Source organism: Balaenoptera ricei, chromosome 5 (genome assembly GCF_028023285.1).
Source record: "Balaenoptera ricei isolate mBalRic1 chromosome 5, mBalRic1.hap2, whole genome shotgun sequence".
In the NCBI taxonomy this organism is placed as follows: Eukaryota; Metazoa; Chordata; class Mammalia; order Artiodactyla; family Balaenopteridae; genus Balaenoptera; species Balaenoptera ricei.
Genome location: NC_082643.1, coordinates 50,434,204 through 50,550,304, shown reverse-complemented (window position 1 = coordinate 50,550,304; position 116,101 = coordinate 50,434,204). Strand labels below are relative to the sequence as shown.

At 40.2% G+C, this 116,101-nt stretch overlaps 2 protein-coding genes across 2 annotated transcripts; both read right to left on the bottom strand.

Moving 5' to 3' along the window:
* Window positions 1-1,489: 1,489 nt before the first annotated feature.
* On the bottom strand, window positions 1,490-31,910 carry NUP54 (nucleoporin 54). Its single transcript, XM_059922821.1, has 12 exons — window positions 31,769-31,910; window positions 27,892-27,975; window positions 27,286-27,435; window positions 19,646-19,872; window positions 17,855-18,042; window positions 16,933-17,129; window positions 15,218-15,272; window positions 14,694-14,787; window positions 9,413-9,520; window positions 5,133-5,252; window positions 4,484-4,594; window positions 1,490-2,341 (listed from the first exon to the last, which is right to left on the bottom strand). The coding sequence occupies exons 1-12, from the start codon at window positions 31,833-31,835 to the stop codon at window positions 2,213-2,215; spliced, it is 1,530 nt and encodes a 509-aa protein (XP_059778804.1). The 5' UTR covers window positions 31,836-31,910; the 3' UTR covers window positions 1,490-2,212.
* A 3,955-nt stretch (window positions 31,911-35,865) lies between these two features.
* Window positions 35,866-112,109, bottom strand: SCARB2 (scavenger receptor class B member 2). The gene is made up of 12 exons (XM_059922820.1): window positions 111,652-112,109; window positions 91,766-91,923; window positions 70,550-70,697; window positions 69,302-69,490; window positions 63,783-63,874; window positions 53,255-53,374; window positions 49,352-49,521; window positions 46,271-46,389; window positions 44,781-44,854; window positions 43,384-43,435; window positions 40,080-40,238; window positions 35,866-38,580 (listed from the first exon to the last, which is right to left on the bottom strand). Exons 1-12 carry the CDS (start codon window positions 111,766-111,768, stop codon window positions 38,542-38,544), a joined length of 1,437 nt encoding a protein of 478 aa, XP_059778803.1. The 5' UTR covers window positions 111,769-112,109; the 3' UTR covers window positions 35,866-38,541.
* Window positions 112,110-116,101: the final 3,992 nt, after the last annotated feature.

Sequence of the window (116,101 nt, the reverse complement as noted above, 5' to 3'; positions counted from 1 at the left end):
TTTTTATAACCACAACAGTTTACCAAGTATTATTTCACATACATAGTCCCTAACTTGAACCTCATGTTAACCCAGGAAGGCAGACAGTACTGAATGAATATGTGGGCTCAATAAGCAAGGGAAATGAGTACAGTACAGCAGTCTTTTCCCCCAGGTATTGTGCTGGTTGAATAGTAATTGATTTAGGCATGGGCTTTGGTAACTAACACTTGTTTACACTGCCAGTGTTTCAAAAAAGGACTTAAGGCCCCTTTCAGAGATTCAGAAAAACTACATGAAATCTAAACTAGGTGTTTGTTAGGGGTTCAGTGTGCTTTAATTCTACCATTTACCTCTCTTCATGTTCAGAATTTTGAGTGGACTTACTTACCACAAGAACCATTAGCCAGTTCACAGAACGTCTATAAATTGTGCTGGAGAACACAACTTAGTCCAGAGGCCAAAGTTGGTCTTTTCTTCTCATTTCCTCCCAAATCTAGAACTTGGTTATCAGTTGCTTGGAACACAGCTCAGGTACAGACCAAGTCCAGTTATCTAACCAGCTGCATGAACAAGGACCACAGGCCTTGCCTTAAACGTGTAGTCACCAGCAGGATCAAAACTTAGGAGGCTAACTGGGCCTGTCTTTAAAAGGCAGACCCCCGAGCCCTACCTAGGGCTTGTGAAATTAGAAACCTAACAATATGAGAGGACGAGAAATGAAAGGCTAGAGAAGTAAGCATGGTATGTATGATTAGCCATCTGTCCAACAGAGAATGTGGCTCAATGAGTAACAACAGTTCTCATCTATTAGATCACCAGCTCTTCCTACAGTAAGAGGGTGTGCACAGGGCGAATGTGCTCTTCCACATTTGGCTACATGGATGAGAAAGATGAGCGGTGTTATAAGAAACAGCCCCGTGAGCCTTGTTTGTGTCTCCTACACAACCGTTAGCTAGCTGGTCTGCATCGTGACAGATTCCTTCAGTGGGCTCTCAGAGCGAGGCCTCTGGATAATACCGTGCACCACACCCCTCGCCATCCTCATAATACACACGGTGGCACGGTTCATGGGGCTGTTTCTTTTAACACCTCTCATCATAAGACAAAGCATTACGCAGAAATGCAGAGTTAAAGCATTCCAAGAGGGGCCAACGTGATGCAGCCCAGGTGTGCAGTTTGTAGTCAGAAAAATTGTTTAAAATTATCTAGTTGTTAAAGAAGAATCACTATTGCACATTATCAATCATGTCTAATTCAGATTTTCCAGTGTTTTCAGGTACTAATGATGTATTAGAGAATTCTTTATCCTGGATGATACAGGAAGTAATTTTTATTTGCTGTACCCTAGTCAAAATATATCAGTATTGATATACTTTCCTTAGGAGGGTAAAGTCAGACTTAAGTCCAGGTTAAAACTGAAATTCTTGAGCTGTGATTATGATTTAATATTTGTGTGGACATGAATGGTCATTCTCCCGGAGCCAAATAAACAAAGCACCAGACAGAATTATATAAAAAGTAATTATAATCAAGAATTTATTTATAACTTTTCATCTTTTTTAGAAATAAAGAGGTTTAAAAAAAAGTTGTAAAAATGATAAAATGTAATTTTGTTATATCCTAATTGCTTAGGTGTGTTCTGTAAATTCCAAATAAGTAAAATAATATAAAAATATATTTTCAAATCTTTATAGAATGAAAAGAAAACCACATTAATCATTAAATACTCTTGGATTTTCTTTACTCCTCCCACAGATGAATTCACAAATATAAAAACTGACATACATTTACATTCTGAAGTACAAATCTCCAACAGCCAAGTAATTATACAGTTTGTTATGTGCAAAGTAGACATTTCCTATTTACTTGCTATGGAGAGCAGAATACAGGCTCAATGGAGAATAATCATTAAACACTGATTATTTTTAAGAAGAGTGCTGTTGTAAAAATATACAATAGGAAATATTTTTGGTAATTATGTACTTCTTTTTTAAAGTAATTACAGCTTTTAGATGTAAATCTTTCAAAGGCTATCTCTGAAGAGCAGTGAAGTGACAGTTATTTCAGATTTGATGAACAATAATTTGTCAGGAACCTTCTCAAAAACCAAGTCAGGAGAGAGGATTGTTTTCTTTCTTTTCCCCTCCACATGGTCAGTTCCATTCTTAAGGAAGGCCTGATATAACAAGAAAATGTATTTCACAAACCTTTAACACAAGTTTGTGAACTGTCAACTGAAGACACCACCTCTGATGTGGATGGTTTCATTCAATCCATGTTCTACCAACTTGATATCTTCTAAGTCATCTTTTATGATGCTAATCAAGTGGCTAAGGCCTTCCTGTTGTTGTTTCAAATGCTAGAAGGAATTTAAAAAATATCAATGTATTTATTAAACTGCACGCTACCCACAGGAAAAAGGCTATTTTTCACTATTTTACCAGCAACACAGCACTTAGTGGCTGCTCTCATTATCTGCATATTTAAACATTTGTACTATATCTTTTGCTAACACTTTTAAATACAGTAAAATACTACTGTAAAAAGCAATAAAATCAAATATACAATGAACAATATCTGTAACAGAAATTTTACAAAAGATGCAGAGTTTTAAAGGTTCCTTTTATCAACCTTTGATAAAAAAACAAAGGTATATTAAAACAATGCAAGAAGGTACTCAAATATAGATGACTAGCAAAATAATCATTCTGAAAACTGAGGATTTCCATGTTTTAAAGTAAAGTACAAAGTATAAACTGATGATAATGGTGATAACTACAATTGCTAGCATTTTAAAGAGTCCTTCCCAGATGTTAGGGCAGTTTGAAGAGTTTCATGGGTATTAACTCATTTAAAATCCCTTTGAGCACACACTTTGGGGGTACCATTATTACCTCTTCTCTACAGATAAAGAAACTGAGATACAGGTGATGAGCCATGATGCTTCAATTCCAAAACAATATACTGCTTTTCATCGTTTTAGGTAGGTGTTTATATTATTCCCAATTTTACTGCATACATAAACTCTTTTATATAGTTCTTTATTCTAACACGCTGGAATCTTTCTCAGTTAATTTTATTGTAAATATGAATATCATCAAGTGTATGTATACTTTTCGAGAACCCAGGAGCCAAACTAGTTTTCAGTTGCATATAACGGCAATATCCATTCTAAAGCACATAATAAAATCAGATTTGCTGATGACATTTATAACTACCTAATATCCTCAGGTCATACCAACCTGCCACGCCAATTAATCCTACCTAATATGTTCCACAAAGTTTACCATCTTAATATATTTTTTTAGACACAGTTAATGGTTGGATAACTTTTATTAAACCAATCTATATTTATACTAATGAAACTAAGCTAGAGCAGTACGTCCCAACTTCTTCATTGAAAATGAGCCTTAAACAAGTGGTTGGAGGTTTTGGCTACCCCAGTCTACACCCAGGTCCCCTGAGGGCTGACAGGATCAGTAACTCTACATATTTATAATTGATATGTGGCATCATATGAGTTGGGAATATGTGACATAGAGCAGTTACTTCTGAAACTTTAACTGTGCATACAAATCACTCTGTGATCTTAAAAAATGCAGCTTCAGGAGGTGTGGCGTACGGCCTGAGCGTCTGCATTTCTAACGACCCCCCAGGTGCTGCTGCCGCCCACACACAGCAGCAGGGTCTAGGGCACTTCGGTTGTCTGTATTACCTCTGAATTCATCGATTTGGGGGACAGGGGAAGAGAACTTTTTTTTGGTGGGAAAATATACATAACATGTCCATTTTAACCGTTTTATGTCCAGTCCAGTAGCACTGAGTAAATCATGTTGTGCAACAATCACTACCATCTATCTGTAGAACGTTTTCATCTTCTCAAACTGAAATTCTGTACCCATTAAACACTAGCTCCCCACTCCCCTTCCCCTCAGCCCCTGGCAACTACCATTCTATGGTAGTCTCTATGAATTGGACTACTCTAGGTACCCCCTATAAGCGGAATCATACAACTTTTGTCCTTTCACACTGGCTTATTTCACAGAATGTAGTGTGTGCACGTGAGAACCTCCTTCCTTTTTAAGGCTAATATTCCATCGTATATGAACCATAGTTTGTTTATTCATCCATCTGTGGACACTTGGATTGCTTCCACTTTGGCTACTGTGAATAACGCTTCTATGAACCTGGCTATACAAATAATCTGTTTGAGTCCCTACTTTCAATTCTTTTAAGTATGCACCCAGAAGCAGAATTGCTGGACTATATTGTAATTCTATGTTTAATATTTTGAGGAACCATTTTTCACAGTGGCTGCATGCACCATTTTTACACTGCCGCTAGCTATGCACAAGGGTTCCATTTTCTTCACATCCTCTAAACCCTTGTTATTTTGTTTTGTTTTTGTTTTTTGTTTTTTTTTTTTTGGATAATAGCCATCCTAATGGATGTGCAGTGGTGAATTCACCTTTTTAAAAGGTGACTCTAGTGCAACACTTACCTGCTTGATTTCTCGTAACAGATCTGCATCTATGTAATATCTTTCTTCAGATTTGACTGCTCCAAAATGATTCTGCATCCTGATTTGGGACATCAGTTCATTCAGTCGGCCCTAAAAATAATACAGAGTTGAGGGACTTCCCTGGTGTCATGGTGGATAGGACTCGGCACTCCCAATGCAGGGGGCCTGGGTTCGATCCCTGGTCAGGGAACTAGATCCCACATGCATGCTGCAACTAAGGAGCCCGCCTGCCACAACTAAGGAGCCAGCAAGCCGCAACTAAGGAGCCCGCCTGCCACAACTAAGACCCAGCACAACCAAATAAATAAATAAATAAATAAATAAAAATACTGAGTTGCATTACAACTGCTCACAACAGCAACCATTTCTGAAAGAGAATGTTTTATTTTTAAAAGGATAGGTACTACTCTAATTAAAGGTGTCAATTCTCCCTCTGTACATTATCTGAAACACTAATACAAGGCCAAAACATCATGATTAAGAGTCTACTTTAGAAAGGAAGTTTTGATTAAAGAGAACAAATAACAAAAATCAAGTATACAAAATTCCTCTTTTTGAAGACCAAGTAACATTTCTCTGCAGATCCACCTGAAACAAATTCTAGCTTTATGGTCTTACAAGTGCTTACCTTAAACTGAGTAGGGGCATTTAGTTCACACTGAATTGTATCTAGCTGAACTCGCAGCTGCTCTTCATCAGCCTGGATGGCATACCCGCTCTTCCTCTGAATTTCCTGTTTGATTAGGACCTATACCAAGAAAACCCACCAATAACGACAGAATCATCTCTTTTCACTTATGCAAGTAATTTTATTACACGTCAACTGTTGAAAGAAATTAGCTGAATACACTAACAATAGTTAGAATCATTAACAGTTCAAGATTTGAATTATGTTTGCCCATTTTTATTAGGCAAGTTACATTAATTTGTTACTTTTAATGACTACATAATTTTCATGCATTATTAATCAATAAACTCAAGTATTCTTATGTTGAGGGGCATATATTTTATTTCTAGTTTTGACACTATGAACAATGCTGTAATAAACATTTTTGTATATGTATCTTTATTTACTGGTATAGACCCCCAGGAATGAGATTGCTGGGTTTAGAAGTGTGTGTGTTCAATCTTTAGAAGCTGCTAGATTGCTTTCCCAAAGATCCTCCTGATGAGTATTAAAGAGATCACACAAATTTTTTTAAAAACCTGCATTCCCTTGAATGTGTTTGTTTTTTTTGGCCGCGCCACTTGGCCTGTGGGATCGGCTAGCAGGATCTTAGTTCCCTGACCAGGGATCAAACCTGGGGCCCCTGCAGTGGAAGCGCAGAGTCATAATCACTGGACCACCAGGGAATTCCCCCTTTGAATGTTAAAGGACCGTCTTTTAAGGGTTAAGAACTACTTTGCATCTGTTCTTCTGTGAACTGCCTTTATACATTCTTTGCCCGTATTTCACTTGGGGTTTTTTAGGTCAAATTATAGGATCTCTGTATAATACAAACACTACAACTGAAATCAGTGCTGTTTGCAAATTCAAATTTTTCTTTTTCTGAAATCACTTGACTATTGACAAATGGCTTCTGTTACCTTTCACTATACAAAATTTTCTAATTCTTACATAGTCAATTTTGTTTTACAGTTTCTGGCTTTCTAGCTAAAAGTCTCTCCAGTCCCTAGGCTGTACATGCAGCCTCATTAATTTCTTAGAGTTAAGTCTTTAATACACCTTATTTTTGTATATGGTGTGATACAGTGGTCTAATTTTATTTTCCAGATGGATAGCCAATTACTCTAGCATTACTTATTAAATAAACCTACAGAACTGAAATACCACCTTTGTCATATTAAGATACATGTGCATCTATTTCTGGATTGTCCACTCTTTTCTATGGATCTTTATATCCAATCCTACACCAATCCCATATTGATTTGATTACAAGAGCTTTAAATAGGTTCTAAAACTTGATAAGGCAAGTCCCCTTCACTATCTTTTTTGTTCCCCCCAGAAGCTATTCTCAAAACAGTTATCTTTATTTATGAACTGAAAGATTTTAATCAATTTTTTTAAAGTTGTAATTCATTTTAAAATTTTATAAAGTAGATATTGTCTTCTCATCTAAGAATATGGTTTATCTGTCTATTTGTGAAAACCTTAATTCAGATTGTATATTTTCCTCAAATTTATTCCTAAGTATTTTACAGTTTTTTCATAATAGTGAATGAAATATTTTCCTATTTCCATTAATAGTATAAAGAAACACTGATTTTTGTACATTTACCTCATATTGAGCCATCTTGCCACATTAATTCTATAGTTTATTTCCTTGGGTTTTCTAGATGTACAATCATGTCATCAGCAAAACGAGATGATTTCTTTTCAGTGTTTATACTAGTTAACTACCATGCTCATTACATTTATGAAAACTTGTATATTTTCCATGTGTTGCTATGATAAATTATGTTGATAGATATCCTGTTATAAAACCAACCCTCCATTCCTGAAATAAACCTTACTCAAAGTATATTCCTTTAGAATTTGATAAATAGCTGGATTCTCTTTACTTATATTTCATTTAGAATTTCTGTACTTGTTTTCTTTGGTCAGATTTATTGAGGTATAATCCACATACAACAAAATTGACCCTTTTTAGGTGGACAGTTCTATGTATTTGGACAAACACAAATTACCATCACCACAGTCAAGATACAGAACATTTCCATCACCCCAAAAAGTTCCCTCCTGCCTCCTGGAGTCTCCTCTCCCTTACCTCCTGCTCCTAGCAACTACTGATCTATTACCCACCTCTAGTTGTACTTTTGCATGAATCATATAAATGGAATCATACCATATGTAGCCTTTCAGTCTGGCTTCTTTTGCTTAGCATAATTTGCATCTCTACTAGAATGATCTGTTTATAAATTTTTGTTTTGGGGTACTAAAAACAGAGATGTAAAATGCTGCCACTGCTCTGAGAAACAATTTGGTAGTTCTTCAAAAAGTTGAACATGAGTTACCACATAACCAAGCAATTTCCATCCTAGGTTTATGTATCCAAGAGAAACAAGAGCATACATCCACACAAACACTTGTACACAAGCGTTAATAGCAACATTATTCATACTAGCCAAAAAGTGGAAACAACCAAAATGTTTATCAATTGATGAATAAATTAAAATGTTGTATAGTCATACAATGAAATATTATTCATCAATAAAAAGGAATGAAGTGCTGTTACATGCTACAACATAAATGAACCTTTAAAATATTATGCTATGTGAAAGAAAGCCAGTCAAAAAATACCACATACCATATGATTTCATTTATATGAAGTGTCCAAAAAAGGCAAATCCATACAAACAGAAAGTGGTTGCCTAGGGCTGGGGGGGTTTGGGATGAAATGGGGAGTTGCTGCTAATGGGTATGGAGTTTGTTTTTAGAGTGATGAAAATGTTCTAAAACTGACTGTGATGATGGTTGTACAAAATGGTGCATATACTAAAAATCATTGAATTACATTAAATAGGTGAATTGTATGGTATGTGAATTATATCTCAATGAAACTGTGTAAAAAAATCTATATTTTTCATTTTGTCTGAAAATAAAGTAACTTTGGAATTAGCTCTTTAATGGTTAGACAAAATTCAGCAATGAAACTATCTGACCTTGGTGCCTTTTCCATGGTTGATCTTTAATAACTTTCCCAATTGCTTCTATGGTATTTGTCTATTTAAGATTTTTCTCTGTAGATCAATTTTGCTAGAAAATCATGTTTTCTCTAACTTCTCAGTTTACTGCTGTGAATTCCATTGCAGTATTTTCTTATTCTCTTGTGTATATCTGTGGTCATGTCTCCTTTCTCACTTCTAATTTTTCTTTACCTTCTTCAGGCTCATGAGATGAGTCTTTTTTTCCTTCTTCAGACTCATGTTTAGCCATTTTAATGGTCTTTTTTTCCCCTTAAATTATTTATTTATTTATTTATTTGGCTGCACCGGGTCTTAGTTGCAGCGTGCAGAATCTTTTAGTTGCAGCATGTGGGATCTTTTAGTTGCAGCGTGCAGGATCTTTAGTTGCAGCATGCGAACCCGTAGCTGCAGCATATGGGATATAGTTCCCTGACCAGGGATCAAACCCTGGCCCCCTGCATTGGGAGCATGGAAGTCTTAGCCACTGGGCCACCAGGGAAGTCCCTTAATGGTCTTTTCAAAGAAACAGCTTTTCCATTTAATCTTTCTATTATGATTAATTTTTTTTGTTTTACTTATTTCACTTTTATTTCTCTCTTATTGGTTTCTGTTGGCTTATTGATAGTATTTTTCTAACTTAAGATCAGTACTAAGTTCTTTACTTTTTGCATTTGTACTTTTAAAAAATGAAGATTTTTTTTAAGGTTATAAATTGTCCTCTGAGTACAGCTTTTGCTGTATCCCACTGATTCTGCTATATAATGTTTGTTTTCATGATAATTTCAACTTTTGTTGCTATTCATTCTTTTACTTCCTCTTGTTAATTTGCAAGTTCTGTTGTTGTTTTTCATTCATTAACAGTTACACTCCCTTTTCTAGCACTCAAAATCAAAACTGTATTTTTCTACTATTTTTATGAAAACCAGATATTAATGATCTGATGCATACTTTTCTTGTACCAAGATGATTTTTTTTTTTCACTGCTTTCCCCCCACCCTCTCAATAAAATGCTAATTTTAAGATATTTTCACGTTCTTCACCCAGTCCTGTAAGATCTCTCCTCCAACTTCCAGGTTTTAATGAGAAAGTTTGGTACTTTCAGTTTCAGACTATTATTGTTATTTCCTTTTAGTCTGTTTTTTTCTATTGCAAAAATCCATATTTAGCATTTCCATCATGTATACAGTCTTATAAATGTTGGAAAAAAGTCCAAATTACTACCTGTAAGGTTCTATGGGAAAGGTCCATGAGTTTCCTCTTGTATTGTGCAATTTTGGCCATAGTTGTAGTTTGATTCTTCTGTAATTCACCAATATCTTCAGATATGATCTGTTTTTTTTAAAAAAAATTTTTTTTAAGGTAAATCAAATATAGGTATCACAACTATTTATCAGGGTTACCTATATGCAAAAAATGAACCTAAGAGTCATCTTTCAAAATATAAACTCTTTCCCTTTAAATCTCCTTTTATATTTCTTCCCCTTTTGTACATCTAAAAATTAAAAAGTACCATTCAAAAATTTCTTTAGAGCTCCAGAAAATTTAGTGACGAGGCAAAGTGTATAGAAAAATAATATACTTCAGAAATAATTAAGGAACTTGAAGTAATACTGTAGAACAGAGCCAACAACCAGGCCATTAATAGAAAAAGCTAAGATCTATAAAGTGACATGCAAGAGGGGCCTAAAATATAGTATATAGTCGAATATCAACTGTAACAGAATATTATGGAGGGATATGCTCACAGTGGAGGGGAAAAGGATGGATATTAATTACACAACTGAAGACATTTTTATGTCTCTGGATCTTTGATTTGCTCTTTCCCTAGCCTGAAATCTTACTGTTCCACCTTATGAAAGTCTTAACCTTAAAGAGTGAGTTAAAATCCTATTTTATTATAGCTTCCCAATCAAAATTAACCCCATTATTGTTCCTATCATAATTAGTCATTCTATGACACTAGCTTATATTGAGATGTTATAAGTAAGAGGGTAAGAAGATTGTACAAGACATATTTTAGCATGTCTACCTACACATGTCACCTTTTAAGGAAACTTTCCAATGCCAGGCCATGTTGAAGGGACAAAATTAGGTGACCATATTTTATATTATGTAACCCAGGCACCCTCCCCATCTCAGTTTTGAAAAGTTGGCAGGGCTTCTAGACAACAAGAGTAATTATTCTTCTATACCAGCAATATTAAGAAAAATAGAAATGTTACCACTCCCAGTATTTACTGACAAACACTAAAACATTCTAGGAATTAACCAAGAAAAAATGCCTATGATTTTTAAAGAGGTTATTTTAAAACTGTTACAAAGGACACAAGACACCTCAATAAGTAAAGAAACAACATGTTCATGATGGAATAATTTAATATTACTAAGATTCAATTATCTACAAATTATATATTTAATGCAATTCCAACTAAAATTCTAGCATTTTGACAAACTCATTCTAAAACTGTTATAGAAGAATGAAGATCCATAAAGAACTTAAAAATGTGAAAAGAACGAAGATTGGAGATTCACTCTACCACATATATTTAAGATATACTACAAAGCCATAAGAGTAAAAAAATGTGAAACTGATTTAAGAACAGACTACATCACATATATATGGGAACTTGGTTTGATAAATGCTTTGATAAATCATTGAGGAAAATAGTTTTTTTGTGAATGACATTGGAAAAATTGACCCACTATTTAGAGAAAGTTGGGTTCATATCACTTAGTACATATAAAGTGAACTCCATGAAGACAGACGACTCAAATGTGAAAGGTTAAAGTATAGAATAATAGAAAAAAAAAAATGTAAGAGACTCTAAGACCTTGGGTGAGGAATGATTTCTTAAGCAAATTCCCGAAAAAGAAAACACAAGGCCAAAAAAAACCAATGGATATCATTACATTAAAATTAAGGTTTTCATAAACAACAAGATCCTACTTTATAGCACAGGGAACTATATTCAATATCCTGTGATACACCATAATGGAAAAGAATATGAAAAACAATGTATATATATATGTAAAACTGAATCACTTTGCTGTATAGTAGAAATTAACACAGCATTGTAAATCAACAACAACAACAAAATAAAGGTTTGCTGTTCAACTATGGACACTAAAGACAGAGTTAGCAGAGAGATGAGAAAAGTAGGAGATATTTAAAATGTTATAAACAGACTAGGGGTTAAAATCTATAATAAATGATGAACTCCTGAAATTCAAAAAGAAAAGATATGACGCCCAATAGAAAAACTGGACAAGATAGACTAGGTACATGCCATTCTCTCTCTCCTGTTGAAGACAGCTGTAAAATGAACAGAATGCATGGGCAACTACCTGAGGACTGAAAAATGAAAAGTGGCAGGAGGAAGAAGACATGAATTTGAAGTACCACTGAACTAGTGGTGAGTTTATCATTATTTTCCTCTCTGGCAGCCCCCCCGGTTTGGTTTCAACACAGCCCAAAACCTGGAAGTTTTGGGCTGTGTTGAAACCCAGCTCTAGCTCTAGTGCAAGGAAATACATTGTGGTATCTAGAAAAGAGTTTCTCAGTTTTAACACTATTAATTTGGGCCAGATAATTCTTCGTTGCAGTGCTACTGCTCTGTACACTGCAGGATACTTATCAGAATCCTGGCTTCTACCCACTAGATGCCTGTAGCATCCCCCCAACCCCCCAGTTGTAACAACCAAAGAAGTCTCCAGATACTGCCAAATGTGCCCTGGGGGACAAAATCACCACCACCACAACCCCCAATGAGAACTACTGCCCTCGAGCAACCACTAAAAAAACTGATAGTTGAAATGACAATAAATTAAAAACAGAATACTAAAAAATGTCCAAATAACCCAGAAGAATGCAAAAAAGAGGAAAGGAAGGAAAAACAGAGCGAACAAATAACAATAAGACTGTAGGCCTAAATCTAAATTTTATGCTGTCTACAGAAAATGTACTTCAAATATGATAAACGTAGGTTAAAAGTAAAAGGATGGAGAAAGACATACCATTCAAACACTAATCAAAAGAAAGCTATAGTGGCTTTATGTTAATATCAGAGAAAGTAGACTTCTGAGCAAAGAGGATTCCCAGCGATAAAGAGGAACATTATGGAATAATAAAAAGTATATATGCCAAAAAAATGTAACAATCCTAGATACTTAGGTACTTAACAGCAAACCTTCAAAATACATGAAAGGAGAAAAAGACAAATCCACAATTGTAACCGGAGACTTCAACTCTCCTCTTACAATAGAACTAGTAGACAGAAAAATCAGTAAGAATATAGAAAAACTGAACAATCTATCAAATGGATCTCACTGACATTAACAGAAAACTCCAAGAATAGCAGAATCCACATTCTTTTCATAGGCATGTGGGTTAAAAACCTTTACAAAGTTAAGGACTTCCCTGGTGGCGCAGTGGTTAAGAATCTGCCTGCCAATGCAGGGGACATGGGTTCAAGCCCTGGTCCTGGAAGATCCCACATGCCATGGAGCAACTAAGCCCATGCACCACAACTACTGAGCCTGTGCTCTAAAGCCTGTGAGCCACAACTACTGAGCCCATGTGCCACAACTACTGAAGCCTGCGCACCTAGAGCCCATGCTCCACAACAAGAGAAGCCACCGCAATGAGAAGCCCACGCACCGCAATGAAGAGTAGCTCCTGCTCGCCACAACTAGAGAAAGCCTGCGTGCAGCAACGAAGACCCAATGCAGCCAAAATAAATTAATTAATTTATTTATTTATTAAAAAAAAACAAACCTTTATAAAGTTAAAAGAATTGAAATCATACAAAGTTCTCTGACCATAACAGAATTAGACTAGATAACAATTGAGTAACAGAAAAATCTCCAGACACTTGAATATGAAACAAGTCTAAATAATCCGTTAGTCAAAAAAATCCAATAGTCAAATAGAATCCTCAAGGGAAATTAGAAAATATTTTTAATGAATCAAAGATGACAAATAGAACATTATCAAAACTTGGGGGATTCAGGTAAAGCAGCGCTTAGAAGGCAATTAATAGCATCAAATGCCTTTATTAGAAGTCTCAATAACCTAAGCTGCTACCTTAAGAAACTAGAAAAAGAAGAGAAAAACCCAAAGCAAGCAGAATAAAGGAAATGGTTAAGAGCAAAAATTTATGAAACTGTAAACAGAAAATCAGAAGAAGAAAAAATCAACGAAACCAAGAACTTGTTCTTTGAAAAGATCAATAAAATTGACAAACCTCTAGCAAGACTGATAAAAATAAAGAGAAATAATAGCTTCTTTGGCTTTACTTTGAAGAAATTTGGTCACACCCCATTTATAGTACTATGGACAACTCATTTTAAAAGTGATGCCAATAAATTCAGTGTATCCAGCCTAAGATAATAAGGCATGGATATCATGTCACATTACAAAACCATGCTGGAATTTTTAGCCAGAGAAAATAATACAAAGGAAGAATGATTATGAAGTTCAAATATTTGTAGGGCTATCATAGGAACATAGTGATTACCTACAAAACATGCCAGAGAAAACGGGTGTAAATTATAGCAAGGCAGATTCTGGGTCAATGTAAGAAAGAGAACTTGTATCAATTAGAGCTGACAATGAAATGGGTTGCTTCATAAAACAGTAAGCTTTTCATTACTCAGAGTCCAAATGAATATCTAATTAGGAATTCCATATAAGAGAACATGGAGGTGACGTCTAAGAACCTTTAGGCATTTGATTACAAAAGTCTACTTCATAAAATATTAAGTAGATTTAAGCATTCAATAATTTAAATTTGCTTCATTAAGCTACAAATTATAATACATTATGACAACATAATCATAATTGTAGCCTTCATTTTCAAAAGTGTTTAATAAAATAATATGCATTCTCTGGCTGGAATTGAAAATAACAGTCTAATTAATCTGTTAAAGCCAACAATTCTGGGACTTCCCTGGTGGCGCAGTGGTTAAGAATCCGCCTGCCAATGCAGGGGACACAGGTTCGAGCCCTGGTCCGGGAAGATCCCACATGCCGCAGAGCAACTAAGTCTGTGTGCCACAGCTACTGAGCCTGCGCTCTAGAGCCCGCGAGCCACAACTACTGAAGCCCGTGCGCTTAGAGCCTGTGCTCCGCAACAAGAGAAGCCACCGCAATGAGAAGCCCGTGCACCGCAAAGAAGAATAGCCCCACTTGCTGCAACTAGAGAAAGCCCGCACACAGCAATGAAGACCCAATGCAGCCAACTATAAATAAATAAATAAATAAATTTATATTATTTTAAAAAAGCCAACAATTCTAAATTCATTGTTAGAATATAACAAATCAAATTTACTTGATTTTGGAGGCTCCATAATAAAGAAGTTATATAAAAGTATAATTGTTAATTTGCAGTATATACTATATTATCTCCCCTAAGACAGAACAGTAACTAAAACACATGGTAAAAAGAAAGGTCTGTAACCCCTATACTACTCCTAGGGCTAGAGAATGAAGCTAGATTCTTACATCTAATCTGGTCTGATGCTGCTTAGTCATCTGATCTTGAACCTTCAGTCTTCGAAGAAGTTCTTTGAAACCCACCATTGGTACAGGAATTAACCTGAAGAAATACAAGTGGTCAATTTTCAGACCTAAACCTATTATTACAAAATACACAGTAAGGTTTTCATAATAACACTCATGTAATTTCACTATATTTCTAGGGTTCAAAGGCAGATCTATGACTATGAAATCAACAATGTTACACCACAGAGATTTCATCTAACCTCCTTATTTTACAAATGAGGAAATACAGTTTGGTCAAAAACTGCATTACTAAATGCAGATATATAATTAGGGCACTAGTACTCAGATTTTAATGTTTTCACCACACTATGCTGCTTTACCATAATCAACATTCTTTAAAAAGCAATGAAAAGGAAAATAAACTCACCTCGAATGTAAGAACTGTAGTTAACAGCTTGCATTTGTTTGCTTCCCTGGTAGTAAATATTAGTTCTTATATGAAAGCAAGATGAAGATACACTTACTTTTCAGAATCAGGGTTATCCACCTTGGCTTGTTCCCAGATAATTGGATCAACACCTACCACAAAGAAGAAATATTTTTTCTAAAAGGAACTATTTTCCATTTTTATAATATTTGTACGGGAAAAGCCCTGCTAAAGTAAGACACAAAACCTAGAAGCTGTAATGAAAAATGATTGTCAAATATGACCACAACAACAAAAAATTGTAAGATAAAGCTAAAAAAAAAAGTGACTTGAAAGCACGTATCTATAACCTATAGGGTAATAGATTAACCTCCAGAATATAGAAAGAGCTCTTCTAAATCAGAAAGACAAAAAATTTAATAGAAAATGGGCAAACAACATGAATAGGTAATTCACAAAAATTATAAACACGGGACTAATAAACATACAAAAAGCTGGTCAACTTTAGTAGTTATCAGGGAAATGCAAATGAAAATAAGTATTAATTTTTTGCCATCAGAGTGGCAAAATTAAAGACAGATAATCTCCATTGTTGGCAAAAATAGAGCAGAATGAGAAAATATTAGAAAAATTTAAAATATGAGGAAAAGTAACACATTCCTGTTATGAATGTAAATGGTAGAACTTCCCCTGGAGAGCCATTTGGCAGTTCCAACAATATGTTAAGTACAGTCATCCCTCTGGTATCCACAGAGGATAGGGTTGCGGCCCACCCCACTCCTTGGGGATGCTCAAGTCCCTTGTAAAAAATAGCGTAGTATTTGCATATAATCTACACCCATCCTACCATACACTTTAAATCATTTGTAGGTTACTTACAGTATCTAATACAGTGTAAATGCTTTGTAAATAGCTGCCAAGGCGCAGCAATTCAAATTTTGTTTTTTCGAACTTCCTAAGATCTTTTTTCTCCTGTTTTGGAGCTGTGGTTAGTTGAATGTGCAAATGCAGAACCTACAGATGTGGAACTCCCAGATACAGAGGGCTGACTGTATACATAATCTTGACTCAAAAATTTCAGAACCAGAGATTATTCTAAAAAAATACATGCCTATGTGTTCTAAGACATATTTACAAGGATGTTAATTGCTGCATAGTTTATAATAGTAAAAGGTAGAAACAACCTAGAGGTTAAATTCAGTAAGGTACATCCACAGTATTCCACGCAGCTTTTAAAAAGAATAAGATTTATGTACTGACATGGAAAATACTAAGACATACTATATGTCAAAAGGCAGGTTGCAGTAAATGTACAGTGCAGAATACTTTTTTCAAGGACTTAGTATACATATGCTTACATTAAAATTACAGATAAAGGATTAATAAAGTTCAATAAATTATTGATAATAGTTACTTCTATGGAAGAGAGGTAAAGATCCATCACACAGTCTATCTAGAAACTTTTATGGTGAGAACACATTCAGGTTTTACTTGAATACTTAGTTAAAATAAGAGATAAGCTAAACAAAAATAAAATACTAAGATTACATTATCTTTGGGTAGATGGAGTATGGACTATTTTTCTTTAGTTCATCATTGCCCAAATTTCTAACAAACATATTAGCTATATAATAGAAATAACTAAATGAATGAATACAATAAAAACATTCAAAACTATGTCCCAAATAAGCAGACACAATAAGCTGACACTGGTGTTATTAATATTAATAACCAAGCAACACCTCCCAAAATAGAGGAAGCACGTATTTCTAAATTTTTCATTTCCTCAACTCTATGACTCTGGAAACATACCAGCGGGAGGATTCTGTAAAAGCTGTTTGATCTGTGCAGGAGAAAGTTCTGTTCTAGTCATAGAAAGGGTTACACAAAGTTGCTGCAACTGTGTTCTTATATTGGTTTGTTCAAAATGGGCATATAGTGTTGTAGCTGGAACTCTTCTTGAAGTACCATTTGGAGAACGCTCAACAACATAAATGACAACTTCTGTCCTGGGGGAAAGATAACCAAGTTATAAAATATGGAGCATATAACAGCCACAAATATCAATGCAGCATGTGATTTTAGAAGGGTGCTAGCTGAATTCAGAAGCACCCTTCTAAATTAAAGGGTGCTAAATAAAGTTAAAATGAGGTAAGCAAGTAAGATATTATCTATAAAAGGTATGCTTAGCTGCAAAGTCCTATGTAAATGTTATTTTTTTTCCCCCAGAATTGAGAAGTACTTTGGAGATTCTGTTGAAGTTTATGGGTTGCTTCATTGCAATTTAGTCCAAAAAGTAAAATCTGATTTCAGTTATTATATCTCACTGATAACAATAATTCTAACCCAAGATATCCTAAAGCAAATGTCTTGACACTAAGCATGATAATTATACATAGGACAAGGGAAGTTAATCACATTTATCCATGAGTGAACATGTACAGTAATCAGTTAAAACATTCCAATGTCTTTGTGGCCCCTAATTTGCACACAGCCATAATTAAGTTTCCTCCTGTTTCTGAATGAGAAATCTAAGAAATTATTAGCATCTGATAAGAAACCCAAGATTAAGAAAAAAGCTTTTAAACAAATGCTTCTATAAATACTGAAGAATCACTAGCTGAGAAATATTCTGCTTTGAGATTTAATTTGTGCTTTAGCAACAAAAACACTGTTGATCACTCTCTTTGGACCAGGCACACAGAAATATACAGTATATTTAATGTATACTTACTGATCATCTGGCAATGTTTTAATACCCTCTACATTTACCGTAAGGGTCTGGTTTCCTCCCAAAACTTTATGCAATGATTCTACCAACTGCTGTTGCTGGCTTCGAATATCTGTTTCTTTTTTGTTGAAAACTAAAACCACTAGCCCATCTTCATCTTTATTATTGGGCATACAACTATAACCTACTGCCTGTGGAATGACAAAACAAACAATATCAAAAACATGTACAGATCTCAAATCACGTGTTTAATATTAACAGCTTAACATCTGCTAAAACAGGGAAAACAGCTTAATGTCTGGTAATGAAGGGAATATGTAATGATTCTTTCCACAACTCTGTGCCCTAGAAGGTCACACAATTATAAAGAGAAACTTTCTAACCCAAGAATAACATAAACGTAGAGAGTGAAATTAAAATTTCCTCTTCCACAGAGTAACTAAATAGCTTTCTCCTCTGAAAAACTTTGATATCCATCATTGTTGGGTGTTTCCGAACACTGTGGAAACAACTCTGCATGTCATAAAAATGACTGCAAAAGTCATCGACCAAAATGTAATTTACTTTATTATATATCTGACTCATGGAATCTTAAGTGAAGTTTATATAAAGATATATAAAGAAATGTTTACCAAATAAATACTTTTAAAGTACCATAATAACACTGTCAACTTATAAATGCTATAAACAACGTCTACATTATTTTATGGTTTCATGTAATATAAAACTTTATGAAACAGGTTAGTTTTTTACATATATTAAATGACAAACTATACCTTCCTGAAGAATTACTCTTTTAGACAGAAGCCTTTTTTCTCTTTTGTCACCACTTATAATGCAATTTTTAAAAAAGAATTTAAATTCACTCTGTATTAGTTCATTATGCATTTTACCATATGTATGTTAATATATCAATTAAAAAAAGAAAAAAATTAAATTGTCATATTCAACCTATGTCTACTATATACCTCTTAGTCACTACACAAAAGTATTAAAATTTCAACTATATACACTCAAAAGATATACTTTCTTTTTGTAGAGTGATGAGACAAAGAGGTTCCCTAACAAGATAGGTTGGTCACTTTCTGTTGTTTAACCATGTTCAAGGGTCTGATCCTCAGCCTTGCAACTCCAAACACCAGCCTATGTACACATTGATTAGGTTTAAGAGACTGCCATAGGCCAACAAAACTTAAAAGAGGCTGACATATAAACTGGATTGAAATACGTTAATTTTTTATGAAAAATACATCACCAAGTTGACCTAAATCTCACTGGCTGATAAGTAGAATCTCTGCGAAGTTAAATTCAAATGAGAAAGTTGTTTGGTAGGCATGGAATCAGAGCAAAGAAAACATACTACGTTGTTGGAGTACTGGCTTTGGCAGTCAGCTATAATGACAACAGTATACATGCCAAGCAGAAGAGTTACTCCGATCTGCTGGTTAGGGTGTACTTTCCAGGACAATGTTAGATGAAAACCACTAAATTCTAGTTTTGGGTCTCCCCTTTATAGGTGCCAAGAAGACCATTTCCCCTCTGTTAACATTTTTTCCTGCTATAAATTGCACTCTAGTCACACCTTCCTTCAGTCATATTCTAGTCATCTCAATCACACATATGTAAGAAATCACTTCAATTTTATAGTTTCTGTACTTTTAAAACGAAAGTGTTATTGTACCATGTTTAAGGAGTACTAAAAAACCAAGCAATTGTTTTCGTAGTATTATTTTAATCCAAATATCACATTTTCTCATACACTCTTCAAGTGAAGATCAAAAGCAGTATTAATACCTTAAAACGGCAAAATGGGTTTTCTTGTGTGAATTCCACTGGTGGAATGTTACTGTTGAAATATCCTTTTCCTGTTCCCCAAAAGGCCTGTAGTTGATTCCATTTTGCCAAAATAGCATCTCTCTCATCTCCCAGCAGTGTTGGAGCAGAAAGAGCACTTGCAGTATTTATCAGCTGGTTGGATTGGGCAGGAGCTTGTGTAGGCTGGCTGAAGAGACCACCTAATGCTAAAAATGTACCCCAAAATTAGTTTTTTAAAAAAAGAATCAATCAATTCAGGTCCTAGATATGGTAAGAATAATATCCCCCGCCCCAAGAGATCCACATACTAATCCCCAGAACCTGTAAATATGTTACCTTGCACAGCAAAAGGGACTTTGCAGATGTGATTAAATTAACTAAACTGAGATTATCCTGGATTATCAGAGTGGGTTCAACATAATATAAGGGCTCTTTAAAAGGGAAGAGGGAGGTCAGAGTCAAAGTGAGATTTGAAGATGCTGTGCTGCTGGCTTTGAAGATGGAGGAAGAAGCTATAAGCTAAGAAATGGAGACTCCAGAATGTGGACGAGGCAAGGGGATGGATTCTCCCCAGAGCCCCCAGAAGTAACGCAGTCCTATCAACACCTTGATCTTAGCTCAGTGAAATTTAGTTCTGGATTTCTGATCTCCAGAACTGTAAGGTAATTATGTTTTAAGTCACTAAGTTTGTGACGCTTTGTTATGGCAATAATAGGAAAGTAATATGCCAGAACAATCCTTATAATGTTAAACTTGCATTTCTGATATCATCTTAATACAATTAATTCCATTAAACACAATTTAGATCCATGATATTAATATTAGACCCACACCGAAAAAAGGGTAAAGTCTGTGAAGTTGCAGAATTGTTTTTTTAAACAACCTTTACTACTGTTATATTTGTATAATATATACAAATTGGAGGATACAAAATAAGCCAAAAGAATCATTATATCAATGTTATATCAATATCAGCTTAATAAACAATTTCCTTCTCTTAGTGCAAAGAAATATATAGTAAAAAAAACAACAAATGGGCAAATCCTAAGCTAAAGCTTTAGCTGGCTGTGTAACTTTGGACAAGTTACTTACTCTGTGGTAAAATTTCTCCAATAGAAAGAAGGGCTGAGTTGTTAGATCAGATCAGTATTTCCAAAGTGCTAGATAAGCAAATAACCTTGGTACATGAAATTATTTTGTCAAGCAACAGCTGAGTCACCAGATGGACTAAATCATATGACGAAAACTTCTCTTTTAATTATCTGATTATATATATTTTTAAAGTCTCAGTTTGGTGCTAGTATGCCTTTAATGCCTCGTGTCATCACTTATCTCACTTTTTAACAAAGGGGAGAACAAATCTAAAACTAGGAGTTTAAAGCAAAGGTATCTAGCTAGAATTTATTAACACTATTATATTTTCTGTGGCCTTAAGTTCAATTATTGTTTCTTTATAAAGAAACAGGGCTTCCCTGGTGGCGCAGTGGTTGAGAATCTGCCTGCTAATGCAGGGGACACGGGTTCGAGCCCTGGTCTGGGAAGATCCCACATGCCACGGAGCAACTGGGCCCGTGAGCCACAACTACTGAGCCTGCGCGTCTGGAGCCTGTGCCCCGCAACGGGAGGGGCCGCGATAGTGAAAGGCCCGCGCACCGCGATGAAGAGCGGTCCCCGCACCGCGATGAAGAGTGGCCCCCACTTGCCGCAACTAGAGAAAGCCCTCGCACGAACCGAAGACCCAGCACAGCCAAAAATAAATAAATAAATAAAAATAAAAGTAGCTATAAAAAAAAAAATTAAAAAAAAAAAAAGAAACAATAGCTATAGCAAGTGATAATGGTTTTCCATTTATAGCAGTAGTTTGGATTTTCCTTTCAAAATAAACATATTTAATGTTTAAAAGTAAATTGATTTAAAGAAAATTCTCTAATAATAATACAAATGGTATGTAGATAAAAGAAAAATCATGAATACCAAAATGACCTGAATTTTAGGACCACTATATTAGATGATATTTAAGTTTTCTTTCAGCTTTAAAGATTGCAAGTACCACAAGGCCAATGGGGCTTCTACAGGGCTAGAGAGGGGCTGCTGTTACCCTCAACGTGAGAATTATTAATTCCCAAATGGGCATTTATGAAAATGGTAAAGAAGTGGATTAGAAGCCAGAAGACTTGAATCCTGATTTGCTATATGCTCACTTTGGAGCTTCCAACAAGAAATTCCTAGGTTTTATCTTCCTCAACTTTTAAATAAGATTAACAAACTATCATCTATACTAATTTACACTTCACACTAGATTCCAACCACACTAGTCTACTCAGAGCTCACTAGCTGGAAGGCATTTGAGAAACACAAATAACAAAATGCAACAGATGCTTTTAAAGCCTTAGCATATTAGATTTCTCACACCTTTCTACCTTCTCAGGCCCTCAAGCTGTTGATTATTCATTCCTTCAATCCTCAAAGAAAATCTTCAACTTTCACTGAATACACATCCTTCTTGAAAAACTCTTCTCTTTTAGATTTCCTGACGATACAGTCTCTCCTGGTTTTATATATCATACATATATACATACATGCATATTTTCATTCATTCATTCACCATGCATTCATTCAACAAATATTTACTGAGTACCCCCTAAGTGTCAGACATAGAGGCAAACACTAAGGATATCATGGTAAACAAGACTGGTTCTTTAAACAAACTGAGCATATCAAACAAATATTAACAGTTGTGATAAGTGCCTCGAAGTAGAGGCTCTGAGAGTCCTAAATGAGGAAGCTAATCAAGCTTGGGGCAGGAGGGTTAAGAGAAGGCTGTCCCATAAGAACTTCAGCTAAGGTCTAAAGGAAGTAGTCAGCCAGGCCATGGGGTAGTGTCAAAGAAGAACAGCATGTGCAAAATCTCTGTGTCAAAGAGGAGGGGAAGATAAGCTGGCAAAAGGAATATGGAGTACTAAACAATAGGGTAAGAGAAAAAAAAGACCAGACTATCACTGAAGTTGAGGGCTCACATTGGCCAAAAATGTGACAATTTGAGCATCAAAAAGAATAATGAATGCCTCCAACTCAAACACATTCAATTTATTAAATCTCATGCATTCAAAATGATAATTTTTAAAAGTAAAAATTAAAAATTCAGAAAAATCTCAACACCTTGCACACCATTGGAAATAATCAGGCCACCAACAACTTCTTACAAAAACTGTCAGTTAAAAAGAAAGAATTTATCTTGCCTTTCCTATACAGATTCCATTTCAGGGTGACCAAGCAGTCTTGGGGGGATGCAGAAAAACTCCTTTTACAGAAGACTTTCAGTGCGGAAGAGAAGGCAGAATTAGAAAATCACTAACTCCTAATATTGCAACTCCTAATAAAATAACTGATTGAGGCAATGACCATCAATGAATGAAACCATTAGGTTAAAGACTGATGGGGAACTTTACAAGACAGACTGGCTCTCACCACCCGAACCCAATGATCAATCTTAGCATCTCTAAAAGAGATGGCCTCATAATACGATACAATAGGAAGCACACAGCACCACCCGCAAAGTATTCATGCCAAAAAGTCAAACTTAAATCTAATAAAGTACCTAAAGCTAACTTCATTTACCAGAAATATGGGGCATAAAGTCAAATGATTCTACAAGGAAACAAACAAATCTAGGTTGGGGGATATTTCACAGGACAACTGGTCCAGTTTCTGTAACAATTCATGAGTGGGGTAAAAAAAAAACCCAAACAGGGAATCCTCTATACTAAAAAGAAGCTTAAGAGACATAATGTGTGGACCTTGTTTAGATCATGATTCAAATAAACCAACTGAAGAAAACTTTACTGAGACATATGGGGAAATCTGATTAAGGATGATACCAAGGAATTAGTCATTGTGAGTTGGAATGACTCCATGTTTTTAAAGAGAGAAGCATAGTAAAGCAGTAAAGTAAGGGTGAAATGACATGTTTGGGATTTGCTTTAAAGTACTGACACTTCAGCAATTCAAAAAAAAAGGAGGGGGGGGAGGAAGGAGGATATAGATAAAACAAATGTGGCAAGTTCTGACTTTTGTTGAATCTATTTGGTAGAACGTGGGGTCATTTTACTATTTTTGTGTTAGAATTTTTCACAATTAAAGAACAGTAGATGTTCATTGGATTTGAGATAATTAATGACCATAACTATTTGACTGGGTAAAGAAAGTAGAAAACAGATTAGTGTGGGCTAAGAGGTAACAGAAGACAGCAGCAGGGGATCCCATTCTTCTATATCTATTTCAAGTAGTTTATGAAGGGGAGAAGAGAGTGACAGCAAGAGATAACTGAAGTGAGATGTGAAATTAAAGTAGTTTTATTTTTTTGTTTCTGTTTTAAGAAAAAAGAAACTTCAGACGTTTAAATGTGAATGAGAATAATCCTGGGCTAGAGAAGCTGAAGACTTTGTTTTTGGTGGGGGATGAGAGGTGGAATGGGGTGGGGGTCTGCTGGGAAAAATAATCAACAGCACAAGGAGCCCCAGAAGGTGGGAGGATATGAGATCCAGAGCACAGGCGAAAAGAGAAGAGGATGGGTTACAGGGGTAGGTAGATAAATAAGATTCGGTAGTGGGCAACTGAAGGAATTACAATGAGACATTCCGTTTTCTCTTTGAAGCAGAGGTCAAGGCCATCTACTAAAAGTGAGAACAGAGAACTTTGAGATTTGAAGAGAATAAAGGTTTAAAATAACTTACAGAAAGTGGGAGAAAAATTTGAAAATAGAAACTTCACAGGATTACCAGGCAATGTTGAGGCCCCAACTTGGGTTGGTGATTAAGAATTTAGAGATTCAATCTTCTGTACTGTATGATTTTCTCAAGCAGTATCTAGACAGACAGTTGGGCTTACACAGGCTTGGGGTTGTTTTTTCCAGCGGACATGATACAAGGATAAGGAAGTTTAGCATACTGGCAAGAGTGACTGAAATGGAAGGACAAGGGCTCTAAGCTAATTAGAAAGGACAGTGAGACAGGAAGGAGCTGACGGAAGAGCAGAAAGTGTCAGTGCTCTAAGATCCTAATGAGGTCTAAGAACAGCTATGTTGGAAGTGGTTGAAAAGGCAGGCTAAAAGAGCAATAGGTTGTGGGATGTTTGATTATGGATTATTATTGATGATTGGAATTAGATTATTGATTGATTATGGAATTAGAACAGTTTCAGATGTTGCCAAAGTCCAAGGTAAGAATTGTGGCTAAAGTGAAATGGAAAAGGTCTTTGGAATAAAAGGTAGATGGTATGGCTGTCTGAGTACATAGCCACGTGAATGCTAAAATAACCCAGATTGAGAGCACAAGTTGGAAAGAAAAGTGGGACTCAGAGCCAGCTGCCAAAGTGTCCAATGCCCAGGAAATCAGCAGATAACAGAGATCAGACACATCAGAGGTGGTGTGACCAGACAGCAAGCACCTCATGCAAGCCAGAGTTTTTAAAAATGAGGCAAAAACTCCACAATCTTTGCAGATTAAACTCAAACTCCTTCCACAGCAGGTCCCAAACTCATCACGCCATGCCGTGCATTCGTGCCTTTGTCACTGTTATTCCCTCTGCCTGGAATACCCTTCTCTGATTTTATCCAACTGGCTAATTCCCTTAAGATTCAACTCTTCCTCTACATTCCAAAGCACCTTGTATGGGTCTATGTTAGTGCTTTCACACATATATATTTTTTATAATTGAATGTTTATTATTCTATCTAATTGGATGTTTGTTGTTCTATCTCCTTATAGACTATGAGCAACCTTATATACCCAGTACATATACCTTATATACACAGTGCCTGACATAAAACATACACTCAGCAGAATGAGCCCTTTTCATTCTGAAAATGAACAGCACCAGATTCAAATTCCCATTTTTCCTAACAAGAGTAAGCACAACTATAACTTATAGTTGAAGAGACTTTATGGCAAGAAACAAAGAAAAAACTTCTTTTCCTTTCTTTTCCTTAACTACTTGGATTTCCATCAAACTTTGTATTGTTGCAGGAGGACAGTAAGAAAGATATAATTGTAACACTAGAAAGAATAATTCTATTATCTTCATCCTATTGGTTAGATAATTCTTGAAATTCATTTTTAATACGTTACTAATCTTCAATGACTGAGTAGGATGAATTTCAGCCAATCAATCAACTTACCTAAGAAAAATGAAACAAAAGTGATTTTAAGAGGTAGCAAACTATGGAAAAGCAAAAGGAGCATTACAAAGGAAGTCAAGGAACTTGAATTTATGTTCCTATACTACATCTTGGAAGATATATGGAAAAGTCACAATTTTCTCAGTTACCTCTCTTCACCTATAAAATGGAGGTAACAAGAGTTCTATTTCATAGAGTTCTTGTGATCATTAAATAAACTAATCCATACAAGATAACCCTGCAACATACTGCCACACCAGCTAGTAAGGAAGCTATCAAAGACTAATTCTACACTTGTCTGAAAGGACCTGGGAACCAACCTGAAGAGGCTTACACTGGCCAAAGATGGAACAATTTAAACATCAATATGGAAAACTGCAATGGACTGAAAAATATCAAATAATTTAAATACTTGAGTTCCTGACATAAAAAAAAAAATTGGTTACCTTTGGAGAATGATAGGGAACCAACTCTTTATTTTGAAAGCTAAGAATAAAGGGAAAGAATCAACCAAATAGTGGATGAGGTAGTTTCTCTTTATAGAAGTATTTCAACAAATAAATGACAAAGGAATCAGATGGTTGGAATAATACCATTTTACAACCCCTAATGAATTAATGGATCTAGGTAATGATCACCAATGGCTGCTGCTAACATCACAAAAAATAGAATCAGACATTATATGCCTCTTGATAAAAATACAACACTACTTATAAAGTAGTCTTGCAAACAAACAAAAAAACTGAACTATCAACATAAATAAGCCCCTAGATCCAACCTAATTTACAAGAAATACAGAGGACAAGGGATATGCTAAGTGTACAAAGGAATATGCTAACTATACAATAGGAATGCAATCAGTAAAGTTCTGACTGACAACCTCTACAGGACAAATGATCTGATTTCTTCAACAAATTGAAAAATAAATAAAAAAGAAAGAGCTAAAAGGGGAACTTACAGAGATTTAAGACAAATGAAACTAAACAATACAAGACAAAACCATAAAGAAAAGTAAGGAAGTGATCAACACAAAAGGCAAAACTATATTCCCTCTGATGGCGAAGTGACTAGGAGGGAAACGTGGAGGGCTTCTGAAGTGGCTGGCCAGGGTCCACCTCCTGACATGGGCAGTGGTTACAATGGCGTAATTCATGAAGCTGTAATTTTGTGCCGCTTTCTATATGTTATTTTTATCAACAACAACAAAAATTTTAAAGGAGTGATACTAAACACAGAGGCCTTATAGTCAGAATCATGCCAATGTGTCTTTTCCCCAGGTGCTATCATCATATAAAAACACAAGAAGTAGCTTTTAGAATATTTTATAATTCCTCCAAAAAAAAAAAAAAAAGATATCCACTAAAGTGTTTTGAACAGTGCACTCAACAATGTTGCCTACATTGTTACGGCTTTATATCTGAAAATGAAAACCTCTTATACTTACTAGTCTGTTGCTGCTGCTGCTGCTGTGTATGAAATCCTCCAAATCCAAGTCCAGTTCCCAAACCAGTACCTAAACCAGTACTAGTTCCAGCTGTTGTACCAAAGCCAGTGCCAAATCCAAAACCTTTGTTCTGAGCACCACCGAAGAGTCCTTTGAATGAAAAATTTTAATTGTTTAAGGTAAAAAAACAAGCTGACTTGTAGCTCATTTGCTTCTACAAATGATATAAGATGTCCTCTTGGGCTTCCCTTGTGGCGCAGTGGTTAAGAATCCACCTGCCAATGCAGGGGACACGGGTTTGAGCCTTGGTCCGGGAAGATCCCACGTGCCGTGGAGCAACTAAGCCCGTGCACCACAACTACTGAGCCTGCACTCTAGAGCCCGCGAGCCACGACTACTGAGCCCACATGCTACAACTACTGAAGCCCACGCACCTAGAGCCTGTGCTCTGCAACAAGAGAAGCTACCACAATGAGAAGCCCGCACACGGCAACGAAGAGTAGCCCCAGCTCGCCACAACTAGAGAAAGCCTGCACGCAGCAACGAGGACCCAACACAGTCAAAAAAAATAAAATAAAAATTAAAAAAAAAAAGGTGTCCTCTCACCAGTAGTGCCCGTGTTAGCTGGAGCAGAAAAGCTGAACGCAGAACCTGCTGTTGTAGACGGCGTCCCAAATCCACTAAACCCACCTAATTAAAAAAGGATAAATAAAATAGCAAGGAAGAATCTTTTGTATACATATGAGGTAATTTCCTTTTCAAATTACATGATAAGCAATTGCTCCATATAAAGACGAAATATATTGGTCTAACTTTTCCTTTCTCTACTTCAACATCAATTTTTAAAAAACTATACTACTAATCAAGAAGTCAGTATGTTGCAAGAAATGAGCTACTAAGTATTTAAAGTAGAAATACCACAATGCAATACATACCTTTCAACTAAAGAGGTGATTAAGCTACAGCTGAGTAAACATGTTAATAAGCCTATTGCCATAGTGTTAAGGCTAAAATGACTGTGTACTTTTATAGCAGGGGTTGCAAATTCAAATGCCTACAAGATACAGGCTGATAACATTCATGAATGAAATAGACTAGGTGTTTACTGACTGCCAGAATGGATCAGTGTGAACAGTTTTTTTTAAATGGCAGCAGTTCCTAAATTCCAGCAAATTACTGCTGCAGGAGAATGGTAGTTTAGTAGTGTTGAATATTCCCATTTCTCCCGAGAAATAGAAAATCTAGATTTTCTGTGTGAAATTTACACAATTTTAAACCTGAAGTCAATTGATTTTTTTGTAACTAATTCAAATATTTTTACAACAGTGTGACAAACAGATCATACTGGCAGACTGTGCTGCCAGTTTGCAACCCTGGCTTCAGTGAATTAATTTATACTCTACTTTAGCTTATATTTCTACTTAGTCTCCATCAAGACTGAGCAACTTTTCAAATGAAACATACCAATATACTGACTCTTATATTGGTATGTAAACAAGAATGTGTTTCTTGAAGAGATAAGGGGAAAAAAAATCACAAGGCAACAGTGGCCGGCAAGTAGAGCAGAGCTATCACCATGGCGCTCTGCGCCACAACACTGACAGATACACAAATTTCACTTTTAGATAAATCTAGAGATGAAATTAATCTTAACCATATCGAAGCTGACATATGAATGGAATGGAATGCTGGCCAATACACAATGGCTTTTTTCCCCTTACTGTCAGTCTTTACCTGATTACCAATGTGGTGTCAAAAAAGACTTTTAAGACAAATGTTTGAACCATTAGTGCTGAGTTATACTGCAGACTCTCTGGGATTCTAACTTTTAGTCTCATATATTTCTGGCATAAGAGACAGAGATTCATCAATATTGTAACATAAAAGATATAAGAAGGAAAAAAACCCAACCCACTGATAGTCATCATATGACTCTGACTTGGAAAATTACTCAAGAATAGACTACGTGTTGCATGCAGGCACAACCAAATACTCTATTTACTTGTAGGTTCTACTGCAGTACTGCAAACTGTAAACATTTTGATAAAAATCACCTAAAGTACTGAACATTGTTCCTAATCTTTTTTCATTACTTCTAATTTTCACAGAAAAACTAAGATATATTCTGAATTGGCTATACAATAAAAATATTGGTATCTTAACATGCTTCATAATATGAAAATGTTTATTAGTAAAGATGGATCTGCAAGGATATAAAATAAAAAAGTAAACAAGAATTTCAATCAGCCTTTTGAAGTTGATGAACATACATAAACATACATAAAAGTAGTTAAAACAGTTATATTATCACAACTCAAAACTTCACAGTGATAACTCCAAATGAACATGAAATCACGCAAATACCAACAGGTTTATTTATTACTGTTGAATTATGAGCTGGGTGGGTTTGTTCGGAAACACAAACTTCAAAATAATGTTTCTGTTTTACCCAGTGCCAATTTTAAGCAAACAGGGAAAAGTAAACATACCAAACAACAGTGATATGTGATCACTTTAAATATACCTTAGTGATAATGGATTGTTTAATCTTTGGAATTTCAAGTATTCTTCAAAACGTTTTCAAATCAGATTGCCAAGGTCATATTCACACTGCAGTAACAAGTAACTGCACAAAATGCCAGACTTCCCAAATATGTCGTAGGGAATAAATCATGCTTACCAAATGCATATAATTGGCATGGGCATAAGTGGCATATGTAAGAGAATATGAATAATAAATTCATATACGAGCAGCTGAGGAACAAGGCTTTTCTATAGGGTCACTGTATGCAAGGTAGACATAGACCTATTTTAAATTTATATATATATATATATATATACACACACACACACACACACACACACGTTATAGTTTGTGTTTTGCAGAATTTCCAACGAGCTTCAAACAATCCATATAGATACCAGAATCTTCATAATTATCTTTTTGAGTACAAAGACGTCTAGCCTATCTTTTAGAAGTTAATGCTATCTGACAATAAATTAAATTGCTCTCTCTGATCATTTCTCAAAAAATCCAGTAAAGAACTGGGGATTCTTTCTATAAGTGCGTTATCTTATAGAAATGTATCCTAATCTGCGTAGTTGGCCAAAGAAACACATTATTATTATTGTACAGGTTAAAAAACAAGATAGGTTGCTGCTGTTCGTATAAGACTTGTTTCTCTCAGGAAACACAAGGACAATCAAATGAAATTCCAATGAAAGATGCAGGAAAAATGGAAAAAAAATGACTGCAGGAGTCCAAGAATTCCAGGAAAATGGGCCTGATTGTTGAGCTTATACTTCAAAAGAGATATCTAATAATCTGGAAGATATATTCTACTCAAAATAAAAATCCATTCCAAATACTTATCACTTGGAAGGTATATTCTGTTCAATTAAATGCAAATTTAACAAAGGAACTTTATAACTTGCAAGACTTCCCCAAACCAAATCTTTTAAGAGAGTCAAAACTTGCTACAAATGTTTTTGATTCGACATTAGGAAATGAATTTCCTTTCCTTGTTAGACAAGTCGCTGTTCTTTCCCAAACTCTGGAACCACAAAATATTCTTGGACTCCAGCTCCCAACATTCGTTACACAGACGACCCGCATATCTACCTGCACTTGCCAGACTGTTACCAAAATTGAACGGAGTCGCCGAGGTAGTAGAAACACCGAAATTCCCAATATTAAAGTTCACTGCAGGATTAGCAGTTAATCCGAAACCCCCAAAATTAAACCCACTGGCGGTGGAGTTGGCAGTCTCAAGCCCACCAAATCCTGATAGGCGTGTAGGCAAAGAAACAAACAGAATTTTAAAAGGGGGAGGGGGGAAGAAGAAAGAAGAAAAAGAAAACAAAGCAAGGTAAAGATTAGAAGAGTTTGCAGGAGGTTTCAAAGAAGTGAACAAAGACAAACCCGGACTTTGCTCCAAACGAGTTAAGAAAGCCGCGGAGGCGGGGACGGGAAGAAGGAGCCGGAGCGTGTAGTCCCGCAGCAAGAACCGAAGGGGCCAGGGCCGAGGGAGCCGCAGAGCAGCGCCCAAGGCTCCCCAACCCTGTCCTCGCCGAGCCCAGCAGCGGGAACCAAGCGAGCGTTCGCGCCCGTCCCGGACGCTGAGGTGGGGAGGGGTGAGTAGGGTTGGGGAGGGAAGGATGGGTCTCCGGCAAAGGGTGAGAGGAGCCGCCTCCGGTCTCTCCGAGTCCGACTCCCGGGCGGCGGGAAACGAACCCTAGGAGGAGAGGGCCCTGCGGGGACCCACCCGCAGCGCGCGAGCTCTGGGTTGGGCCTCCATTCTCCCCGCGGCCTCCTCAGGAGCCGTCTCTGCCCGCTCTGCTGCCGCCCGCCCTTTTCCGAAGCCCCTAAAGTCTCCGCGCGGGCAGGAGACCCCAGGATCCCCAAGCCGAAGAGTCTCGGCCCGAAGGGCTGGACCAAAGGCCTTCCCTCCTCCCCGGGAGAAGGTCCGGGGGACTCACTCACCCGCGGGGGCCGCGGTGGCTGCAGCTGTACCAGAGGTGCCCGAGGGAGCCCCAAAGTTGAAGGCCATGTCGCGGGAGCAGGGCACCAAGGTGCTGCTCCCGCGGCGCTCGGTGCACTCCGCTCTGCGATCCGCGGGGAAACCACTCCCGGATCTCGGCGTTCCGCCTCTTTTCTGGCCTAGCCTAAGAGGCCGGAACGCCTGAAAAGCGTAGGGGGTGGAGGGTGGAGAGGGAACGCCCCCGGCCGGGCTCGCTTCCGGGGGCCTGTGGCTTCGCGTGGCGTGGAGCGTCACAACCAATGTGAGATGCTGGGAAGCTCGCCGTGGCGTGCCGCCTGAGAGCCCTTAAAAACTGCTTTAGGGAGGCCCCTTGGGAAAGATGTGCAGCAGGCTGAATACAAGTGTCCAATGAAGACAGGGTAGGAAAAGAAAGCTAAATCCTTATTCTCCATAGTGGGGAGACAGTGGATAACACAAAAACTGAAAATTCACGAAGCAGCATGTCACTTAAAGTCATGGGGTAATGGTGGGGAAAAGAAGAAGAAAGAAAGAAAAAAGAAGGCTAAAAGAAGTGCCTCTGAGAATGATGTCCATTTAGGTTTTTGGTTTTTTGTTTTGTTGAATTCTTGGTAGAAACTTTGTAGAATTATTTGCTTCTTAAACCTATGTGCTTCTGTAACTTTAATAAAAATAAAAACAAAGTCATTGTGTCTATCGAAATTAAAATTGTCTTTGGACCTAGCAATGCTGCTTCTAGGAATTTATCTTGTAAATGATTTGGCAAAATTAATAGAATACAAGGTTATAGGTTACAGCATTATTTATAATAACAAATGATTGGGACCAGTGTTTTGCTTAAATAGTTGCATTCATACAAAGGAATACTATTCAGCCAAGTAAAGCTCTTTATGTACTGAAAAGACAGATCTCAAAGGTAAATTATATAAACAATTTAGAACACTGTATATGGTATGCTACAATTTGGATGGGAAAAAAAGAGGGCTAGAATATGTAATTACATATATTTGTATGAAATATTCCTGGAAAGATACATTTTTAAAATGAGTAACATCGGTTGCCTCTGAGAAGATGAATTGGGTGGCAAGAAGATGGGTGGAGGAGGACTTTGCAGTATAAACCCCGTTTAGTTTTTGAAAATGTATATGGGTTACCTACTCATACAATTAAATAATGCTAATAGTGGTCATCGCAGAAGTCCCAGTGAGAACGCTGATATGCGGATGAGGACGGCAGGAATGGAGACTGAGGAGCAGGCGGACTTGACGATTGACGGGGTGTGGAAAGGCGGGCAAAGAGGACTCTAGCAAGAGTCCCTGGTTCCTGGCTTGTACACTGTGATGCCATTGGAATTTGGGAGGGAGACAAGAACAAATGAGTTCCTTTCTTTACTTACTGGATTTGAGGACAACCTGGCTGAGGATATGCAGCTGGCGCTTGGATATGTGGGACTGAGGTGGAACGGAGAGGCCCATGTTTAGGGTGTAATGGAAGTCTGGGAGCCAATGAGGTTGTAAGGGAGAGAGGATCAAGTGAGAAGATGCAGCTGAGCATCAGTAATTAGACCAGAGGAGACAGCGCTCAAGAGAGCCTGCGAGAAAGAAGAAGAACCAGCCGAGCCAAATCCAGAAATTATGGATGGAAGGGGAGAACGATCTCAGATGGAAAAGAATGGATGACTATTTCTTCAGTAGGAAGCCATCCCTGATCACCCTTTCTAAAATTGCACATCCCACTGCTGTCACTGGCTGCTTTAATATTCTTAGCATTACCACCACCTATTTATTGCCCCCCAGCCCCCATTTCATGTTAGCTCCATGAGGGCAGCAAACTTTATTTACTGGCTGTGTCCCTAGTGCTAGCAGAGTGCCCACCCACGTGATAGGCCCTTATTCAGTACTGTGGAATGAACGAATGATTTCCTTGACATGTTTCTCTCCCTTGCCTTTCCCATTTTCATCTCCAAGTCCTATATATTTTATCTTTTAAATATTTCTAAAATATTTCATTTCCACTGCCATCTCCCTGATTCAAATTACCATAATCTCTTGCCTAGACCAGGGATCAGCAGACAGCCCATGAGCCAAATGTAGGCTGCTGCCTATTTTGTACACAGTTTCCTTGGAACACAGACATATGCATTTGCTTACGTGTTGTCTATGACTGCTTTCATGCTACAAGTACAGAGTTGAGTAGTTGTGATAGAGAGGCTTGCAAAGCCGAAACTATTTTCGAAGCGGCCCTTTACAGAAAAAAAAGTTTGCCAGCTCCTACCTAGACTACTGCAGTGCAATGAGCAGGATTCGTTCTAGGTTGCCTGGCAAATGCGCTGGCTGTGGCTGGGGGTTCCCCCTTCTCCTAGGGGAGGGGAAGGGGCCGCACCCAACCTTATGTCCCACGTAACTGGTGTCTTCTTCACCCCAGCAGTGGAGGTTGTAATAACGTTCCATGGGCAGCCCAAGTCCAAACTGCCTCTTGTTCAGTTGCTTGTGTATTCCTCCATTGACAAGACTGCTTTTTTCACCTTCGCCCTATAAAAAGGTGGACGAGAAGGAATATGCCCTCTGCACTGAGACCAAGCAGTGCCCTGGCCCTCAGCTTGCCTCACCATGGGATGACAGGAAGATGGAGGGTCTGTGCCTTCCTTTTTCCATAATTTTTCTTTTTCCCCATTAAAGCCATTACTTGACCTATGCTATGTATGTGGCTTTGTGGAATTCACCCTGCAGGCTAGTGCATGACACCCAGACAAGATCCAGTGGGGACCCTAAAGGAACCACCTAACGCAACAGCCTCCAAACTGACCTCCCTGTATCCACGTTGACTCTCTTCCAATTTATTCACCCTGCAGCTAGAGTGAGTCTTTCTAAACAAACCTGTCGTATCTCCCATTCCACCCCCCCTACACACACACACACTGACCAACAACCCAGTTCACAACACTTCAATGGCTTCCCGTTTGCCTTGAAAAGGACCAAAACCTTTGACATGGCTCAATAAGGCTGCCTTTCTCTCCAGCCTCATCTCCCACTATTCTTCTTCCTTCTCTGAATCCCAGCCAAATATTTTCTCAGTTGCTTGTAACATGTTCCTTCCTGCTCCTGGGCACCTCCTGCTACCTCTGTCTGAAATGCTTCGCTTTGCCTAATTCACACCTATTCTTCAGTCTCACTTAAATGTTACTTCCTTGGGCAAGCCTTCCCTCGGAGTCAGGCTCCCAGAGCATCATGAAACTTAGTTGAAAGTTTACATTTATGATCAAATAAGGAGCTTCTCCTATGACAGAAGCCAGTTAAGCAGATTTGGGATTCCTAGGAAGCACTTATGCTGAGGTTCAAGTGTCCCTAATACATAAGGACATTTGTAACACTGAACTAAATATTTTATGATTGATCTGGATTTGCTCTGACTTCAGAAATAAGTTGCAATATTATTGGGATGGGAAAGGTTTTAAAGGTAATCTAAACTTTTGGACTAATAACTTCGGTCCAAATGTCCGCAGAAACAAAGGTCTGATATTTCTCCAACAGCTCTCTGATCTTGCTGAGCCCTCTGGGTGGACTTGTCTGCATTTCAGTTTGTGTTTACCTGGAAGCAGACCTGAATAAGGATGCTAGTGCAGGTAGATTATTTGGTTGGAAGCAGCAGTGAGGGGGTGGGTAGAGTGAGACAGGGGATGAAGAAATGATGATAGGAAGCAGTTTCTGGTGTGGGCAACCCTAGCTGAGGAACCAAGTAGAATGAGCCTGAGAACTGTCCCTCTGAGGACGGGAACCCTTGTCAGCTGACTCTTGCCCCCTTTGATTGAGCGTCAATACATGGGAGTATTAACCCCCATGCTCCTGAGGGGCTTCTGGGGCTCTGGAGAAAGCTCTGAGGCAGAAGAGCACGGTGTGGGACCTGCTTGAAGTGGGGCTTGTCAGGCTGCCTATCACCGTCCACCGCAGCTGAGCTGAAATCAGAGGTGGCCCAAGGGGGGTGACTCAGGCCTGAGTCCATCAGGAGGGCGAAGAGCATCTTTCAAATGAAACTCCATAGACCACTGAACATCTGGTGACATAACATACAATTTCCAGTGCAATTTCATAGAAAGTTTTTTTTATTAGTGAAATATTCCATTGCATTAAGGGTAGAAATAAACAAGGTCAAGGATCACATGAAAGGAACCAGCAGTATAACTACATTCTGGTCAGCATTCTCTTTAATAGCCACAAGCAATTAACCCTAGTGATAATACCCAGAGGGCCAAGGATGGTGGTCACCTTTTACAGAACTCTTATCTTGAGCAACCGAAATAAAAAATTAGCTTCTCTTAAGTAAAAACCCCGATAAAGGTTAGTTGTGTAGTACTTGGTCTGCCTGACCATTAGTGAGCTTTCTAGAATAAAGTCTAGTGGGAAAAGCCTGGAGCTGAAAGTGGCAAAGCCCATTTCCTGTCCTGTGTTCAACTCCTAAGTTTCCCTGAGAGAAGTGAGGTAACCTCTCTCTGTTTGGTTTCTCCCTAAATTGAGTATCATAGTACAGGACACCGTATTCTTTGATTGTGACAATCACAAAGCTTTTGGGGACCTTTCTAGGATAATGGCTCCACAAAAATGAGGATGAGGAACTGTTTGTTATTTCAACCTCAAACCAAATGGGTACATTCATTCTTCTTAACCAATCTATAATCTTGACTGCAGTGTATGGGTTTGCCACAGAGTTTTCAGAAGTAAAATATCAAATGTGATTTTTAAGCCAAGTAACTATTAAGAATCATATGAAAATATTATGCTTTTGGCCTCCCTGACTGTGTGGGATTCAATCAAAAGGTGTGCATCATTAACTGTAATGTTATCACTCATAGTGTTTAAAAATTTCCTCCTCACAGATGATTATATTCTGGTAAGAGGATGAATCAATGGGTATGCACTGACTTATCAGTTTTATTAATGTGAATAAATGGGTGCATAACAGAATAAGATGTGCCAATTATCTAGTTAAATATTGATAAATTTTAAAAAATCTAGATATTTGGCATTATTGAAGACAAAATATCTTCAATTTAGCTTCTCACATTTCGGTGATTTGGGGTATCTATAGGTTCTATCTTAATTTATAGAGAAATTGAGAGTTTAATGAACTGCCCCTTCAAAAAGGGAAACATTACAAATTGCTTTAGTGTAGAGAATAGGAAAATTGGGGCAAGGAAACAAAATGATTTATTACCTCCATACAGGGATCAGAAGTTGCATTTGTGAAATCTGTGGCTTTTTTTCCTTCATTTGCTTACACTGAAATCCAGTTTTAAACAAAAAGTCCTGCAGAATGATTCAGTTGTTAAGAAATTATCTGTGCACTTTGCCATATTAACTGTACAGGTTTCTCAATCAAAAATGAATAGTGAACGTTGAGAATCAAAGGAACTGCCCTTAAATGTGCTTGAATTCTGTGACAGCTGATGGTTCCCAATCCTGACTTAGGTTACACTGAAAGCCAAGAGGTCTTCTGCAGAGAGGTGGCTCTGCTTCTGGTCCCAAGGGACCTTTCTTAAAGGCACTTCCTGTGCAATATTTTCAAACACCATCACTCTGTCAGCAAAATGATTGTCACAGGAAGTGTAGGGCACATCTTTCTCTATTCAGTGAGTGATAGTGAGCCACAAAACATCAGAAGGAACTGAATCTGAGAAAAGAACAACTTTTCTTAAAAACAATTTCAAAGTTACCAAGAAGACTGCCCTAGAAGAAATGTCTCTTTAGTGTAGTCAGACTTCCTGAAATTTAAGTGTAACTTAGGCTGTGGATAGATGGATTTCCTATATTTATAAATCATTTTACAAATAATCACTCAATAGTATTATAATTAATTGATAAAGTCATATTTGGCAAGGGCGATTGGGGAAAAAAATCAGTTACTGATTACATTCTCCCAGAAACATCTTTCTAAATCAAGATCATTTTGACTAAAAAAATAACAAACTACCCACAAATGTCATAACTGGCATTCTATTCTATATGAAATATCTGTACTTGTCCTCACCAACATCATTTATGCGTTCTCTCAATTCACAAAAGTACAAGTCAAAAATCCTCAGGTGCTTGTCACTATCAACTCATGGGTACCACCTCCACAAACCCCTTCCCTGCTTGATTCCTACCCTGTATGAAAGCTGTCTGAATTATTTTCCTGGAGGAATTATGAACTGAAGATTAGCAAGAAATGCAATATGCACCTTTTCAAACGAGGAAATTAGATGCATCTGAATGGTATTGAATGAGGCTTACCATTTTACCCTGCATCCCAAACTCTTAACTTACTTCTGTTTTGTGGATGAAATGAATGGAGGAATACAACATCAAATAGTATTTATGTATTTTGAGCACAAAGTTTGGTGAATGAAGAGTAGTGAATAAGGTTAGACCAAGTAGCATTAACAAGTGATGCACAGACATTATAACCACGACAGTGGTCACAAAATTCTGGAGCTACCAGCACCCAACAACAAAAAAATTACTATACCGGAGTTTATTAAATACTTGCTAGACACATGAAAAACAAAACAATTTGTCAGGGACCACAGGATCCTAACAGCCAACCAGGTCAGCCTGTTCTTGAACCTCTGCCAGAAGGCGCTCACCACACGCAGGCACGGGGTTTCCACCCTCCTCTCACACCCGCTGACAAGCCTGTGAGGATGCAGACAGTTGCCCCACTGTTGTGGTCCAGGTCACGACAGCTCGCACGCTTCCTTCCCCAAGCGCAGCCCATGGTTAGGTTAGGTTCGTATGAGGGGTGCTCTTTCGTCTGCAGTTCCCTGAGACCAGGTGAGAGAGAACAGTGAGGTTAGGAGATCACGTGACCAACTTCTCCCCAGATGTGGGAAGTGGAGAGAGGGGTGCAAGGAGGGGAAAGTGATGGGAAGACTGTCATCCCAATCACCTTCTCTTCTCTTGGCCTGCTTCCTCTTGCTCTTTCTTTAACATTCAGCCCTGATCCTCTCCAGGAGGCCTGCTCTGACACCCCTACCCTGACACTGGACCAGTACCCTTCTCCTTGTGTTGACCTGGACCATAATCCTCATCACACCCTATTGAATCTGTCTCCTTCAGTTGGAGGCCCATCAGAGAACAATGTCTCAGAGGGGATGGGTGCCCAGTAATGCTTGCTTGTTGAATATGTGAAGACGGCTAATTGTAGGAACAGTCATAATATTTACGTGGGCTTTCATCTGTGCCTATGAAAATCTCAGTGACAGTACAATCCATCTTACAGTGACTGTAAGATCAGTCCATAGATAGAAATGGAAAAATCGTTGCCTCATACCTGATTCACGCTAACGTGATGGGCATGGGTTGAAAGGCATACTGGAAGCATGCAGAACACAGGGAAGTCTGAGCTTATATGATTTAGATGGTTTCAACCTATTTCATTTCCTACTTCACGTTTGCCTCAGACACGTAATGGAGGCAGTGAAGAGAGGAAAAAAAAAAAAAAAGGCTTTGTTGCAAACAGAGAGGCTGGTGAGAATTTAAGAAGGGCTCATTGAAGGTGTTAAGACCCCTGGGTTGGCCTGCTGGTCACTTAGGGAAGCCAATCTAACCACTTATCCCACCCATTTGGGGCTGTTCCCACCCCTCCAGGAGAGGAACTACTCCCCTGTGCCCATCATTTATTATGCAATGACGACTCAGTGGTAGGTATCTTCTGATAAACCAGGGATTCTTTCCAAGCAGATCTCTGGCTGCCTTGCTCTATAATTATGGAGCTATTTTGTCATATAACTAATATTTATTGAGCTCTTACTAAATGCTTACACTGGGCCAAGTGCTTTATGTTTAAAATATCATCAAATCCTCACAAAAAACTCCTAAGCGAGGCTCAATTATCATCCCACTTTACAGATAGAGAAACCAAGGCACAGTTTCTGGGGTCACACAGCTATTAAGTGGTCAAACTGGGATTTGAACCTGGGCAGTCTGACACCAAAGCCCGGGTGCTTAGCTGTTTTATATTCTTCCTCTTTTTTTTCAGGTTATTTTCAAAGACATAATGCGTTCTCCCAGGGGTTCCATTCCCACCAAGAAAGCCTGAAATACTGAAAGATACCATTCTATCACCCCTCCACCTGTGACACACTTCCCTTGCCTCTCATTTGGCCCAGCAGTAATATAACCATGAAATCACTGTGCCCAGCATAAAACCTCAGAATCCACCCTAATAAGCCAGCTGACAGCCAGCCCTTCCATGAAGCACAGCTGAAGTCCTCAGGGAATGTTATTCGGTAAAGGAGACATTGCTCCAGCCACTGCTCACCTCATCCATGGATCCCCGTCCTCTGCACGCAAGCCAGGTGAAGATCAGACCAAAGAACACACCCAGCGCCATGATAATGTAGGGTATGTTGGTGATAATCAGAGTAGTGTTAATCACAGACTTCAGTCGACTTGCAGTCTCTTTATCAATGAGAACACTCTGGGGGGAGGGGCAAGAAAACAGTATTCCCTTGATTACTAAATATCCAGGGTGTAAAGTTTTTTGCTCTTTCTTCCAAACCATTAAACACAATTTGGGTATGTCCTCCTGTTCGAAAACCAGAGATACTGAAAATCCTTTTATAAGTTAGAATAACCAGAGGGGGCACTTATTCATTGACGTCTCTTTTCTCCTGAAGACATGTTTTACTCAAAATTGGTGGGAAAAGGAAGGGGGAAAGTATTCAGAAATACTGAGATAATATCAGCTTTTCTTTTGTATCAGACAACTCCATGTCACCCTTCAAAATCCAACTCAGCATAACTTCCTTCCAGAAGTCTCCTTTGGCCCGGTTCAAGGCCCCTTTTCTGCGCTTCCATCTCACATTCTAAAATCTTCCATCACTGTCTCCACATTCTGCATTATAACTGTCTGTTTACTTGTTTGTCTCCTCCTGACTGTGAGGTTCCTGAAGGCAAGACTTTTATTTCAGTCAACTAAACACTGGGTATAGCGCCTGAAATACAGGAGGTGCTCAATTAATGTCACTTGATTAGATGAATGAATGAATGAATGAATGCAATATTCCAACAAGGGCATGTGGAAAGCATCATTTCTCTCTTGGTTGGATCTATACTGATCGGGACCAGAGGTCTAGACAGAAAGTGTTCAGGGAAGTCTTGAGGCTAACCAGAATTCCAGATAACTAAGGGCAAAAGTATTATCACCTTAAACTGTGAGGCATCTGAAGAGCTTAATTCTATAAAAATTATTAGCAACAACTGGGACTTGGGACTTAATTTAGGCTCAATTTGCAGATGAAGGCCCATCATGGTCAGAGTCTCCTCCTCTGGAAAAAAAGGGGTGGGAGAGCAGTCTCCAAGGTCACTTCCAGGTCTAATGTTTTCCTTTTCTAGAGAAGAGAAAAGTCAAGTTCTTCTGGGAGGGAGTAAAAGCACGAGGTTTCACTCCATCATTCCCTGGACTCAATCTAGTCTTTAACAAAAAGTCAAAGCAGAAGTTAAGGTGGAGGGGACTTCAAATATGGTGCAACAATGAACGTAAGCTGGCAGAACAGGGCCCTTCCACACTTTCAAAAAGCCCTCCTTCCATGGCTCTCCCCACAAACAATAACCGTAATGACCCAGGAGCAACTGCAAATAGGTCCTATAAATGGTAAATATTGCCTGAATTCTTCCTATGAAACAATAAAAGCCTTGTCTTAGAACTGTAATCACAAACCCTTCAAAAGTTTATCAGTGTGGCTACCAGTACAATGCTAAGTTGAAAAACGATATAAAACTGTATCTATTGTATGGTCTCAACTGTGTAATATCAAGACCAGAAAAATGCTGAGGCAACATAAGCAGATGTCAATTGCACTTTTCTCTGAGGGATGGGCTTGCTTATCAAGCAGTTCACTTTTTAAATACTATTTTTAATTTCCCGAGTTCTATAAAGGGCACGTTACTTTTACAAAATGTGAAACATCAAATTATTTTTTACAAAGTTGTTTTGGAAAAAAAATTTTTACAACATATTGTTGAGGAAAATAAAGCAAGTTAAAAACAATTTATCAGGGGCTTCCCTGGTGGCGCAGTGATTGAAAATCTGCCTGCCGACGCAGGGGACACGGGTTCGAGCCCTGGTCTGGGAAGATCCCACATGCCGCGGAGCAACTAGGCCTGTGAGCCACAACTACTGAGCCTGCGCGTCTGGAGCTTGTGCTCCACAAGAAGAGAGGCCGCGACAGTGAGAGGCCCGCGCACCGCAATGAAGAGTGGCCCCCACTTGCCGCAACTAGAAAAAGCCCTCGCACAGAAACGAAGACCCAACACAGCCAAAAATAAATAAATAAATAAATAATAATTAAAAAGCAAAAACAAAACAAAACAAAACAATTTATCAGGGGCTTCCCTGGTGGCTCAGTGGTTAAGAATCCGCCTGCCAGTGCAGGGGACACAGGTTCGAGCCCTGGTCCGGGAAGATCCTACATGCCGGCGGAGCAACTAACCCATGCGCCACAACTACTGAGCCTGTGCTCTGAAGGCCGTGAGCCACAACTACTGAGCCTGCGTGCCACAACTACTGAAGCCCACGCGCCTAGAGCCTGTGCTCCACAACAAGAGAAGCCACCGCAAGGAGAAGCCCGCGCACCGCAACAAAGAGTAGTCCCCGCTCACTGCAACTAGAGAAAGCCCGCGCAGCAACGAAGACCCAACGCAGCCAAAAATAAACTAATTAATTAATTAAAAAAAAAAAAAAACTTATCAGTCTGGCTCAGGTTTTGTGAGAAGTCATTTGAATTTTCCCTTTTCTTGCTAATCTTTGTTACTAAATCTTCTACAAAGAACAAATATTTTTAGGGAAGAGAGAAAAATCATAAAACTTTAAAAACTGCTGCTGTTAACAATGGAAGCCAGCGGATCATGAATTTGAGGGGGACAATTCTGCAATTTTCCCCTCAAAACTGGGTGAAAGAGAGAAGGGAAATTGAGGAGATATAACTACAGTAAATGTGATATGTGATTCAGAAAAGAATTTATCACAGGTGTCTTAAATAGTGGATGTTTTATGAGCTTTCAGAATATGCTTTACAAAACTTCAATTTATGCCTAACAATTAGGGATAATATTTCTGTGGGTACACTGTGAAAGAAATATTTCTAAAGAGAAACTCCTTTTGTTTGAACTAAGACAGGAAGCAGAAAGTAGAAAAGACTCTGTGCTATGATGAAGGATAAGGCAACCACGTATCACTGCAATTAATGGGCATGTATCACATTTTATTTAATCATTTCTCAACCACCTCACGCTCTTTTTTACTCTCTTTATCTCCTCAACTAATGAACGGTAAACTAATTACCTCTGCATTTTGTTTCTTACATAACCAGCTTCCCAGAAAGAAGTTTCACCCAAATAACGTTCTTGACAAGGGAAATTTCTTTCTGTTGTTTTCAAATCTCAGACACAGGAAGATTCATGTAAACATATAAACAGAAATTTTCTGAGGACAAACAGGTTTTAAAAAATCACCTTTGCCCCTTTCTCACATCTTAAATTACACATAGCTACAGCAGCAGAAGTAGGAAGTTCCCCAAGCTTCCACAGGTAAAATGTACCCGTGGCTCCCCTCCATGACTTACCTCATTGATATACATCACTGGGAAAACCAGGGTTCTAATATTTCCCGTTTCACTACAAACACAAAAAAAGAGACTATTTTTAGACATCCTCATAATGATGGCACACTGGCCTGGTGAGACAAGTTTATATGAAAATACCAGCCCAGTTATTTCATTAAATTACCTGGAATTTATGCAGACCTCTTATTATATTTGCAAACACATAATAATCAGCAGTTAGATCACAAACAGTCTAGCAATTCAAAGTGTTGCATATTTATGTAAAGTGTTTTTAACCAAAACACAAGATGCCAAAAGTAAATTCATCAAAATGATTACTATACTCCCAAGAGTTACTGGAGGGGAGGTTCCAGCAGAACAATACTGTCATTTCTCAGAATGTTTTATAATCAGGCTAATCAGTATTGTCTTTACAAGAGCCTGGAGCAATCACTTACTGAGCATTTACTATGCACCAGCTCTGTACCAGGTGTCTTGGGAACATTATCTCACTTAATTCTCATGGTAGTCCCATGCAGTAGGTATTACTGTCCCAGGTTTAAGACCAGGAGATGGTGGCTCAGAGTAATTTGCCCAGGACCACCACAAGGAAGTGGTGGAGCTAGGATTGGAATTCCACTCTGATTCTAAGGCTCTAGATTGTAACTACTAAATTATACGCCCTCAGAAATACACACACAAAATGCATCCTTACAAATCACATTTGCTTCCTAGAAATATCCCTAACACATGTGCTTAAACCTGGCAAATTTTATGGGGGGAGCCAACCAAGTTTGAATGATAGACAGGCAGACAGAAAGATTTGATAAATATAGATATATTATAGATATGTATTACAGTTTTGCATTCTGTTTTTTCATTCAACATTGAATGAAATCATTTTCTCAATTTCCACTGAAAAGTCTGAGCAGATTATACTCAAGAATCCTAATTAAGTAGATAGAGTGTGGGTACACTGGACTCCAGAGAGTATTTAACCATCCACAGGAGGGCTTGTGGCTGGCCTGGGTGGGAGCAGTGGAAAGAAAGGGAGGGGAGGGAGGCAGCCAGAGTCCTGGTGAGGGAAAGCAGAGTGGATAAGAGCAGACTCTGTGTCTCAGTTTCCTCGTCTGTAAAACGGGGTAATACAGGGTTATTGTGAGGAAGAAATGAGTTAATGTATGTAAACTACTTAGAATAATGGCTGACCCATGGAAAGCATTCTATAAGTGTTTGGTTAAATAAAATAAGTAAATTCCAAGACCGAGGCTGCCCATGACAATGTTGATCGTGCCTCATCCCTGAAGGGCAGTGTGAACAGACTTAGAAGTGGGCTGTACCCCTCTCGACATCAACCCCACCAGAAAGTCAATGTAGCAAAACCACCCTCTGCCTCTGCAGAAACAAGCAAAACTTACATAAAGTCATCTAATTTTTTGACATAAACGTTGATTTGGAACCTCTTGGCTGCTCTCAGGATGATTCCAGTCAACTGTGAATCAGAGAAGTAGAAAGAAGACATTAGGATTTATTAAAACCACACACACAGTTTTTGTCAATAGAGCACCATTTCTGTGTGGTTCTGATAAACAGGGCGGCCACTGCCACATTTGCTAGGCAGAGTGGGACAAGGGAAAACTGTTCCCCAGGCCAGAATGAGAACTGTGGATTGTGTTAGGTGCCTGGTAGACCAATGTTTCTCACACTTTACTATGCATGCGAGTCCTTGGGCACCTTATTAAAATGCAGATTCTGATTTGGTAGGTCTGGGGTGGGGCCTGAGATTGGGCAGGATGCTGTCACTCTGAATAGCAAAGCCCTAGAGGACCCGGGCAGGAAGGAGATCCAGCAGATACCCTTGTCGGGTCTGGGTATCCAGGCGGAGGGCCAGAGTGCTACAAGGAGGACGTGGTCACAGCCAGAGAATGGTGCCCACGTATGGCCAGGCCCACCCAACAGAGCCCGGAGGACAGACGCAGTATTGTCCACCCATGGCCACACCACCTTTTGCACCAAGCAGGTGGGGCTGTGCCTCACCCTGGTGACAAGCGGTTTGGCTACTGAAAGGGAACTGACTGATGGCTAAGAGAGAAAAGGGAGAAAACCACACCTGACCTTATTCACAAAACGATAAGAGCACCGATTTCTCAAATATAAATGCAATGAGTGTAGCTAAGAGTGAAATGCCCATAAGTTGCTGTACTCAAAGAATGTGCTGGCTCTTCTGTGACTGTCCCATGCATGTGTTCAAAATCCCAAGAATGAAGATATCTCACCTTTAATTCAGTCCCTACAGTAAAAGGTTCTCACATTGTGAAATGATATTCACAGCCTTTCAACATGGTTTTCAGGTTTCCTCCTCTATGAATATGGGATTAGAGAATGTATATATTTGATGCTTTTTAAATTAATGATGTCATATAATAACTCTCAAAAGCACCTGTATAAAGAGTTTTGCCAAAAGTGACTGAAGCTAATATATACACATTTAAATTTCAACCAAAACCTTCCTGGCAGCGAGTAAACAGAGGAATGTCTTCACCCTGCTGATCTGTGGCCCAGTGAGAGGAATGTGTGTATGTTCAGGTCCGGTCTTTTGGCAACAGAAGACTGACCAGGTTACCTGGGTCCGATTCCAGTTGTTTCCAATGATGGGACTTTCACTGTTGCTTTTTTGTTAAAGTGGGTTTGCCGATATTTCTGTGTATTAGCTCCATACAACTCAGCCTTCTAATTACAGGGCTATGACACTCTGCATCACATCACACTGAGCTGAGCTCCCTCCACTTGAATATGTGAACAAAAGGAAGACAATACACTTCTCAAGAGTACCCAGGGCTAAGCTGGTGAACACCGTATAGACAGAATAAAATGTATGTTTTTCAACCAAGAAGACGTGTGTACTCACAGGATTAATGTCCACAAATGTCTCATGATATTCCTTATTTGGGTGCATCCCTTCTATGGCAGAAACAAACTTCTCATCTGCTTGGTAGAAGTGTGGGAAAGACATAATGATAGGTGCACCTGCATTTTGAGGAAAACAGAAATGAATGGTGAGGTTCTTAAAAGTCTAAGATGAATATAAAGTTCCTGACCACAAATCCAGTTCCTCAGTGGGGGGAAAGCTATACACAGAAAAGTTGGGTCGGGGAGAGGGGCAGGCTAAAAGTATATTCTACATCTCCTAGCTTGGGATTTATACTTCATCTGCTGACATCTCATTTACCCCTACATTATTTTATATCATAATATGATAATGAAGTCCTGGCTAAATCATTTATTCTTCAACAAACATTTGCTGAACCTATAATAGACAAATGCTTTACACACATTAATTTAATTAACGCTCCCAGCAGTCCTATGAAGTTAGAACTATTTCCTTCCTTTTGCATTTGAGGAAAGGGAGGTTCAGAGAAGTTATAAAATTTCCCCAAGACATCCAGCTTTCAGGCGATGGAGGCAGAATTCTGATCGAATAAGGGACGGCTCATTTTAAAGCACTTGTTTCAACTGTAATTCTCTACCAGTAAATGGACTTTTTTCCCCCTTATTTTTCTGCTTTTCGGTTTATGTTTTACCCAAAATAGGCACCTTGCGGCATCTTAGTTCCCCGACCAGGGATTGAACCCTGGCCCTCAGCTGTGAACGCGCGGAGCCCTAACCACTGGACCGCCAGGGAATTCCCAACGCAGAATTTTTTTAAGACTTTGCCTGGTCCCCCCATCTGCAGTCTCTGACTAGATCAAGGTCTGCCCACAGGAAGACACTGTGTTTTTTTTTCCTTCCTTTTTAAAAAAAAAATATTTCCTATTCATTTTAAGGAACAAATAGAGAAGCAAGTTATTAAAGGAAACCTATTCTATTGATAGATTTTGCTCTTGAAAAGAGGAGAGGGACTCAATAACTGCTGCCAGGAAAATACATTTTGGGAGAAAGTAGCTTAACGGCAAGTAGTTTAAGTCTGCTCACATATCCTCCAGCCCACGGCTCAGACACCTCACTTGTCACACACATAGTTCTGCGCTCTGTTGCTACACAGTTTCACAAAGACACGATTTCCTTCTTTGTGACCTACACTGACCTTTATTTATTTATTTTTTTTGCCACACCATGTGGCTTGTGGGATCTTAGCTCCCTGACCAGGGATCGAACCCAGGCCCTCAGCAGTGAGTGGGCAGAGTCCTAACCACTGGACCACCAGGGAATTTCCTACACTGACCTTTAAAATGTATTTTTAAAGATCTGTTAAGGACTTAATAAAGCCAGACACTGTCCTGAGTGTTTTACATACATTATCTCTAACCTTCACACAACCCTCCAAGGAAGTTATAATCACCCCCATTTTACAGATGAGAAAACTGCTGTCTGGAACCCTCCTTCAGCAACGTGGCCAATTTGCTAACAAACAGAATTCAATCCCAGATCCCCCTGACTCCAGAACGCTCACTCATCCCACTAGCCAGAATGTTCCCCTGGGGAATGCAAAACACTTGAGGATAGTCCTGAAGGGTAATATTTCAGTCCGCAATTGGGAACACAGGACAGGCAAGAGGAAAAGGATTATAGCAAGAGGTATGACTGTTGCAAAGTAGAATCCTTCTGTTGGTTCTGACGTCAACTTCTTGAGGAAGCAGACTGTTAACAAAACAACAAGAAAAATGTGTCTACATGTGTGCCTTGAGCCACAGAAACAGGGGTTGAGCGGGCAGGTGCCATTTCAGGACCATCCCCCAGTGAGCCAGCAGGAGAGGTCTGATCTCTAGGTCAGGGGTGTGTGTTCCCCAGAACAGTGGTTCCCAATCTCGCAGGTACCACCTTCATGAGAATCACCTGAAGCTCATTAAAACTACAGATACGGGGGTGCTAGCAGGTGCGCCCTGGGACAGATGTTTTTAATGATTCTCCAGATAGTTCCGATGCAAAGCCAGGCTTGGGAGCCATGACCCCATCAGACAAGGAAAGGGAGGGTTATCCTAAAAGGAGATTTTCAAACCAAATGGACCAAGGGGGCAAAAGTTAGCACATTATTCAGGAAAAAAGTACAACTTTAATCAAGAGAAAGGAGTTACAAAGTTTCTCAAGAGAAACTTTAAACAAGAATTGTAGCCTAAGAAAGATCACAGTACAAGTATGAGAAGACCCTAAGTTCTAGCAGGAATTTGCTCAGAGGTAAGGATTTTATAAAAATCCTGTTCCTTCTCTGAGCCCTGGTTTCCACAATTATGAAAAGAGGCTACTGGCTGTCTATCTAGCAAGGCTATTGTGAATATTATGCAGCATATGATTGCAAAAACTAGTCCTCGTGATGAAAAAAAATGCTTCTGTCAGCTGCACCCCTGATCATTCCACCTCATTCACGGAAAGGAGCAGATTAGCTCAGACATTAAGAAACCCTGGCCCTGGATTGGTTTCAAGAAAAAAAAAAACAAACTCTTAAACTATTGCCCAGAAAAAACATAACATGGCAATCTAGGAATAAAAATCATTACAGGAAAGCCAATGCTTTTTTTAAAAAAAAAAAAAACTATGCTATAGCCATGTTACAAAACTTTTTTTTTTAATTGCAGTTGATTTACAATGCTGTGTTCGTTTCTGGTGTACAGCAAAGTGATTCAGTTATATATATATATATATATATATATATATATATATATATATATATATATTCTTTTTCAGATTCTCTTCCTTTATAAGTTATTACAAGATATTGAATATAGTTCCCTGTGCTACACAGTAGGACCTTGTTCTATTTTATTTTATATATAGTAATTTGTATCTGCTAATCCCAAACTCCTAATTTATACCCTCTGCTTTCCCCCTTGGTAACCATAAGTCTGTTTTCTATGTCTGTGAGTCTGTTTCTGACAAAACGTTATTCTTGAAAGGTCAAAATCGCTCTTTCTATTGGGCTGACAACATTCTTTGTTGAAGAACACCAATCCTGCATCCAGACCCCCCTGCCCACGTCCCCTCTCTGAGTTCTTACCGTTCTTGCAGACGCTGACATTCAAAACTCCTGAGCCCAGGCAGTTTCCTTTAGGTATACAGAAGCCCGCGTTGTCTGAGGTATTGGCTAATATTTCTGCAGGCACCTTATACCTCAAGGCAGGCAGTCCCTGTACGCTCTCAAAGTCACTGAAAGTTATATATACTGACCTGTTAGGAAGTAAGAATAAAAAGTCAAGGTGAGCTCCCATCAGCACGATCTGCCCGTATCAGTGAGTTAGCCAGCCGTTCTTGGGTATAACGTGGCTAAAAGCTTACAGGATAAGTGGAAAACAAAGAGGCAAAAGAAAGCTTGAAAGGAGCTCAACCCATTCAATGCGTAATAAAGTAGGAGACAGATTATAATGAAAGATGTTTAAGAGGCAGCAGCTATGCTAACATCTTAACAAGGCTTAGAAAAAAACATAATGTGTGGTAGAAAATCAAGAAAATGAGTTAGAATGGATATTTGTGCTGAAAGAAAGGAGTCGTCTAGACTAGCATGGACACATGCCAGTATGCGTGAAGCAGAAGCAAAGCAAAGGAAGACAGGGTGAGGCAGAGGCAAAGCAAAAGCAGAAGAGGTGGCAAAGGGTGTGGCCCGGTAGATTCTGAAGGCCTGGAAGAGTGCCCCATTAGACAGATCCTTGGTTAGAATATATATTTTGATACCCATTTCCCCCAAACAAAAATAGTTTCCATATTTTGCCTAGGTCACTTATTTCAACGGTGTTCAACATCATTCTGCCTTCAGTGGTTACAGAGTTTCAAACAGTGTCCCTTATGATACTAACCACCCTTCTATTTGCACAGCACCTGAGTGACAGCCAAGGCACTTTTCACATACACTGTGGTAACTGATCCTTCAGCCCTGCATCTGAAGGCGTCTGAAGGCTGAGGGCAACTGCTTTTGGGGCCTCACTTTTTCATCTCTGAAGCACAGGTGGGACACATCTCTCGCTGGGTTGTGACTAACAGGAGTTGCCTTCCACTGCACATCCCACCCCATAGCATTTTTTCATGAAAATTTTAAGCAAACAGAAAAACAGAGAAAATACTATAGTAAGTACCTTTTATAACAAATACCACTTAGATAAATAAAATGTATATTTTACAGATACAACCGACGCTCTCTGCGTAACACTCCTCCTGATTCTGGTCCTCTGCATCCCCAGAGGTAACCGCTATCCTGAATTTGGGGTTTATCATTCCCATGCAGGTCTTTATACTTTCACCTACGTGCATATTCATAAACAACTTGTGGCATTGTTTGTTATTTCTACATGTTATATAAACAGTATACCATATTCTCTTTTACAATTTGCTTCTTCCTTCAACATTATATTTTTAAGATTTATTGCATTAATGTACATGGCTCTGGTTGTTATATTTTACTTTTAATATGATATTCTATCAAACAAATACCCCATTATTTATTTATTTATTTATTTATTTTTAAACTTTTTGTTTGTTTGCTTTAGTTTTTGGCTGTGATGGGTCTTCGTTGCTGCACGCCGGCTTTCTTCTTGTTGCGGCGAGCGGGGGCTGCTCTTCATTGCGGGGTGTGGGCTTCTCACTGTGGTGGCTTCTCTTGTTGTGGAGCACGGGCTCTAGGTACGCGGGCTTCAGCAGTTGCAGCGCGTGGGCTCAGTAGCTGTGGCTCGCGGCTATAGAGCTCAGGCTTCATTAGTTGTGGCTCACAAGCTCCAGAGTGCAGGTTCAGTAGTTGTGGTGCACGGGCTTAGTTGCTCCGTGGCATGTGGGATCTTCCCGGACCAGGGCTCGAACCCATGTCCCCTGCACTGGCAGGCAGAATCCTAACCACTGCGCCACCAGGTAAGCCCCATTATTTATTTATATTCTCCTTTTTACAGGCACTTAGATTGCTTTGGATGGAAGAAATTTTCACATATCGAGATATGGGGAAGTTATTCTGGCTTACACATGATTTAACTTAAACTTTATGCTAACGAGAACAGCCTCTCTTATAGCCTGTCAAACACGCCTTGTACATCTGCTTTAACCATTAAAGAAAAGAATGCGTTTAAAAATCAAAATGGAGTAACTGTGGGTCACACATTCAGGATGGAGCCGGGTGGCCATGGCGGATGTGGTTTCAGACACATTCCTGCATCACTGAGAACTTGAATTTTCTGAACTGCATCAAACTCAAGGACACCACTAGCCATTCTCAAAACAGTATCTGCTAGGTGTGGCCAGCTGCAACCTTATGGTCTCAAGGTCTCCCCTTGTAACTATGCAACCATTTCAGATCCCAACCAATCCTTGCTTAACAAGCACTCTTACTTCTTGCCAGCTCCAGTTATAATTCTTGATAAACAACTCATGTAACTAACTGCAACCTTGAGGTTTTTGCCTTTGTACGTCTCCCCCATTTTGTAGTCTGATAAAACACAATTCAAGTGCTCCTTGAATCAGTGTCTCCTAGGCTACAGTCCTCAGTTTGGCTCAAATAAAACTCTTTTCTATTCCTATTATAGATTGTTTATTATTTCCGTTGACACTTCCAATTTTTCCTAACTACAATCCATGTTGCAGTGAACTTTTCTGTATAAATCTCCTTCATGTATGTACACGAGTTCTTCAGGTCAGGGAACCTTCATAGGAGAGAAGTGCGGAATCATGGGGTTTGCACGTCTTTGGCTTTACTAAGCATTGCCAAGTGGCTCTTCAGAAGTAGTGGTACCAAACAAGAATGAGTTTCCTCTGTGCCATGTCTTTAATAAGCCTCCTACTACCCTCTGAAGTTTCTTTGTCTCACCCATTGCACTCAAACATATTTTCTCTTCCTTCAGTCCTTTCACAAATATTGACTGAAGAGAGCAGCTGGATGGAAGGTGACTGAGATATTCCACGTGAAAGCTGGAAAGGGTCTGCACCGTGGCACAGAGAGCAGGGATCGAGTGAAAGGAGAGCTCTTTCTGAGGAGGATGGATACCACTTGGTGACTGATTCAGTGCAAGAGAAGAGGCAGGTTTATAGTGATTCTGGCAGGGCTGACTGAGGAGGTGTCAATGGTGTGAGATACGAAAGCCAGAAGAACAGCTGACCTTGAGAATATTGACTCCATAGCGTCCGAGGCAACTAGATTACTTCTGACGGAGGGGAAGTCTCACAAAAAGCCTTGCAGGAGTGAGTGGGAGAGGAAAGGGAGGCTGTGTGATCAGCCACTCAGCTGAGCGGTTTTAGGGTGAAGGGCGGGAGAAGGAGCAGTGGTGACGGGGAGCTGGGAATCAGGGCACAGAGCAGGATGCCTTCCTGCCACAGAGGGGACTTCATCATGCACGTCTGGAGAGAAACAGCAGGTGGGAGACAGGGAGAGATTGCGGGGCACGCGTGAGCAGATGGGATCAATGGGAAGGTTAGAGCTCAGCAAAGACCTATGAACTCTGAAACATGGACCGCAGTATGCTTTTTTTACCTTCTATGGAGCGATCACCTGTTGACTGGAAGAAGACCAGGGCAAATTTCACACCTGACAGAGCATACTATAATAACAAACAGCTAACATTTAATGTTATTTACAGTGTGACAGGCCCTGGGCTGAGTATTTTATCAAAGTAACTCGTTTGTCCTCGAAACAACTCCCAAGGTAGGCAACTCTTTCTATCCTTATTTCACAAATGAGGAAAGTTAGGCACAGAGTGGTTAAATAATGTTCCCAAGGTCACACAGCTGTAAGTGGTGGAGCTGGTATTCAAACCAACACAGCCGGGCTCTGGAGTTAGTGCTGTGAACCACTACAACTTCGCTGTTTCTCAATATGCCACCATCGTTGATCACTCACTAAGCATACATATCCTCACCGAGTAAGTGCAACTATATATATTCCTCACATTTCTGGTGGTCTTACAGTCAAAGAACTTATTTTTCAAGTTCTTACCTGCAAAAATCAGATGGGAAGACATAAAGGATTTCGTCTTTGGTGATTAATGGGTGAAAAGAATCTCCGTCTGTTCCGTTGATCATATTGCACTCGTCTGCTGTCCACCAGTCAAGCGACCTGTCATTGGGAGACAAGAAAGAGTCCAGAGGGTCACACTTGATTTTAGGCTTTTTTTTTTTTTTTTTAATGGTCAGGACTTTTCAAGACTCAAGTGGGAGCTGGCTACCCACAGAATCTTATTCACACGCAGACACAAGGGTGGTATTGGTTGGGCACTGGATCAAGAGGTGGAAAAGCAGGCCCCCAATCCCCAGTCAATTCTGACAGAGGCAACAGCCAAAAACCTTTCTTCCCTTCCTCTAAAACAGAGTATCTCACGTAGAGGTTTGGGAATATGCACTTACTTAAAGCAGTGATCCATTTGGCATTTACAGTAGCTTTGTTCACAGCCAGCCCGTGGACAGATGAGCCCTGGACAGATATTGCAGGGAGATAATATTTGTGGCAGAGCATTAACTGTCTCCCCCTCCAAACAGCTAAGGGAGGATTTCTTTTGGGTCACAAGAAAGTTTAACCTTGAATCAACTTTATGCTCACTAAGAGCACAGTTGAGATAGCGGGTTTTTAAAAATTAATTCCTTGAAAAATGGTATAAAATGCAAAAGACAGGAAAGGACAGGCAATAAATAGTAATTCTTCTAACTTCTGGTCAAGGTGACCTTCTAAGTTCGTGAATTGAGGACATCTTCCAGAGCAGTGGTTGATAGAACAAAAAAGAGAACATTTAAAAGGTCTACACCCTACTCAAACACAAAAGAACATCTCCCTAGACAATGAAAGGTGATAACTGCCAAGTGGTGAGTAGGGCTACAACCGCCCGCCCACTGGGCTGCAGGTCTGGAAGCCAGGAGAAAGATCTGCAAGTCTAGCTCCTGAGGTTAATGAGGATTAAAAGTGGTCCATCAAGGGTGTGAAACCGGGATCTGGGGGCAGGGATTTTCTGGTCAGCGAGAGAGGCTGAAGAAAGCAAAGCTGAGTTGCTCGGAGGCAGAAAGCCCCAGGCACAGCCTCACAACCAGAACCTGAGTCAAGCTGCCTGCTGACTCTTTGGGAGATCTGTGATGACCCCTGGGTAATCGTGAGGTGGAGATCCACCATGTGTACTGGTATTGGGGTTCCTAGGTAGGATACATGGAGGCAACTGCAAAAGTGTTACCTAGGGAGAGGTGAGAGGATGGATGGATGGATGGATGGTTGAATGGATGGATGGATAAGATAGATAACAGACTTCCCAAATAATTATTCTGCAAGTCAACATTGTTTTTAATGAAAAATGGGTTTTTTTAAATCTCTTATACTAAGAGATAGGCAACAAAATCAACAATAAGATGAATTCACTTGAGAAGAAATTAAAATAATTGAACAATCTGGCTAATAAATATGTTGTTTAGTATCCTCAAAGAGACAAATGAAAGAATAACATCCGTAAAAAAGAATGGCAAATTATTAAAAAAAAACAAAAAAGAATGAGATAAGAGTAGAGAGACCCAAAGAATGAAAAATAGAAATCTTCAGAATAAAAACAGAATAAAAAAGTTTTCTGAAAGAAAAACTCCATATAGGGATAAGCTCTAGACTGTAGGTAGTTGGAAAGAACTGGCTAACTGAAAGATTGCTCTAAGGAGTTTATACAAATATAAACTCAGAGAGATTAAAAATTAAAGGATCAAGATACAGAGAATGTATCAAGAGGCTCCAATAAATATTTAATAGGAGTTTGTGGGAGGGTAGTGAGAATAGAGTGAATAACAGAGAAGCAATAATTTAAGAGATAATTGCTGAAAGTTTTCCAAAATTTAAGAAAGATACTAGACCTTGGATTGAAAGTATGCCCCAAGGGCCAAATAGAATAAATAAAATAAATTCAAATCTAGATATGTTGCAGTAAAACTGCAAAAGGCCAAGGAAGAAGATAGATATCAAAAGCCAGTGGAGTAACATCTTCATAATTTTGAACTGTCAACCTAGAATTCTATACCCAACTAAAACCATTAACAAATGAAAGTGCAATAAAGATATTTTTAAATATGCAAAGTCTAAGAAAGTTTACAACCCACAGATCCTCACTGAAGGAACTACTAATAGAGTGTTTCCCAACCTAGTAACATTTTAAGCCTGATTAATTCTTTGTGGGGGACTGTTCTGTACACTGAAGGATGTTTAACAGCATCCCAGGTCTCTACCCAGTAGATGCCAGTAGCAACCTCCAGTTGTGACAACCAAAAATGTGTCCAGGCATCAACAAATGTCCTCTAGAGAGCAAAATTGCCCCTGTTTAAGAACCACTGTACTAATGACCTTCAGCAAGAAGAAAACTAAATCCAAGGGGAAGATGTGAGAAGGAAAAATAATAATAAATTAATAAAATATGTTGGTATATTTAATTATTTACTATAAAAATAATGAAATTTTACTTATATTCGGCTTCCGGAGAAGGTGAAACAAGTTGTAGACAAGAATAACATAGAAGGTGCGGGTATTAAGAAATGGGTAAAGTTATTGTCTCATTTGAAGAAGAGAGATAATAGATAGCTTTAGATTCTGTTAGAAAAAAAATTTAAATATAATCAAAGGGTAGAATAGATATAAACCAGCTAAGGGTGAAAAATAATGTCGAAATAAGTCTAAATATATCAAATAATATATCATTATATCGTAAATGTATCAGTAATTACAATATGTATAAAAGGATTAAACTCTCCTATTGGTGGATTAACCAAGATGGCAGAGTAGAAGGACGTGCTCTCACTCCCTCTTGCGAGAGCACCAGAATCACAACTGTCTGCTGGACAATCATTGACAGGAAGACCCTGGACTTCACCAAGGAGGATACCCCACATCCAAGGGCAGAGGAGAAGCCACAGTGAGACGGTAGGAGGGGCGCAATCAGAGTAAAATCTAATCCCATAACTGCTGGGTGGGTGACTCACAGACTGGCAAACACTTATACCACAGAAGTCCACCCACTGGAGTGAAGGTTCTGAGCCCCACGTCAGGCTTCCCAACCTGGGGGTCTGGCAACGGGAGGAGGAATTCCTAGAGAATCAGACTTTGAAGCCTAGTGGGAATTGATTGCAGGACTTTGACAGGACTGGGGGAAACAGAGACCCCACTCTTGGAGGGCACACACAAAGTAGTGTGCACGTCGGGACCCAGGGGGAGGAGCAGTGACCCTGGGGGACACTGAACCAGACCTACCTGCTGGTGTTGGGGGGTCTCCTGCAGAGGCGGGGGGTGGCTCTGTTTCACTGTGGGGACAAGGACTCTGGCAGCGGAGGTTCTGGGAAGTGCTCCTTGGCGTGAGCCCTCCCAGAGTCTGCCATTAACCCCACCAAAGAGCCCAGGTAGGCTCCAGTGTTGGGTTGCCTCAGGCAAAACAAGCAACAGGGAGGGAACCCAGCCCCAACCATCAACAGTCAAGTGGATTAAAGTTTTACTGAGCTCTGACCGCCACAGCAACAGTCAGCTCTACCCACCACCAGAGCCTCCCATCAAGCCTCTTAGATAGCCTCAACCACCAGAGGGCAGACAGCAGAAGCAAGAAAAACTACAATCCTGCAGCCTGTGGACCAAAAACCACAGTTACAGAAAGATAGACAAGATGAAAAGGCAGAGGGCTATGTACCAGATGAAGGAACAAGAAAAAACCCTAGAAAAACAACTAAATGAAGTAGAGATAGGCAACCTTCCAGAAAAAGAATTCACAATAATGATAGTGAAGATGATCCAGGACCTAGGAATAAGAATGGAGGCAAAGATTGAGAAGATGCAAGAAATGATTAACAAAGACCTAGAAGAATTAAAGAACAAACAAACAGATGACCAATACAATAACTGAAATGAAAACTACACTAGAAGGAATCAATAGCAGAATAACTGAGGCAGAAGAACGGATAAGTGACCTGGAAGACAGAATGGTGGAATTCACTGCTGCAGAACAGACTAAAGAAAAAAGAATGAAAAGAAATGAAGACAGCTTAAGAGACCTCTGGGACAACATTAAACGCAACAACATTCACATTATAGGGGTCCCAGAAGGTGAAGACAGAGAGAAAGGACCAGAGAAAATATTTGAAGAGATTATAGTCGAAAACTTCCCTAACATGGGAAAGGAAATAGCCACCCAAGTCCAGGAAGCGCAGAGAGTCCCATACAGGATAAACCCAAGGAGAAACACACCGAGACACATAGTAATCAAAGTGGCAAAAATTAAAGACAAAGAAAAATTATTGAAAGCAGCAAGGGAAAAACGACAAATAACATACAAGGGAACTCCCATAAGGTTAACAGCTGATTTCTCAGCAGAAACTCTGCAAGCCAGAAGGGAGTGGCATGATATACTTAAAGTGATGAAAGGGAAGAACCTACAACCAAGATTACTCTACCCAGCAAGGATCTCATTTAGATTTGATGGAGAAATCAAAAGCTTTGCAGACAAGCAAAAGCTAAGAGAATTCAGCACCACCAAACTAGCTCTACAACAAATGCTAAAGGAACTTCTCTAAGTGGGAAACACAAGAGAAGAAAAGGACCTACAAAAACAAACCCAAAACAATTAAGAAAATGGTCATAGGAACATACATATCGATAATTACCTTAAACGTGAATGGATTAAATGCCCCAACCAAAAGACTGGCTGAATGGATACAAAAACAAGACCCATATATATGCTGTCTACAAGAGACCCACTTTAGACCTAGGGACACATACAGACTGAAAGTGAGGGGATGGAAAAAGATATTCCATGCAAATGGAAATCAAAAGAAAGCTGGAGTAGCTATACTCATATCAGATAAAATAGACTTTAAAATAAAGAATGTTACAAGAGACAAGGAAGGACACTACATAATGATCAAGGGATCAATCCAAGAAGAAGATATAACAATTATAAATATATATGCACCCAACATAGGAGCACCTCAATACATAAGGCAACTGCTAACAGCTCTAAAAGAGGAAATTGACTGTAACACAATCATAGTGGGGGACTTTAACACCTCACTTACACCAATGGACAGATCATCCAAAATGAAAATAAATAAGAAGCTTTAAATGACACAATAGACCAGATAGATTTAATTGATATATATAGGACATTCCATCCAAAAACAGCAGATTACACGTTCTTCTCAAGTGCGCACGGAACATTCTCCAGGATAGATCACATCTTGGGTCACAAATCAAGCCTCAGTAAATTTAAGAAAATTGAAATCATATCAAGCATCTTTTCTGACCACAACGCTATGAGATTGGAAATGAATTACAGGGAAAAAAATGTAAAAAAGACAAACACATGGAGGCTAAACAATACGTTACTAAATAACCAAGAGATCACTGAAGAAATCAAAGAGGAAATAAAAAAAATACCTAGAGACAAATGACAATGAAAACACGAGGACCCAAAACCTATGGGATGCAGCAAAAGCAGTTCTAAGAGGGAAGTTTATAGCTATACAAGCCTACCTAAAGAAACAAGAAAAATCTCAAGTAAACAATCTAACCTTACACCTAAAGAAACTAGAGAAAGAAGAACAAACAAAACCCAAAGTTAGCAGAAGGAAAGAAATCATAAAGATCAGAGCAGAAATAAATGAAATAGAAACAAAGAAAACAATAGCAAAGATCAATAAAACTAAAAGTTGGTTCTTTGAGAAGATAAACAAAATTGATAAGCCATTAGCCAGACTCATCAAGAAAAAGAGGGAGAGGACTCAAATCAATAAAATCAGAAATGAAAAAGGAGAAGTTACAACAGACACCGCAGAAATACAAAGCACCCTAAGAGACTACTACAAGCAACTTTATGCCAATAAAATGGACAACCTGGAAGACATGGACAAATTTTTAGAAAGGTATAACCTTCCAAGACTGAACCAGGAAGAAACAGAAATATGAACAGACCAATCACAATGAATGAAACTGAAACTGTGATTAGAAATCTTCCAACAAACAAAAGTCCAGGACCAGATGGCTTCACAGGTGAATTCTATCAAACATTTAGAGAAGAGCTAACACCTATCCTTCTCAAACTCTTCCAAAAAATTGGAGGGGAAGGAACACTCCCAAACTCATTCTATGAGGCCACCATCACCCTGATACCAAAATCAGACAAAGACACTACAAAAAAAGAAAATTACAAACCAATATCACTGATGAATATAGATGCAAAAATCCTCAACAAAATACTAGCAAACAGCATCCAACAACACATTAAAAGGATCATACACCACGATCAAGTGGGATTTATCCCAGGGATGCAAGGATTCTTCAATATACGCAAATCAATCAATGTGATAAACCATATTAACAAATTGAAGAATAAAAACCATATGATCATCTCAATAGATGCAGAAAAAGCTTTCGACAAAATTCAACACCAATTTATGATAAAAACTCTCCAGAAAGTGGGCATAGAGGGAACCTACCTCAACATAATAAAGGCCATATATGACAAACCCACAGCAAACATCATTCTCAATGGTGAAAAACTGAAAGCATTTCCTCTAAGATCAGGAACGAGACAAGGATGTCCACTCTCACCACTATTTTTCAACATAGTTCTGGAAGTCCTAGCCACGGCAATCAGAGAAGAAAAAGAAGTAAAAGGAATACAAATTGGAAAAGAAGAAGTAAAACTGTCACTGTTTGCGGATGACATGATACTATACATAGAGAATCCTAAAACTGCCACCAGAAAACTGCTAGAACTAATGAATATGGTAAAGTTGCAGGATACAAAATTAATGCACAGAAATCTCTTGCATTCCTATACACTAATGATGAAAAATCTGAAAGAGAAATTATGAAAACACTCCCATTTACCATTGCAACAAAAAGAATAAAATACCTAGGAATAAACCTACCTAGGGAGACAAAAGACCTGTATGCAGAAAACTATAAGACACTGATGAAAGAAATTAAAGATGATACCAACAGATGGAGAGATATACCATGTTCTTGGATTGGAAGAATCAACATTGTGAAAATGAGTATACTACCCAAAGCAATCTACAGATTCAACGCAATCCCTATCAAATTACCAATGGCATTTTTTACGGAGCTAGAACAAATCATCTTAAAATTTGTATGGAGACACAAAAGACCCCGAATAGGCAAAGCAGTCTTGAGGCAAAAAAATGGAGCTGGAGGAATCAGACTCCCTGACTTCAGACTATACTACAAAGCTACAGTAATCAAGACAATATGGTACTGGCACAAAAACAGAAACATAGATCAATGGAACAAGATAGAAAGCCCAGAGATTAACCCACGCACCTATGGTCAACTAATCTATGACAAAGGAGGCAAAGATATACAATGGAGAAAAGACAGTCTCTTCAATAAGTGGTGCTGGGAAAACTGGACAGCTACATGTAAAAGAATGAAATTAGAATACTCCCTACCACCATACACAAAAATAAACTCAAAATGGATTAGAGACCTAAATATAAGACTGGACACTATAAAACTCTTAGAGGAAAACATAGGAAGAACACTCTTTGACATAAATCACAGCAAGATCTTTTTTGATCCACCTCCTAGAGTAATGGAAATAAAAACAAAAATAAACAAATGGGACCTAATGAAACTTCAAAGCTTTTGCATAGCAAAGGAAACCATAAACAAGATGAAAAGACAACCCTCAGAATGGGAGAAAATATTTGCAAACGAATCAACGGACAAAGGATTAATCTCCAAAATATATAAACAGCTCATTCAGCTCAATATTAAAGAAACAAACACCCCAATCCAAAAATGGGCAGAAGACCTAAATAGACATTTCTCCAAAGAAGACATACAGACGGCCACGAAGCACATGAAAAGATGCTCAACATCACTAATTATTAGAGAAATGCAAATCAAAACTACAATGAGATATCACCTCACTCCTGTTAGAATGGGCATCATCAGAAAATCAACAAACAACAAATGCTGGAGAGGGTGTGGAGAAAAGGGAACCTGCTTGCACTGTTGGTGGGAATGTAAATTGATACAGCCACTATGGAGAACAATATGGAGGTTCCTTAAAAAACTAAAAATAGAATTACCATATGACCCAGCAATCCCACTACTGGGCATATACCCAGAGAAAACCGTAATTCAAAAAGACACATGCACCCGAATGTTCATTGCAGCACTATTTACAATAGCCAGGTCATGGAAGCAACCTAAATGCCCACTGACAGACGAATGGATAAAGAAGTTGTGGTACATATATACAATGGAATATTACTCAGCCATAAAAAGGAACGAAATTGAGTCATTTGTTGAGACGTGGATGGATCTAGAGACTGTCATACAGAGTGAAGTAAGTCAGAAAGAGAAAAACAAATATCGTATATTAATGCATGTATGCGGAACCTAGAAAAATGGTACAGATGAGCCGGTTTGCAGGGCAGAAGTTGAGACACAGATGTAGAGAATGGACATATGGACACCAAGGGGGGAAAACTGCGGTGGGGTGGGGATGGTGGTGTGCTGAATTGGGCGATTGGGATTGACATGTATACACTGATGTGTATAAAATTGATGCCTAATAAGAACCTGCAGTATAAAACAACAAACAAACAAAACAACTAATACTAAACTTTCAGTGGGTTATTTGTATGGAAATATGTTAATATAAATGTTTCAGACATTACATGAAATTTCTAAAAATCTTATATTTGTATTTGTATGGAAATATGTATGGAAATATGTTAATATAAATGTTTCAGACATTACATGAAATTTCTAAAAATCTTATATGTTCTGGTATAATGTTATAAGTAATAATCCTAGTTATTACTTTAAAATGTATATCTCAGAAATAACTAATTTTCTTGTCAACTGCATTATTATGAACTTTCATCAAATCTTTAACAGTGGTCATTTTTAAGTCTTTTGTCATTTACAGACAGTTCTGGGTGTACTCTGATGCTTTTGCAAGTATGTGCCTATAAAAGGCTTTCATCTTCAAGAAATTCATGAAAAAGACTGACAAGTACAGATTTCTGGTAACTGACTGTACTGCTGAACTGAATGAATAAGCATTTTCAGAACTCTAATGAAAAACTGATGAACTAATAAAAGTGCTAACAAAATATCAATATAAAAAAAAATTAATTACATGGGACTGAGTGAACTGATGAGGATGAGTATAATTTTTGTGACTTTCTGTCTGAATTAAAAAAAAAATCCCACAAGGACTCAGAGGCAAAGAATATACAAATCAATTTTCACTGCAAAGTAAAGGAGCTGTTACAGTGGAGGATTACTGGACTGAATGTCAATATTATGACATAGTATGAGTGTGTTTCATGTTTGGTAATTGCAATCATTGTTGCTTTTGTTGTGGTCATCCATGTACAATGCTTGGTGTCAGTCTATTTATCTCTTGTAAAAATAAAATACAGTGTGTGTGTGTGAAAAAAAAAAAAACTCTCCTATTAAAAGGAGAAAGAAAATATGGAAAGAAAATGTGGAAAGAAAATAACAGATTGGGTTTAAAACAAAATCCAGCTATATTCTGTTTACAAGTAAATTTCCCTCCCAGCTCAGTACCCAGTCATCTAGTTAACCCTCCAAAGGCAATACTGTTGCCAGTTTCTCATATTCTTTTAGGGTTCTTAGATGCTTGGGAATATGTGTATGTGCACGCATGCGTGCCCTCATGCATGCGCCAATGTACGTGTATGTACCTGGATATGTGTGTTTTAAAAAATTTAAATAAACTTAAAATTCAAAAACAGTTTTTGCTTTACAGAAAAGTTGTGCAGATAATATTCCACGCCAGTTTTCTTGCCTGTATTTCTGGGAAGCTGCGAAGTAAATTTAATGTTCAAGAACAAAATTCCTCTTACCATAGTTCCTGAAGAATTAGCCTCCTTTTCTCTCGAAGATTTCTAATTTCTATGACTTAAAAAAATCATTCTGCTTTATGTGTGGCTTTATTGCAAGCTGCCTCCGTCCCTATTTGGAGGTAGTTTGTTTATAAATTATAAATGTTAAAAATATTTTGAAATGCTGTAATGCTGAACTCAAATGTATTTCATCTTAAAAAAAATACACAAACAATGCAGAATCACTAAATTAAATAAAAAAGAGAACCTCTCTCCTTCCCCCAAAACAAGCAGTGATTTGAGAAGTATTTGTGCTGCAGCTACATATCATTCAATGACTCAGTGGAAGAGCAAAACTTTTCATTGGCTTGTGATTCATGACTAACCATGAGAAACCTACCTCTCACTAATATTTAATCTGTGAAGTACCTTACCCCAATCTTGATTTACAAGATAATAATTTTACATATTTATACTATATTATTTATATTATAGGATATTTTACATAATTATAGATTTTTTTAATTTATAGATTTTTCATCCAAAAAATGATAGTGCTAAACTTTTTTGAAATAAAGCAGAAGTGGACGTTCAATTAAATGAAAATTGAAAAAATCATTACACCAATAAATCATTAGACTTACGTTTTTCCATTCCATTCCACAATCTTGGAAAAGTTAAGGTAATTGTCTTCTCCAGTTAGAAAAACATAGTCTCCATCATTAGTCCCATTTTTCTGAAAATAAGTGAATATGGTCATTGATGGTAACTGTGATGGTTCATTTCATGTGTTTACTTGGTTAGGCTATGGTGCCCAGTTGTTTGATCAAACAATACTCTAGATGTTGCTGTATTTTGTAGATGTGATCAGTTCGGTTTCAGTAAAGGAGATTACTGTTGATAATGTGGGTGGGCTCATTCAATCAGTTGAAGCCTTTAAAAGCAAAGTCTGAGGTTTCCTGGAGAAAAAGGAGTTCTCTCCTCAAGACCGAAACATAGAAATCCTGCCTGGGCTTCCAGCCTGCCGGCCTGTCCTATGGATTTCAGACTTGCCACTTGCCAGGACCCACAAGTGCAGAAGACAATTCCTTAATATAAATTCCTCAACAGATATATCGATCTCCATTGATTGTGTCTTTCTAGACAACCCTAACTGATAACAGTAACTAACACATTTAATCTTTATGAAACTACCCTAGTTGGGCCTAATTGCCTCATGAGACTGAACCACAACTAGGGAATAGAGTAACTATTTTGCTAAATCCCATATTAACCATATTATTACTTTATGGTTTTAAAAAGTATGAGCCCAATTAAATAATGCACAAAGGTTTTGAAGAGACATTTCTCCAAAGAAAATATAAAAATAGCCAATAAGTACATGAAAAGATGCTCAATATTGTCAGTTATTAGAAAAATGCAAATCAAAACCACAATGAGATACAACTTCATACCCATGAGGATGGCAATTTAAAAAAAAAGGACAAGAACAAGTGTTAGTGAAGATGTGGAGAAACTAGAGCCTTCCTACATTGCTGGTAAGAATGGAAAATGTTGCATTTGCTGTGGAATACAGTTTGGCAGTTCCTCAAAAAGTTAAACATAATGTTGCCAGATGACTCCAAAATTCTACTCCTATGGATATACCCAAGAGAATTCCGCTCCAAGGTTTGTATCTAATGGTCATACAAAAACTTGTACACAAATGTTCATTTGCAGCATTATTCATAGTAGCCAGAAAGTAGAAATAAACCAAATATTCATCAACTGAAGAATGGATAAACAAAGTGTGGTATATCCATACAATGGAATATTACTCAGCCATAAAAAGGAATGAAGTGCTGATACATGCTACAACATGGATGAATCTTCTAAACATTATACTAAATAAAAGAAGCCAGACACAAAAGATCATATATTATATGATTTCATATGAATTTCATTCCATTTATATGGATGTCCAGAATAGGCAAATCCATAGAGATAGAAAGTAGATTCGTGGTTACCAGGAGCTGGTGGGAGGGGGGAATGGAAATGACTGCTAACAGGTTGTGTTTTTTTTTTTGGGGGGGGGGGGATGCTGATTAAAATGCTCTGGAATTGTATAGTGCTGGTGGTTGCACACCCTTGTGAATATACTAAAAAACACTGAAGTGTACACTTTTAAATGGTGAATTTTATGTTAAGAGAATTATATCTCAATTAAAAAATAAAAAAGCATAAATCCAGGGCCAGGACCCAATTATACTTGAATAGAAAAAAAGTGGTATTAATATAATCCCATTTTTCAATTAAAGTTTTCTTGAGCTGTATATTCTTTCCAAGTTACACTTCTTAATGGCACAGACAGACACACTGTACATTCTTACAAGTTCTTCATCTGGGATGGAGATTTGATTTCTGGGAAATAGCATGGGTTACTCTGAAACATTTAAATGCTTAACCACTTAGTTTAGACCACATCTGAGTTAAGTGGAGGAATTCAAGAAGCAACATACATGTATTTATTTTTTAGTATTTTGGTCTGTTTCTTTTCAGTCTTTTTTCTACACAAAATTTGTTTCTGGAACTAAGATATATTGTATATAACATACACATATAGTATCTGCTATATACAATTTTTATACATATATACAATTGTGCATACATATATACAATTTCTTTACTTACGTGTATAATATATTTCCTGTATTATCGAAAGTTCTTCCTAGGTACAACTTAATGACTCCATAATATTATGTGGAAATAATTTAACCATTTTCTTATTATTGAATATTTAGTGTTGAATTGTTTTGCTACTATAAATAACGTATGAATATCTTTATGACTAAAAACTTTTTCTGTGCTTTTATTTTCTAAATAGACCACTAAAAGTGAAATTGCCAGATAAAAGAACATGAACATTTTTTAAACTTTTGAAACATAGTATCAAGTTGCTCAAGGTCACCCAGTGGAAACAGCAAGATAAATCAGTTTACATTCCCCAAATGCTTTTTGTTAAACTTTGCTTATTGGATCAACAAAAAAGGGATTTCTTATCTCTTTTTGCATTTCTGTATTCACTGAGGTTGAACTCTTTTTTCATTCAGTCAGTTTCCTTAAAAAAACATTCATACCCTTTGTGAATTCTCTTTTCAATTTTTTTGCCTACTTGGGTTCTTCTTTTTGTCACTTAACACTACTTCATCAACTATGTCAATATATCAACATGGTCCACATACATAATAGTCATGTTGTGTTCCACATATGAAATTTTAAACGACTTTAAGATATGAGAAACGACTCCTCTTTAAGGGCAGCAATATGAACGTACAACAATTTAGAAGCAAATTCACATAAAAAAATGCTGAACCACCAAATTTAAAAAATGCTTGTGTTACTTCTTGAAGTTCTCCAATGAACTCAGATGTGGGTTAAGCCAAGTGGTTAAGCATTTAAATATTTGAGAGTATCTCCAAGAGTTCTCCCCAGCTGTTATTGGCCCAAGAGTCAGACACTGAATGTCAATGCTTCCCTGTTACTTGCTAGAACTTTTGTTATTTGAGAACAAGCAGGAATAAATAGGTTTTGTGTTATTGCAGTAGGGTTGTGGGTTGAATACAAGGAACATATTACTGCAGGAGGTTGAGAAATGTTCTGAGAATAAGACAACATTCATACCACTAGCGTACTACATGCATAATCCATCCTCCCAGTACAATTGGCTGGACTGGCTGACCTCTCAAGGATACTCTCCAGCCACCATCGCTTTAGACATCCAAGAACCCACACTCACTGGGAGGTGCTTCAACTCTCTTATGCCAAGGAAAACAGAGGTACCCTAAAATCAACGGGTTAAGATTTGCTGATTGGCTCTCCAGTATGCAAATAAGAGCACCTGATATTCAGCCAGGTCCCTTCTTCTCAGGAGCTCTGTGGCAACACGCTGTCTGTATTACCTCATCCTTCTCACTCACACACCCTGTCCCGCACCGTTAATTGTTTGGCTGTTTCATCATTAAAGTCTTTGAAGGAAAAGTGTTCAACGGCCTTAACTAAGGTTTTCTTTATTCATCACAACGTGTATTGGAACGGGTGGAACGGGCACATAGGCCTAGGGGATCAGAGGGGAATGTGGCAGACGCCACTGGGATTAAGGAAAGATTTGAGGCCAGGCTCAGACGGGTGCAGAGCAGGAGGTGCCAGTGAGGTGCACAAGCCCGCGGTCTGTCCCGGTCTGGAATGAATGACGGCCCAAGTATGGACCTCTGTGCTGCTGGAGACAGAGTCAGGATTGGCCAGAGCAGATGAAAAACTGAACAAAAAACACCTTTGCCTTTTTACCAACAACACTAGAGACAGTTTACTTGGCTCCAAAATGGAAGCATATACCAGTCATTCATATTAATTCAGGGTCTTTACTTTGAGCCGGTCATGGAGGGGAAAAAGAATAATGGTTCCTAAAATGTGTTGCAACTTATAGTTTGCAAAGCACTTTCATGGACTCTCATTTGGCCATTCCAAGCAAACTCTGAAGTGTAGATACCTTTAGCCTCAAGTTACAAATGATGAAACTGAGGTTCAGGAAAGTCCCACAGCTATTAAACGAGAAAGTCAAAATGCAAATCCAGGCCCTCTGAGTCTAAGTCTCATGCTCTTTTCCTGCATGTGGGAAATCTACACCAGGTACTAATCTAACTGAGCAATGCCAGGGCTTTTCACTAACAGGGCCTTGTAGAGCTACTGTGGTGCTTGCAAGGAGAGACAGAGAGAGAAAAAATATAAAGTAAAACCATACATCCTTGCCACGGGAAAGCAAAAGTGCCAATTTTTAAATCTGTCTGTAAATGTGAGTGACATTTTTAACAGGTATTTAAGGATATTAGTTATAAGTTTGATGAGGTCAGTGTAAAAACAAAAAGCAAGCTATACAATGAAAGTTATCAGAGAAATACTGAGGTATTAGGAACAGGATCCACTTGGCAGATGGATGGTAGCCACTGGGACCAAAGGGGGCTCAAGGAAACCTTTGTATCTTTCTGCAGAAGTTTCCCGGAAATTATTTCTAGAAGGGAGTCTAGTCACAGCTTAACAAGAAATCGGTGCTTCCTCTGGTCCTGTGGAAGCTGGCTCCTGTGAGATGGAAGCTTCTAGGGAACATCTATTGGGTCTGCTTGCCCAGAGTGAAGGATTTAGGGTTGGCAGGACCCTACTCCTAGGACCACCCTCCTCTTGCGAAGATAATATTTAAAAGTTGTTTACCATTTCATTTGAACAGTTTTTAAGTTTTATATATCCCTGAAGGTACAGGGGCAGTATTATTACCACTAAGCAACTGAAATGCTAAGAGATTACATGATGAGGGTGAAGTTCTCCAGTAGTTAGACCCAGAGAATAACCAAATTTAAAGATGGGGAAATTCATCACAATTCCATATCCTATCCCGAACCTACCTCTCTTCCCGAGTTTAAGTTTGTCATTTACCAACCTTCCAACTATCCATTTTACTCAAGGTTTTTTTTTGGGGGGGGGTATAGATTTTTAATTGCTTTTAATTTTAATTCATTTGAAGCTCAGGCAGCAATAACATATGCTTTGAATAATAATTACTTGAATGCTGGTATTTTGGGGTTCAAGCCAAAGTAAATAAAATCTGCAAAAAATGATACAAAATTCCACTTATAAACAAAAGAAATCATAGACGAGGGACACACGGAGTTTCAAATTATCCAGCCTCTTTCACAAATAAGATGTCTAAAAATCTAATAAGTAGCTCCCATCCCTAATGGACTATCACATCCCTATTTAGTTTCTTATTTGCCTCTGTCAGACTGATCCATGGGTTTAGTCTCCAAGTCATCAAAACAAGACTCGGCATTGATCACTGAAATTTATGACACTTTGAAAGACTGCACCTGATTAATGGCACAGCACACTCTATATATTTTTCATAGTGACACTCATTCAAAGTCAGCACTGGTAGCATGTTGAAATTGTGGGAGAAGTTTTTTTTTTTTCCCTTACTAAAGCACTTTGTCATTTCTCACATACTCTACAAGAGATGTACAATTCCAACCAACTTTGGTCTTCTCCTAGAAGAAACCCAAAGTGAAGATAAAATCTGGCTTGGAATGCCCTCCTCCTCAGCTGAACAAAAAATCTCTGAAAAGAAAAATTGACTTACCCCATAGAACAGGCCAAAATAGGGAGAGATGTCAGGTTTGAAAACGTTGATGAGGGATAAGATCTCATCTTTGTAGCCCCAGAGCAATTCATCCACCGTGTGGGTCACAAAGAGCTTCTGCTGATAGGCCTTCAACAGGGCCTCGATGAGCTCGTGGAGGAAGGGTAGCTGGGCCCATTCCATGGCGGTCTGAGGAGCACAGGCACATTCAGATAGCAGTGTCCCCACTCCACTTTCCTACTGCCCCTTCAGCAAAGGGGGCTGCAAACTTAAATGTAAATGTTGAGATCAAACAGCTGAGAGGTTAACCAAAGAGCTCCTCTCTGGCTGGGTGTGAAGAATAGGACTCTTCAGTTACTGTCCTTTCTCAGTATTACATTTTGTAACTGTCATCTTAACATCCTCACTCGCAACTCTCAGAGTTCTCCCAACACCACGGAAGGGGAAAAACTCTTGCAATATATTGGCATCTTTAGCCACAAGGTGGCACCATCTTCCGCCCGATCAGGGTTAGAGGCTGGGTCCCCATAAACTCTGCCCCACTAGCCAGCTGGGCAGGGCCAGACCTGGGATCTAATACTTTCCAGGTCCTGGGTCCACCATAAGTGTCCAGCTGCATATGTAGTGGTCACCCAGGAGTTGGAGTGGGAACCTCAGAGGGGATAGAAGTCTCCTGGGCCTCATGTATTTTTATTAGCTGGACTTGACATTAAAAACAGAGCCCAATAAATCATGCTAGGCTGTAATCAACAGCCCAGTCTCTGCTATTTGAAAAGGGGACGGGGGGAAGTCAATATATATTTTGAGAATTAAAAAATCCAAGATAGAAAGCTAAATTAAGAAGTAGTATGCGAGTTCTATTGCTACAGTTTCTGAACCAAAACAAGGGGTAAATAAATATTTAAAAAATTATCAGCTACCTTCCAAAATCCACAAGTGCTGATGCTGAACACACAGGAAGAAACTGTGGAAAAAATCCTAAAACTTACATTTTGTCACCATTTGAAAAGACTGCATTTGAAAGACCTCAAAAATAGTCTGAAATGAACTTTAAAGAAGGGGGGAAAATATAAATATATATATACACACACACATATATATATAAACATTTAAAAAATAAATATATGTATATATACACACACACATATATAACCTAATAGCTTCTAAAGGTAAAACCATAATGACTTTAACTTAGCTTTTTCCTTTCTTCTAAAGTCCACAATAATGAGATTTAAAATGCCTACTTACCAATGCAGGAATATTTAATGTTCTAAGTAAGTCAATTTTAGGGTCTCCAACGGATTTATCTCGTTCAAAAACATAGGTCTTGTTGCTCACGGCAGATATTGTTGTTCCATTATCTCCAAATTGAATATCTTCTTTGTTTCTGAGTTCCCTAAAAGAAAAGGATTTCGTTTGAAAATAGGCAACACTTTACTAAGTAACACTTTTCCTTTCTTTCAGCATCAAAGTTATTTTCAATATAACATTCCCAATACAACCCATATTGGGGGAGACTGCAGATATTGACCCCCTAAACACTGGAGATTTAAGCTATAATGTGGAAAGGAAATGAGGCCCCAGAGAGAGGAAAAAAAGTGTTGTTTTCATTCTTTCCCCCCATAATTAGGGAAATGCAATGGTCAAGGGTCACCTTAGCTAGGGAATCAAAGCCAGTGAACTCTCTCCTGGGTTATATAGTTTGGTCCCAAAATATTTTCAAATTTTTCAGTTCATAGTTTCAGTTTCAATCTCAATGTGTTTACCAATGTCTTTTTATTTCTAAGTTGAATTCAATTAAAAATCCATATAACACAACGAATGCCTAAGGTTTAGTAAAGTAGAGGAGTTCACTCCTGGTTTTGATATCCATTTCAGCTTGGTGCCTGTGAGTGCCCCCAAATGAGGTATTGGCAAAGTTGGTAGGAAGTGTCTGGTGCCAGGCCTGAGACTAGGGTGAGGGAAGTGATGCACCTGCCTTGGGTACAAAATGTAAGAGGTGCCCAAACACTCAGTAATCAAAATAAATAATACTTTAATGCAATTTTAAAAAATCAAAATTAATGCTAAAAATTCATGATGAACAAAATATCAAAATTTTACATAAAAACAGGACTGATGTTTTGTCCATCAAATATGCCTCATGCCAGTCCTGAGCCTGCCTGGTCCATAGTAGATGCTCACTAAATTGCCATGTCCATTCCTTCTCTGCCGCTTACCTGTTCTTCTTCCTGTTTCATCAAGGGCTGTGTTGTCTCACCTGGTAGCCCTGTGTCTACTGAACCCTTGAACTGTGGCTAACTGGAACTGAGATGTGTTGTAAGGGTAAAATACACACCAGATTTCAAAACCAGTACCAAAAAAAAAAAAAAAAGAATGTAAAATATCTCAACTTTTTTATATTGATTACATGTTGAAATGATACTATTTTATTTATTTTTTAAATTGAAGCATAGTTGCTCTACAATATTATATAAGTTATAGGTGTACAGTACAATACAGTGATTCACAATTTTTAAAGGTTATACTCCACTTATAGTTATTATAAAATATTGGCTATATTCCCCGTGTTGTACAATATATCCCTATAGCTTATTTTATACCTCATAGTTTGTACCTCTTACTCCCCGACCCCTATAAGGCCCCTCCCCCCTTCCCTCTCCCTGCTGGTAACCCCTAGCTTGTTATCTACGTCTGTGAGTCTTTTTTGTTATATTCACTAGTTTGTTGTATTTTTTAGATTCCACAGATGAGTGATATCATACAGTATTTGTCTTTCTCTTATTTCACTTAGCATAATGCTCTCCTAGTCCATCCACGCTGCTGCAAATGATAAAATGTTGTTCTTTTTTATGGCTGAGTAGCATTCCATTGTGTGTGTGTGTGTGTGTGTGTGTGTGTGTGTATGTATGTGTGTGTGTGTGTACCATATCTTCTTTATCCATTCAGAAATGATACAATTTTAGACAGAATGAGTAAACTAAAAATATATTATTAAAACTAATTGCATCTGTTTCTTTTTTTTTTAATGTGGCTACTAGAAAAATCTGGAATGACATATGTGATTCACATTATATTTCGACTGAACAGAGCTAATGTAGACAAAGGTACGAAGGCATTAGGCAGCGGCGCTACCCGCCACCTCCTCCGGAGGCCTGTCCCAACCACAGCCACACGTGGGCTTTCTCATCCCTGAACACCCATGGAGTCTGACACTCAGTTATAAAATGCTTAGCGACATCATTTAGATTGTGAAGACATTAGCTTGAAGCCTCACGTAGATTGCAAGTAAGCTTAAGAAACTTGTATGCTTCAAATCTTTTCTAGATTTTAAAATAAAAATAGACAAGCAAACAATAAACAAATGCATACCTATACATAAAAGCAGATGAGTCTTCGTTCTTCTCTAGTACTTAGCACCAAGCTACACACAGTCATATAAGTATCTGACACTTGTACAGCTCTTCCAAGGGTTTGACCACACTATGCCATTTGATATCATTTAATCTTTCTGACAAGCCTGTGGCACACACAGAGCAAGTATTTTCGTCCAACTTTTACAGATGGGGACACAGGGCAGTGGAAGAGTCAGAACCTGAGCTCAAGTCTTCTAATTCTTGCCTAGTGCTCTCTCCTCTGAATCAGATGGTCTCTCCTAGTAGGTGCTTACTAAATGTCTGTAGGATGAAACCAATGAGTGCCTCTAGCAATTGCCAAATCTAAATAAGTATGAGAGAAAAAAAGTCCACGCCCTTCCAGTTTGCGAGGAATACGTACAAATACTTGTTAAAAGCCTTGTGCAGTTTGCAGTTCGGGGTGTTTCCGCTGGACGTTTGGTTGTTAGATACTCACTCCCCTTTCTGCTGGTCAGAGCCCTCATTTTCTTTCCTCTCCTGCACCGGGCAGTGGTGTGGTACCCAATTCCTTTTCCTTAGCCCCGGAATCCTGAGCACAGAGCCTCAGGATGGAAAACACAGTAGACAGACGTTTTTCTCCCAGGACGCACAGATGAGGACCCATGGGCTCCTGTGACTTGGGTCTTTAAAGCTTTCCCAGCCCCTGCCCCTTTCTTCTTTACAGGTTTCCTTGGGATCTGTAACCCACTTTATAGCCTTCCAATACATGCTCTTTTTACTTAAATTAGAGGTTTCTCTTGCAACCAAAAACCCTCTCATAGAGAAATCATAACCCATGAGGAAACAGAGATTCAGCTAAAGTAACTTGCCCAGGACTAACCAAGAAGTGTCAGACCCAGGGTTAGACTCTTGGTAGCCTGACTTCATGTCCAAGGCCTTCCTTGAGTCTACACCTAAGTGAATGCAAAGGGATTTGTTAGAAGCTGGAGGAAAAGAAGAAATTTCAAAGGTAAATCCCTGCCTGAACCAAGGCAGGTGCCTGCAGAGAGGGCCCCGCCCCCTCTCTAGTCCCAGAGCCGCCCTGCAGGGAAGGGGAAAGGACAGACTTCTCCAGGAGAAGCTGTGTATAATCGGGGCCCAGGATACCAGCTTAGCCCTGCTGAACACCAGGGAACTAGAAGTAGAAAAAGCGACCCCAGGGTGAACGCCAGTTTCCTTGCACTCACAGAATGCCGGGCCAGGCTGTCAAGAGCTGGGATTCAACACAGATTCAGAAGCCAGGGACCAACACTGCCAAGTTTTCTAACTGATGACGAAAATCGATGACCTTCCCAAGACTTTTTGTTGTTTTCACTGAGCCTTAGGTCATACACCTAGAGGCCTGAGTAATTCCAAGTCTAGAGCCTGCTTCGTTTACGTCTATGTATGTTTACTGACTTTGAAGATGACTTTTAAAATGAGTTCTTTATTGCTTACCCTGTAAGAACCTGATGTTTTAAAGGGAAATTGCACATGGATGTTCCAATCGCTTTCTGCCTCGTAACTTGACTTGGTTTCTCAATAAACTTCAAAAAGTCAAAGCCAAGGGTTCCCAAACCACAAAAACATTTCATTCCCTTGGCAGGCACAAAAGGTTCATGTCAGGTCACTCACAGCTAACCAGGTGACTTCCCCCAGCCATCAGCCGTCCTCAGGCATGACCGACACACAACCTTTGCTGAGCCATCTAACTGAAGGAAGACAGTGCCACAGGGCTGTCAGGAGTGGCCTCCAGCTCTGCAGAGGCCAGGAAAACCGAGGGGAGGGATGGCAAGGGACCTCCGTCTCAAAACAACATGTGACAGTCAGAGGAAACCCAAAAGGCTTCCTCTTCCAAGCACTCCTGTCACTGGAAACCCTAAGGGAGGTCACAGCAAAAGGAGAGGGAGTTTAGTAACAAGAGCAACAAGTCTCATTACCCAAATCTCCCCCATAGCTGATCAACCATAGTCAACTAGAGGCAGGGCGCTGTCCTGGTGAACAGCAGACTGAGAGCAAGAAGTGATGGACTAGTGCTTTACAGTATCGGAGAAGACCAAAGAAGCTTCCAGAAATAGAAACAAAATTAAAAAACAAAAAGGCAAAGCAAAATTGTAGGCCTAGACAATTAATTAAGGAACCATACTTGAAAGTGCCTGGTATAGTCCCTGGTACTTAGTAGATACTAATTAATCCTACTGATTGATGTCAAAGGCCCCAGGACATCACAGGCTCAGAATACAGTTTACTATTTGTTAATCACAATGATAGCCCTAGTCACTAAGAAAAGGTTGATATATGCCCCATGAACTGTTTAATCTGGCAGGAAAATACATAATTGATTTTAGAGATATTTCATTTAAAACCTTTTTTTAAAAGAAGTTCTTACTTTTTAAAACAAAAAAGAATTTTTAATCTCCTGAATGTTTAGGCAAAATCTCACCATCACAGAAGGCAAAAAATACGCCTGAGATAAGGAAACCAAAAGGAATAATTTTAATCAATTGGAAAACTAACGTCTCTGCAATATCTAATTCCTCAGAGGTGCTGGATAAATTAGATACATTCAATACCACCATATAATCCAACGTCCCAAGTCATTTCTGTTCTCCATTCACCCAATGCTTTCTGTTGAGGGTTCCTATAAGAAGTGACTGAACACACTGGGTAGGGTCTGGGTTGAGATCTGACTGTCAGGCTTTGCATTCAATCCTGGCTTCATCCGTTACTAACTTCTGTGCCTCAGTTTCCTCATCTGTAAAATGGAAATAACAGCATCCCTTCCTTGTAGGGTTGTTGTGAGAATTAAATCCACATAAGCTTGTCATCCAGTTAGAACACTACCTGGCACATACTAAGTGCTTTAGGAAACATTAGCTACTAATATCATGTAGGAGGGGGCTTGTGCTAAGTTCTTGAGATGGAGAGATGTTAAGACCTGGGTCCTGTCCTCGAAGAATCCACAGGAGAGCAGAGCAGGCTGCTGTTTAAAGGGCTACCTCACATGTAGAAAGAGCTCTGAAGCTGACCCCAAGGTGCTAGGTCGGGGGCGGGGGGGGGGTGGTGGGCAACTGGAGTGGGTGTCCTGAGGGAACACTGGGCAGGAGCACACTTGGTTCTGGAAGGAGTAGGCTTCCCGGGGGTGGGAGGGTGGAGGGGCTTCCAGACAGAGGCAGAGGGACAGCAAGGCAGGCAGCATCGCACGACAGCACAGGATGTGTTTCCTAAGTGGAGGGTGAGAAAACTGTGGTGGGGTGGGGGATGACGCGCTGCAGAGGCGGTTTAGAAAGAGCAGCCTGGGCTTCCCTGGTGGCGCAGTGGTTAGGAGTCCGCCTGCCAATGCAGGGGACACGGGTTCGAGCCCTGGACTGGGAGGATCTCACATGCCGCGGAGCAGGTAGGCCCGTGTGCCGCAGCTGCTGGGCCTGCGCTCTGGAGCCCGTGAGCCACAACTGCTGAGCTCACGCGCCACAACTACTGAGCCCGTGCTCCGCAGCGGGAGGCGCCTCCGCGGTGAGAGGCCTGCGCACCGCAGCGAAGAGCAGCCCCCGCTCGCCGCAGCTAGAGAGGGCCCGCGCGCAGCAATGAAGACCCAACGCAGCCAAAAATAGATAAATAAATAAAAAGCTTCTTCCAACTTTGTGTATGTTTAAAAAGAAAAAAAAAAGAGCAGCCTGCAGCTCGGGGCATGGCAGGGAAGTGAAGTGCAGTCAGAGTGGATGGGACGACCCAAAAGAGAGGGCAGAGCAGGAAGGCCGGCCAAAGGCGGGGTCTGAACAGCGGGCTGCTGACCTTTCTATCACCTCTGCCTTGTCAACTAGGAGAAAGACTGAAAACCCAGAGTCCAGAGCAGGACTCGGAGAAAAAGCACTGGGTAGGGGGTGGGCGGTGGCCCATGTTTGTTGGCGATGTATAAGAGACAGCTTCACTGCTGAAGATGGAAATGGTCCCCCGTCCTCCAAGTGTTACCCTGACCCTGCTGGCTCACCCAGGACTCCACATGCATTTAAAACCCACCTGGTCACCACCTTTTTGTACAGGATAAGAAGCAGATCTTTTTCTATTTTTCTCACTTTTGATTTTTTAAAAAACTGATTTATCTAAAGCTATTTCTGTTTCTATTTTGAGAAAAACCGTCCTATCAGAGTAGAGTGAGTCAGGTTTAGAAAAAGAGATAAGCATCCTCTTACAGTAATGGAAACAAAAACCATGGCATTTAAATTTTTTCTACCATCTCTTTGGTATTTAAATATATATATATATATATCGCTTGGCTCAGAGTTGAGTAAAGGACCAAAGGAATAACAGTACAGCATTTGAAACTTTAAACTAAGTTCCTATCTTGGCTAAATTGTAAGGAGACAATTAGATCCATAAGAAATTAAATGTGAAAAAAAGAGAGCTACAAGAAAATAGACTTGAATATCAAACCTTTGAAGGAAGTGGGACTTTTTAAACTCAGAAATGATAGAAAACTTCATTAAAGAATAGATTTGGTTACATATAAATTTTAAAATTAAAAATGCAAACAATAGAGAAACAGTTGCCACAATTGTGACACAGGGTTAACATTGTTATTATATAAAAAGCTTACGGAGTGGCATGAACACACCGGAACCCAGACAGGCAAACTGGCAAAGGACAAGAACTAAGAATGTGGAAACACAATCGGTTGGCAAACATGAGGAGAACATTCAATCCATGTGATAATCAAAGGATGGAACGAGAACTGATAGACATGTCCAAGAAGAAGGGAGTGGTTAAGTATAGTAATATATTTCTTCTATATCTTGAATATTATCATCACAAAAATATATTTGTATAATGACTAACACATACATGGGAAAATACCTCTGATGTAATATTAAGTGAGTAGAATATACACGGATGTGCATGAACATGCATAAGTATATACAGTATAACCATGTAAAAGTAAAACACAACCATGCGAAAATGACCGAGAATCTATCCATTAGCACTGGTTATCTTTGAGACAGTGATGGAGGGTGGCAGTAATTTTTTTATTTTACTTTCCTGTACTTTCAACTTTATCTTTGCTGCTTATATATATTATTTTTATAATATAAAATATATTTTACTCTTTTAAAGGTAATGCTATATATGATATTGTACATGTTGATTACTTTATAATCCAATATTACTTAATGGTCAGTGAATAATAATTAAAAAACACTTATGAAATATTTGTCCCTCACATCTTTTTCCTTACTATCAAAGCAGTAATAAGACCTTATAAAAGAAATTAACAATCCAAACAGCAAAACTAAGAAAGTCAAGGAGAAGATGTTTAATGGGATATTGTAAATTCAGCAAATACATGTTAGAAACATGAAAGTTAGTTGACAGAGCCCTTGGACAAATTAATTAAAAAAAAAATTCTTGAAATGCTAAATAGTTAGGCAAAATAGAAAAAGAAACCGGACAAAATGAAAAATCTCAAAAAGGTTGCAGAAGCCGTTGGATACACAATTTTAGGCAAGTAGGTCACTAAGCAACAGGATCATGAGGCAAATTAGTTTTGTGTCAACAGACCTGTTCCAGGGCTGATCCATCCACAGCTTAATAAAAATGTAAATAACGCACTACATTCCTTAAACCAGACTGACTGGTTTTTTATCTACATGTGGAACTTCCACCATCTTTTTCCAAAAACACTAATATTCTGAACTCACGAATATGTGAAAGTCATGGGGAATGTGCCACTGTAAATTGTGTGTCCAATCAATCAGGCCCTACACTGCCCAGCGTGGCCTCCCCATCTCAGAGACTCCCACCCCCAGGCCAGTCCACACTGACCAATGGGGGGCCACGTGCCCTCCCCTTCTTTGCACGCACACAGCTGACTCAGTCTGGAGGGAACCCTTGGGACTATCAAATACTGGGGCAGAGCTACTGGAATGTTCTGTCTTTCCCGTGTAGCTAAACAATAGCATAATTAAGTCACAAGTGACAGAGATCAGATCCACCAAATGATTACAAAAGACCCATTAGAGGGGCTGTAGGTCTCCCTAAAAAGCCAGGTTTTCCTACAAATCCCAGTTCACAACCCACTCAACCCCACTAGGAACACTTAGCAGTTTGTAATGCACATGTGAGTAGCCGTTCCTAAACAAAGTCACTCATTTTCAGAACCCTATTCCCCTTTCCTGAACCTGTCCTTGGGTCCTGGGTTTCCCTGATTCAGTCCTGGGGTTGCAACTGAGCAACCTGTGTCCTGTGGATTTAAACCATGGCTGAGGATGTTTCATTCACTTATTCTATAAATATTCACTGGACACTGGATATTCAGAGATGAAAGGATTTGGTTCTTTCCTTTCACTTTATCACATACCAAGCAGAGTGCACTCAAAGTCAGGGAAAATCTAGGGGAGAACGGAGAGAGGTGGTGAGGAGTTCCTTCTTGACTGAGGGAACGGCATGCTTACTGACAGGGTAGGGTGTCTAGGGCCATAAAATTAATTGGAGTTTGGTTAGAACCGTGCTGTCCACTATGGTAGCCACTAGCCACACGAGGCTATTAACACACTTGAAAAGTGGGTAGTCCTAAATTCAATGTGCTATAATGTAAAATACACATGGATTTCAAAGACTTCATATGAAAAAAAGAATGCAAAGTGCCTTGTTAATAATTCTGAATACTGATTACATGTTTAAATGATACTATTTTAAGTAGTTTGGAGGTAAATGAAAATATTCAAATTAATTTCTCCTGTTTCTTTTTACTTTTTTTTTAATGTGACTCCTCGAAAATTTTAAATTACATATGTGGCTCATGTAAAGAAAAAAAAAATGTTGCCTGCAATTACAGTTCCACAAAGATCAAGCCATTAGCCACTGCAGTAGCCCACCGACAGTGAGCCTGAGGGGAATTCAGGATGGAGAAAAACAGGAAGCATTCTGTGCTTTGGATATCAGCCCCTAGATAGTCAAGGTTCATATCTAAGGAAATATTTCAATGACCCTAGATTCTTGCATCTCCCCATACATAGAAAACAACTTAAATCATTAACTTGAAATGTCTACTCTTTGTGATTAGCAATAATTTTTTGATGTTCAACTATGTGTTTCTTTCCAGCAAAAAAGTTCACATATATCCTGGCCCTTCCCTTACCTCTTTGGGACAGTTTCTCAGAGCTATCTGAAAGGCTGTCTCCCGGGCTATAGACCTCAGTAAGACTAAACTCAACTCACAGCTCTTATGTTGTGCCTTTTTTTTTTTTGTCAGCAGTTTTGGCAACCATGAAGACCCAGAGCAGACTTCTCTCCTCCGCCTGAATTCTACAAGGATCCAGAACCTTGATTGACACCAGCAGGGCCCCTTGTGCCAGTCTGCCTCCTCAATGAGTCCAGACAAATTTAAGTGAGTCTCTCTTGGTACCGGATCTCCCACTCTTAGCTGAAGATCCTGAGTTTATTCAGAGGTTGTTAAACTCCTCACTATGCGGAGTAGGTTATCCTTGAACTTAGGTTCCAGAAGAGGTGCCTGTATTTGCTCAATTGAAAGACACTGAGGTTACCCTCAGGTGAGAACCACTGGGATGACGTTGTTCAGCTGAAGGACCCTAAGGAGGCTCAGACTCGGTGATTAAGTAGGAAGCTGACCTGACATCCTTCCTCAATTTGGCTTCCTTAACAGACTCTGTTGGGATAAAAGTGAAGATATCGCATGAAAGCTTTGCTCGGAGGAAGAGGGACAAGGCTCCTCCCAGCCAGTTACGGCTTTCTCAGGCAACTAAGAAATTTGTGGGAGTGATGGAAGCAGAGTCCCATAAGGAAACCCACTCATTAGTTTAAAACGTGCTTGTCTGGGGACCATGTATGACAGTTGGCCACTCACTGATCCCAGCACAGATGGTGGTTTTAGAAGAGACATGCAGAAGAGCAGAAGTGACTCTAGGGTAACGCCTAGAGGGGTTAAGCTCACAAGCAGCACATTGCCCATCACACAATTTCATTAGTAAATTTTATTCCTGACAAATTCAACTTTAAAATAGGAAACAGTTTCTCAAACAGAGAAATGAGGGGTATCAGAAAGCCAACCTCCAACCAACAACTAAAACCCAGCCAGGTTTAGGGATGTACAGAATTTATACTTGCAAGTACTTAAGTGAGAACTAAGGAAATCTCACCCTAAAAATGGCTGAGATGGGGCTCTTTTTGACATTCCAAAACTGATTTTTGCATACCCAGTTAGAGAAAGCCAGCTTGATAAAACATCTTTTCAGATTTCTGACCTTAAAGGAACAAAAGCCCTCTTAGGACTTAGGAGGAACTAGCATTTCTCTCCCTATGCCTTTGAGATGTAAATGTTCTACCTGATCGTCTTAGGCATTTTGTTCTGTGTTTTGAAGGCACAGTGTCTGCCATCAGGAAAGTACACATACGATGTACATTTGACAACCCGTCAAATAGACTGGGATTCCAAACAGTCTTTCTGTCTGGCTGTGCCAGCTCTCAGGAAAATTTGTCATAAGGGGTCCCAGTTCATAAGGGACCTTTGTCTGCTCAACCTTCGTTGCGTCCACCTGTACAACAAAGGCCTTTATTTTCTTAGACTATTTTTTGGAGTAAACTTTCTGGATCTTCTGAAGGCTGCATCCTTTGCACTCTCTTGTTGCGGGTGCCAGCTGCATCTTACTGGTTATCACTATTAAGAAACTACTCATCAATGGCCAGACAAGGGATCCTTTAAATTGAAGAAACTTCTAAATTGGTAAATTTTTAGAGAGCTCTCATTATAAATAGCTGTTTTATTGGTACCTATGAAAAGAGCAAATTAAAAGGTAGATACAGAGGTTTATTAACAACCTCTGAATAAACTATGGGAATTCTTAAGATTCTAACCTTAAGAATTCCCATAGTTTAAAACAAAATAAAACAAAACGATTTGGGAAGCCTTATTTGTAGTCTTGGCTTTCCCTTGATGGGTCTTAGGATACAAATAAAAACATTAGGTTAATTAACGTTAATCAGGTTGATTAACAAGGGAATAGGAAATGCTGAGGGGAAAGTCAAGAGACTGCTTCCCAACAAGGCGGAAATTTTAAAGGGACTCATCCCAGCAGGATAGAAATCTTTAGATGGTGATTTAAAAATGCGATAAATAAAATGGACATTGATGAGATTAAAACAAAGGCTTCAGGGAATTCCCTGGTGGTCCAGTGGTTGGGACTCTTGTGCTTTCACTGCCGAGGGCCCAGGTTCAATCCCTGGTCAGGGAACTAAGATCCCGCCAAGTCGCACAGCGCAGCCAAAAAACAAAATAAAACAAACAAAAAAAACCCAAAGGCTTTGATACAACATTACCTAAAGTTGAATGGGCCAAAGAGACCCCCTATTGGTCCCCCCAACATTAAAGGGCCCCAAACAAGTCTGGTTTATTTAGCCCAGTTAAAAAAAAAATTTTTTTTAAAGGCTGGAATAAAATTATACTAAGATACCTAACCAGCAATTGCTTGAGGCAACAGGCCAATTAATCAAGTTAAAGATTGACAAAAGGGCCTGGGTCACTTGGCTAAAGTTAAAGGTATAAGAGTTGACAGAATTGAGATAACAATTTGTTTTTTAAAAATTGGCGTATTTGGGGCTTTCCTGGTAGCGCAGTGGATAAGAATCTGCCTGCCAATGCAGGGGACACGGGTTCAATCCCTGGTCCGGGAAGATCCCACATGCCACAGAGCAACTAAGCCTGTGCACCACAACTACTGAGCCTGCGCTCTAGAGCCTGCGAGCCACAACTACTGAGCCTGTGTGCCACAACTACTGAAGCCCGTGTGCCTAGAGCCCGTGCTCTGCAACAAGAGAAGCCACCTCAGTGAGAAGCCCGTGCACCACAACGAAGAGTAACCCCCACTTGCCACAACTAGAGAAAGCCTGCACACAGCAACAAAGACCCAACGCAGGCAAAAATAAATTAAAAAAAAAAAAGTTGGCATATTTGAATGGGCTTTATGTGAGATGGTTACATCTCTTTTGCCTGATTATACTGTGGGATAGACATTATGTCTCACTGGGGAATGCTTCTCCTGCCTGATATTATAATACAGAGCATATAAATCTGCCCCTAAGGCAGTATTAATTAAACATACTAAAGGAAACAGAGTTACCTGAGCCCACACAATATGAAACAAAAAATGGGGGTTAATATTCAGGGCCTAATAAAGCAATAGTGGAGACTTTTTTTGCCCTTAGGGTAAATTGGTCTGGGTCTGACTTGTGCACTCCGAAAGAGGGCCTTTGTTGAATGCCTTGTGCAAACTTTTGAAGGCATGATAAAATGAACCCTAAAGTTCTAGAACACAGAACTCCTAATTTCCAGTTTAGCTTGAAATCTTCCATTGATATAAAAAACAAATTAAAGAAAATGTAGTTGGACAAATCAATCATTTGATAACATTTAGGCAGACCAGTTCTTTGGGGAATTGAAAGCAACTGTCTTTGTAAAAAGGCTAAGTCATCTAAGCAAATACATTTAACTTACACCAACTGTTATTTATAAACTAGTAAGTTTATATTGTAATACCTGATTCACGACTAAGTTATAAAATGAAGTTATGAGATCTCTGGTTATGTCTGTTATATGTCTGTGTGTACATTATAGATATGTCTCTACCTCCAGACAGTATCAACATTAATTTATAAAGGAGCTCTATTTAACTGACTTAAAAGTAAGCACTTAAAAATTAAATATTTTTGAATGTAATAGAAACTAACCCAAATGAATTTCAAGTTCACGTGATCTGGGAAATATTCAATATTAAATTAATATTTGGTTTAAAGTTTAAGTTTGTTGGTTTAATTAATACACACATGTCTTACTTTTATTGAACCTAGTCAAATATGTTCATATTATTTCTGTTATAAAATTTATCAGCAAGAAAAATAGCTTGGAATGATGGCTGACTTGGTCTAATGTCTCCTGAAGTTTTCATGGGTAATCTAAATATAACTGTTGGAAACAAATGAGTTAAATAGATATAAATGGGATAAGAGCCATTTAGTGTACTGTTTAAGAATTATTATGTTTTATGATGGTATGTCTACTTAAAAATAGTTTCTCCAGATTTTTGGTAACTTGAAACTTTAGAGTTTTGCTAAGTTAAGTTAAATGATGGAAATGTACTAAATATCTAGATCATTCCCAAATAAAGATACTGAAAAACTGATTACTGAAAATAGGCTTCCTTTTACAGAGAAATTAAAGATATTTAGCACCATTAATAAATGTTTTGTGTCACATTGGAAATTTTTCCATAAAAGGGCATGTTTTTATTTATTTTTATTTTTTAATTAATTTATTTTTTTTTAAAGATCTTTATTTATTTATTTTTGGCTGCATTGGGTCTTCGTTGCTGCACGCAGGCTTTCTCTAGTTGTGGCAAGCGGGGGCTACTCTTCGCTGCGGTGCATGGGCTTCTCAATGTGGTGGCTTCTCTTGTTGCAGAGCACGGGCTCTAGGTGTGCAGGCTTCAGGAGTTGTGGTGCGTGGGTTCAGCAGTTGTGGCTAGTGGGCTCTAGAGCACAGGCTCAGTAGTTGTGGTGCATGGGCTTAGTTGCTCCACGGCACGTGGGATCTTCCCAGACCAGGGCTCGAACCCGTGTCCCCTGTATTGGCAGGCAGATTCTTAATCACTGCACCACCAGGGAAGCCCCAAGGGCACGTTTTTAAAAATCATAAATGGTATTTATAAGTTTGCCAATCCACAGAATGCTAACATAAAAGTACATAATTGCTTACTTCTTAGTTTTCACTAGAAATTAAGGTTTTAAAATTTTTTAATTTTTATTGAAGTATAGTTGACTTACAACATTGTGTCAGTGTCAGGTGTACAGAAAAGTGATTCAGATATATATAGATATAGATATATATGTATATATACATATTGATATATATTCTTTTTCAGATTTTTTCAGATTCTTATCCTTTATAGGTTCTTTTTCAGATTCTTTTCCAGACTCTTATCCTTTATAGGTATGTGTATATATATATATATATATATATATATATTCTTTTTCAGATTTTTATCCTTTATAGGTTATTACAAGATATTGACTATAATTCCCTGTGCTATACAGTAAGTCCTTGTTGTTTATTTTATACATAGTAGGGTATATCTGTTAATCCCATATTCTTAATTTATCCCATCCTCCTGCCTTTCCCCTTTGGTAACCAGAATTTTGTTTTCTATGTCTGCAAGTCTGTTTCTGTTTTGTAAATAAGTTCATTTGTATTTTTTAGATTCCACATATAAATGATATCATATAATATTTGTCTTTCTCTGTTTGACTTACTTCACCTAGTATGATGATCTCTAGGTCCATCCATGTTGCTGCAAATGGCAATATTTCATTCTTTTTTATGGCTGAGTAGTATTCTACTGTACGTATATACCACATCTTCTTTATCCATTCATCTGTCAATGGACATTTAGGTTGCCTCCATGTCTTGGCTATTGTAAATAGCACTGCTGTGAACACTGAGGTACTTGTATCTTTTTGAATTAGAGTTTTCATCTTTTTCAGATACATGCCCAGGAGTGGGATTGCTGGATCATACAGTCGCTCTATTTTTAGTTTTTTAAGTAGCCTCCATACTGTTTTCCATAGTGGCTGCACCAATTTATATTCCCACCAACAGCAAAGGAGGGTTCCCTTTTCTCTCACCCTCTCCAGCATTTTTTATTTGTAGACTTTTTCATGATGGCCATTTTGACCTCACTGTAGTTTTGATTTGCATTTCTCTAATAATTAGCCATGTTGAGCATCTTGTCATGTGCCTGTTGGCCATCTGTATGTATTCTTTGGAGAAAGAAATTAAGGTTTTCAAGGTTAAGCATTCTAATTAATACATGTAATTAAAACTACTAAAATTAATAAGGAAAACATCTTTGTATGAAAGAAAAAAAAAGTATAAGAAATGGAAATGCATTTTGTTAAGGGAAAAGAAGGTAATTTTGTCCTGGAGAGAGAGAAAGAAAAGGAAGGCATAGGACAAAACCTGAAGATAAAAAAGAAAGTTTTAGAAGTTTTGTGGGAAAGAAACCCTGAAAAGAAAAAGGTTTGTACATGGTCAGGACTGGCTAGGATTAAAATAAAATTTAATTGAGTAAATAAATTTTAACATTAAAAGTAAGCTGGTATGACACTAGAATTTGTTTTTTTCTCTGTGTTAAGAGAACAAAGTTTTCTTAGAATATTGATCTGTTTTTGATAACAGATTATAAAAAGTTTCTCTACCTTTTAAGTGATCTGTTGTAACATTCTGTATTTGCCTTTAAAATCTTTTGTCATTTGGGTTAAGTAAATAAGTATTGTTTCACAGTGACCTATGATCCTATATGACCAAGTGTTTTAAACCTTTTGATATCTTTGACAAACTTCCCCAAGTCAATTCTAAATGAAGTCCTTTTGACCTGTAGCTAACTTTCGGATGCTTCAGAGAGATCCCAAAGCATCCTCAAAAGAGATATTAAACTAATTAGGTTTATTTGATATGTTAAATTACATGGGAAACATTGTCAAATAAGTGGTGATAAACCTTCTTAGGTTATATTGCATGGGTAATGTCATTAACATAGATATTCTAGAAATTATATGGAATTCTTAACAACCTGATATGTCCTAGTATAATATTATCAGTTATGATTCTAATTATTCCTTAAAATGTTGTATTGTCACAGAAATAACCAAGTTGCTTTGTCAACTGCACTGTAATCAAATCTTTAACCACGCCATTTTAAGTCTTTTGTTATTTATAGACAGTCATTGTTTTACTCTGATGCTTTTATAAAAATGAAAATCTTCAAGAAGATTCATAAAAAGGATTTTCTGAAAAATATAGGTTTCTGATGACTTTTAGATCATACCACTGAACTGGGTAAGAAATTATAAAACTCTAATAGAAAACCTGATGTGTTTATCAAGATCAACAAGAATTAATTATATGGAACTTAATGAACTGATAAATATGATTTATAATCTTATGATTTTTTTCTTAAATATACTGGCTTTTAATCTCTGTGTTCCAGAAAAACCTTTCCTCTTATGCTAACTATGATATGTGGCAAGTTGATGAAGTATACCTCTGCAAATGAAGATGAAACATTTATCTTTTTCTCTCTACCTAATCTCTCCAGAATTTGGCTTCTCTAACTGGCTCCCCTCTGGACTTGATGGCTTATTGAGATTCAGATTACAACTAGTTATACTAATCATTGTTTTAATTTGTTCTCTCTTTGTTGTTTTCAAACTATTTATACTTTTTGTCTCTCTGCTGTACTATCTTATTAATGTTACTCGTTATATTACTTATATTCTATTTTATAAGATTGTTGTATCCTGCATTACCTGATGTGTAACCAGGCCTCCAACAAAATTAATGATGGCTAAATATCTTGAGGCAATTGATCACACATATATATATGATCACATATATATTACATATATACAGATAAAGTTAATTGTAATAGCGCAACTTTAAATATGGGAAGAAACAACAAGGGGAAAACATTTCCTGGATCATAATAGAGTAGTAAAACAGAAGATCCAGAGGATTTTAGGTTGTTTAGGTTGTTAATAGGGCCTAAGCCAGATATAGCATATGAATGGCCTATCACTAAGATCCTTGCCTGACCTAGGAATAAGCATTCCTAGGGCTGTGGGACAAATTGGTCATGAAATGCCTCCCAAGCCTTGGTCAAATTTATGACCAACGTGGGGCACTGTAAACAAAAAAAAATGTTGCTTGCCCTTTTAGTTCTATAGTATCAAGCCATTAGCCCCTGCAGTTGCCCACCAAAAGTGAGCCTGAGGGGAATTCAGGATGGAGAAAAACAGGAAGCATTTTGTGCTTTGGATACCAGCCCCTAGATAATTAAGGTACATACCTAAGGAAATATTTCAAAGACCTCAGATTCTTGCATCTTCCCATACACAGAAAAGCACTAAGATCATTAACTTGAGATGTCTGTTTTTGTGATTAGAAGTAATCTTTTGATGTTTTGACTACATGTTTTTCCTGCAAAAAAAAATTCATATATATTCTGACTCCTTCCTTACCTCTTTTTTTTTTTTTTGCTGCACCGAGTGGCATGTGATCTTAGTTCCCTGACCAGGGATCCAAGCCGTGCCCCCTGCATTGGAAGCGTGGAGTCTTAACCACTGGATCGCCAGGGAAGTTCCCCTTCCTTATCTCTTTGGAACAGTTTCTCAGAGCTATCTGAGAGGCTCAGGCTATAGTCCTCCGTAAGACACAGAATAAACTCAACTCACAGCTCTTACGTTGCGCGTTTTTTTGTTTTTGTTTTTAAGTTGACACTCATATTAAATTTCTATGGGACAGTTCTGGTTGTAGCATAGAATTAGCTCTGGTTAGAGAATAAAATTCTAGGTTGAGAGTGCCAAAAAATTAAATTAAAATCAAACAAAGAGGCTATATATACAGAAGGAGCCAGGGTGCTCAGGCCTTGAACATCACACAGGGAGAGTCACTAGGACCCTGAGCAGGGAAGGAAAGGAAATGTCAGCTGCGTGCTTTGGAAGATCACTGTGGCAGTGAAATGGGAGAGACCAGGGCAGGGTGAAAACCGGAGGCAGGAAAACTCATGGAGCAAAAATGAAATATCAGTGAGTGACCAATCTGCCTTCCAACCTACAGGATCTGCTCTTGGGAGTCTTACCTTCGCTGTGCCTTGGGCCCTGTGGCAGCCTGGTAGATCCTTTCTCAGATAAATGTCTTTACATACAGAAAATAAAATACCCAGGATTACAAAGGAAACCAATGACTGAAATACAGGTGTCACTGTAAAAATCTGTGATATGGCAATATGTGTGCTTCTTTATTGACACTTTAAATAAGATGTAGCAGCAGGTCTAACAATTACTGTAATTTTTTTTTTTTTTTTGGCTGCGTTGGGTCTTCGTTGCTGCACGCGGGCTTTCTCTAGTTGAGGTGAGCGGGGGCTACTCTTTGTTGTGGTGCACGGGCTTCTCATTGCGGTGGGGTGGCTTCTCTTGTTATGGAGCACGGGCTCTAGGCACGTGGGCTTCAGTAGTTGCGGCACATGGGCTCAGTAGTTGTGGCTCGTGGGCTCTAGAGCGCAGGCTCAGTAGTTGTGGCGCACGGGCTTAGTTGCTCCGCGTCATGTGGGATCTTCCCGGACCAGGGCTGGAACCCGTGTCCCCTGCACTGGCAGGCAGATTCTTAACCACCGCGCCACCAGGGAAGTCCACAATTATGGTAATTTTGAAGTATTTATGAACGTGAATGATATTTTGAGCAACAGCTATCGTGAGACACAACGATATCTGTGTTTCCATTAGTGGTGAAGCCACGGTACTGCTAACACTGCTGTGATTTGTTGCCTACATTTATACTCAAAGGAAATGCTAAATTTTAGTGAGTGGTTAATGAAAATGAACTGTAATTTTTCCCCCCAAGTCACAGACCACCTTGAATTCTATCCATGACCCCTTAGGGATCCATGGATCAAGGGTTAAGGACCCTTGTGAGATGTTCCCAGGCTTCCCTCAGGAGTCAGTTTAGGTCCCTCTAAGATGGGAACATGCAGGAAGTATGGTAACAGTTGGATGCTATTTTACTTCTAGGATTTATTTATTCCCATGACCACCTCTACAATAGCATATTAAGGCAGCAGACACAATGGCCCAGAAGGTGTCTTAATGGAACACTGGGTTTCCTTGGGTTATGATTAGAACCCATGCCTTTTTCTCAGATGAGGATAATGATCACAGGAACAGGCCCAGGAGACCCAGAGGGAAGACTGTTTGTTGGGGTTTTTCTTAGTTCTCAGGCGAGCTTATTCTTGCAGGGAGGAAGTCATCCGTCTCGCCCGAAGGAATTTAGTTACAAAACAAAAACAGGAAAAGACAAATACTGTATGATTCCACTTATATGAGATATCTACAGCAATCAAATTCATAGAAACAAAGTAGAATGTTGGTTCTTAGGGGCTGAGGGTGGGGAGAAAAGAGGAGTTATTTAACGGCTATACAGTTTCAGATTTGCAAGATGAAAAAGTTCTGGAGGTCTGTTTTGCAACAGTATGAATATATTTAACACTACTGAACTGCACTTAAAAATGGTAAAGATGGTACATCTTAATAATTTTTTTTTAATTAATTAATTAATTTATTATTTTATTTTTGGCTGCGTTGGGTCTTCGCTGCTGCACGCAGGCTTTCTCTAATTGTGGCGAACGGGGGCTACTCTTTGTTGCAGTGCGCGGGCTTCTCATTGCGGTGGCTTCTCTTGTTGCAGAGCACAGGCTCTAGGCATGTGGGCTTCAGTAGTTGTGGCTCGCAGGCTCAGTAGTTGTGGCGCACGGGCTTAGTTGCTCCGTGGCATGTGGGATCTTCCCAGACCACGGCTTGAACCCGAGTCCCCTGCATTGACAGGCAGATTCTTAACCACTGCGTCACCAGGGAAGCCCAAGATGGTACATCTTATGTGGGTTTTTTTTTTTTAATCACCATAAAAATGGTTAAAACTGCAAAACAAACAAACAGGACGCTCAGAGCCTAATTCTGGTTCAACTTCTAATTGTCACCAAGCTGGACAGCCTCAAATGCAGGCCTGGTTCTACCCAGTACCTGGAGTTTCTCGAGGCATTAAAGGTATAAAAATGCTTTTTAAAATGAGGACCCAAGTGCTGTTTATTTTTTAAAATTCTACTATATAATGATAAAGCTCATCTTTACAGTTCTGGGTATTGATTTCCACGGAACAGACTAAGACAATCCCCTAAGACTAATAATAACATCAAACACTTAATTAGCGTTAATTCTGTGCCAGGCACTAGTCTAAGCACTTTATAAGTACTTGACCCACTTAGTCCTCATAACAATCCCATGGTGGATGTCCTATTTTTATCCCCACTTTATAGATAAGGAAACTGAGGCACGGAGGACTAGTAAGTGGCAGAGGTGAGGTTCACAACAGGTCATTCGACTCCAGAGTCAGACCATGAGCACCTGGGGCAGGGACCGGGATTTTTATCTCTCAATTCCAGCGCTGAGGTAGTGCTGACTCACAGTTAATGAATCAGTTGGCAACCATTTATTGAGCAATCGGTTACGATAGAATTGTGAGGCATTTTTACCATGCAGCAGTTCTGAGGAAGAAAGATCTCGCTGTCTGCTTCCTCTACTTTTTTTTTTTTTTAAACTTGGTAAGGAGAAACTTTGTTGGAAAGATGACCGCAAGGCGTGTGGGGCAGTTTACTGCCCTAGCGGGTTGCGGGGATACGGCAACAGTGGGGAAAACACTTTGACCATAACATCCCCCAGCACTTCCCTCTACTAATCTTTTCAAAAAAATGATTAAAGCAATGCTCCTAACTCCCCCAGCGTTTGGAATTGATGGTCACTGCCAAAGACTCTAACCCACCTTGCCACCTGGTTATCTCTTGTACTCTGGAGGAGTGGGAAAAGGAGTGAATATGAAGAGACAGAAAAACAACAAGGTCCTACTGTGTAGCACAGGGAACTATATTCACTATCCCATGATAAACCGTAATGGAAAAGAATATAAAAAAGAATGTACATACATATGTATAATTGCACCATTTTGCTGTACAGCAGAAAACAACACAACATTGTAAGTCAACTATATCTCAGTTAAAAAAAAAAAGAAGACACAGAAAGGCCTGTCTCCAGACCAACAATGAATTCTAGGAACTGGTCTAAAACTAGGTATGTGGCAGAGGGAAATAGGAAAAGACCCTAAAAGTCACCAAAGAAAATCGCAGGACGACCTTAAAAGGGCAGGGAGTGGAGGGCAGCTCTCCGTCGCTTAGTAACCACATTCTGCCACCTCAGGAGGAAGCAGCTGCGTTTCTAAACGTTAACAGGCTGAGACTGGCCAGGTCCACAAAGCTACTGACACACGTGGGCCAAACACCAGCAGCATTTCAGACAACTGTAGCCGGAACGTGTGCCCCCCACGCAGCACACAGAGGCTGCTCGTGGGAAGAGACGGGGGCTCAGGCCACAGCGGGGGGGGGTCGCTCCATCTTCTGACTGGTATGGCAGGGAGGTGGTCGGGACTCACCTGTAGGTGTAGGGCCCCACTTCTTCCAACCGAGGGGTCTCCCCTCTGAGGACCTCCTCTGGATTGGTGACATTGAAGAAATAGAACTGGGTGTGCACGGGCAGAGGGGGCTTCCTCCAGGACTCAAAGGTCTCCGAGCCATTCCTTAACACAATATTCTAGGGGAGAAAACCAAAAGGGGATTTACGTAGTGTAAGGCAGTTGGCTTTGAACACAGAGGCAGAACGAGGGACACCCTGCCCTTTGACCTCCCGGCTCACTTATTTTTTCCACAGGCATTCAGCTGCTGTCCCTTGGGAGCAGGGACATGCCTTACGCCAATATGAAGCCCACAGCCCTCAGAAGCCATAACAGGTTTTCTATAAATATCTGCGGTAAAGAAAGGATGCTAGAGCCATAGCTCATGGTGTCACCAAGACCAAGGCCACAGTCTGAGTACCCGAAGTGCCTTATTTGCTTTGTCACAAAGATTCTACTGATCGGACAGCTTCCGTGGAAGTCAGGCCACTCTGAGAAGCTCCAGGCACTCCCAGCTCGCCCATGGGAGAGACCAGGAAGAGAGGCCCCAGAAGGTTACTTTGGTCCTTCCGTTTGAGGTAGAACCACACCCAGCTCTACCACTTTCACCACCAGGGGCTTCACATGCATTTTCTCATCTAATCCCCAACAAACCCCTAACATAGGTTTGCATATCCCTGTTTTAATGATGAGAAAGCTAAGCCACACTGAGGTTAAGTGCTTAGGGTATTCTTTGTCTACAATCCTTCCTTTGTTTCCCACCCTTACCATGGATTATGGTCTAAATTGTGTCCCTGCCACCCCCCTCCCAAAAAAAATTCATATATTGAAGTCTTAACCCCTAGTACCTCAGAATGTGACTGTATTTGGAGATAGAGTCTTTAAAGAGAAATTAAAGGTTAAGTGAAGTCATTAGGGTGGGCTGTCATCCAACATGACTGAGGCCTCAGAAGAAATCAACCCTGTTGACACCTTGATCTCAGACTTCTAGCATCCAGAACACTGTGAGACAATAAATTTCTGTTGTTCAAGTCACCCAGTCTGTTATGGCGGCTCTCACAAACTAATACACTAATGGCCCCTCTATGGAAGGAGTATCCTTCCCACCCTACAGACTTCAGGTGTGGCAAGTAACTTGATTTGATTAACAGAATGTGAGTGGAATGGCAAAGCGCCAACTTCGAGCTGAGGCCTTAAGAGGCATGGCAAGTTTCCACCAGTCACCCTCTGTTGCCCTGTCCCAGGTAGTTGGTGATCCTTCAGCCAAAAATGGTAATGTGTAGACCAGACATGAAGCCAGGAGTCCAGCCTAAGTCAGCTGACCCAGCTAAGCTCAAATTGCAGCCAACCTGGCCGTAAGGAGTATGGAGTACATGTTACTATTATAAGCCACTGAGATTTGGGGGTTGTTTGTTATCCAGCATTGCAAGAGTAGCCTGATTAATACAGCACCTAAAGTTAATAGACTGAAAGCTAATATCTAGTAGTTAACTTGTTAATAAAGAAAAACTGCATTTTTAAAGTTAAGATTACTGAAGTACTCGAGAAGGATAAAAGCATACACAGAATAAATAAACCAGAATGCAAACAGTGACTAACTCTGCATGTTGGAATTTGGATCATTGTTATTTTCTCCTGGATGAGATTTTGTATTTTCCGAATTTTTATAACGAATAAAAAAAATTAACACTGAGAAAAATTTTTAAAAGAGGAAAATGGGATTTGCTGATAAAGACAATGTAGGGCCACTAGTGAAACAATAACTAGATTGCAAGAGAAGCATCCCTGATATCACCTGTCACTCCCCTAGCGGTGAGGATTTGAATGACAATCAACAGAGGGACCGCTTCAAAATATGACAGAAATCACATGCTAAAACATCTTGTGACACAGAACACAACAGGATGCCAATTTTTAGTAGTCCACGCCTCCAATTTAATAGAAGCAATGTTGCAAGGGAACTTAATGATATAACTCTATTATTCAATGGAAAATATCCCAAGAATCTCTGCAGGGAAAAACAAAGTGGCACCGGAATAAATGGATGCAGAAAACCTAAGCTTGTCAGAGCAAAAACAGTCATCTGGAGGGCTGGAAGTCAATTCACATCCATGAGTCAGCCATGTCATAGAACTGGGGACTCTTTGTGGTTTGGCATCAGTTCGGAACATCTAATCATCAGATTTCTAGCCAAACAACACATTATTGAAATATTCTTGGCCTTGACTATCAGTACTGATTTAGGGGGTTGAGGTCAGATTGTTGAGGTAGAAAAATTTAAAGACAAACCACGAAACCCCTTTCCTCCAAGCTCCGGGTCCAGCTCAGACTCTCTCCTTTGTGAAGCCCTCCCCGCCTGCTCCTGCACACATTACTCTCTCCCTGCCCTGGCCATACAGCAGCCTAACCCATCATTTTAGGCAGTTTTTTAAGAGTTTCGTGGTCTTTTATCTTATCTTCTAAACAGGAGTCTTAGCTATCTGAGGAGGAACAAGGGAGAGAGTCGGGCCCAGAGAGAGAGAGAGGGCAGCATAACTGGAGAGGCTTACCAGGTGGAACCCAGAGGCCCTGGCAGGGTAAGGAAGGGCCTGTGGTCAAGGTTGTACACCTGCTTCACGTCAGAACTGGGTCTGGAACCCAGTGTCCCTTTTCTCCACTCTCCCACCCCACCTCAGCATACAACATTTTAATAAAATGGGTATAAACCTACTACACATTTTAGTTATACAAGTTATATGGTAGAGTTTCTCTGGTATAAAGTATACACACAGCACCTAGAAACAGCTCAGTAACATGAATATAACCTACCTAAAACTAGTATGTTAGCTATGAGAAATGTAACACATATATAATAATTATTTGTCTTCTAGAGGATTTTGAAGGCCCACAGATACCTTCAAAGTCATCTGATTTCATTAAAATGAGTCTCTTTTCTGGGACTTCCCTGGTGGCACAGTGGTTAAGACTCCATGCTCCCAATGCAGGGGGCCTGGGTTCAATCCCTGGTCAGGGAACTAGATCTCACACACGTGCTGCAGTTAAGAGTTCGCATGCCACAACTAAGGACCCCGCCTGCCGCAACTAAGACCCAGTGCAACCAAATAATAAATAAATAAATACATACGTACATACATTAAAAAAAAAAAAAAAAAAGAACCTCTTTTTCTTATCCAGAAATTTCCAGAAAAAGGCAGGGCAATAATTTCTCCTCCTCCATGAATTCCTTGAGTACCTTCCCCTTAACTGGATGGGTCATCCCTTCCTTTGAACCCTGTAACTCATTACATAGGAATTTCTTAGGAAAAAAAGTGCTCAGGACAGAAAACATCTTCTAAAAATTGAGGTTAATTGGAATCTACATGAAGCAGTGATATTCGCAACCAAAAATGAGAAGGAAAGTGCAGCTATTATATTGGAACATATTAGGTTAACAGTTGGCTTCTCAAAACAGAGGGTGCTGACCTACAAAAAAAAAAAGTAGGGTTTTTTTTTTTTTTTTTCTTTACTCCTCCCCACTCCTCAAGGACAATGCAGGTTTTGGAGAAATATTGGTTCAATCCACAAAATGTAGTACTAGAAAACTATATTTTCCGTCAACTTTGCTTATAAGATGCTGGGAGAGAAGAAACTGATGTGAGACAACCAGAGAAGAGCAGAAGAAAGGCATGATCAGTCAAAGGCAAAGCCACAGTCAAGGCCCTATAACAGCAGCTCGACTGCTACAAGTCCAAGGAGCCTTTAAAGTATACCCAGAGGAAGTGGTTGTTCCCTAGCCATTTCAGCCACATTCAGATACAGAGAAAGCAATTCAGATACAGATTCACTAGAATCAGAAACACATAGATGTAGCACCTATTAGTTTGTGTGTCTTATCGGTAACCCAGCACGCTAAAGAGCTAAGTGCAGCCAGTTCCTTTTGTGGGTGGAAAGAAAAATCTGTGTGTCTCTGTGATCCCTTTTCCTAACAACCATTTAAAGCAGCGCTATACCCATGGTTTTCTTGCAAAGCGTAGAACTATACATGCAAATCATCCAAACACTGTCTGTGCCAGGCACTGCAGGTAGCAGATACCCAGCAACACAGATATGGTTTCTGTGTTCCAGGAGTTTACCCTCTATTTGGGGGACGGTAATTCACACATGCAAGATAATCAACAATGTAAAGTAGCCCGTAAGAAATGGTCAATGAGTATACCAGGCAGTGGTCTCCGTGGTGTTCAGACAATGGATTCTACGAACTGAGATGGAGACAGGTAGTGCTTAAAGTGAGCAAGGAAGAATGAATAAAAATTTGGCAAGCAGAGGAGGTCACGGGGGTGGGCTCCTTATGGATAGCTGGGGTTGATTCGACTATCACCTCCTTATGGATAGCTGGGGTTGATTCGACTATCACCTCCTTATGGATAGCTGGGGTTGATTCGACTATCACCTCCTTATGGATAGCTGGGGTTGATTCGACTATCACCTCCTTATGGATAGCTGGGGTTGATTCGACTATCACCTCCTTATGGATAGCTGGGGTTGATTCGACTATCCTGTCTGGCTGGACAGAGTGAGCCCTTCCTCCCTGCCTGTTCCATGTCCATCTCTCCTGGAGCCCTCTGCTTAATCAGAAAGAGTGGATGTGGAGAAGGAGACAGTAAAAGATACAGAGGAGGGACGGTATTAGATGTGACTGGGTGTGGGTTTTCTAGGGAGTAGGGAGATTGATTTAGAGAGCTAGGTTGGGGTCCCAGGAGTCTAGATTTTACATGATATATAAGGAGGGGTTATGGAAGGTTTCTGAGCTGCAGAATACTATCAAGAGCCAGGCATTATGTTGCCGCTTTATCTCATCTAATCCCCTCAACAGTCTACAAGAGGGAAATCATCTTCCCCATCTTACACCTCAGGAGACCAAAGCTCAGAGAGGTTAGGTGAACGCCTGAGGTTTGCTAGCAGAGGGTGCAGCTAGCCTCCCACCCCAGGACTCACTGCAAACCTGGGCTCCTGGCAATGCTGAATTTTACCGGAGCCTCATGCCCCGGGAAAACAGTAATGGTTCGGGAATCTCTGCTTCCGTGTTCCGGGAAATGGTTGACTGCAAAGAAACACCCTGCCCCATGTGACTTAGATTCACAGATGTCTCTCTTGTTTACCTAAGACAAGGCTAGGCACTGACCCTCCAGATTCCCATTTGTTGCCTCATAATGATTAGCTGAACAGCTTGACCCCACTGGTCAATGGGAGCGAAATGCTGGTACAGCACGGTGACTATTGTTAACAACACTGTATTGTACACTTGAAAGTTGCTAAGAGAATAGATCTCAAGTGTTCTCACCACACACACAAAGAATTAACTCTGTGAGGTTATGGATATATTAATCAGCTTGATTGTGGTAATCATTTCACGGTGTGTATCAAGCATCCCATTGTACACCTGAAATATATACAATTTTTATTTGTCAATCATACCTCAATAAAGCTGGGGGGAAAAATGTTTGTTAACCAAACTTTGGTTAGGTTTCCCTCCTTCCCAGCCCCATGAACTCCTCACTATAAAAGGAAAACCCTTTTGGCTAAGCCTTGAGGCCCTGCAGATCACACAGAGGTTCTCCCTAATGCAAGTCCCCTTGTCCCTACTGCAAAGTCTTTTCCCCTTTACAATCAGATTTGTTTTTTATTTGACACTCCTAACTATTGTGCCACGTTGCCTATTTTGCATTGACACAGGCAAGAGGTGTTTCAGAAGGTTACACTGGCATACGTGGGAAGGAGGGTTTGGCTAAGGTTGTTGTAAGGATTAAATGAAGATTCAGCAGAGCGCTTATCGCAGGCCATGCTCAAAATACTCAATAAATGGTGACTGCGATCTTGACTATTACCATCTTCAGGTTGGGGATGAGAGGGTTCCAGGACTTAGTCTGAAGAAAAAAAGGAATCATGTCGCTTCCATGAGTCTGCTCAAATACAGACAACCCAACAAATGTCAAACAATGAAAGAGGGGGAAAAAATAAAGTCTTTAGTCATGATTCTCTCTTTCAGCCCTACATAAAATTCAGTTTAGGTTGAAACAACAAGGAATTAGTATAAAATCGGAAATAAACAAAATGTTGAACAGGACAAGAATGACTTAGTTAATTACGATAATTCACAGGCTGGAGTAGAAAGCAATTAGAATTATAAAAACTACATAGACCTAAGGAACATGTTCATAACGTATGTTAAATGGTAAAAGCAGACAATGTAAAATATGCCTAAGTGTGGACAAGACTAGCAGATAAAATGCAAACATGAAACCAGGGGGGTGATATATAGATAATTTTACAATTTCAATCTTTTAGTTACCCTCAAAATCACTAAGCCTCCACACTAAATGTCTAATAGCATTTATCTCTATGGAACAGGATTATGAAGGGTCTTGCATTCTCTCTGTGATGTTTCTCTGCATTGTTTGGATTTTTTTTTACAACAGAAGTAAAGTAATTTTGTAAGCAGAAAAAATAACTGTTCCCTTATCATTTTTTTTAAAGTGAAAATCTAAGAAAGAAACTCAGATTCTACAAAATGTATTAACAGACCCCAAGGGAAGGCAGAAGGAGGAGATACAGAGAACCAGCTTCATCTAGCTTTTCCTCTGTCCTTGCAAAACAGAGGTAAGGCTGATGCGTCCTCAGCTGTGGTCAGTTCTCCCTCACAAGCGCCAAGGGCCTCCATCCGCCACACTGGGCTGTACAGTATTTCTTTTCCTATTATTGTCAGGACGGTTGATGTAACACTGTGTTCCTCGCCAGCTTTTCTTGACAAGCGCCACAGTGTGTGAAGAACTTCATAGTGAGAAAGGACTTGCTGCAGCAACATGGATGGACCTAGAGATTGAGATTATTACACTAAGCGAAGTAAGTCCGAGAAAGATAAATATTATATGATTTCACTTATATGTGGAATCTAAAAAGTAGTACAAATGAACTTATTTACAAAACAGAAACAGACTCACAGACATAGAAACAAATGTATGGTTACCAAAGGGGAAGGTGGAGTGGGAAGGGATAAATTGGAAGTATGGGATTAGTAGATGCACACTACTATATATAAAATAGATAAACAACAAGGATTTACTGTACGGCACAGGGAACTATAGTCAATATTTTGTAATAAACTATAATGGAAAAGAACTGAAAAAAAGAATATAGATACATATATGTGTGTGTATATATGTATATTACTGAATCACTCTGCTGTACACCTGAATCTAACACAATATTGTAAATCAACTATACTTCAATAAAAAAAAAAAGGATTTGCAACCTCGTTTTTTATTAAAGAAAATCATCTCAGAATTATGAACCCCAAAAGAGCCAGTCAGTGTGAGTGAACAGACGGTTAACTGCCTAAGTTTATCTTGCCTGGTTTGTATCCAGCTTAGCCAAAAAAGTCCAAAGACAAGGGGAAGAGTTCCCAGAAAGAAGGAAGGCAAAATCTTTCCCAGAAGGGAGGGTAAGACTAGCTGTTCTCACGACAGTCTGATGTGAACTTGTTCCTCCAAGTTTCAAGTGGATGACGAAGTTCCAGGAAGGAAATAAACATTTGGTAGACTGGAGTCCCTCGCTAAACAAAGCAAATGAAAACCTACTAACAGGAACAATCCCTGACAGCTTGCCAGAGCCACAGTGACAGCAGGTGCTGTGACAACCCAGGATTCTCCTCCACCCCCATCACCGGCCTCTCCCTGGTCACTCTTAGCTGAGTCAACACTCAAACAAGTCTCAGACCACCTTTGATTCCATTCAAATCTTGCTCTCAAGAGTGTTGGTTTTTCCTGTACCTTTAACATGTCTCTTTTCTTCCCCAGCTAAATGGCTGTCACGGAACCCACTGTAAATCCCAGAGTGGATGGTGTGGGGTGGTGTGTGTGTGTGTGTGTGTGTGTGTGTACACACTAAGTACAGAAGGGGAATGAGAGAACAGAGGGGAGTTTATAAATACAGCTGCCAACATTTCTAAAACAGTCGCTTCTTTATTTTTATCTCCTACCCTGACATTCAGCTCAGAGAAGGACAATTATCATTGCTAAAATGCTACTTACTGAAAGTCCCCAGGAATCAGGTGCTGTGCTAGGGCTTTATGGAAAGGATCTCTAAGCCTTACGCTGGCCCTGCAAGGTAAGAATTCCCATTTTGCAGGTAAGGAAATGGTGGCACCGGCTTTCCCAAACTCGCAGAGCCAGTAAGTCAAGTGAAATCCCACCAAGTCTAGGTCTGTGGGTTTGCAAAGCCCATGCTTGGCTACTCTAGCAGCTGCCCCACCATCGCACCCTCAGGGTAGAGCTGCCAGATTTAGTGAATAAAAACAAAGGATGCCCAAGGATGTCCCAAATATCGCATAGGCCATGTCAAAAATGCTTTAATTCTTAGGACGCAATGCTGAAGGATTCAGGGGCAAAGTGCTGTAATATCTGCAACTTGCATTCAAATAATTCAAGAAAAAGTGTACGAGAGAGAGATGACGTCTATATAGGAAGATGCTAACAACTTATAAATTGAAATGAATCAAAATATTGCATAGACATACTCACTAAAATATTATTTGTAGTTTATCTGAAATTCAAGTTTAACTAGACATCCTGTATTTTATCTGGCAACCTACCCCAGAAAGACCGTGAAACTGTAGAGAAATCATCACTTGGGCTCCGAGACCTTCCTGGGCCACTAGACAACCCTGTAACCAGCAGAGTTTTCCACTTATGCTAAATTAACAATCAGCGTAAGGTCCCAAATCAGTTTTACAATGTGACTTTGTATACTGCAGAACATGATGAATTGTTCCAGGCATAATATGGTGGCACTACCATCAAGAGAGGTATTGGAAAGATGATCAAGTTACGTGGTCAATCTGTAATGTCAACAGCCAAGTTAATCATTTGGACTGAAAAACGTACCTTTCAGTTAATTAGCCAATATGTATATAATGAGAGCTTTCTCTATGCCCAACAAGCATAGGCCCTGTTTCAAGAAGACATTTAGCTAAGGACACAAAATTGACCTGCGTGTAACAGTGCAAGGCCCAAAGAGGGGCTTATGCCTGAAATTATTTGGATCATTTCAATTGTATGGATCCATCCTAAAAGCCCCATCTGCATACCTCACAGGCTGCTCAACATCAACGTGACCAGAAAAGGGACTCATGATCTTCTCCCCTAATCAATCACTCAGTCCTATTGAGTTTACCTCCTCCCCTTCTCCACTTCTATTCCTGTGCCTATTTCATCACCGGCGTGGACTGAGGCAATACTGTTCAGTATTAGCTAGTCTCCTAATAGGTAATTAGGTAACAGGTAGTCTCCTAACTGGTCTCCTTCTCTCCAGCCTTGGCCCTTTCAAAGCTATTATCCACATCAGCTTCCAGAGAGTTCTATCAAAAGCGCCTATCAGGACAGACACTCTCCCTACTGCTCACAGGATAAAGTCTGAGGTTCTTGACCTGACGCAGCCCGTCACCTGCCATCCGCTGTCATCCCCTGACAGGTCCTTTAGAGACCAGCAACACTCAACTGCCCACCTTCCCCCAGGTATGGGCTGGATTAGCTGCTTCTGCTGAGAGCTGACATGAGTTGGTACAGCCACAAGATACAACACATCCAAGCCAGCCTGACAGAGATCTTTCGGGAAGGCAGCACAAGGATGGCTGCTGAACCGGCTGTCCTGGTATAAGCCACGTCCAGATGATAAAAATAAGCACTCAGGGAATTGCATTGGGCTTGGTGGGAGTAAGTAATACTTTAAAGGAAACTTCCAGGCTTCAAGAGCACTGCTGGTTGTTCTTTTAGTTCAATAAAGTGTTACTTAATAATTAAACACAAACTCAGCATCCATGTTGCCGTCTACACCATCTGAATTCACCCAGAGATGATGCAGACCAACTTTGAGAACCTGATCTAATAGCATGTGGATGATTCTCATTGGATTCCAGATTAATAAAACTCACCATATAGCAAAACACCAGTTGGTTTGCATTATTTTAAAAATTTCTCCCTGAAATTAAGCAAACCCAATGCAGACTCTTATAGTAATATAAGTAATTTGCACTATTTACCTTTTTAAATTCTCTGTTGAGGTAAAAGAAATACACTGCCATTAACATTTTACCCTTATTGGGCTTCCCTGGTGGCGCAGTGGTTAAGAATCCGCCTGCCAATGCAGGGGACACGGGTTCGAGCCCTGGTCTGGGAAGATCCCACATGCCGCGGAGCGGCTAGGCCCGTGAGCCACAATTACTGAGCCTGCGTGTCTGGAGCCTGTGCTCCGCAACAGGAGAGGCCGCGATAGTGAGAGGCCCGCGCACCGCGATGAAGAGTGGCCCCCGCTTGCCGCAACTAGAGAAAGCCCTCGCACAGAAACGAAGACCCAACACAGCCATAAATAAAAACAAATAAATAAATAAATAATTTAAAAAAAATATATATATATATAACATTTTACCCTTATTCTCTGACCTTATTTTAACTCAAGAACAAATGCCTTGGCTTTTTTTTTTTTTTTTATGTCACTGTTGTTGAACTCATTTTGCTTTAATTGCAACTCCAACAATTTCGGCTAATGAGATCTGACAGTTGAGGTTCAAATGTTAGTTTATGTGTAAGCTGCTACTCTGTCTATAAAATGACATACAAGGGGGGCTTCCCTGGTGGCGCAGTGGTTAAGAATCTGCCTGCCAATGCAGGAGACATGGGTTCAAGCCCTGGTCCGGGAAGATCCCACATGCCGCGGAGCTACTAAGCCTGTGCGCCACAACTACTGAGCCTGCGCTCTAGAGCCCGCGAGCCACAACTACTGAGTCCATGAGCCACAATTACTGAAGCCCATGTGCCTACAGCCCATGCTCCACAACAACAGAAGCCACCACAATGAAGAGTAGCCCCCGCTCGCCACAACTAGAGAAAGGCCGCGCGCAGCAACGAAGACCTAATGCAGCCAAAAATAAACAAATAAATAATTTATAAAAAAAAAAAAACTTGACCTTTAAAAAAAAATTACATACAAGACAAGAAGGTGGAACAGTTATCCTGAAAAAGCTCCTGCTACAAAATACACACTAGAGTACTTTTTAAACGCTTCCAGGTAATTACAAATGTGAAACCAAGGTTGAGAACTGCCAGCCTAAAGAAAAAGCAGCCACCAGACAGAAACTTAATCAAAAGGACCAGGTGAAAATTGGGGAAATATATGTGGATTCCAGCCAGCAGGGGGTTGGGGGGAAGAGGCTGAAGGAGTGGATGAGAGAAAGTATTTTAAGATGTGAATAAATAGGAAGTGTGGCCGTGACAATAATGCTGGGTTCTGTGTATAACTTGTGGAGCCAGTCATTCCTTTACAACCTGTTTGGTTGCGATTATATCTCCCAAAGATGAAATAAGTGATGTTCTACGTCTCCTCTTCCCTCCATTACTGTGGACTATCAGAAATATAGTATTAAAAGTAATATCCTTAAAATGGGACTTGCAAGAGTAATGATTACATTCCCATAACAATGGCATTCTGCCTTGCTTTCTCTAGAAAGAGTAGAAAACTCAGATGCCAAAGGAGCCACGTGGGAAAGGTCAATGAGTGAAGCAGGTACAGGTCTGTACATATTTGCAAGCCAAATCCTAGCAATAATATTCACTTCTACACAGAAATATGCCCTCTCCCATTTTTGTTAAACACATTTTGTTAAACACAGGCTATCTTTCATTTTCCTTCTTTTGGTAAAGAGCGTCAGACACAAACAGATATTTCTCTACTCTATGAAAGACAGCAGAGCAAGCACCATGACAAAGGGCACCTTCACTGAGCCTTGCGGTCAGGGGACAACAGGGGTGTGACCGTGGTGGGAACAGGGAGGGAGGTTAGCAGCCTCTATTCTGCCCAGGCTGCTGCCACACAGGACTGTGATGGGGTCAGCACGGCAAAACAGCCACATGTTTCCGGAGAAGCTGAAAAGCTGGATTATTTGGTGAATTTTCCAGATTTTAAAGGCATAAACTATTAGTGAGGCAAACGTGACCACTGGCCTACAGAGCGGAACAAAAATGTGAAGCTAAATAACAATATACAAACAAAATCATCCTGAAGATGTTAAGTTTTCGTTCTTCCATTCATCCACGCAATGTTTAATGACCATCTATTTTGTATGACATTCATTCAGCAGGTTGGGAAGAGGATACAAAGCTACATAAGGCAGGACCCCTACCTTCAAAGAGAGCTTTCAGGCTAGCTTTAAATACTAAATTGTGTCATATGAATAGAAAATCCCTGGCAGGGCTGAGGCTAGAGGGGAGTTATCAAGGAATTCAATTATGGAGCTGCTTACGTTCTAGTCTAGCTTGTTTCACATGCAGGAAAAGACAGGAGATTTGCTGAACCTGCATCACCGATGGCCCAAACTACTACCCTTCACACTGGACTAATGAAACTAAAAGGACATATGAATATATATTGAGTTGGCCAAAAAGTTCGTTCGGTTTTAAGTAAACATAAAAGACACATTTTTCATTTTCACCAAGAGTTTTATTGAACATTCACTAACCAAATGAACATTTTGGCCAACCCAATAACAAACTAAACAAAATCCTGGTGGTTTGAAAACATTAGTAATATAGCTTCCAAACTGGCCTTACAGAAATAAAGCAGAGACATTATGTTATTTTTTAAATTATTCTAAAAATCAACAAAATTAATTAAATGAAAACCAGATCAGTAGTTCTCGAAGGGTGGTCTGAGGACCTCTGGGGGTCCCCAAGACCCTCTCAGGGGGTTCCCCAAGGTCAAATCTATTTCCATAATAATACTAAGACATAATCTGCCTTTTTCACTCTCATTCTTTCATGAGCATACAGAGGAGCTTTCTAGAGGTCACACAGCTTGTAATGATGTCATTGCTCTGACAGCTAACGGAATATGTGCTTGTGTATTCTTGTGTTTTAAAAATGTATCAGTTTTAATTTCTAATATTGTAAATATCAATAGATATAACCCACAGAAATATAGGTTCTTTGGGGTCTTCAATAATTGTTAAGAGAATAAAAGGGTCTGAGCCCCAAAAGTCTGAATTAGATCATGAATTCCATAAGGGTAAGGGCTGTGTCTCATTTACTATTGTATCCGTAGCTCTTAGCACACTGCCTCACAAATGGTTCACACTCAGTAAATATTGATATTTGCTAAATAAACAGATGACTGCCAAAGAATATACCTAAAAGTGCTTTTGGATATAGAGAGCAAACACTGAATGTAGCCTTTATTTTCCTCGGTTGCTTCTGACTAGTTACCAGCTTTGATAAAAAACAGTCACTTCATGTAATGTATCATGTATATAGAGTATATATCTTGATGATATAGGCCATTAATGCCCAGTCACTTGGCCAACATCCTGTGTTTTCATTAATGATCTTATAATCCCACCTGCCGATTCTTCCCTGGGAAACAAGCAAGTGTCTGGCAGAACAGATGGCCCCTTCACTGCGGCCTGACAATGAAATCTTGTACTTTATTCAACGAGAAAACAAAAACGATTCTCACAATCTAGAACCTTCCCCTCCCTCCCTAAAGATATCTCCTTTAATGTAAACCTGCAGAATAATAGTAATTACTAAGAGTAATAGCCCCAATTAGAATTATCAACTCTTTTATATGTTAGTCATACCAGTTGAAATTAAAAATAAATATAGAGGGCTTCCCTGGTGGCACAGTGGTTAAGAATCTGCCTGCCAATGCAGGGAACACAGGTTCGAGCCCTGGTCTGGGAAGATCCCACGTGCCGCGGAGCAACTAAGCCCGTGAGCCACAAGTACTGAGCCTGCGCATCTGGAGCCTGTGCTCCGCAACAAGAGAGGCCACGACAGTGAGAGACCCGCGCATGGCGATGAAGAGTGGCCCCCGCTCGCCACAACTGGAGAAAGCCCTCGCACAGAAACGAAGACCCAAAACAGCCAAAAATAAATAAATAAATTAATTAATTAAAAAAATAAATAAATAAATAAATAAATATAGCAAATTAAAAATAAATTAAAAATAAATAGAAGCACCCCATTTCTCTAAAGTATATGTATTACTATATATGCACAATGAAAAAATGTAGATTAATCAACAATATATTTAACAGTGGTTATCTTTCTTTTATTAATTTTTGTTGTCTGACTTTTTACAATGGCATGTATTTTTTTTACCAGAAAAATAAACAAAAATAAAGAATAAAATACAAAGTTAAAAAAAAAAAAAAGAATCGCCATCTCAAGGAGTGAAGACGTGGGTTAACGTAATCACCATCCAAACCAGTCACAGACTTCACGGTTAGCTCTTTGATCTGGGTGCTGTTTCTAAGCACTCTGATTCAGCAGGGCTGGTGGGGTCTCTATTTTTTAAATTTCTATAGGTGATTCTGACGTGGTTCCCTAGAGTCTAGAGACAACACTGAGAACGACTGGTTCACTCCATTGTCTTAACCATTAGTAATGAATGCACGCACGGTCACCATGAATTAGTAACAGCTGAAAGAAACATAATATGATTTTGATGCCACCAGGTCATGTTTCTAAAAGCCAGGGAGGAGTTAGATAATTTTGCTTAGGAGTTAAAGAATCTGGCAAGGATACGGCCTCTGTTTACAGATCTATGGTTTCTGCTTGTGCTGAGCCAATCACATGACTCTATCACGAATCTGGGAAGAAGGAACTGAGAGATGAAGCACGTTCCTGGGAGGCTCAGTAGCTGAAGAGTCATATAGGGTCAGGGCTGGGGAAGCTCCAGATGAGGAAACAGCCTGCGCCCAAGGAATCAGGGGAAGCTGGTTGGTGGGGAAAGCAGAGGAACGAGTGGGAGACACAGAGTGTGCCTGGTCCTGCTGACTTTCCAGTTTCTACTGGATTGGTAGGAGGCCTGACTGTGCTGTGGGTCTCACCCTTGGATTTCTATGAGCTTCCTCTTCGGGCTTTATAAAAAGCCGGCTAGCTCGTTCTTGAGCTCGCGTGAGGGTGCCTCGTTTCCTCAGAGAGCATTGCTCCTCTTTAATGCCAAGAAGTGGAGGACAATGTGATATGCGAGGGTAGAATTTACTGTCACCAGGAATCTTTTGAAAGGAAAGAAGGTGCTAGTAACTGCTCCGGGATAACAGGTGTAAATAGGCCAGAACTGTCACAGGCGACGGGATGTAGGGTCATCCTCAGGATGGGAAAAGCGAATTAGGAGACCCAGCTTGCCCCCCAAGCCTCTCCATTTGGACTTTGGTAAGTCACTTATCTACGTATCCAGTGCCATATAGGTGTAAAGGTAATTCGATACCCACCACCATCCATTTCAAAATTGACACAGTCTCAGTTTCCTTGACTAGAAAATAACAGATTAAGTGATGCCTAAGGTTTTTTTCTTAATCTAAGATTCTATGTCTTCTTAACTCTGAAAAGAGACAACTAAGGAGATGAGGTAGCCGGGCAAGAAGGAGCCCTTTAAGATTACATATACTTGATTGTCTTTACATAAACAACAATGAAGATGTTTTACTCATTTGACTTTAAAAAAGACCCCACATATTCACCAATCAATGTTATTTGGTTAAATTATCAGTGATTATATTTTATTTCTTGAGGCACTAGAACAGCTCCAAAGTTGCTTTGGCTCCCGATGGAGGCCAGCTGGTACCTGCCCAGAGCCTCAGGTTCTGGCAAAGGGTAAGGGAATCTGTCCTGTTTGTCTCATGGTGGAGACCTAAGGCTATGGTTCTTCCTTGGTCTGTGAATAGGAAGCAAAGTGTCAACAGTCTCTTGTCCTCTCACTGCTTCCCTTGCCAGCCCATCTCTTATTAGTCAGCCCTGACTTTGGCCAGCTCTGTGTCCTCATTTCTGGGAGATGTTTAAACCGTCAACAAGCCTAAAGGCAAATTTAATATCCTGAGCTGCAGAGTTGTTCTCAAGCACAGGTCGTATGCTTGTGTCATAGAATCTCAGAAATTTGGAGCTAGAAGGGACTTTATCTACTATATAAGCTTCAGTTCCTAGATGAGAAATGAATAGCTGGAAACAATAACAAATGTTTACTGTTGTCTGTACAAATATGTTGCCTATACAAATAACAATAACAAAGTCAGGTGCTTGGGAGGGACTGTGCTATATGCTTTCCATCAATCCTTTTATTTCATTCTTGCACCAACCCAAAGGTAGGTATTCTTTTTTTTTTTTTTTTTTTTTTTTTTAATAATGAGAAATGTTGAGAGCCATTTAATTTGTTACGTGTTGAGGTTGTTCTTTTTTTTTTTTTTTTTTAAATAGCTACTTTATTTATTTATTTATTTTTGGCTGTGTTGGGTCTTCGTTTCGTGCGAGGGCTTTCTCTAGTTGCGGCAAGCGGGGGCCACTCTTCATCGCGGTGCGGGGGCCGCTCTTCATCGCAGTGCGCGGGCCTTTCACTATCGCGGCCCCTCCCGTTGCGGGGCACAGGCTCCAGACGCGCAGGCTCAGTAGTTGTGGCTCACGGGCCCAGTTGCTCCGCGGCATGTGGGATCTTCCCAGACCAGGGCTCGAACCCGTGTCCCCTGCATTAGCAGGCAGATTCTCAACCACTGCGCCACCAGGGAAGCCCGGTAGGTATTCTTATTACCCCCATTTTCAAGATGAGGAACCTAAGGGTGTGAGAGGTTCAATACTTTGCTACTTGGCTTGTCCAATTTAATCCAAGTATTTGTTAGTGACAGAAAAAGGAGTTTTAACCAAGTTCTGCTGATTCTTAGGACACTCTTCTTTCAAGTAAAACGATCAAAAGTGAGGCAGCAGGCTTTTTAGCTACCTACCATGTACCAGGCACTACACTAGGTGCCAGAACAATTAGCAGGGTTACCAAAAGAAATGTCACATAAAATCCTGCCCTTCCAGGTTCTAGGGAGGAAAAGAGATTGCTGGGTCTCTGCAAAGCTCTGTCTTCAGGGATGTTAAAATGCTCGACAGGGAAGGCCTATTTAATGCTCAGAGTATCCCCCAGGATGCGGGTGTGGGCCAAGGAGGGAAGCATTACTCTGCCTCTTCTGCAATTGAGAAAAGTAAAGAGAAACAATTACAGGGCTTGCCCAATGCAAGGCATAATATAACAAGCCAAGAATGGAACCAAACTGTCTTGGTTCCTTCCACTCTATTCGACGGCCAAAATTAAAATCTCCCTTCAATCATCCCTGGCTACTGTGGGGATCAAAGATAATTATCACATGAGACAAATTCTTCTAATAGGAATTATGTTACTAAGCTTCTCATAATTAACCCAACCTACTCATTTGATTGTCATTCTTTTTCTCTCTTCTCTTTTTGATGTAGACAAGACAGGACACAGTCTTCAAATGAAAAAAATTAAGAACTGGGAGTAACAGGGTGGATTATATTACAAGTATATTAAAGTCAAGTTATGAATGAATTTTTCCATAACAACATTAATGGAAAGAATGATGGCAGCCATAACTATCACCTATTCCATGCCTGATGCTGTGCTCAGATTACCTCACTCAGTCTCACAACAGCACACACAGAGGCAGATCCTGGGTTCGTGTGAAGCTTATACATGGTGTGGAGGCCCTCCCTAAGAAAAGAAGATTTTGGATACAGAATTAGGTAGAAGGCTTTGGAAGGGCCTGTGCAAGCGAGGGACCCAAAGCTTGAGCTTTGTGAGCTTCATGGTAAATGCACCGCTGTGCCCAAGATGGCTAACATCCTCACTTCAAGGAATGAAACTGAGGCTCAGAAAAGTAACTTGCCCAAAGTCAAAAGGCTTGAAAATGTCAGGGCTAGGATTTGAACACAGGGTGCCTGACCTCAAATCTCATGTATTTTTTCTTTGCTGACGTGCCTTCTAACGAAAATAAAACTGTTATCGTTTACAAATAACTATACATACTAACTATACCCCATGAAAAGTACACTCATTTTCTCTAATAATTCTTATAGTCCTTCTATTTACGTGAGTTGTTATTAACCCCATTTACAGATGGAAAAACCTAAAATCAAGAAAGGTTAAGCACCAGCCAAAGGTAACCTAGCTAGTACACAGTGGAGCCAGGATTCATGCCCACGAATTGACCTGCTGAGTCCTTACTCTTTCCCGCCATCTCATGCTAACATCCTACAGGTGATCCAGGAAAGCAGAATGGTAATGATGGTAATGCGTGACCTCTGGTTGCCTTACAATATTCCCACACCTGTCCACAGAAACTAGCCCTCTCATTTAGTTTCACATACCACATTGTGCAATATTCCTTAACAGAGTGAGGCAATTCTGAAAGTTCACTTCCTCTGTACTATAATTTATCAGTCAGATCTGAGTTCATTCCTCATGGAAAAAAACATCTTTAAAAGCCAATTACCAAATATCAACACCAACTCAAGTCCTGCCTTACAGCCCACCCCCCCCCAACCCCCGGCATCCTCCCTGCCAACCGCCCATGAATGTAGACCCACAGAACATCAGAAGGCTGATAATATCTGAGACACGGGGGGAGATCACTCAACCTACAGGGCTCTCCTGAAACAGCCTTTCAAAGCCACACAAGAAAATTCAATTGACTGCAATTGGATTGCTTAAGTCTAGTCACCCAAGCAAGAGGTTACATCCTTAAACAATCGTGCCGTGGATTTGCAGGTGGACAAGCGTGGAGAGATTCAATTTAGTTTTTTCTTTGAACATGGGTGCTCAGAGAAAACAATGGCCTTTGAGAAGCTCAGACAGTGGGCCTTGTCTCCCATTGGCAACGTGAACTTAAAAAAAATTAAACTATGCTTTGCCATGGCATTTTTTTTTAAGTTGCCTTTAACCGTCAGATTTCAAGTAATTGATGGCCTTTAGAAAAGCCTCTATTAAAGGAATATGTCTTTTGCCACCTGGAGCGAAACAATTTTGCTAACTGGGAGTGCAGTGATCAATCTTGGAGGAGGCCCGGGGCTTTTATTATCTGGCCAACTGCAAGCGTCAACCAGTGGAAGAAATTAGGCATGCAGTTATGGGTGCTAACAAGAAAGGTTGCTCCGATAATCTTTTTTTAAAGGAAAAAGCGATCCCATTAACTCTCTCTGGTTCCTCTTTCCACACAGATTGGTGGGTGTGGGTGAAAGGGCAGAAGAAATGACTACTGGTGAAATCATAGGATGGAAAAATCTGAAATGACCAGCTCTCCAGCGCACACATCTAAGGGGAAGAGACGGGCTCAGATTCTTTTAAGGATCTAAATGTATCTCTGCCTGAAGCTTATGGCTGTTTGAGAAGAGCAAGAATCCACGGTGAAACAAAGCAACACAGACTGCTGGTACAAGATACCAAACATCTAAGTCGGCCGGCAAACACAGACTCTGATGGACTGGAAAGTCACCCAGCCCAGAGGCCTGGCCTGGCTACCAAGGGCGGGATCAGCCCAGGAAGGCAAGGACACAATAGACCACACACCCGCTTCTCATCCCCACCCCACATCACTTCCAAGGCCACAGCAAGCAGCCTGTGGGGTCTTTCATTTAGTTTTGTTTCTTCATAAAGTGGGAGGGAAATGAGTTTGGGCCCAACAGAAATTGGGGCGTAGGGAGGGCTCGGGGTGGGCGGGGATGCAAACGACAGAAGAGAAGTGGAATCTTTCTTTAAAAGTCTAGATCCGTAGTCTTGTTTATTATTCTAAAAGGAACAGAAGCGTTCTCATTCCTCTCCTCCTTCTTTAACCCTTACCAACCCACCCCAAGAAGACAAGGAGGAAAGCAGGGCTCTAGTCTAGAGGGTTCGCCGGGGTGCAGATCCTCCCTGCACAAGGTTTAGCAGAGGGAGGGTGGGCTGGAAGTGTCCTCCCAACACACGCGCGCGCGCGCGCACACACACACACACACACACAGCCGGCCACGCCTCACCTTCTCGATCGTCTGGTCCACGGCCTTCTGGAAGACTCTGGCCACCAGCAGCGTGACGCTGGTCACCAGCAGAAGCAGGGACAGCGTCCCCACCACGTAGAAGCAGCACCTGCCCATTCCGCGTACCGCTCACGGGCCGGGCGGCCGGCGACTGGACGGGAAGGAGGGAGGGAGGGAGGCGCCGCCGCAGCCGCCACAGTAGCGGCCGGAAGGCCCGGGACCTTCGGGCGCCTGCGGCCCGGCCGATGCGCGCGGCCCCCGACTCCGCGGCCCCCCGCCGGCCGGTGGGGAGTGGAAGGCCCGCTTGGTTTCGCTTTCCCTGGCCGGGGCAGCCGCGACGCCCTTGTGGCGCAGCTCGAGAGGAAAAGGGAGCGCGCAGGGCGGGGACGCTCGCCGGCCGGGCTCTCCGCAGCCCCGGGAGGCGACAGCCGGCAGCTGCGCGGGGAAGCGGGCGGGGCGGAGGCTGAGCCCGCAGTCATGTGCCCCGCAGCGGCTGCCGCGATTCGGCCCGCGCGACTCGCGGCCAGTCCCGGCGGCCCCCCAGCGCCAGCGGCTCCCTGACGCCCGCCCGGCAGCGCCCCCCGCCCCCTCGTCGCAGGCCCCGCGCCCACCCCGGAAAATCGCCTGCCCTCCCCGGCTCTACCGCCTCCTCAGATACGAGCTGCGGGCCTACCGAGTGCCAAGCACGGGGGATTCAGGATGGATACGACACTGCGCCTGCTCTAGACGAGCTCACAAGTTAGCGGGGACACTGTGAACCGTAATTAAGGCGCAATGTAACAAGTGCTTTTACGGGGGGCGTGCTGAGATCTGTGCCTACCACACCTCTGCCCCGGCGACCTAGGACCTCACAGTTGAACTGGGTCTTGGGGGATGGGTAAGGGTTTGTCACGTGAGGGGTGTGTGCAAGGGAGGGAAGAAGCATTTGGAGGAGAAGAAAAAGCTGTGTTCAGACATCGCGGGTGAAAAAGCAAGATTGTAGGCGGAAAGAAGTTACTTTTGACTCTAGGCTCAGGTGTGCAGTGTGGGGTGAGAGGTGTGGAGGCCCCTTGGGGTCAGACTTTGAAGGGCTCTTGTGTCCCATAGGAGAGTTGGGACTTTATCCCTGCTCAGTGGGGTCAGCAAGAGGCTTCAAGCAGGTGGCCCTGATGTTCTCATCTGCTTTGCTCACCAATGTGTCCCAAGGCAGCCGGGCTAAAGTCCGCACTCAGCAGGGACTCAGTAAGTGTTAGTTGAATGAACATCAGCTATATGCCAGGCCTTGGCTAGGTGCTTACACACACCTATTTAATACCCACTGCAGCCTTGTGGCTGTTTGTCCCAGTTCCCCCGAAGCAGTGCCAGATGGGAGCACTGTGCCAGAGATGTATGAGGGCACTTGGACAGGAAGCTGGACCTGGGATGCAGGTGTGGCCTTTGTGAAGGAGAGAGGCGAGGAAGGAAGGCTGAATGGAAGGAAGCATCTTATGCTACAGTGAAGCTCTAAGAAAGTTCAGCAAGGCCTTGGGGGATCCTAAGCCAAGCTGCCCTGTCCCAGGAGTCCAGCATGTCCCAGGAATAGGCTTCTTGTCATTAGGCATGGGCTGGCAGCAGCCCTAGGAAACTGGCCTGTGCACCAAGCTGGGGATGAGAATCACAGGATAGATTTTAGGGCTCAGCAGCTGGGACAGGGCCATTGGTCAGCTATGCTCTGCACTGCAAGTTCTGAGAGTACATTTTCTTGGCCACTATGGTAGTATTATTCCCGTTTTACACACAAGGAAACCATGGCTCTGAGAGGTGAGTAACCTAACAAGCTCAACCAGTTGCTGAGTGGTGAATCTTGCCTCGACCGGAATGCAGGCCCGGTGACTTCCAAAGCCCTCACTTTTTCTACCCAGTGCATTGCTGCCTCCCAGCTGCCATCAGTGAGAATCTAGGAACAGGGGGTTCACCTGGGAGACTTTGCTGACGACTTGGTGAGATGCTGTGATGCATTAGAAATGGTGGCAAATTCTTTGACACTCCTTCTATTGAGAAGTGGGGTCTATACCGTTCCCCTTGAGTTTGGGCTGGATTTAGGGATGGAAAGCACTAAATCACTATATCCTGGAACTTCTTAAGATAGATCATAAACACCTTGCAGCTTCTCTCTGAGCCTCTGGAAATGGTAGCTCTTGGTGCCCTGAGCCACCACTAAGCTCAGCTACCCTGAGGCCTCCATGCTGGAGAGAACAGGGGAGAGACCACGGGGAGATGCCCTGCCAGCCCCCGTGCTGTCCCCAACCATTTGAGTCATGGGCCCCAGACACATGGAGCAGAGTGGTCTCTGCCTTGCCCTGCTTGAAATGCAAAATAAAGGACTGTTGTTGTTTTAAGCCACTATGTTTTGGCACGTTACCGGGTTTTAGATAACTGGAGCAGACTGTGAGGGCGGGCCTGAGCCCGTGACTCTGGCAATGACAGTGGCTGCCCACTCCCAGTTCTACCCATCTGTCGCTACCAAAGGCCTTCGCGCAGCAGTCCCAGAGAACCAGGCCTGGGTGGAGTCTGGAGTGACTCAGCTCCTCCAAACCTCACGGCCAGGATGCCTGCGTGGTCCCCAGTCCTCAGGCCACCATCAGCAGCCTTTCCCTGCCCCCAATTCTGCCGTGATAATGGCCTGTTCTGACCCTGTCTCTGCTTTAGATTCCACCTATCTACCTGAGCTCTGTCCTGTGCCCCAGTCTGCTTCAGGGGCTGTGCGAGCCCAGTAACCCTCACTCATCCCCTTCCTAGGCACTGGTCGGGGTCCTCTGCAGCCTGTGTGTGTCCTCTCCTGCATTAACTAGAAAAATGATTTGGTAACCTGCTTGCTTGAGTACTTGGCACCCAGCGGTTCACGCTCACATTGAACACCCCTCCCCCGTCTCCAGACTAAGACCAGCTTTTCTGTTTGCTGGCTGCATTCTGGAGGGCAAACTCCATGGCGACCCGCCCACTCCAGCCCTGGGCCACCGATCCCAGGGTGCTGTTCCTTCTCATTGTTCATTGAGGTCTCTTCTTGCCTCTTGTCTGGGCCACTAGTGGAGTAACAGACTGCGGGGATGGAGAGATGGACCCAGATTTGATAAACACATCTCGGGGTGGGGGGAGCATCTAAACCCCAGTTTCCAACTCAGTTGCTCTCGGTTTACCCTCCCTTTGAGGCTCTCTCACTCGGGCAACAGCACTTGTCTCCACCTTGTCAGGTGGTTGGTAAGCTGCTTCCCCTTTAAAACTCTGGTCCAAACTGGACAAAAACCTCTTTCTTAGCACAGCTGACCAGACTAGCATTTTTAAAATGTACTAAACACTAAGAGAGAACAAAAAGGACCTAAATTACAGAAAATATAAACAGCTTAAAAAAAAAAAAAATCATGTTCCCAAAATAGCAATCTGTGATCCCACAGCAATTTCTTTCGTAAGGTAAAGAGCTGACGACTTTTGAGCTCCTGGCCTGGCTGTCTTTCTGTTCGGTTTCATCTTCTCCATCCCATGGCAGCTACTGACAGGGACTTTGCCCAAAGCCCCCCAAATTCTCATACAAGCTTCCAAAGCTCCTGAGACCGCCTCCTCATTTCTGATCTGTAGGATGTGTCACCTCCTCTGCTCACTTGGCACTCTTAACGTTTGGGGTTTTTTGTGCTGTTGAATCATCTCCCCTTCCAGATGAGCCTCCATCTCTACATACAAGGGGTAGCTGCTGCATGGCAGGTACACAGACTATTAAGCTCCTCTCACGCTCTGGAGGGTCGGACGGTGGAGGAAGGGGTTACTGCTGCTACTGGTTGGATGGGGATACTGATGCCCTGGCAGGGAGACAGTCAGGAATTTTCCCAGTGACCCCTCTATACCTAAAATCAGAAGAACAAGAACTTGAGAGGAACAAGTGCCTTTGTGAATGAATGACTGTTGGTGCCCGCTGCAAATTACACAATCATTCAGGACTCAGAAAAGAAAGAACTTCCTTCACAGAGTCTAAGACAGGCGCCAGGACAACAGACTCTGAGTCAGGGAGAAGCAAGAAGGACTCTTTGGGCCCCACCTTAAATTTAAAATTTTGATATTGTACTCAGAGGAGGTTAATCATATAGTCACTGTACACGGTTATGTTAAAAGTGTTGATGTGGGGCTTCCCTGGTGGCGCAGTGCTTGAGGATCTGCCTGCCAATGCAGGGGACATGGGTTCGAGCCCTGGTCCGGGAGGATCCCACATGCCGCGGAGCAACTAGGCCCGTGAGCCACAGCTACTGAGCCTGCGCGTCTGGAGCCTGTGCTCCGCAACAAGAGAGGCCACGATAGTGAGAGGCCCGCGCACCGCGATGAAGAGTGGCCCCCGCTTGCCACAACTAGAGAAAGCCCTCGCACAGAAACGAAGACCCAACACAGCCAAAAATAAAAATAAATAAATAAATCAAACATACGCATCTGATAAAAAAAAAAAAGTGTT

What these genes read in the sequence shown, in the direction of transcription:
- SCARB2 (XM_059922820.1), bottom strand. Translation starts at nt 111,768, where the DNA reads ATGGGCAGGTGCTGCTTCTACGTGGTGGGGACGCTGTCCCTGCTTCTG. An exon ending in TGGACCAGACGATCGAGAAG is followed by an intron (nt 91,924 to 111,651) that starts GTGAGGCGTGGC and finishes TTTCTCCCCTAG; the next exon opens with AATATTGTGTTAAGGAATGG. An exon ending in AAAAAATTAGATGACTTTAT is followed by an intron (nt 43,436 to 44,780) that starts GTAAGTTTTGCT and finishes TTGTGTTTGTAG; the next exon opens with TGAAACGGGAAATATTAGAA.
- NUP54 (XM_059922821.1), bottom strand. Translation starts at nt 31,835, where the DNA reads ATGGCCTTCAACTTTGGGGCTCCCTCGGGCACCTCTGGTACAGCTGCA. An exon ending in AGCTAACACGGGCACTACTG is followed by an intron (nt 27,436 to 27,891) that starts GTGAGAGGACAC and finishes TTTCATTCAAAG; the next exon opens with GACTCTTCGGTGGTGCTCAG. An exon ending in ACCCATTTTGCCGTTTTAAG is followed by an intron (nt 18,043 to 19,645) that starts GTATTAATACTG and finishes GTCATTCCACAG; the next exon opens with GCAGTAGGTTATAGTTGTAT.